Source organism: Eptesicus fuscus, chromosome 9 (genome assembly GCF_027574615.1).
Source record: "Eptesicus fuscus isolate TK198812 chromosome 9, DD_ASM_mEF_20220401, whole genome shotgun sequence".
NCBI classification, from domain to species: Eukaryota; Metazoa; Chordata; class Mammalia; order Chiroptera; family Vespertilionidae; genus Eptesicus; species Eptesicus fuscus.
In genome coordinates, this window is record NC_072481.1 from 26,746,417 (window position 1) to 26,857,665 (window position 111,249).

The window sequence follows — 111,249 nt, forward strand, 5'->3', positions numbered from 1 at the left end:
AAGCTTACTAAGCAATTTGCAGAACTCTGGAGATAATTAAAATACTTGTGGTTAGAAAATAAAGGAAAACAAGTTCTCAAAAGTTATGTTAGTTCAGCCCAGCTAGTGTGGCTCAGTGGTTGAGCATCGACCTATGAACCAGGAGATTACAGTTCAATTCCAGGTGAGGGCACATGCCTGGTTTGTGGGCTCGATCCCCAGTGTGGGTCTTGCAGGGGACAGCCGATTGATGATTCTCTCTCATGGTTGATGTTTCGATCTCTCTCTCCCTCTCCCATCCTCTCTGAAATCAATAAATATATTTACATATATTTTTTAAAGTTCTGTTAGTTTATGGAGTGATGGAAATAATTTGTTTCTTGACTGTAGTAGGCTATATGACTTTATACTTGTGATGGCCACATGAATGTACCTCAAGACTTTTAACTACAGGGAGCATAATAACCAAAGGCCCTAGCTGCTGGGCCTAGAAATCTATCACCACATTTGAACCAATGATATGTTTCAATGGACTATTCCCAGACAATGAATGGGCACAACAAGGATACTAAGGCAGGTGCATTGTGAAAGTTCCTAAGAAGATCAATGTTAGCTCAGACTCCCAAAGACCTTGCCTGCTGTTCTTTCCTTAGACATCCTAACATTCAAGGACACTCTCAACTTTTTTTCATTCTCTTTTTCATTTGGATCAGGCTTGCACTGTGATCACAGCCTTTCTTGGTTACCTCCTCATTTCTATTACAAGTGTTGCCCTAAAAAATATTTTTAAATTCCTTCTATGTTTGATTTTATATTGGCATCTGCTTTAAGGATAACCTGGACTAACACAATACATATGACAAAACTCAGAACTGTACATTCAAAAAGGGTGAATTTTACTGCATGTAAATTATACCTCAATAAACTTGGCTTACGAAAAGACCGTCCAACCTCAAAGGGAAGGCTGGAAGGGGAGGGGGGGAAGAGATCAACCAAAGGATTTGTATGCATGCACATGGGCATAACCCATGGACACAGACAATAGGAAGGTGAGGGCATGTGCTGGGAAGTGTGAATGGCTGGGGAGAGGTCAATGGGGGTAAAAGGAGACATGTAATACTTTGAACAATAAAGAATTTAAATTTTTTAAAAAATCAACCGTGGAATTTTAATCTTAATTTTCCCTCTTATATAAATAAAAAATGGCTTAGCCTATGTTTAAAAAATGAAATACCATTTTACACTTACCAGGTTATGTAAAATTGAAATGTTGGCAAAGATGTAGAATAAGGTAATTCTCATTCACTGCCGGAATGTAAATGGAAACAAAGAGTTTGGAAAAGGTATTTTTTAGTGAAATTGAAGATGCACATATAGTATGTTTCAGCAATTCTGCTGCTAGGTACATACTGTGAAGCAGAGGTTTTCAAAATGCTGGATGCAATCCAATAGTAGTGAATTTAATTTTAATGGTGAAAGAAGTATAATTTTCTGAAAGGTAAAATCATGACTCTCAAAGAAATATAAAATAAACACATGTCAAAACATTATTTATATTAATTAATGAGGGAGCCAGAAAATGTTATAGGTATGTTGTATAAATTTGCTAAGAATCAGGCATGTTGAAATGAATTTGCTGAGAGACAAATGTGGTTTAATATCCCACATAGGTCAATATAATTGTAGTGTTTGGGGATATCTCTTTGACAGAGTAGACAAGAATTACTTTAAATATCAATTTGCTTATAAAATAGTTTAATCAATAGAAAGTCAGAAGTCCTAAGCAGTGGTCGGCAAACTCACAAGCCACATGCGGCTCTTTGGCCCCTTGAGTGTGGCTCTTCCACAAAATACCACGGCCTGGGCGAGTCTATTTTGAAGAAGTGGCGTTAGAAGAAGTTTAAGTTTAAAAAATTTGGCTCTCAAAAGAAATTTCAATCGTTGTACTGTTGATATTTGGCTCTGTTGACTAATGAGTTTGCCGACCACTGTCCTAATGGATTCAAATCCTTCCAGCTTCTGCTGGACAATGCCTGGCCTTACAGTGAAAGGGCTAACCCTAACACCAACCCTAACCCTTACCCAGCATTCTCTTTCATTCATTTCCAAGTCTTTAACAATTTTTCCTGACACTGGGTCCCCTTTTAGCAATTTTCATAATGCAACCAAAAAGAAGAAATAAAAATTTAGTGTATTGCTGGTAGTAAGTATAAAGTCTTATGAATACAGTCAACAACATAGTTAATTACTATGTATGATGCCAGGTGGGTACTTGAAATACCACCCAGGGACCACTGTGTTTAAAGTACATGATTGTCTAACTACTATGCTGTACACCTGAAACTAATCTATATATATAATCTCTACATATATAATCTCTCTCTCTCTCTCTCTCTATATATATATATATATATATAAAATAGAGAAATATGCTAATTAACCAGGACTCCATAAGGGGTAGACCAGACATGAGGAGGTCGCGCCTGCGCAGCATTGCAGGCGGGGCAGCAGGGGCCTCGGAGTTCCTGCGCTGGGGAAGGTCCTGATCAGCAGCGCCCAGGCTGCTTCAAGGGCTGGAGAGAGAGGCAGGGCCTGACTGTCAGCGGCTGTGGCTGCGGCGCCTTGGGTTTTTGAATCACGCGCTGGGCTCCTAGTACAAAATAATACTGAATGTAAAATGTAATTGAAAAATAAAGTAAAATAAAAAACGTTTTGTGAAGGTTTTGTTTCAAGTATATTCACTTATATGCACACATATGAGGTATTATTTGGTTTGATGTACAGTGTTTTTGTTCACTGTGGGCCAGGGTCAAAAAGTTTGAAAGCCACTAAAGTGACATATGAGGTTCAACAGGGAAAATAACTGGATGTTTTGAGTTCTACCGTCCCTCACAGTTGACATCCATTCACATTGCCGGGATCAGTCCGGCCAACTCAGAAAATGATGTGAGTGAATGGTAAATAATAGAGAAGCTACAAATATCACATCATTTGTTGTGCACCTGAAAAGAGTGTGTTATATGTCCATTGTATTTCAATAAAAAATAAAGTTAAAAAATATTAGAAGCGACTTGCCGTACGTTCCTCTCTGTTTTTCCTTGGCACTGAGGTTCGCTGGCTGCCTCGGATGCCACAAGAATGGAGAGAGCGTCCGTGGAGTGCAAAAAGGACGAGCCGACCAGCCCCACAGGCAGGAATTCCCGCTTACAGCTGGAAGGTTCGCTGACGCGAGGAATCCGGCACCAGCTCTGAGCCGCAGCAGCGCGACGCCGGGAGGCATCGCTGCCCGCGAGCGTAGGAGCACTGCGCAGGCGCAGACCCGGTCGAGCCGAGCCTCCAGCCACCGCCGACCGCAGTGCCGAGTCACCTGCCCCTGCCCGCCTCGTCATCCGCGCCCGTTTCCCCGCCCCCTGCCCCGGCTGCGCGCGCAGCGCTGGAGCCGGCTCCGGCGGGAAGGGGAAGCGGCGGGTAAGAAAGGCTTAGCGTCCCGGTTGCTTCTATGACGGGGTTGGGACTTTCCTCTGGGGCTCTCTCCGGCTCTCGGGACCCCTGAGGAGGAGGAGGAGGAGAGAGGGAGCCCCTGAAATCGGCTTCCTCCTGCCGCTTAGGCGTGCCTCTGCTAGGCGAAGTGTTTTCTCCCTCACCGGAGCTTCTCCGGTCCGGTCCGCTCCCCGCCTCCACTGGGGAACCCGAAGGCCCAGGCCCCGGCCAGGCTGCCCTCCCCCCCTCCCTCCCCCCCCGACCGATCTAGGATGCCTTCCCCGCCATTTAGGTAGCGCCGGAATGTTTATCCGCCTGCAGTGACGCAGCAGCTCCAGGGTAACTCTCCAGGCAGCCCCCACATCGAGCACTGAGAGCCTCGTGGTTTTGTTTGTTTTGACACTCGCTTGTCCTGCGTTTCTTTCTGACACCTTTTACTGAAGCAGCTTTCGTGCGTGACTTCCGCTCGGCTGCTCTGGATGCTCGTCTCTTACATCCCTGTGCAATGTCCCGGCATTACGATCTTTCCCTGCGGAAATAAAGTCACACCCTGAGTTCCTTTTGGGATGAAATACACTCGTGGTAGTGGAATAGTATCAGCAGTTTCTAAAAGCGTGGTTAATAGATTAGGATATCTTCTGTCAGCTACCAGAGTGGATGGATATCCAGTGACCTCTTAGTAGCAGGAGGCAACATTTTAGCCCAGTGGCTGTGCTTGATGCCTTGAAAGGTACCTTGTATTTAAACCACCAGGGAAAATCTGCTGACAGGAAGAAATCTAAAACAGAATAAAGCTTGATAGCCAGGTCATGTTTAATAATATCTGCAGGTCAAATTTCTATGTAGAGACAAATACACTGTTTACTTTTATATGCCAGTTAAATATTGGCATTCTGTAGATACTGTTGTGAATAGCAGCCATCTAGCAACTTCTCAAATTTGTCAAGTTAATTTCTAGATAATTATGATAATCAGCTTAGTTATTTTTACTTTGATGAGTTTTAATGCTATAAACTTAACCACTTTTTTCTAACATCAGCCCACACCATTCCTGTCAGCCTAAATTACAAAACCCTAGCCATGTTAGATTTCCCCTGTGCTTCATCTCCTTATATTACATGGTTTCTTGATTAAAAAATAACTTGGATTTATATATCTTTGATTCTCATTGTTGAAGCTGAACCGGCTGTGTTTTAGGACTTTGCTACCTCTTAGCTTATCCCCCTGAAGGCTCAAATAACAGTTCTGAAACATGTTTACTCTCGATGAACCTACAAAAAGCTCAGATCCAAATTTCTGTGCTTGGATTTCTCTATAACCTGGCATGCGGGAAGAGCCCAGGATTTAGGTAAGAAGACCTGTATTCAAATACTGAAACAGTCATTACATTAACAGTGTTCTTAGGAAACTTTAAGCTTGTTTCCTTTAATGTCATTTTGAATAACAGTATCTTTTCCTTCCAGCCTCTTAATTATTGTGAGAATTATAGTTGACATAATGTGTTGAAAAGCTATCAGTGTTGTACAAAAACAACCTAAGCTATTGCTATTTCTCATTGTACTGACTCATTTTACCAACATTTGAAAACCTAATATATGTTAGATTCTTGTGCTATAGCTATGAAAGATAGTCCCTGCTTTTGAGCAGCTTCCTTTCAAGGAACTCTCAGAGAGAGAGAGAGAGAGAGAGAGAGAGAGAGAGAGAGAGAGAGAGGGAGAGAGAGAAGGGAGTAGGGTGATAGAATGTCTGACAAGGTAAGAGTGTGATATAGATTGTAAAATAGGTAAGCTTAGGGAGAGCACCAAACCCAGAGGAGAGAGGAACAGGGAAGAGTTCCTAAAGGACATTATGTTTGAACAGTCTTGAATTATAACAAAGATCCAGAAGGAAGAAGTGTGGAAGGGTACCATGAGAGTCACTTTTAAAGAACTGCAAATTGTTAGGTTTTGTTGGAGTATTAAGTTCAAAGAGGAGTACAGGAGACAGAGGTGAGATTTGAAGGACTTTTGTGTGCTAAGGGAAGTGTACAAATTGAAGGATTCTAAGCAAACAGTTACCCTGGCAGCCAGAACCAGCTGCCAGATTTTTGATAGTTCATTCTGACTACAATGTGTGCTTCCTTACTGCAGTGTACAAAAGCTTCTTTCTGCCTTTGTGCCTTTCCTTATTTTCTTTACTCCACCCAGAAGGGCTAATGCCCTCTCCTCCTACTTACTATCTTTCAATATCCAGTTCAGGTTCCATTTTTCCGTGTCCTCCCATTATTTTAGATCCTATTACTTATTCCTTTCTCTGAAACCCTAGGAATGGTACCACACAGTTTAGTCCTGATTGGTTTCATGTGTGTTTTATTATCTAAGTAGATTGTAAGTTCCTTGATGGGGAATGTTCCATATGTATATGAATAAAAGACATGTTAAACACAAAAATACGATGTTTGGTCTCTTTCTATTTTGTTTTTCAGGGTAGGACCAGATTATGGGCAGAAGTCCTTTAAATTAATTTAACATCATCATGGCTAATGAGGGCTGTCCCAAGGCTGGTGATAGTCTTTTTTCATCAGATAAACATGCCCAACTCATCTTGGCCCAGATCAATAAAATGAGGAACGGACAGCATTTCTGTGATGTGCAGCTACAAGTTGGGAAGGAAACTTTTAAAGTTCATCGGCTGGTTCTGGCTGCCAGTAGTCCTTACTTTGCAGCTTTGTTCACTGGAGGAATGAAAGAGTCCTCAAAAGATGTTGTTCAGATTCTAGGAATTGAAGCTGCAATATTTCGAATACTTCTAGATTTCATTTATACAGGTATGTTAAGTGAGCCTATAGTTTTAAGTGAAGAATGATGCAGTCACTCATGTACTGCTATGGAAATATAAATTGATATTACTTATATGGAAAGTAATTTCGCAATTTATTATTATGAGTCTTTGAAAGATTCCTATCTTTCAAAACCTTGTATTCTCTTTCTAGGAATACTAAGGAACTAATTAGGGATTCAGGCTAACATTTATGTACCAGGATATTTATAACATCCTATATAATAAAGAGGTAATATGCAAATGGTCGTTACACATCAAGACCAGCAGAGAGCTACAGGAGTGCGGGGCAGCGAGCTACCAGTGGCAGAGAGCTATAGGAGGGTGGAGAGCTACAGGAGTGCGGGGCAGCGAGCTACCAGTGGCAGAGAGCTATAGGAGGGTGGAGAGCTACAGGAGTGCGGGGCAGCGAGCTGAGAGCAGCTGAGAGCAGCTGAGAGCTACGAGTGGCAGTGGGCAGGGTGGCCAGCTGAAGCACGTGGCAACTCGCACACGTTTTCGTGCGCAGGGCTACTATTTATAATAGTTTAATTGCAATCTAATTCTCCCTCAGTAGGTTATATGGTTAAATAAATTATGGTACATATAGGTAATAGAATATTTTTTAGATCTTGCAAATGATTTAAATATATATTATCATGGAGGGATGTTTGCAGTATATTAAATGAAGATGATCTGTATGTAAATACCACTTCAATTTTGTTTTAAAAAATCACTTGTATTTGTGCACAGGAAAAAGACCACAATGTTGGTGTTTACCTCTAGATGATGGAATATGGAAGATTCTTATTTTTCCATTTTTTTCTGTTTTTCCTTCAAAATCTCATAATCAATTATTTTAATCAAAACTTTTACTTCTAAAATTTTTTGAAGAGTTTTAATGATATTAGAAAATCCACATAAAAACTATATATAAAGTTTTAATCTTATGTAACCAATATACATGGGAAAATTTTGAAAGAAATATAATAAAATGTTAATAGTGTATGTATATGGAAAATGTGTGATTTTCATATTCATTTTTATACTTTTCTACCTAACGTTTTTTCTGTAGTGAATACATATTACTCTTATAATCAGGAGAAAAAGTTTAAAACAATGACTGTTGTTTGGTCTGGTTTTGAGACTACGCCATGCTCTCCGTAAAGGAGATCATTATGTGGCCTGATAAAGTGTTGCTTATTTAATGCATAATATTTACAACTGGAAAATAACAAAAGGTGCTTTTTCTTTGTGTAGTTTCATTTTTTATTTTTTTTTTTGGAAAATTTCAGAAAATAACTTAATTGAAGAATTGTAAAAATGACTTTTTTTTTTTAATATATTTTATTGATTTTTTACAGAGAGGAAGGGAGAGGGATAGAGAGCTAGAAACATCGATGAGAGAGAATCATCGACCAGCTGCCTCCTGCACACCCCCTACCAGGGATGTGCCCGCAGCCAATGTACATGCCCTTGACCGGAATCGAACCTGGGACCTTTCAGTCCGCAGACCGACGCTCTATCCATTGAGCCAAACCGGTTTTGGCTAAAAATGACTTTTTTATCTACTGAAAATAATGCAGCTCTGCCTATTGGCTAATGTACAAATTAACATTGAGAGGTTCTTGATTTCTCTTTTGTAAATGACTTGTGTGAGTTGAAAACTGCTTCATAAATACCCCTGCTTCTCATACTTGCAAAATAGAAATGAACAGATTAATCCAATGGAATTAATTGAACTACATAAAAACAGAAGAAATGCCACAAACTGTCTACTCCGCCTCTGTTGTCTGATAGTAGCAAGAAGAGATACTTAGTGAAAGAGAATGTTCATGGCATCATTACCATATTGCTGGTGATTAGCACTTCCATCAAAGAAATAAGAAGTGGTAAAACCCAGACAAATAAAAGCTACTGAGCATATCTAGGGCAGTGGTCAGCAAACTAATTAGTCAACAGAGCCAAATATCAACAGTTCAACGATTGAAATTTCTTTTGAGAGCCAAATTTTTTAAACTTAAACTTCTTCTAACGCCACTTCTTCAAAATAGACTTGCCCAGGTCGTGGTATTTTGTGGAAGAACCACACTCAAGGGGCCAGAGAGCCGCATGTGGCACGCGAGCCACAGTTTGCCGACCACGGATCTAGGGGAAAATAACATTGTACAATGTTAACATTTTTTAAAAATATATTTCATTGATTTTTTTTTTACAGAGAGGAAGGGAGAGGGATAGAGAGAAACATCTATGAGAGAGAAACATCGATCAGCTGCCTCCTGCACACCCCCCAATGGGGATGTGCCTGCAACCAAGGTACATGCCCTTGACCGGGAATCGAACCTGGGACCCTTCAGTCTGCAGACTGACGCTCTATCCACTGAGCCAAACCGGTTAGGGCCAATGTTAACATTTAAGGCTAAAACTGGTGTAACAGTTAAGAATAATGTTTGTCTGCTAGTAAAAGATACAAAGTGGCTTAACCAGGTAGGAGTTTATTTATTTTTCCACAAAAATGAATCCATAGTAATTCAAAGACTGGTATAGTGGCTTCATGATGTCATTAGTGTCCCATTATTCATCCATCATTTTGCTCCACCATCTGTAGTTTGTAGCCTCTAATGTTGTCACTGAACTCCAGCCAGTGGAAGGAGGAAGAGGGAAAGGCAAAAGAGCCTGCCCCCTGAGTCTATCCTCTTTTTAAGCTTTTCTAGTAACCCTAACTAATAACTGCTGCTTATATCCTTTTGGCTAACCTCAGTCAAAAATTCATTTCTATCTGCCAAAGGAAGCTAAAAAATATAATTTTCAGCTGGGCACAATTGCTACCCATAGCAAAATCAAGGTTCTATTAGTAAAGATGAAAATAAATTTTGGGTATATATATTAGTCAGGGAACTTTGTAATCTGATACAGTTAGTTTAAAAAAAATGTTATTTGATTTTCATTGTAATGGCATTTCCTTTTTGTGGAATGTGGGGGCAGCAAAGCCTGTTATCCTGTTCATCTCTTCTTTGAGCTTATCTATACACTAGAGGCCCAGTGCACGGAATTCGTGCACTCGGGTGGGGGGTCCCTCAGCCTGGCCTGTGCCCTCTTGCAGTCCGGGAGCCCTCGAGGGATATCTGACTGATGGCTTAGGCCCGCTCACCCCGGGGAGTGGGCCTAAGCCAGCAGTCGGCCATCCTTAGCACTGTCGAGGAGGCAGGAGAGTCTACCACCACTGCACTCACCAACTCTGAGCCCTGCTTCTGGCTGAGCAGCGCTCTCTCTGTGGGAGCGCACTGACCACCAGGAGGCAGCTCCTGCATTGAGTTTCTGCCCCTGGTGGTCAGTGCGTGTCATAGCAACCAATCATTCTGCAGTTCGGTCAATTTGCATATTAGCCTTTTATTATATAGGATTCTTTATTAACTATTGACAATTCTGCTAAGTCTTAACAGATTTCTCACCTTAGATTTTTTTATGCACTTCACTTAGGATCAGATGATCTGGGTTTGTTATCTAGCTCTGCCACCAATAAGCTATGTGATATAAGGCATTTTATTTAACTTTATAGTCAAATATTCATTCTTTTTTATATTTATGAATACTTTTTGAGCTAGGCACTATGTATATGAAGTAAAGAAGACAGGAATGGATGGCCTCTACCTTCACAAAGTTTTCTATGTAATGCAGATTAGGTATTTACAAAATAGAAAGGAGCTTGTGGGAGCCTCATTTTTCTTATGGTAAAATGGGGATAGTAGCACTTTATAATTCTTGTGAAGGTTAAATAAGATAAAATTTAATAAATAAAAAATACTTTTTGTAATCTATAAAACCTTATTAACTTGGTGGGCATTCTTTTTGTTACTCTTAAGTAACTCTTGGCATAATCCAGTAGCAGTCATTCAGCCCCCTTATATCACAACCCATGATTTTCTCCAACTAAGTTTGTGGTGAGTTCTCATTTTATTCAAGTAAGTTTTATATCAGTTTTTCTCTGAAGCCACTACCATTTACTCTCATGGTGGATTCCATTTCTTATACTTTTGGAAAAAACCCTGTTTGCATTCAACAAGCCATATTCTGCCTCTCACCATAATATCTTTGGTCATTCATTCATTCATTCAAAACAAAATTTTTGAGCACTTAGAGTGGACTAGGCATTGGAAATACAGAAGGGGCAAGTCTTGACCCAACAAACTATAAATCTAATTGGGAAAACAAACTTTAAACAAATAGTTTAGAGGAGCGAATGGGGAGAAAAGGAGTAAAGGGAAAGTATAAAATTGAATGGAGAGTTTATCCTTCTTAGGAAGAGAATTACAGTGGTTTATTTTCCTTCTAAATACGATTGACTATTTGATGTCCTCTCAAAGACACTATGTAAATATATGAAAGTGAAGCCCTCTGAAAAAAGAGTGATACATGTATATATGTATTTACTTAAATGTTAACTATTAGTAACTTATCATATGTTATAGACTCTTCGTTATACCTAATATCAAATTAACATTTGTACATCATTTTATCATAATTGAAGATAGAGACCCTGTCTTGCCTTCCCCAGTGCCTAACTCCATGTTTATTAGATGCATATAGCTTTACGTTAAGAGCATGGGGTTTGGTGTCAATCCCTACCCTTAACTCACTTAACCATGTGATTTGAGGAGAAGTTACTTAAACTTTCACAAAAACAAAACAAAAACCCTACTGTATGGGGTTGCAGTCAGGGTTAAATGAATGTATAAAGCAATTAATGTTATGTCTAGTTCATTGTAAGTGTTCCATAAATGTTATGTATCTTTATCATTTAAGTTTTGTGCTCTTTCTATAAATCCTTTGTTGCCTTTTTACTTAGCTATTGGTGGAATCTAATATAATGCCTGTTTAATATAAGTCAAATGTTTGTTTTTATTTTACTGTACTGGTTATTTGTCTCCCTGTTTTCCTAGGCATAGTGGACATAGGTGTGAATAATGTCCAGGAGTTGCTTTTTGCAGCAGACATGCTACAGTTGACTGAAGTTGTTAATCTTTGCTGTGCATTTCTGAAAGGACAAATTGATCCACTGAACTGCATTGGGATCTTTCAGTTCTCTGAGCAAATTGCCTGCCATGATCTTTTGGAATTCACAGAAAACTATATTCATGTCCATTTCTTGGAGGTTCAGAGTGGGGAAGAGTTCCTGGCACTTACAAAAGATCAGTTGATCAAAATTTTGCGAAGTGAAGAGCTTAGCATTGAGGATGAATATCAGGTCTTCTTAGCTGCAATGCAGTGGATTCTCAAAGATCTGGGAAAAAGAAAAAAATACGTGGTGGAAGTGCTAGACCCAATTCGATTTCCTCTATTACCTCCTCAGAGGCTTTTAAAGTATATAGAAGGTAATTTTTTGTTGTATATCAGTCTCAACTACTTATCCAATGGCTATTTTGCTTTCTGAAATGTGATAGTGTTTTTATTTTTCAGTTCAATAGCAGACATTTATTGAATGATTACTGTATGCAAGATATAGATTTGTGTTTTTATGGGTAGACAGTTGTATTTCCATATTTCTACTTTTATTTTAATAAAATCCTATGTACCTTTCTTGAAATTAAATACTAATGGAGATTAGAGCTATAGATAAAATTACTGACTGAGCTAAAATACTGCTGTTTTTGGCAGTACTAATTATTTCAGTATTAGGTTTCCTCTTGTCACTTTTAAAAAGTCAGCTAAACCTAACATTTGAGGAAAATGCATATGCTAAAAACAAAACTAAAACAATAAATCCTGTAAGTCTTCTCATTATAAAATACATTTTATATTGATATATCATAGCTCCTAAGTGCCTTTGAATCATCTTTAGGTTCTAAACTTTGAAAATACTTTTCACCATAGTATAAAATAGTTTTTATCTTTATATTAGAACAATGATATTTAAATTTATTTTTTTTAACTACTTTAGACTTGATTTCAAGATTTGAAGGTTGTTGTTTTTTTTGTTTGTTTTTTTGTTAATCCTCACCCGAGGATATTTTTCCATTGATTTTTAGGGAGAGTGGAGGAGGGAGGGAAAGACAGACAGAAATATCAATGCGAGAGAAACGCATCGATTGGTTGCCTCCTCCTGCACGTGCCCAGACCAGGGCCAGAGAGGAACCTGCAATCAAGCTACGTGCTCTTGACCAGAATCGAACCCAGGACCCTTTGGTCCACAGACTGACACTCTCTCCACTGAGCCAAACTGGCAAGATTTGAAGTTTTTACTCTTGTCCTACACTGAATGAAACTTGAGGATGTGACTGAATTATAAATAATGTAAGAGCTAATTCTCTGGACATCTTTTCTATTTTAGTTTAACTACTTTGTTTCTCCCATCTAAAATTTGAGAGCTAGCTATTATGTTCTCACCACTTCTTTCTAGCTTGAAACATGAAAGAAGTGGAAGAATAGAGATTTGCTAAGGCTCTGGTCCTTCCTTAGGGACCTGGTTCTGAGCTCTCTTATGAGATCCTAATATTGATCTTGTGTCAGGACCTACTTAACCCAGCCAAGGATGTATCTCATATAGACTTTGGCTAGCAAGGTACTCTCTTAGATGGCAAACCCTGGCGATCCTCTCTACCTTTACTACTGGTCCTATAAGGGATTTTTCTTTTAGTGGTTTTGTCCTTTGACTTCTCAGCTTAGCTTCTTAACTACTCAACCTACCTCTCTCCAAATTATTAGTTATTAGTAAGAATTCTCAAGATTTTTTTAATAGACCTTCTTTCCTCAATATTGCATCTGAGATGTAGGGACAAGCCTAGGAGACAGTCCCTTGCTAGCATAAATGGGCCTTGGTGCAAATTTGAAAATAGTGCCCTTTTAGGGGGTCTTAGAACTTGCCAGGTGGGATACAGGTTGACTTGCATCCCCAATTCACCTCAGCTAAGTACCCTTGAGCAGGAAAAACCTACCCAATCATGCTCAAAGTCTCTAGGAAATGGATCTCATCCCAACAGCTCTTTTGTTTCTTGCTTTGACTATCATTTTATAAAGTTTATGACATAATTTTGTACCCTTTTGTTATTAGGTTGTATGTATTGAATTTTGGGCTACTTTTTTTTTCATTTTGTTAAATAATTGTGATTCAATTTCACCTTGCCATCTTTATTTAGAAATCCTCATACATGTATTTTAAAATTGTCTAGTATGAAGCATTATTAAAAATATTTTTTGCCCTGACCAGTTTGGCTCAGTGGATAGAGCATCAGCCTGCCAGCTGAAGGGTCCCAGGTTCGATTCCGGTCGAGGGCATGTACCTGGGTTGCAGGCACATCCCCAGTGTGGGGTGTGCAGGAGGCAGCTGATCGATGTTTCTCTCTCATCCATGTTTCTAGCTCTCTATCCCTCTCCTTTCCTCTCTGTAAAAAATCAATAAGATATATTAAAAAATATATTTTTTATTGATTTCAGAGAGGAAAGGAGAGGGAGAAAAAGATAGAAACATCGATGATGAGAGACAGTCAATGATTGGCTGCCTCCTGCACACCCCCTACTGAAGGGTGAGCCCACAACAACATGTGCCCTGACCAGGAATCCAACTGTGACCTCCTGGTTCATAAGTCGACGTATAACCATTGAGCAACACCAGTTGGGCTGAAGCATTTTTTAAATAAATATGTATTTATTGATTTTAGAAAGAGAGAGAGAGAGAAACATCAATTTGTGCGCTGGCCATTGTGGCTCAGTTGGTTGAGCATCATCCTGTGCACTAAAAGGTTGCCAGTTCAATTTCTGTTCAGGGCACATGTCCAGGTTGCAGGTTCGATACCCTTTAAGGATGTTTTTGGAAGGCAACCAACGAATGTTTCTCTCTCACATTGATGTTTCTCTCCCTCTCCCTTCCTCTCTCTCTAAAACAATCAACAAAAAACATAATAAAAAGAAAAAGAAACATTGATTTGTTGTTCTACTTATTTTTTTAAAATATATTTTATTGATTTTTTTACAGAGAGGAAGGGAGAGGGATAGAGTTAGAAACATCGATCAGCTGCCTCTTGCACACCCCCTACTGGGGATGTGCCTGCAAACCAAGGTACATGCCCTTGATCGGAATCGAACCTGGGACCCTTCAGTCCGCAGGCAGATGCTCTATCCACTGAGCCAAACCAGTCAGGGCTTGTTCTACTTATTTATGCAATCATTGGTTGATTCTTATATGTGCCCTGACCTGGGATAGAACCCACAACCTTAGCATATTGGGTAACACTCTAACCAACTGAGCTACCCGGTCAGGGCCATGAAGTATATTTTTTTTAAAAATCTTTGGCCCAGCCAGCGTGACTTTGGTTGAGTGTCAACCTATGAGATCACAGTTTGATTCACGATTACAGGCTTGATCCCCAGTGGGGGGCATGCAGGAGGCAGCCGATCAATGTTTCTCTCTCATCATTGATGTTTCTCTCTCTCCCTCAAACTTCCTCTTTAAAATCAATAAAAATATATTTAAAAAATATATTTAAGGAAAGTATATATTTTAGTAACAATGAGAAAAATAATATTTGGTATTATAGGAAATGGTGTGGTTAAATCACACCATTGTTTGATGATGAATTTTTATTTTTTTATTGTCAAATATTTTTATGTAAGCATATCTTTTCAATATTATTTAAAAGTTGATTAAACATTATCTTTTTAAACATTGCTTTAGGAGTATCTGATTTTAATCTTCGTGTTGCATTGCAAACACTTTTGAAAGAGTACTGTGAGGTGTGCAAATCTCCCAAAGAGAACAAGTTTTGTAGTTTTCTGCAGACATCTAAGGTTCGACCTCGGAAGAAAGCAAGAAAGTATCTGTATGCAGTAGGTGAGAACCTTTATTTATTTATTTTTTTTTTTTCTTTCTCTTTTTACATTGTATTTATTGGAGTGACATTGGTTAATAAAATTATATAGGTTTTAGATGTACAATTTTATAATAGACCATAGGTAATAGAGGTTATCTTTATTTTCAGGATCAAAATCTTTTAACATTTTATTGTTATACATGTCAGAATATTCAGGTGTGTCAAATAGACATTTAATTTTACATGCAGGCTACAGATTTATAAATTGTAGTTATATAATACAGTGAACACATCTAAAAATTAAATAGCTACTCATTTGACATCATTATTCTATGATCTGAATTTTTGGTTCTTAGATTACTCAATTGTCAATAACTGGCTACAGAAATATTACTTTAAAAGTTGAAAATTTGCTTTAGGAGTATCTGATTTTAATCTTCGTGTTGCATTGCAGGAAGGAAAATGAACCTCAAAAATATTAACTATTCATAGTGTCATAGATGGTCATTAGGGATGATAAGAACCAGCGGTCTCCAAAGTGTGCGTGTGCAGGATAATCCATAGGCATATCAGATGAACATATTAAAACCTCTCTTTATTTTTATTTTAAAAGCATTAAACCATATCAGTATTTGAGATATATATATATACATATACATATATGTATATACACACACACACATACTAGTATTGACAGATCACCTAGATTTATATGGATAATATAATTTATATATAAATGTTTTCTATATAATTTATATGTATGTAATTATATTATATTATATTTTTATATATGCTATAATGTATAAATATATAATTTTTAGTTCATACTAAACTTTTTTAATGAGATGTGCAGCCAAACGTGAATTTCAACTACCTATTTTTAAAAAAATATGTTTCTATTAATTTTTTTAGATAGAGGGGAAGGGAGAGGGAGAGAAAGCAATCTGCTGCCTCCTGTACACCCCCTAATAGAGTTTGAGCCCACAAGTACAGTGTGTGCCTTGACCAGGAATCGAATCAGCAACCTCTTGCTGCATGGGATGACACTCAACTGAGCCACACTAGCAGGGCTCAGTTCACAATTTTTAATTGAAAGAGACACTAATAGAGGTCATAATGAGACTTTTTTAAAAATATGTTTTTATTGATTTCTTTTCCTTTTTTTTTTTTTCCCCCAGAGCGAGAGAGAGAGAGAGAGGAAGGGTGAGGGGGCAGGGAGGAGAGGCAGAGAGAGAGAGAGAGAGAGAGAGAGGGAGAAGAGAGAGAGAGAGAGAGAGAGATAGAGAAACATCGATCCCCTGCCTCCTGCATGCACCCTGACCGGGGATGGAGCAAAACGTGGGCATGTGCCTTGACAGAATCAGACTATGACCTTTTGGTGCACAGAATGTAGCTCAACCAACTGAGCCCCACTGCCCAGGGCAGAAACTTTTTTTTTTTTTTAATATATTTTATTGATTTTTTACAGAGAGGAAGGGAGAGGGATAGAGAGCCAGAAACATCAATGAGAGAGAAACATCGATCAGCCGCCTCCTGCACACCCCGTACTGGGGATGTGCCCGCAACCAAGGTACATGCCCTTGACTGGAATCGAACCTGGGACCCTTCAGTCCGCAGGCTGACGCTCTATCCACTGAACCAAACCGGTTTCGGCCCAGGGCAGAAACTTTTTAACTAGACAGATAATCAGCTCCTAGATTATGTTTTTTTGCTTTTTGGGGTTTTGGGTTTTTTGTTGTTGTTGTTAATCCTCACCCAATGGGGATATTATTTCCCCATTGATTTATTTTTTAGAGACAGTGGAAGGGAGTCAGGGGGAGAGAGAGAGAGCATCAATGTGAGAGAGACACATGGATTTATTGCCTCCCACCCCACCCCCCCAACCGGGGCTGGAGATCAAACCTGCAACCTGGGTGTATGCCCTTGACCAGGAATGGAACCAGAGACCCTTTGGTCTGCATGCCAGCACTCTAACCACTGAGCACACTGGGAAGGGCTACATTTATGTTTTATCTAATATTCTATATAACTAGACCACATAGTACAACATTGTGGTTAATTCACTTTAAGCCATAATCTTTCAGGACTTGGCACATTTAAGAATAATATATGTATATATGGCAAGCCCTAAAGCATTTATTTCTTGCTATGAAATAGTTATACTAAATGTCTAGATGTAGAGGACTAGATTTTTCTCCTTATTACCATTTCCATATTTAGTGGTAAGGGATTTGCTGTGTTCCTCCTTTCCTTCCTTTGTTCAGGTGGATATACTCGGTTGCAGGGTGGTCGTTGGAGTGATAGCAGAGCCCTCAGCTGTGTAGAACGTTTTGACACCTTTAGCCAGTACTGGACCACTGTATCTTCACTTCATCAAGCTCGAAGTGGGCTGGGAGTAGCAGTTCTGGGAGGGATGGTCTATGCTATTGGAGGTAATGATGAGAATGTCTTATTTCCCTTATTAATCTCTAGATATAAGTTGGCTGAATTCTTACATGCTTTACATATATTGTGAGGCTATGGGGTATACATAGCTACATTGTGCTTAATAAATATTTATTGAATAAATGAGTGAAAGAAATTAAAAGAAAACATAAGATAATTGAATATTTCAGACCGGAGGGATACTATAATTTTTCATAAGGCAGAATACTTAAGTTTGGTGTTGTTTGGGTTTTTGTTGTTGTTGTTAAATATATTTGTATTGATTTCAGAGAGGAAGGAAGAGGGAGAGAGAGATAGAAACATCACTGAGGAGAGAGAATCATTGATTGGCTGCCTCCTGCACAACCCACACTTGGGATCAAGCCCACAACCCGGACATGTGCCTTGACCAGGAATCGAACCGTAACTTCCTGGTTCATAGTTCAACACTCAAACACTGAGCCACACTGGCCAAGCACTGTTGTGTGCTTTTTAATTGCTTTTTAAAATACATATTTTATTGATTTCACAGAGAGAGATAAAAACATCAATGATGAGCCTTAACCGGTTTGGCTCAGTGGATAGAGTGTTGGCCTGCAGACTAAAGGGTCCTGGGTTCAGTTTCGGTCATTGGCATATGCCCAGGTTGCGGGCTCAATCCCCAGTGTGGGGCATGCAAGAGGCAGCTGATCAATGATTTTTCTCTTATCATTGATGTTTCTATCTCTCTTTCTCCCTTCTTCTCTGAAATCAATAAAAAAAAATTTTTTTAAAGAAAAGTTGTTCATACAATGTGGCATCAAAATTTAGGTTGATATTTATCATTAAAAGTTTTTAAATTCTGAAAGCTGCATTACAAATCAATTTTAATTAACCAGGTTATCCAGTTAGTGGGACATATAAAAACCTGTAGTCAAGAAATATATCCAGCCAAAACCGGTTTGGCTCAGTGGATAGAGCGTCGGCCTGCAGACTGAAAGGTCCCAGGTTCGATTCCAGGCAAGGGCATGTACCTTGGTTGCAGGCACATCCCCAGTAGGGGATGTGCAGGAGGCAGCTGATCCATGTTTCTCTCTCATTGATGTTTCTAACTCTCTATCCCTCTCCCTTCCTCTCTAAAAAATCAATAAAAGATATATTAAAAAAAAAGAAATAAATCCAAACCTGTAGTCAAGAAATATATCCAAATGTCTAGTTGATTTGCCTGTCAGCATAACTATTATTGCTCGTCTCACATTCAGTTCTTATAAGTATATCTCTAGTGACACATGATCTCGCTCATCTAGGGGAAATGATGAACAACATAGACTGATGAACAAGAACAGAACCAGAAACAAGGAGGCATCGATCGGACTATCGGGCCTCAGAGGGTGGATAGGGGAGGGTGGGGGGAGCGGGGAGAGATCAACCAAAGGACTTGTGTGCATGCATACGAGCCTATCCAATGGCTAAGTTCAACAGGGGGTTGGGGCATCCGTGGGGAGGGGTGTGGGATGGGAATGGGGTGAATGAGGACAAATATGTGACACCTTAATCAATAAAGAAATTTAAAAAAAATGTCTAGTTGACTAGACATTTGGATATATTTCTTGATTGAAATCATTGTTTTCTGAAACTATTATTGTGAAATATATCCTCCAATCAACTGAACCACACTGAACAAGGCTCTAAATACTGTTTTAAAAAATTAAGATATTCACATACCATCAAATTCACCATTTAGAGTATATAGTTCAGTGGTTTTTAGTATATTCACAAAGTAGTGCTACCATCACCACTCATTCCAAAACATTCTCATCACTGCAAAAAGCCTCTCTTATCATTTAGGGAAATTTATTTTTTATTTTTATTTTTTATTTATTTATTTTTTAAATATATTTTATTGATTTTCTACAGAGAGGAAGGGAGAGGGACAGAGAGTCAGAAACATCGATGAGAGAGAAACATCAATCAGCCGCCTCCTGCACACCCCCCACCGGGGACGTGCCCGCAACCAAGGCACATGCCCCGACCAGAATCGAACCTGGAACCCCCCAGTCCGCAAGCTGATGCTCCATCCACTGAGCCAAACCAGTTCCGGCGGAAATTTATTTTTTATATTTTATTGATTTCAGAGAGGAAGGAGAGGGAGAGAGAAATAGAAACATCAATGATGAGAGAATCACTGATCTGATGCCTCCTGCACGCCCCCTACTGGGGATTGAGCCTGCAACCTGGGCATGTGCCCTTAACTGGAATCGAACCCGGGACTCCTCAGTCCGCAGGCCAATGCTCTATCCACTGAGCCAAATCGGGTGGGGCATTTAGGGAAATTTTTATATCAGTGTAGGGAACTGTTTACTGGCCATATTCCCAGACTCCAACCAAGGGTCTACCTTGCAAAGCAAGGCTTTCTAAAGATAGGCAGTCTCTGGCCTGCTATGTTAACTCTTCTGCACAGTAGGAGTTTTGTATACATTCAGGATTCTAGGCCCTTATATAGTTAAATGTGCTGCAAATATCTTTCCTACTCTGCTGCTTCACCTTTCACTTTTATGGTATCTTTTTTTATTTTTTAATCTTCTCCCAAAGGTATGTTTTCACAGACTTTAGAGGGGAAGGGAGAGAGAGAGAGAAACATCTATGTATGAGAGAAACATCAATTTACTGCCTCCCTTTATTGCCCCCACCGATCAAACCCACAACCTAGGTATGTGCTCTGACTAGAAATCGAACCAGATTTTTTCAAAAATTGGGATTATAGTATATCTATAAACCAGTTTGGGGATAATCATATATATATATATATATATATATATATATATATATATATATATACACACACACATATATATATATATTATATATATAATGTATATTATATATTATCCTATCTAATAAAAGGGTAATATGCAAATTGACCATCACTCCAACACACAAGATGGCCACCACAAGATGGCCATCAGGGGAGGGCAGTTGGGAGGGACCAGGCCTGCAAGGGAAGGCAGTTGTGGGCGATCAGGCCAGCAGGGAAGGGCAGTTAGGGGCAAACACGCTGGCAGGGGAGCAGTTAGGCATCAATCAGGCTGGCAAGGGAGTGGTTAGGGGGTGATCAGGCTGGCAGGCAGAAGCAGTTAGGGGCAATCAGGAAGGCAGGCAGGCGAGCAGTTGGGAGCCAGCAGTCCTGGATTGTGAGAGGGATGTCTGACTGCCCATTTAGGCCCAATCCTACTGAGATCAGGCCTAAACGGGCAGTCGGACATCCCTCGAGGGGTCCCAGATTGGAGAGGTGCAGGCTGGGCTGAGGGACACACACCCCCGTGCACAAATTTCGTGCACCGGGCCTCTAGTATATTATATATATATATTATATATATCATGTTATATATATATATATTTATATATATATATATATTTATTTTTTTTGTTAATCCTCACCTGAGGATATTTTTCCATTGGAAAAGAGAGGGAGAGACAGAGAGAGAGAAACATCGATGTGAGAGAGACACATCAATGGTTGCCTCCCACATAAGCCCTGTCTAGGGCCAGGGATCAAGCCTGCAACCTAGGTAGATGCCCTTGACCAGAATCAAACCCAGGACCCTCAGTCCATGGGCCAACACTCTATCCACTAAGCCAAACTGGCTAGGGTAATAATCATCTTTACATTGACTCCTCTAATTCATGAAGATGATACATCTCTTCATTTATTTAGATATCCCTTAATTAAAAATTTTATTTAAATAAAATTTGAGGTCTTATACAAACTTTGATTAGATTTACTCCTAGGTATAGTATATTTTTAAATTCTATTTTAAGTAATACATTTTTTTATGCTCATAGATGATTATATATATATATATAGATAGATAGATAGATAGGTAGATAGATACAGATACAAAGATAAAGATATGGACCTATAGATACATTATATGCTTACATTACATATGTATTACACTTAGGTGTTTGTGTGTGTGTGTGTGTGTGTGTGTATATATATATATATATATGATTGGTATCTTCTTTTATATTTTACTAGAGGCCCAGTGCACGAAATTCGTGCACGAAGGGGGGTTGTCCCTCAGCCCAGCCTGTACCCTCTCCAATATGGGACCCCTTGAGGGATGTCCGACTGCCCGTTTTGGCCCGATCCCAATCCAGGACTGCTGGCTTCCAACTGCTTGCCTGCCTGCCTTCCTGATTGCCCCTAACCGCTTCTGCCTGCCAGCCTGATTACCCCCTAAACCACTCTGCTGCCAGCGTGTTTGCCCCCAACTTCCCTCCTCTGCCGGCCTGGTCACCCCTAACTGCCCTCTCCTGCAGGGTTGATCACCTCCAACTGCCCTCCCTTGCAGGCTTGGTCCCTCTCAACTGCCCTCCCTTGCAGGCCAGGTGCCTCCCAACTGCCCTCTCCTGCTGGCCATCTTGTGTCCACATGGGGGCAGGATCTTTGACCACATGAGGGCAGCTATATTGTGTGTTGCGATGATGATCAATCTGCATATTACTTTTTTATTAGATAGGATAGAGGCCTGGTACAGGGGTGGGGGCCAGCTGGTTTGCCCTGAAGGGCGTCCCGGATCAGGTGGGGTTTCCCTTAGGGTGTGGGGCGGCCTGAGCGAGGGGCCTGTGGTAGTTTGCAGGCTGGCCACGCCTCCTAGCGACCCAAGCAGAGGCCCTGGTATCTGGAATTTATTTTCCTTCTACAATTGAAACTTTGTAGCCTGAAGCAGAGCCAAGCCTGGGGCTCCCTCCGAGGCCGGCCGGCAGCCATTTGTGTTGGGGTTATAATTGAAACTTTGTTGCCTTAAGCAGTTGGGCCCAGCCAGGGTGTGCGGAAAGCTTTGCTTCCCCTGTTGCCGGCGGCAACCCTGGCCTGCTCTCTCAAGCTCCATTCTGCCGCCATTTGTTTGAATTTGTTTACCTTCTATAATTGAAACTTTGTAGCTTGAGTGGAGGCTTAGGCCTGGCTAGGGCAGGCGGAAAGCTTGGCTTCCTCTGTTACCTAGGAAACTTTGCTCTCTGTGGCTGTAGCCATCTTGGTTTGGGTTAATTAGCATACTCGCTCTGATTGGATGGTGGGCGTGGCTTGTGGGTGTGTCGGAGGTATGGTCAATTTGCATATTTGTCTATTATTAGAGAAGATTTAATTGTATGTGTGATGTGGGACTTCTCGCCACAGCTTAAATCATAGTTAAACTGTAGTTTTGCCCATTTTCCAATAAATTCCATTAATTTCCACTTAATTTTTTTCATATTTTTAGACAAAGTGACTACAGGTATCAAATCCATATATACAACTCAGTGTTTTGAGGGTTTTTTTGAAGTTTATCTTTATTGTTGAAAATATTATAGATATCCCTCTTTTATCCCCATTGACCTCCACACCTGTCCCCACCTTCCCCCAGGCCTTCACCACACTATTTCTGTTTGTTGCTAGATAAGAATTACATTACTAGTAAAACTAAAATTTTACAATTGTCAAAATGCAAATTGTGTGGATTGTTTGGGTGCTAGAATTAGAAATAGATAATAGGAAAATTGTGCCATTACTACATTAAATGGACTTTACTAAATGATAGTGCTATGATTTCAAACTAACACTTGCTGGGCAAGTGAATTTTAATAAATAGTATAAAATCAAACATAATAGTTGAATTTCTGACAACATGAAATGCTTCTGAATATTGTATTCTAGACTATTAGCATTACTAAATCTCCTCATATGTGTCTCTTTTATTTAACTTAGGTGAAAAAGATTCAATGATTTTTGATTGTACTGAATGCTATGATCCAGTTACTAAACAGTGGACAACTGTAGCTTCAATGAATCACCCCCGCTGTGGCTTGGGAGTGTGTGTGTGTTATGGGGCTATCTATGCTTTGGGTAATTATGCTGTTCAATTTAAGGATCTCTAATGTTATTTAAATTCTTAGATTCTGATTACTTAGAAATTTTCCTTCCCTCCAATAAGAAACATTTTCCTTTCAGCTTTATAAATTATTCTTCTCAAAATACTATTAGTTGGGGGATATTGTCAAATGTGGAGTTCTTAGAAAGAGATGGAGATAAAATATAGATGAGATATCCAATGAAGTTCTTTAGCTGATAGTTAAACTGCATGATTAGTATAAGCTGTCTAAATATCCAGAAGTTGTTTCAAAAGATAGTTTTGCAAAATACCAAATTTCCTATGCAATATGTTAAAATTTTGGGTGTGTTTTTTTTTTTAAGTACATTTTTATTTATTTTTTAAAAATATTTTTATTGATTTCTGAGAGGAAGGAAGAGGGAGATAGAAATAGCAATGATGAGAATCATTGATTGGCTGCTTCCTGCATGCCCCACACGGGATCAAGCTCGCAATACAGGCATATACCCTGCCTAGAATTGAACCATGACCTAGTTCATAGGTTGGCGCTCAACCACTGAGCCATGCCAGCTAAGTTATATTTGTTGATTTTAGAGAGAGGAAGAGAGCTGGATAGAGAGATAGAAATAAGAGAGAAGCATCATCGATCTGCTGCCTCCTGCACACCCCCTACTGGGAATTGAGCCCACAATCTGCGCATGTGTCCTGACCTGGAATTGAACTGTGAACCAGGAGGCCTATGCTCAACCACTGAACCACACTGGGCAGACTGTTTTGTTTTATTTTAAATTCCTAGTTGAAAATAGGCAGAGAGTTAAAAGATCTGAGTTCTACTCACAGTCAAATTCTAACTTCTCTTGTGATCTTGGACAAATAACCCCTCTATTCCATGTGATAATCATCCATAATATAAAGTTGTCAGGTTAGATGTTTTCTAAGGTGTTTTGATAAATAAGATTCCTTTATCCCAGACATAACATTTTTCTGTTTGGTTGTAGGTGGATGGGTTGGAGCTGAGATAGGGAACACCATTGAACGATTTGATCCTGATGAAAATAAATGGGAAGTAGTTGGCAACATGGCTATGTCACGCTACTACTTTGGCTGTTGTGAAATGCAAGGTGATTAATTGCTTTATAAAATGTTTTTCCTGAAAATATTAATAATAATAATCTATAATAATAAAAGTGTAATGTGCAAATTGGCCCAACGACCGAACAGCAGGACAACCATCTGGACGACCACGCTTTGACACCCAGTGGCACCAGGCCAGCTAAGGTGGGTGCGATGTGATTGGTCGGGGGCCCGGCCATGGCCCCATGATTGCCCTGCAGAGGGAGACCCAGGCCAGCAGCCGGCAGAGCGATCAATCATTCGGGGGGCTCCACGATCGCCTCGAAGAGGGAGGCCCAGGTCAACAACCGGCAGGCTGCGGCGGGTGGGTGGGGCCTACTTCTTTGGGGTGATGATGGATCGTGGGGCTCCCAGATTGTGAGAGGGCACAGGCTGGGCTTAGGGGACCCCCCCAAGTGCACGAATTTCGTGCACTGAGCCTCTAGTCCTACCTAATAAAAGAATAATATGCAAATTGCCCCTAGCTCTGCTACACCCACAAGCCACGCCCACCAGCCAATCAGGAGCAAATATGCAAATAAACCCAACCAAGATGGCTACAGCCACAGAGAGCAGGAGGGAGGCTTGGGTTTCTCCGGTAACAAAGGAAGCCAAGCTTTCCACCTGCCGTTGCAGGCCTAAGCCTCCACTCAAGGCTACAAAGTTTCAATTATAGAAGGTAAACAAATCCAAACAGAAATGGCGGCAGCCACTGAGCTGGAAAGAGCAGGAGGCAAGGGTTGCCCCCGACAATGGAGGAAGCAAAGCTTCTGCAGCCCTAGCTGGCCTAGGCCTCCACTCTAGGCTACAAAGTTTCAATTATAGAAGATACACAAATCCCAAAAGAAATGGCTGCCGGCCATGGAGCGAGCAGGAGGCTTGGCTCCGCTCTAGGTTACAAAGTTTCAATTATAGAAGATACATAAATCCCAGAAACCAGGGCCTCTGCTTGGGTCGCCAGGGGGCGTGGCCAGCCAGCAAACCACCACAGGCGCTTCACCCAGGCCGCCCCACACCCCAAGGGAACCCCCACCCTGATCCGGGATACCCTTCAGGGCAAACCAGCTGGCCCCCACCCATGCACCAGGCCTCTATCCTATCTAATAAAAGAGTAATATGCAGATTGACCATCACTCCAACACATAAGATGGCTGCCCCCATGTGCACACAAGATAGCCGGCACAAGATGGCCAGCAGCGGAGGGCAGTTGGGAGGGACCAGGCCAGCAGAGGAGGGAAGTTGTGGGTGACTGGGCCTGCAGGGAAGGGCAGTTGGGTGGGACCCAGGCCTGCAGGGGAGAGCAGTTAGGGGGGGACCAGGCCTAAAGGGGAGGGCAGTTAGGGGTGACCAGGCCTAAAGAGGAGGGCAGTTAGGGGCAAACACGCTGGCAGGGGAGCAGTTAGGCATCAATCAGGCTGGCAGGGGAGTGGTTAGGGGGTGATCAGGCTGGCAGGCAGAAGCGGTTAGGGGCAATCAGGAAGGCAGGCAGGCGAGCAGTTGGGAGCCAGCAGTCCTGGATTGTGAGAGGGATGTCTGACTGCCCATTTAGGCCCGGTCCTACTGAGATCAGGCCTAAACGGGCAGTCAGACATCCCTCGAGGGGTCCCAGATTGGAGAGGGTACAGGCTGGCCCAAGGGACAACCCCCACCCCGTGCACAAATTTCGTGCACCGGGCCTCTAGTATATTTATAAAAACTGAGCCTGAGGCATTTATTTACACAAAAATATATTTGTCTATTAGTATTAAACGTTTAACACTAACAATATGGAAGTTCTGCTTTTAACCTCATATCTTTTTAACTTCTTATTTCTTTTTTTTTTTTTAATGTATTTTATTGATTTTTTACATAGAGAGCTAGAAACATCGATGAGAGAGAAACATCCATCAGCCACCTCCTGCACACCCCCTACTGGGGATGTGCCTGCAACCAAGGTACGTGCCCTTGACCGGAATCGAACCTGGGACCTTTCAGTCCGCAGGCCGACGCTCTGTCCACTGAGCCAAACCGGTTTCGGCTAACTTCTTATTTCTTTATTTCTGTATTATCAAATAATTTATTTTTGTCCAAAATAAACAAAGTTAGAATTTAAAATTACAGATAGGCAAAAACACCTGACTAGCAAAATAAGCATTTAAAATATCATTCTTGCCCTAGCCAGTTTTGCTCAGTGGATAGAGCATCAGCCTGTGGACTGAAGGGTCCCGGGTTCAATTCCAGTCAAGGGCACATGCCTAGGTTGTGGGCTCAGTCCCCGGGTAGAGGGCATGCAGGAGGCAGCTGATAAATGATTCTCTTTCATTATTGATGTTTCTCTCTCTCTCCCTCTCCCTTCCTCTCAAATCAATAAAAATATTTTTTTTAAATAAATAAATAAAAATAAAATGTCATTCTTGTCCTGGCTGGTTTGGCTCAATGATTAGAGTGTTGGCCTATGGACCGAAGGATCTCAGGTTCAATTCCTGTTTGTGTTATGGTTCTAGACCATTAGCATTACTAAATCTCAAGGGCACGTACTTTGGTTGCAGATTTCCCAGCCCCGATAGGGGTGCATACGGGAGGTATCCAATAATGTGTCTTTCTCACATCAGTTTCTCTCTTCCCTTCCACTCTCTAGAAATCAATGGAAAAAATATCCTCGGGTGAGGATTAAAAAATAAACAAACTAAATTAAATGTCATGTTTTATTGTTATTTTGTCTCCCATTCAGGCCTTAGCAAGTATTTCTAAGTACGGAGAGAATATAAAAAAACAATTTTCAAATTCTCTTATTATCGGCTTTTTCAGTGTTTTTTTTTTAGGGTACATTGTGATTCAGTCCACGTAGAATATAATGCTACAATAGATTTGAAAAATGTTGGAGAGGGTACAGGCTGGCCCGAGGGACAACCTCCACCCCGTGCACAAAATATTATAATGGTGTACGGACATTATTTTGTCTATTATACCCTGAGAGATAGTTAGTTCTGTCAAATAAAACCTGATTCTCCGTCCAGAGTTAGAGAGCAAATTTATATGTACCTGCAGAGTAGGAAGTAGTCTGCCCATTGTTATATGACAACTCAGCCTACTTTGTTCCCAGCTCAAGTTCTTCCTGCTTTGTGAACACTTTCTCAGATATCCACCAGCATTTAAATGTACAAATGACATGGTGCAAACTATATTATTTAATATTACAATGTTCTCTAGTTGTTTTATATTTATTATTTTTATCTTCCCATCTAGAAATGATAGAGTCAGAGAGGCATCTTGGAGATTATCTATTTCAACCCCTTCATTTATAAATGAGGAAGCTGAAGATTAGGAAGGTTGTGAGTTATCTTTTTTCATAGCTGGTTACTAGATAGCTGGAGCTAGAACCCAAGTTTATTAACATTTAGCTCACATTTCTTAAAATGCCATTAAAGTGAGGAGTTATAACCGATAGCTCCTCACTTTAGAATGTGGGAAACACACTGGGTACTCAGAAATAATTGTAAATTGACAGAACCATTAGTTTCAATCAAATTTAAATTTAAAAAGGAACTCTCTATGAATTATATTCTATTATACTCTCGTGATTGATCTGATATTTTAATCTAGCCATATAAATATTATAATTTAAATTCAACTATCTATTTTATGTCCATCTGAACAACAGGTAGGCTTTCACAGTTTAAGTGCATAATATATTTTTTAATATATTTTTATTGATTTCAGAGATGAAGAGAGAGAGAGCGAGAGAAACATCAATGATGAGAGAGAATCATTGATCAGCCTCCTGCACACCCCCTACTGGGGGATCCAGCTAGCAACCCAGGCATGTGCCCTGACTGGGAATCAAATCATGACCTCCTGGTCATAAAGTCAATGTTCAACCACTGAGCCACGCCTGCCAGGTTTAAATGCATAATATTTTTTAGGGGTAAAAAAAAGTCCCTTTCCCTTTCCTTTGTTACCTATACATGGTAGCATATGGAACTTGAGATCATCAATCAGACAATAAGATGGGAAATTCTTGTCTGACATTTATTTTCTTATAGCATCATTAGGTTCATTGAAAATTTAATTACACTGTAAATTCATACCCCTAACTCTGTAACATGCTTAAATGTGAGCTATAATAAACTAGACAGAGGTCAATTTTCTGTTAAAAAAATTGTTATAGTCCTATATTAAATATAACAAACTGAGATCACAATGTTTGCTAATTATTGTGTCCTATTTTCTATAGCATCTGAGTAAAAATATTCTATTTCCAGGTTTAATTTATGTAATTGGGGGCATCAGCACTGAAGGAATAGAACTTCGTTCTTTTGAAGTTTATGATCCACTTTCCAAGCGTTGGTCTCCACTTCCTCCAATGGCAACCAGGAGAGCATATCTTGGGGTGGCTGCACTCAATGACTGCATATATTCTATTGGAGGGTGGAATGAGACTCAAGATGCTCTTCATACTGTAGAAAAATATTCCTTTGAAGAGGTAGGTTGGATGATTTCAAATATTTAGTATCCTGTTGTTCTTTTAATGTCTTTAAGATCTGTAATACTCTAGCAGTTTGGCTCAGTGGATAGAGCGTCAGCCTGCAGACTGCAGGGCCCCAGGTTCAATTATGGTCAAGGGCACGTACCTCAGTTGCAGGCTCAATCCCTGGCCCTGGTTTGGGCTAGTGTGGGAGGCAACCAATCGATGTGTCTATCTCACATCAATGTTTCTCTCTCTCTGTCTTCTCTCCTCTCCCCCCCCCCCCTTCACCCTCTCTCTCAGAATCAGTGGAAAAATTTCCTCGGGTGTGGATTAACAACCAAAAAGATCTGTAGTGATGTACATTTTTGATGAGGATGATATTGATCATTGAGGTTTTCTTGTCTTTTCAAAAGTAACTTTTGGTGATTTTTTTTTTCTACTTATTGTCCACTTTCTATTTCATTTATTTCTGTTCCTATTTTTTCCTTCTATTTGTTTTGGGTTTAATTTGCTCTTCTTTTTCTAGAATCTTAAAGTGGAGGCTTATCTGATTGACTTTCAGACCTTTCTTTTCCTATAATGTAATAAACCTATAAAGCTATAAGTTGTCTTCAAGTACTTCTTTAACTACACCCCACACATTTTGATATGTTTTGTTTTAATTAGCATTTATCTCAAAATATCTTCTAATTTTCCTGGTAATTTCTTCTTTGACCAATGAGTTGTTAGAAATATGTTATTTAATTTCCTAATACTTGGGGATTTTCCAGATATCTTTGTGTAAGTGATTTCTAATTTAATTTCATTGTGATCAAAGCGCATACTTTGTGGTGGTAAATATTTCATGTGCACCTGAAAAGAAATTGTTTTCTGCTGTTGTTGAGTGTAGTGTTCTATAAATGTCAGTTAAGTCAACTTGATTAGTGTTGTTCAAGTATTTCCAACTTGTCTCATTGTTTTGTAAATTACTAAGAGAGAAGTGTTGAAATCTCCACCTATCATGGATTTGTCTATTTTTCCTTTACATTTCTAAATCTCTGTTATTAAGTCTACACACATTGAGATTATTATGTCTGCTTGATTAATTTATCCTTTCATAGTATGAAAGGTTTTTCTTTACCTCTGTAATAACCTTTGTTCTGAAGTCTACTCTGTCTGATATTAATGCAACCATTAATGAACCAAGTTGTGTTTTGATTAGTATTTGCATGGTATATCTTTTTTTCCCTTCTACTTTAAATCTATGTCTTCACAAATTGCATCTCTTGTAGAATAACATATAGTTGTGGTCTATGTTTTTTTTTATAGATAAAGACTTGAGAGTCATCTTTATTTATTTTTTTATAATAAATCTTTATTGTTCAGATTATTACAGGTGTTCCTCTTTCCCCCCCACCTGATTCCCCACCCCACCCCATGTCCTTACCCCCCACCTGATTCCCCACCCCACCCCATGTCCTTACCCCCCACCACTATCTTCATCCATAGGTATAAGATTTTTGTCCAATCTCTTCCTGCACCCCTCAGACTCCCTTCCCCCTGAGAATTGTCAGTCCACTCCCTTTCTATGTCCCTGATTCTATTATATTCACCAGTCCATTCTGTTCTTCAAATTTTTTTTTTTTAAAATTCACTTGATTTTTAGATTCACTTGTTAGTAGGTATGTATTTGATGTCTTTTTGTTGTTCATAATTTTTACCTTTACCTTTTTCTTCTTCTTCCTCTTCTTAAAGAATACCCTTCAGCATTTCATGTAATCCTGGTTTGGTGGTGATGAACTCCTTTAGCTTTTTCTTGTCTGTGAAGCTCTTTATCTGACCTTCAATTCTGAATGATAGCTTTGCTGGGTAGAGTAATCTTGGTTGTAGGTTCTTGCTGTTCATCACTTTGAATATTTCTTGCCACTCCCGTCTGGCCTGCATAGTTTCTGTTGAGAAATCAGCTGACAGTCGTATGGGTACTCCCTTGTAGGTAACTAACTGTTTTTCTCTTGCTGCTTGTAAGATTCTCTCTTTGTCTTTTGCCCTTGGCATTTTAATTATGCTGTGTCTTGGTGTGGTCCTCTTTGGATTCCTCTTGTTTGGGGTTCTGTGTGCTTCCTGAACTTGTAAGTCTATTTCTTTCACCAGGTAGGGAAAGTGTTCTGTCATTATTTCTTCCAATAGGCCTTCAATATCCTGCTCTCTCTCTTCTTCTGGCACCCCAAAAATCCGGATGTTGGTACGCTTAAAGCCGTCCCAGAGGCTCCTTACACTATCCTCATACTTTTGGATTCTTCTTTCTTTCTGCCTCTCTGGTTGGGTGTTTATTGCTTCCTCATATTCCAGATCTTTGGTTTGACTCTTGGGGTATGTTGATCTCCAGTTGAGTTTCTATATATTCTTTATTTCAGACAGTGTATGCTTAATTTCTGACTGGTCCTTTTCCATTTTTTTGGTATTCTCATTAAGGTCCTTGAAGGTCTCTTCAAGTTTCTCAGCGGTTTTTAGAAGATTCTTGAGTAACCTTATAAATGTGGTTCTGAACACTGTGTCGTCCAGTAGTTTACTTTCCTCCATCTCTCCCATTCGTGACATGCTTCGGTGTCTCCACATTTTGGCTGCCTCCCTGTGTTGACGGAGTAGCTTTGTGTGGTAGGTGACCTATAGGGGCCAGTAGCTCAGCTTCCCCAATCACCCTAGGTGGTTGCTCTTGGTACACCCCTTTGTGGGCTGAGTGCAAAGTCTTGGTGTAGTTAAGCCTTGATTGCTGTTGGTACACTGGGAGGAATTGACCTCCAGGCCAATTGGCTGTGAGGACCCGCTGTGTCTATAATGGAAGCACTGCTGCGCTGGAGACACGCTTATGGTACAGGCCTTGTTTCAGTGAGGCTTTGGTGCTCACTGAGTCCGCCTCTCGAATGTGTCACTTATGGATGTGAGGAGTTGAAATCTAGTGTCTCACACTGACCACTAGGTACACTGGCTTCTGGATCTCCAATGGGGTGCAGTTCAGCTACTGTCTGAGGCTACCCTGCAGGAGCTACAGGGAGAACCGAAGCCCTCTCCTCCCTGCTTGGAGCTTGGAGGCTTTGGAATTGTCTGCACCGGGTTGCAAGTTTGCTGGTTAAACTGCAATAGAGAAGGCCATTCTTATGCAAAAGCCGCTGCTTGGAGCTTGGGTGTGTTTGTAGATTGTGTGGGTCGGAGTCTCAGGGTGTCACTAGGCTAGGGCGTGGCAAACAGCAATGGCTGGCAGTGAGCCGATTCTGCCTCTCCAACTGCGTCCCTCGTCTTGCGCCTCAGCACAGCAAACAATTAGTCTTGCATGCAGCTCTGCAAGCAAGCCACCCTCACTTTCTGACCAGATGGCAGACAGTCCAGCTTCTCCCCAGAAACTGGATTTCAGAGAGATCGGGAGCTTGTCTCTTCAGATTGAAGAAAGCAGTGCCCGCTGCCAGCTGGGATCCGCCGCCAGCCGGATCGCGTGCCTCTGTTACCTCAGATTTTCAGCGCTTGTGCCCTGAATGCTCTTTTCTCTTTCCGTCTAGTTGTAGAACTTCCACTCAGCCAGCTTTCCCGTGGTTCTGGGTGATAGACGTTTTGTCTTTTAGTTGTAGTTTTGAAATTGTTGTGCACGGCAGCAGTTTAGATGTTTACCTACATCGCCATCTTGGATCTCCCTTGGTCTATGTTTTTTATGCAATTTGGCAATATTTGACTTTCAAATGGAGTAGAGTTTTTACTATTTATATGTAACACCACTACAGATATGGGTGGTTTTTAGACTTTTATTTTGTTGTTTTTTATTTGTATAATCCATTTCTTTATCCTTTCCCCCCCTTTTCTATCTTTATGTTGATTGTGTCGTTTATTTTGCAATTAACCATATCCCTTCATCTTTTTTTCTAAGAGCTTTAGGGCTTACATTATATATTATATAAATTTACATTATATACATGTATATGTTAATGTATCAAATTTAACTTCAAATAATATTATACTACTTTATTTTCAATGTAAGAAACATAAAAACATACTTTCATTCCCAACTCTAATCCTTTGTGCTATTTTATTTCTGTATTTATTGTTATAGTTATTTAATAAATTATATTTGAAATACATTTTAACGAGAAAGTCTTTGATAATTATGCATATGTTTACCATTTCTAGTTTTATTTATTCTTTTGTGCAGAGCTAAGTTTGTATCTCATGTCATTTTCTCTTAGCCTAAAGAACTTTTAAAAGTATTTCAGTGTTGCTCTGCTGGCAATTATTCTCTTAGCTTAGCTTAACTTCCATTTTCTGAAATTCCTTTTTTCCACCTTCACTTCTAAAGATATTTTGCTGAGTATAGAATTACAGGTTATTGAGTGTGTTTTTTTCCCCATTACCTTAAAGGTGTTTATCTTCTTGCTTTGTTTCTGATGGGAAATCAGTAGTTTTCCCTGTATGTAATGTGTCTCTTTTTCTTTGGCAGCTTTTAAGATTTTCTCTTTATCATGGGTTTCCAATAAGTTGATTATGTGTTTCTCATTGGAGTTTTGTGTTTAACCTGCTTGGAATTCACTGACATTCTTGAATCTTTGGGAATATAGCTTCCATCAATGTTGTCAGCCATATTTCTTCAAATATTTTCTTGCTCTCTTACTGGCATTCCAATAATAGGCATGTAAGATCACTTGATATTGTCCCACAGATCACTGAAGGTCTTAAATTTCCCCCCATCTTTTTTTCTCTTTGTTCTTCAGTTTGTTTTTATTTTCTAGCTTTATTGAGATATAACTGACATATAAAAGTTGCATATATTTAAGGTGTACAGTGTGACATTTTGATATACATCCTATATAATAATCCTATATAATAAAAGCATAATATGCTAAGTGTCTGACCAATCAGTCAACCACTTGACCAGTCGTATGATGCGCACTGACCACCAGGGGGTAGACGCTCTGACCCGTAAGTTATCTTGCTGCTGGGGTCCTGCCAACTGGGACTGGATGAAACAGCCCTGATCGCAGGCCAGGCTGAAGGAACTCACCCATGCACGAATTCATGCACTGAGCCTCTAGTTTACACTATAAAATGATTATCACAATCAGGCTAATTAATATATCTATCACCTCACATAGTACCCTGTTCCTTTTTTGAGTGTGGTGAGAGTACATAAGATCTGCTTTCTTAGCAAATTTCAAGTATAGAATATAGTACTATTAACTGTAGTCACCATGCTGAACATTATATCTCTAGAACTTATTCACCCTGCATAATTGAAACTTTGTTCTCTGTGCTTCAGTTTGGGTAGTTTCTATTGCTTTGTTTTTAAGTTCATTAAACTTCTGCATATCTAAACTTCTACTTTGTAGTGTCTAAGCCACTATAGGGAATTTTTCATTTCAGATACTGTATTTTTTAACTCTAAAAGGTCTATTTGTTTGTTTTGTTTTGTTTTCCACTTCTCCCATCACTATGTTTATGCTTTCCTTTAGAATCTTGGAAATATTTATATCTGGGGCTTTTAAATTTTATTTTTCAATTATAGTTGGCACAATATTACTTTCTGGTATGTACAACATAGTGATTAGCTATTTATATACCTTATGAAGTGATTACCACAATAAGTCTAGTACCCATTTGATACCATACATACATTTAGGTTCAAATCAGCAAACACACATTGACTTTATATAATGTGGTGCAGCTATACTGGATACTGGGATGTGAGGCTCATTAAGTCCCTGTCCTCAGGGATAAACCTGGCCTGGTAGTTCAGTTGGTTAGAATGTAGTCCTGATACACCAAGGTTGAGGGGTCAATCCCCTGTCAGGGCACATACAAGAATCAACCAATGAGTACATAAATAAGTAGAACAACAAATTGATATTTCCCCCTCTCCCTCTCTGCCTCCCTTCCTCTTTCTCTTTCAAATCAATCAATATATATATTTTTTAATTTCACTTACTAGCATTGAGGAATAATCATTGTTCACTTTTCATGATTTTATAAACTTTGTTCATCATTTACTTTATTTCCAGGATCCTTTTTACCTGGCTACTTGCTCATTTTTCTCTTGATTATTTCCCAGGACCTTTATTAACTTTTCTATTTTCTGGGTATAGAATTTTCTCGGAAGTAGGGATTTATAACTCATTTTGGCTATACAGCTTATTGAAATTTCTTCAGGGAATAACGTATATCAGGAGTTAGCAAACTTTTTGTTCAAGGGCCACAATCTCTTCTTTTGGCATTTTTATATTTATTTACTTATTTTATTTATTTATTTTTTAATCCTCACCTGAGGATATTTTTCCATTGATTTTTAGAGAGAGTGGAAGAGAGGGAAAGACAGAGAGAAATAACGATGTCAGAAAAACACATCGATTGGTTGCGTCCTGCACAAGCCCTGACCAGGCCAGAGAGGAACCTGTAACTGAGGTACATGCCCCCCCCCCTTTTTTTTTTTTTTTAATTGATTTTTTACAGAGAGGAAGGGAGAGGGGATAGAGAGTTAGAAACATCGATGAGAGAGAATCATCGATCAGCTGCCTCCTGCACACCCCACATTGGGGATGTGCCCGCAACCCAGGTACATGCCCTCGACCGGAATCGAACCTGGGACCCTTCAGCTGGCAGGCTGACGCTCTATCCACTGAGCCAAACCAGTCAGGGCTGAGGTACATGCCCTTGACCAGAATCGAACCTGGGACCCTTTGGTCTGCAGGCCGACACTGTATCCACTGAGCCAAACTGGGTAGGGGTATTTTTGTTTGTTTTTCATATGTTTGTATTGATTTTTAGATAGAGAGGAAGAAGGAGAAAGAGATAGAAACATCGATGAGAGAGACACATCGATTAGCTATCTCCTGCATGCCCCCTGTTGGAGATTGAGCCCACAACCTGGGCATGAGCCCTAACCTGGAATTGAACCTGGGACCTCTTGGTCCATGTGATGACGCTCAATCCACTGAGCCATACCAGCCTGGCTTATTTTTGTTTGTTTTTTTAATAACTTTTTAATGTGGAAAAAATTCTTAGTTTGTAGTCTTACACAAATAGGTTTCCAACCCCGATCTATACTACTTTTCTGAAGTATGTTTTGCAGTCACTAACTCCACTAGATGGTCCTTGCAAAAAGGATTTACATGGTCAAATAAATTTGGCAAGTGTTTTTTGCTATGTCACTTTCATGAAGAGTTATCGCGTGCGTGCGCACATTACCTACTTGTATTCCATAGAACTAGTTTTACAGAATGCCTGCCTATATAGAATCTCTAGATTGACTTTGTGATAATAATTTATAATTAACCACAGACTTTTCCATTATTTTCCTCTAAATTTACTACTTTGTCTACATCTACTTGAAAGTTTATTTTAAAATGTTCTATATACTGATGTGACTGGATTGTAAGTTTGAAATTTAAACATAAAAAGAACCATAGTATCTGATTTCTTTGCAGTTTTTTTCTATTATTATTTGATGACACTGCTAACTTATTTTTTTCTCTTAACTAGGAAAAGTGGGTTGAAGTTGCCTCAATGAAAGTGCCTAGAGCAGGCATGTGTGTTGTGGCAGTCAATGGGCTTCTGTATGTTTCTGGAGGTCGAACTTCCAGCCATGATTTCTTGGCACCAGGTACCTTGGACTCAGTTGAAGTTTATAACCCTCATTCAGATACATGGACTGAAATAGGTAATATGATCACCAGTCGTTGTGAAGGAGGTGTTGCTGTACTATGAACTATAAACTGTCAAGAGAGCACAAGAAACATTTTGAAAATATAGGTTCTGACTTTTTGCAAATCACACATGTATTTTGGTCATAGGACCCTTTGATTCTGTTAAATTTTCCATGTATTTGATAGATAAATAACTAAAGATTATTTTTCTAAGAATTTTAGTGAAAAGGATATGGAATATGTCCTAAATTAATAAAGAGCTCACAAAAATTTGCCACGCTTACTAATAGAAATGCTATTTATGCTCAAGAATTATTCAGTTAGGAGTAGAGTCCTATTTGTAAAAATTATTTACTAGAAACTTCTTGGCAAGTAGCCCCTTTAGCAGCTTCTCCAGTGTAATTCAAGCTGTAATATGACCCTGTGGGATATAAGAGTATCAGTGGAGCTCTCGCTGGTTTGGCTCAGTGGATAGAGCCTGCGAACTGAAGGGTCCGGGTTCGGTTCGGTCGGGGCACATGCCCGGTTTGCGGGCTTGATCCCCAGTGTGGGGCATGCAGGAGGCAGCCAATCGGTGATTCTCTCTCATCATTGATGTTTCTATTTCTCTCTCTCTCCTTCTCTCTGAAATCAATAAAGATATATTATTTAAAAAAAAGAGTATCAGTGGAACAGTTTCAAGGTGTCAAAAATTCATAATGCAATCCAGAGCACAATTTTTCTTTTTTTCTTTTATTTTTTAATCCTCGCCCGAGGATATTTTTCCATTGATTTTTAGGGACAGAGAGAGGGAAAGATGGAGAGAAATATCAACGTGAGAGATATCGATTAGTTGTCTTCTGCATGAGCCCTGACTGGGGCCCAGGCCAGGGAGGAGCTTGCAACCAAGGTAGATGCCCTTGACCAGAATCAAACTGCAGGACCCTTTGGTCCACAGGCCGATGCTCTATCCACTGAGCCAAACTGGCTAGGGCCAGAGCACAATTTTTCTTGGCCATATTTTAATTTACAGTGAATAGCCAATGAAACAACATCCTACTTTTACTTCATGCTAGGAGTTTCACTAGCCCCAAACTTTTTAAAAAATATATATTTGCATTGATTTCAGAGAGGGCAGGAGAGGGAGAAAGAGTTAGAAATATCAATGAGAGAGAATCACTGATTGCTTGCCTCCTGCATGCCCCACACTGGGGATCGAGCCCGGCAACTCAAGCATATGCCCTGAGCGGAAATCAAACTGTGACTTCCTGGTTCATAGGTCGACACTCAACCAGTGAGCCACACCTACCAGGGTTAGCCTCATACTTTTTCTTGGCAGAGATATATGGGAGGGACATATATAGCTACTGTTAAAACTATCTAGCTACTTATACAGAGAGATAAAAGCATAAAAAAAAAAAAAACTTTTGCTCACGTTTTTTGTCTTGATCCTGAGAATGCAAATAATTAAGAGGAGGTTCTTAGTGATAGTCCTTTATTGCAATAGGATGATGGAATGGGTGATAGACCCCAGTAGGTGGTATGCACCTACTAAATTTCTCCCCTATTTTCTAAATAGGCACCAAAAATATCTGTTTGGCTTTGGGAAGATGGAATTTTATTAGATCATCTAGCTTTGTAAAGCTTACTTGTACTTGGGAAAGCCTAATTATGAGTTTACTACAAAGCTACTGCCTCACTTGGAGAAGGTAGAATTTTAGATACCTGTGAAAATTCTTATAGACACTGACTCATAAGTATAAGATGAAAGGCTTCTAATCCGAAACTACTTCTCAAAACTTACTTTTCCCCTGAGAAGCATTTTAAAGAATTGTTCTCTGTCCAGTTCTGAGAGAAATATTTATGTACATGATCATCACTTTTATTTCTACTAGTCAGTTGGAGCCATTTATATGAAAGATCTTGCATACAATTAGGTTTTTACCTAGCTGATTCCAGGATTGATTAGTATATTCCCCCTTTTCTTTACTAGAGTCCTTCAGTATATTGTTATAAGTATCAACAGCTTATTTAGAATGAAAACTTTATGTAAGCATTAAAGACTCAGGTAGCATTAATATCCAAAATACACTGAGTGGCCAGATTATTATTTATTATGATCTCTGAACGTATAATAATCTGGCCACTCAGTGTGTGTGTGTGTGTGTGTGTGTGTGTGTGTGTGTGTAAGAGGCCAGGTGCATGAATTCGTGCATGGGTGGGGTCCAGCCAGCCTGGCCAGGAGGAGGGGATATGGGCAGTTGGCCGGCCTGCCTGCTGGTCGAACTCCTGGTCGAGGGGACAATTTGCATATTAGCCTTTTATTATATAGGATATACACTGAGTGGCCAGATTATTATGCATTCAGAGATCATAATAATCTGGCCACTCAGTGTATTTGGATTGGCCCACAAGAATACTTTTCTTCATAACGTAACCATATGCTTGTATTAAGGAAAGCTTATGGCCCTGGCTGGCATGACTCGGTTGGGCATCATCCCATGCACTAAAAGGTTGCCAGTTCGATTCCCAGTCAGGGCACATGCCCAGGATTTGGCTCAATCCCCAGTGGGGGTTGTGTAAGAGGCAGTTAATCAATGTTTCACTCTCATATTGATGTTTCTTTCTCTCTACTTTTCTCTCTCTTTAAAAGTCAATTTAAAAATCTTCCAAAAAAAGAAAGAAAAGCTCATATAGTGCAGACAGAAAGCTCTGAAAGTCTGAAAGGTCACAAATACCTAATTGGGATCTGTAAAATGTAAAGGAATGAAATGTCAAGTTAATTTTTAGATTAAGTTCATGTGCCTTTATTATTTCTAGTTACAGAGAATCTGCTTTCAAAAGAGATTTATAAAATACTCCTAATTTAATTTTCATTATTGCCTAGCAACCTAAAATGGCACTGTGAAAGGGGGGCATTCTGTACTACTGTGGCAGAAATGTAATGTCAAGACAATGTTTGGCCTTAATAGGTCCAGATGATCCCTGAAAAATAGGTAATTGTAAATATGCTTATTGTTTCCTAGGTAATGACAGATTGTTTTAAAATATATATATATACTAATAAAGTATTTTGATTTTTGCTCTTCCAAGGTTTTGCTTTTCCTTCTGAGAATGATCTTCTGAAGAGTATGAGTTTTCTTTTTTTTTAATATATTTTTTATTGACTTCAGAGAGGAAGGAAAAGGGAGATAGAAACATCAGAGAATCATTCATTGATCAGCTACCTCCTGCACACCCCCTACTGAGAATGGAGCCTGCAACCTGGGCATGTGCCCTTAGCCAGAATCGAACCCAGACCCTTCAGTCCGCAGGCCAATGTTCTATCCACTGAGCCAAACCGGATAGGGCAAGAGTATGAGTTTTCTTTCCTTTATTATCAGGCTATAGTAAACTGTTCTCTACCTTAATAAAGGATCATGTGGTGGTTTCAGCCACAGGCTTTAATTGGTATACTTCACAATGATCCAAACAAGTTCTAGCTCTGTGGTGTTATATTTGTGTGCTTAGTGCTGCTGTAACAAAGTACCAAATAAATTTTTAAAAATATGTTTTTATTGATTTTAGAGAGAGGAAGTGAGAGATAGAAACATGAATGAGAAAGATTGATAAGCTGCCTCCCACATGTCCCCTACTGGGGATCAAACCCACATCCTGGTCATGTGCCCTGATCAGAAATTGACCTGGTGACCTCTTGGTGCATGGGTTGATGCTCAACCATTGAGCCACACTAGCAAGGCACAGAAATTTAAACATAATTTATTGTCTTATAGTTTCAGAGACCGGAAGTCTGGACTCAAGGTGTTGGTAGAATTGGTTCCTTCTGAAGGCTTAGAGGGAGGGATCTATTCCAGGCTTCACTCCTAGACATACAGATAGCCATCTTCACATTCACATGGCATTCTCCCTGTATACATGTTGTCTCTAAATTTTCCCATCATAAGAATTCCAGTAATATTACATTATAGCCTACTCTTATGACCTCATTTTAATCGTTACTACCTCTGTAAAGACCCTACCTCCAAATATGGTCACATTTTTAAATACTGGGGATTAAGACTTCAACACACAATTCGATACATAACAGGTGTGTAAGAAAGTAAACACGCCGAAACCGGTTTGGCTCAGTGGATAGAGCGTCGGCCTGCAGACTGAAGGGTCCCAGGTTCGATTCCGGTCAAGGGCATGTACCTTGGTTGCGGGCACATCCCCAGTAGGGGTTGTGCAAGAAGCAGCTGATCGATGTTTCTCTATCATCGATGTTTCTAACTCTCTATCCCTCTCTCTTCCTCTCTGTGAAAAATCAATAAAATATATTAAAAAAAAAAAAGAAAGTAAACAGGCTACCAATCTAGACTCTTATCTCTTCACTAAAAGAACCACTAGCACGGAAATCATATGTATATAATTTACTTATGAAATTTGATATTTGAATACTTATACAAAGATAACATACCAGGTGAAATAATTCTTACATAAATTCCTTTTTTATGAGACTAAGAATCTCAAAAGACAAGGTTTTCAAATTATAATCCTAAGGTGATATTTTTGCTGTTTTGAAAAAGCTTTCTGGGAGTTAACATGTAACACTAGATAGCCCTATTCATTAGAATATCAAGATGTCTCCAGCTTGATTTTTCCTAATTTTATGTACTAACGGCTTTAACTTTTAAATAATTTTGACCTGCTGGTGTTCTATTTGATGGTAAGTTGCATCTATACTCTGCCAAATATCCTGATAAAAACTAGGAAAGTGTCCAGATTCTCTTTAAACATGACTTCCCCTTGTGACACTACTCCCAAATGACTTTAGAGCCACAGATCGTCTCAGCTCATATAACTAGGTTATACCAGGTAAAATGAGCTTGGGGATGCAATCCCCGGGGCAGCTGCAATGAAAACTCTACCCTGGAACGCTTATTATTTTCAGACATTCATGGACTGAAGTTTTCCTCTTGAAATGGGAGAGTATATGTTTTTCAATGATCATAGGCTCTAGCAAAAGGGATTTTTTTTCATCTTTTGCTTTTAATTTTACTTTTTTTTTTTTTTCAAAATAAAACTTTGAAATGAGTGGACCACTATATAATTCCTAAGACTGAATGAGAACTCTAACCTAATATAACATAAAAAGGACTTGTTAGGGATTTTCAAGCTGTTGATCATATCATTCCTATGAAATAGATTTTTTAGAAGTGAAAAAATATGACTAAATTACCATTAGTGGGAAACAAAGAGCTAAACAGTAGTAGAAAAAAAGGATATGTAAAACAACCTTACAAGGCTGTATAGCCAACGTGCTAACATCATCTACCGAGTATTTTTATATTTATTCTACTTGACCAGGTCTCTGTGGTCCTTTCTCTGGATAAATATCTTTAAGTAATAAAGTGATTACAAACGATAAAAAGGCCACAAAAGTGACTACTATCCTCAAGGCTTTGAACCATTTGGGATAATCTGGCAAAAGAAAAAGTTCATTATGTAATGCTATCCCCAAACCTATTATTACTGTGACTATAGCTTCACTGAGCCTTTCAGAAATAAGGAAGGCAAACCATGAAAACAGGACAGGAGCTGTACTACTAGCTAAATTGAGGTAGTCTGGTTTGGCTGGACTACCTTCTGGCAGAACAAAACCCCATCTGATCCCTCCCAAGAAAGATAGGAAACTGGCTCCATAAGCCATCTGAGTAAAAGCTAATACGGGGATGTAAGTCTTCATCATCACCATGATCAGTGGTGGAGCAAGGAAGGGGATTAGTCCCGCCAGAGAGATGTATAATGCTGGCTTTGGGCTGTCAGGCAGGTACGTGATAGTTTTTGGTGGCCTGGCTGGAAGCACTTCTTCCTTCTGCTTCTTCTTAAAGCTGCATGGGGAAGTATGATAGTATTGTGTTTTGCTCATACACACTGGAAATGATGAGAAAGGCCTAGGCCTTAGAAACAAAGGTGAAAAGTTCTGTTGGAGACATGCCTTGAGAGAAAGTGTTTCTATTCTCCTGCTGGCTCCTAGTCCAACTGTGAAAGAGTACTTCAGCATCTACATAGAGAAAATAAACCAGAAGACAAAAGCAGATTTTTAAAAATGTGTATCACCAAATGTCTTAGTTAATTCCAAACTAGAACAATATAAAAACAAACTGCTTTCTGTTAGCACATCGAACTTTACAGAAAGGTTGGACTATAGAGTGATGTTATTGCTGGCTAAGACTATTAACAGCTATACCAATACAAAAGAAACTACTGAATAGAAGCCAGTTATGTTTTGACTTAATACTAATCTTATCCCATGAGAAAATATCTCAAAGAAGAACAGGTAAAGACTGGATATTTAGTATTTGGCATTCTAAACTGCCTCTTGTACTTACAAATTGCAAAAGCAGTTGCACTAATCACTGAGGCAATACTATTTTATGTAGAGAAAAGCAGTGTACCTTCCAATATAGCTTTATGGACACTGCATACTTGTCATAGGTCCATGCCTTTCTACATGTCTCTGCCTAGCATTCTGGCTTACTAATTTTCTATTTGGGAACTGTTTTTACAAATTCAGCTTAAAACTTTCTCCAATTTGCCCTGGCTGGTTTGGCTTAGTGGACAGAGCCAAACTGACTGAAGGGTCCCAGGTTTGATTCTGGCCAAGGGCACATGCCTGGGTTGTGGGCTCGGTCCCCAGTGTGGGGCGTGCAGGAGGCAGCCAATCAATGATTCCCTCTCATCATTGATGTTTTTCTCTCTTCCACTCCCTTCCTCTCTGAAATCAATAAAAATATATTTAAAAAAAAAAAAACAACTTCCTCCAGTCCTTTAAGTAAGTACCCTATGTGTACTTCCATTTATAATTCTCACAGTGAATTAAAATTGTAAGTAGACTTGAGAACCAGGACCATATTTTTTTCTTTGCCTTAAAAAAAAATCCTTGTGCCTTTTGTGTTATGTGACCAAATAAACTTCTCTGCTGATTCTATACTTTAGTAAGCAGATTCCAGACTTCAACTAGTAAATAGATTACAAGTAATTCGAGAAGTGTTAGATGAAAGCAAAAATGAAAGTTATTTAAGAATCTTGGTGATTCATCAAAATGCTAGGAATGATTCCATCTTGGGACCTCTTTTTTCCTTTAGTCTAGAATGTTCTTCTCTGAGCTACCTGTATGGCCCATTCCCTAATTTCTGACCACCCCATTTATATAAAGTGCAATCGTAAGTCTATTTTTTATTTTTTTTTAGTCTTTATTAAGGTATTACATATGTGTCCTTATCCCCCCATTGCCCCCCTACCCCCCAGTTCATACCCTCACCCCCCCTAGTGTCTGTGTCCATTGGATATGCTTATATGCATGCATACAAGTCCTTTGGTTGATCTCCCCCCTTTCCCACACCCTCCCCTGCGTAAGTCTATTTTTGATAATCCGTATTCCCTTCTCCTGCTTTATAGTACTCCATAGCACTTACCACTTGATATATTAAATATTTTACTTATTTGTACTTTACAAACACAAACACACACACACACACACACACAAATATCAGGAAAGGATTTTTTTGTCTTCCTTTTCACTGCTATTGCCCAGCCAAACCATTCCTGGCAAGAAGTGCTCAAATATTTGCTAAATAAACCAACCTTTGAAGATGCTTGAGAAAACTTCTGGATGAAGTGAAGCATACTGGGACCTAATGAAGTCTTGCTCAGGAAGATGCCAGGCAGTTCTGATTAATGTATTTTTATAGCTAAGTGGACACGCTGAATCAGAAGCATGTTGCTGTGTACAAAATAAGATGTCAAAAAAACACAAATAGATGTCACTTAACTTTATTCATTTTATACATAATTTTCTTAAACTAACCTGAGAATTGCCTGGCTGGCATGGCTCAGTGGTTGAATATTGACCTATGAATCAGGAGGTCACAGTTCCATTCCTGATCGGGATACATGACCAGGTTGCAGGCTCAATTCCCAGTGTGGGGCATGCAGGAGGCAGCCAATTGATGAGTCTCACTGATGTTTCTCTCTCTCTCTTCATCTCTGAATTCAATAAAAAAATATATTTTAAAAAATAATAAAGTAACTTGAGAATTTCTTCTATATAACAGTTTCCTTTGAAAACTTTAACATTTTCAAAAAATCAGTAACATGTTAATAGATCCTTTCCTTCTCTGAAAATATTAATGCACAGAGATCTGGATTTTACAGATAACCATCATTTCCCAGCTGTGTGTCCTTAGATAAATTGCTTCCTTGAAGTGCCAATTTCTTATCTTTAAAACTGAATGTCATAGCATCTCTATTCTTCCCCCCCCCCCTTATTTATTTTGGGACTTAGGAGTTTATAGCTCAAAATAATGATAATAATACAATTCAGCTGTGAACCAGACACTGTATTTGATATACAAAAACTAATTAATTACAAAAACCTCATAACTTGGTGCTGAGAGACTGTTTGTAAGCTAGAGCACAAACTTCAGAGTTAATCAATCTAGATTGGAATCCTTGCCCCACCACTTACTAGCTGAGACTTCAGACAAGCATTTAATCTTGCTAAGATGCAATTCATTCACCTTTGAAGATAAGGATTATAATAACTACACAGGATCGCTGTAAAAATTAAATCATTTAATACATGTAAAGAGCTGAGAACTGTCCCCAACACAAAGCACTCAAAAAATATTTGCTGCCCTAGCCGGTTTGGCTCAGTGGCTAGAGCATCGGCCTGCAGACTGAAGGGTCCCGGGTTCCATTCTGGTCAAGGGCACATACCTAGGTTGCAGGCTCAGTCTGGTCCGGGTGCATGCTGGAGGCAACCAGCTGATGTGTCTCTTTCACTTCGATGTTTCCCTCTGTCTCTCCCCTTCCCTTCTACTCTCTCTAAAAATCAATGGGAAATTATCCATTGTGAGGATTAACAAAAAAATTTTTTTTTGCCCTAGCTGGTTTGGCTCAGTGGCTAGAGCATCAGCCTGCGGACTGAATGGTCCCAGGTTCCATTCTGATCAAGGGCACATGGTTGGGTTTCGGGCTCAATTCCCAGTAGGGGGCGTGCAGGAGGCAGCCCATCAATGATTCTCTCTCATCATTGATGTTTCTATCTCTCCCTCTCCCTTCCTCTCTAAAATCAATAAAAATACATTTTAAAAATAAAAATATATATTTTAAAAATTTTTAATTCTTATTTCCTCCTCATTCTTTTTTAATGCTTTTTTATTACTGATTTATTATTACTTACATAAGTAGCCAGTAAAGTGACTGAGAATATGAATCCATATGTCTTATGCGAGTCCCATTCTTCGTTCTTTTCCCCCCGTTTTTTTATTTTCTTGTGTGTGAGTGTGTGTCTCACTCTTAACCAGGAGAATGAGGAGTCTAAACGCCCCCCCCCCCCCAAAAAAAAATTCCCAAACCCACAGTTGCCTCTCCATTAACAATTTTAATGAACTAACTTCTTTTATTTGTGTGGGGTTTTTTAGTTACTGATTTTTAGAGAGAGAGGAAGGGAGAGAGACATTGATTTGTTGTTCCACTTAATTCATTCTTGGTTGATTCTTGTATGTGCCCTGACTTGGGATGGAACCCGCAACCTTGGCTATGGGAAAGACGCTCTAACAAAGGCAATGAACTAATTTCTTGATCACAAATCTGAGAATTCCTGTATACTGGTCAATGTCGTCATTCTATACATAGGAAGCAAGTAGTGAGTTAAGTTATCCTGGGCCTCTGAGTACATCTTAAAATGACACCCACCACATACACCTCGTAACTCCCAGACACACATTTATCTGCAGGGCCCACACAATCACTTTTATGCAAAATCACCTGCTTAAGGGCCTTCTGGACCACCCCACTTAAAATCCCAGCGCTCTCTCCACCTTTGGAACTCTCTATGCACTGTGATATGTGTGCTTTCCAACTCGTGAGTTAAAGCGAATAAATGATAGCCTAAAACCCGGGGACGGCCAATTTGTTAGGGAATTAAGAACAGACCCAAGGGTTAATCCGCTTCAATTCATGCGAAATTCTCAGTATCTCCACTGCTCCAAAAGAAAAAGTTGCAAACTGCAAGCCTCAGAGCCTACGTCTGAGAAAAGGGGATGGAGTCTGAACTCTCGGATCCTCGGTAAACTTGCCCCGACAATGCCCGTGACTCTGGTTTACTGCCAACCCCTATTGCCCGCTCCCCTTCCCCCCCTTTCCAACCTGCATTTCTGGCAGCAGCCCTACTACTCACTTGACAGTGTCGCGCGGAGAGATGGAAAGCTGAGCTGCAAGAACAGCCAAGTACTCCTGAAAAGGCACTTCCGGCAAGTGCGGTTAGATAGTCCTCCACTTCCTGTCAACTGAAAAAAATGAATCCGGGTGGGATCGTGAGCAGCGCTAAGTGGTTCCTACTTTGGGTTTTCCTTTCCGTCTTGGTCATTCTCTTTAGTGAAATCCGGCTTTTGAAGTCTGTAGGGTACCTGAAGGATCCTTGCCTCTCTATTCCAGGTTTCCTAGGCAGTTCGGAAGGTAAAGTGCAACAACTGAAACAATCTCAGAGTGATGGTGGAAGAAGGTAGGAAAGATTTGGAGTCTAGACTAAGTGTGAGTTGGCCAAATTGCTTGTTATCTCTGGAACTCTTTTAGTGTGCATAACAACAGGGTTTCTCAGATCTACGGGGCATATCTCACTACGATTTAGGGTCCTAATAAGCAAAAGTAAACATGGAACATAGTGTTAGTTGCCTATCCAATATCCATTTCTCTGTCTTCCATATTAACAGAATTCCAGTTTTGTATAAGGCACCAAGGTATGACGAAAAAAAAAAAAAACTTTTTACTTCAATTCTCTTTGCTAGGGCCTGGAAACTTCATTAAGAAATAAGGGGAGCCGGACTGGTGTGGCTCAAAGGTAGAACGTGGGACCATGAATCAGGTCACGGCTATGGGCTCAATCCCCTGTGGGGGGCGTGCAAGAGGCAGCTGATACATTTTTTTCTCTCATGGATGTTTCTCTCTATCCTTCTTCTCTCTAAAGTCAATAAAAATATTTTTTTAAAGAAAGGAAAGAAGGGGAGGACGGCGGAGGGGAGGGGAAAAGATTAACCAAAGAACATATATGCATAACCCATGAACATACAGTGTGAGGAAGGCCTAGGTGGGGCTGGGACTAGGTGTAGGGGACAGAAAGGGGAAATGGACATCTGTAATACTGTCAATAAATAATTTTTTAAGAGCACAGGGGAAGGATTTTCATGCTCATGAAAGGTGTGGTAAGAGCTTTGGGGGTGATTCAAAAAGATCATTCATCCTGTCACCCTTGGCTTTAATTTTTGTCGGTTATGTGACATTGGACGAGTTCGTTCCCTTCTCTGGGCCTCCATTTTACGATCCTTCAAAGAGGAACAGCACCAAGCAATTTGAGTGGTCTTCTTAAGACAAGTAAAAGGACAGCTCAAGAGGCCCACGCTAGCCAGTTTCTCCATCCCTCCGGATTCTGGGTAGCCCAGCTTCCTGGCTGCCGGTCGTCATGTGGTTTAGCTTCCAGTGCTGGATGGGCTCACGGCAAACTCTTCGAAATTGTAACCGCTTCTAGTCGCGACAGGCTTTCGCTTTTATTTCCTCCTTTGTGTGTCTTGGCAGCGCCGCCCCTTCCCGTCGCGCAATCCCCAGGAGACTTTAGTTGAGAGAACAGCTTCTCTGCTGGGCAGAGGCCAGACGTCCGCACGGTGCTCGTCAAGGGCGTGACGCCAGCCGTCAGGCGGAACTACCACTCCCGACGGGTAGCGCGTCGCGCGCCGGAGCGCCCGCCTCCGGAGCCCGGTCGTGTGGCCCGCTGGGGGCTGGAGTCTTAACGACACGCGCTCGTGAAGGAGCGGAAGGTGGGAAAGGGTCGGCAAACGCGTGCTCCTACGAAACCGGTTTGCTAGTACTTGTAGAGGTAATTTGGGGGTGGGGTGCGGGAGGGTCAGGAACGAAGGAGCAGGGAAAAGCGGGTACACATATACACCCCCCCACTCATTGACACGCGTCCAGGCCCTAGGGTTGTGCCGGGGAGGTGAAGGGAGCACAGAAGTCTGCGGGCCCCGCCTCTAACCGAGGCGGAGGGCGCTGGGGGTGGGGCAGGGCATAACCGCCGCTCACGTGCCCCGAACGATGCCGGCGTGGGGCGCCGGCGGGGTCACCCGAACAGGGCGCGTGCGCGTGCGTCCCAGTGGGCGTTGGGAGTGGGTGGGTGTGTGAGGCGGTGTTGAATGGGGGCGGGCTGGGCTGATCATCGCTCCTCCCCCTCCACCCGCCGTGCCCCTCCTGGGCAGTGTGGGCCGGGCAGCCATTTTGGGGAGAGCTTTGTTATGGTTGTGGGCTCTCCAGCTCTGCGGGATCAGGAAGCCGAGGACGCGTCCTCAGACACCGCGTCTGGTGCCTAGCTGCAGCCCGGCCGCTGCCCAGTGAGTAGGAGTTCCCGACAGCGGGGCCATGAGAGCTGTAGGTTTTCCCGGCGCGGGACTCCCCCCGGTGCCTGACCGGCCGTCTGTGGAAACAAGTTGGAGGAGGCTCTCACACAGGTGGTTGGGTGTAGGTGGGCCCCGGGGAAGGGGAGCGGAGCCCGCGGGTCGTGTGCTTGGCACCGGACACCCCCAACCCCCCCCGCCGCGCGTGGGCTTCGGGCGCGAGCGGCGCCGCGGCGCTGCCGGAGGGCTCCCACTTCAACTTGGTCTGCGGGTCGGAACGCTCACCTGCGGCTCTCTGGCTCCTCTCCAGGCGCTTTAGCCCGGCGGTGGAGGGACTCGGTTTACGGGTTTCTTTTTCTTCTTAGCTTAGCGCCAAAGGGCTTTTTTCCAATGAAGGAAAATAATGAGGAAATAACCGTGTTAGTCAAATGCGGTGTGTATGAGGGGGACAGACCTTTAACCCCCAACGTTCCGGTTCTCCTGGGTAGCGAGGTGTTTTCGTGGATTTAGCACCTACCATCTCGACCCTCGGAAAAAAGCTGGTAGATCTTGAAGTACGATGAGGGTGTTTTGTTTGTTTTGTTTCTGTTTTAAATCCACCCCTAACACACACACACACACCCCACACCCCACACCCCCGGTGAAATTCTAAAGAAACGCTGAATCTAAAATGGCTGTAGCTTGGGGAAGTGCCTTGAGCTTCGGCAACTTAAAATACGTTAAGTCGTCTTAAATTTTTTATTGTTTCTCCTACGGGGACAACTTAATCTTTTGATCTTTTGGTTTTCTTGTAATTGGTGTCTTATCTTGAAAAGGCCTTGGTAGGTGAGGCCAAAGAAGTTTGCTTACTCCAAAAGTTTACGTAAGAGTGGGTGCGGGGTTTGTTTGTTGTAATTGCTTATAGTTTTGAAATTGTTCTGTGGTGTTAATTTTATCATCCAACTTTGTGTTCTGAGGTTGGTTTGTCATATTTCTGGAAATAACTTGCTCTTTGATATTTATTGCTTAGGAAAAAACGGAGTTGATGGGTGGTTCGTGTTTTAGTTCAGTAACAAGTCACTTTCCTGTGTAAATCCCTTCCAGAAGTGAAGTGACGGGTATTCTTCAACACACTTAGATTTGTAATTTGGTGGACTGCTGGCTTTTTCTGAGGTCTTTTATGTGTAATACTGGAAAGGGAATCCGAGTGCTGTTGAGTTTGGGTCGTTTATTAGAGCGTTAAGACAAGTGAAAACAAACTTGAGCTGTGGAGCGTCTGATTATTGTGCCCTTTTAAACAAAAGCCTGTCTTTTTGTTTGCTTTTTTTTTTTTTTTTTTTTTACTATAAGTTCCAGAAGTATAACTGAAAACAAAAAGGCAGAGAATGTAAACCAGAAACAGTTAACTTAAGTGTTTGGGAAGGTGCTTGAGTTTCAAATTGTAATCTGTAAACTATAATAAAATGCTAATGTGAATGAGAACTTTGGAATTAATAGTTAAATAAACTGTCATTTTCCCCAAGAGAGTCAGTGTCAATTTACCTTCCTACATTCTTTCACTACAAACATTTATTTTTGTCAGTTTATTTTTTAGGATATTTTGTTGTTCTTATTTTGATGGTTTTACAAAAAAAAGAAAAACATTTAAAGTGCTTTGTAGAAATTACAAGTCAGTTTGGATTTTTTTTTTGTCATCGTTGCCTACTGGACCCATAAACTTAGATGCGACCTTATTGTAATTTTTTCAGGGTACTCAAATGGTTTGTATATATTGATATAAACATTCTTTCGATTGATTCTGGATAGTATGCTATCAGAGCTCTTGAAATTTGAGCGGGGGGGAAATGTTATGAAACCTTTTTTATTTTGAGTGATTTCAACTAGTTTTCTCTATCAGTGGCTGTTTAAAAGCTTGGCTAAGGAGGGGGCACATGCAACGATTTTAATAAATTTGGAATAGTAAGAGATCTGGGGCACATTTCTACTTACAAATTCATTTTCAAATGCTCAGTTAAAGATAAAATACAATTCTGAATCAGACTTCAGCAGACTGCATATGTTTTATTATTAAAGTGTATACACTTAATAACAGTGATAACTCTAATGTGCCAGGGACTGACTATTCCTTGAAGTGCTTTACATTTATTAATTTATTATTCCTATGAGGTAAATATTGTTTTACCCCTAATTTTTTAGTTGAGGAAAAAAAAGCCCAGACTCATCCAGCTAGTATTTAAACCTAAGCTATTGGAAAGATGAGAACACACAAAATTTTAAAGGATCAGTTGGAAAAGTAGTCCATAGAAAAGATAAATTTTGGTGTGTGTGTATATATGGTTTTTCAAATGGATGGTAAAAAATTCTACGTGGTGCATAGATAATACTGCCTCATAAATGACTGTTAATCAAATTCTGAATTTTATTTCCCACTGAAGTCTGCTCAAAACAGAACTGACTATAGTCAAACTTGAATAATAGTTCAATAAGCAGAGCTAAACTTTTTTTGTCCAAAAGTATATCTTAACTAAAGAGGTAAAATATTGCTATTGTTATGTAAATTGGATTTCTATAGGTGATTTCAAATAAACTAGGCCAGTGGTCGGTTTGCAGCTCTGTTGACTAATGAATTTGCCCACCATTGAATTAGGCAGATGTATTTAAAGGATTCTAATAGTTATTTTCCTTTACTAAAGCGAACAATCAGCCTTTAATTGATCTTTTGGGCAAATTATTTTTTATTTTATTTACTTTTTAATTTTTTTGTTGCTTTTTTTTTTCCCAGAGAGGAACGGGGGGGGGGGGGGAGAGAGAGAAAGAAACATCAATGATGAGAGAGAATCATTGACTGACTACCTCCTGCATGCCCTTCTCCCCCACTGGGGATGGAGCCCACAACCCTGGCATGTGCCCTTGACCGGAATCGAACCCGGGACCCTTCAGTCCGAAGACTGATGCTCTATGCACTGAGCCAAAATATCTAGGGCTCTTTTCTTTTCTTTTCTCTCTCTTTTTTTTTTTTTTTTTTTTGAGAGAGAGAAACATCCATTTGTTGTTTCACTTACTAGTAATTGTGCATTCATTGTTTGATGCTTGTATGTGCCCTGACTTGGGATCGAACCCACAACCTTGGTGTATCGGAATGATGCGCTAACCAGACAGGGCTATTTTTCATTTTTTAGACAGAACATGTCAATTATTCTCCTTTTTAAGAAATACAGAGGCACGTGACTTGAGGTGGTGAACACAGTGCAATATGCAGAGGATATATTATAGAATTGTACACCTTAAACCTATGTATTTAACAAATGTAATTCCAATAAATTAAAAAAAGAAGAACTGCAAGAGACTGAACTATGTATGGTGCCAGTATCAGCATGCTGGGTGCTAGGAATACCTAGATGACCTTAAAACATTTCCTGCCATCAAAGAACTTGGTGGTGTAACAAGTAAACACAAAAATATTCAAGGTTAACAACATAGCTGTCTTTCAAGTTGATTTTTTAACATACTAATTAAATTTACCTTTTCTTTTTTTAAATACATACTTTTTAATTTATTTCAGAGAGGAAGGGACAGGGAGAGAGATATAGAAACATCAATGATGAGAGAGAATCATTGATCGGCTGCCTCCTGCATGCACCCTGCTGGGGATCTAGCCCTGGGTATGTGCCCTTAACTGGAATGGAATCCAAGGACCCTTCAGTTCGCAGGCCATTGCTCTATCCACTGAGCCAAACCAGCTAGGGCTACCTTCCGTTTCTATGATAAAACTATTTTGCCTTATATTAACCAAACATCAGGCTAAGGAATCACCAGCATAAACAAAATTTTAGTATACTTTTCTGAGCAGTAGGTCTATTTATGTGGAATAAGTTTTCTTTGTTTTTTTTAAAAAAAAATCTAATTTAAGTTTGGCTATACTTTAAATTTAGATTGCAAACTCTTGTTTCTGCTGATTATAAGTTTAAATTTTATTATGTAAAATATTTCTTTTTGAGTTATTGCTATTCTTAAAGTTTATATTTATAGGTATCTTGTCAAGTTGGTTTGGGTACTCTTTAGCTAGTTAATTAAAAGGTAGAGCTATTCCAGTGTTTCTGCTATGTGTTTATGAATTATTAGCTCGACTTTTTAATTAGTCTTTGCAGGTATGATGGGAAGGGTAGTGAGAACCATTATTGTGGGTTTCATAAGCTAAAGCCTATAATATAGTCCAATATATAATCTCACTATTCCTTAACTATGTATGGTTAGTTAACCTTCTCTTCTACAAGTGAGTGTACAGAGATTCTGAGAAGTTAAGTAAATAGTTGATATAACATAAGGAGAGAGGGGGATTCAGGCAGTTTTATCTGATTCCGAAGAGCTGTTTCCACTACATCATGTAGATAGATAGTATGATACAGTAATTAAGGGTACCAACTTTATAGCCTGAGTTTGAATCTCAGCATTGTCATTTGATAGCTTTATGACTTTGGGAGAGTTTAGGTAAGGTTTCTGTGCCTGTTTCTTCCTCTGTTAAATGGGGAAAGTGGTACCTTCTCATAGGATTATTGGGGTTAACAAATAAAATATTTGTAGAGTTCTTAAAACAATGCCTGACAATAGCAAGCACTTCATAATTATTAAATCTAAATTGTCTGAAATTATCTTTAATGTACATACATTTACCAGTCGAGTGAAATCTGAACAGATCATTGCACAGGAGTTTTTTGCTTTGTTTTTCTTTCTTAGATTCAGTGTTTCTGTTGACTTTCCTAGTTTTGTTTGTTTGTTTTTTGTTTTTAAGCAGAACCCAGACCCCACATGCTGTAATTGACTGATTTTCTTTCAAGCCTCTTAATTTGTTTCTTCTCTCTCTTTTTCTTTGCACTTTGTTGAAGAAACCAGGTCATTTGTCCTGCAGAGTTTCCTATATTCTAGATTTTTCTGATTTCCTGTACGTTAGTAGTTAGATGTAGAAGCTTAGATTGAGTTTGAATTTTGGGGAAGGGGAGTCAGGAGGCTAACTTCATAAGTGATTCTGTGCTTTTTGGGGATTCCCTTCTGACCCCATTGAGTATTAACTTTTCAGGTAGTTTGTTTCCTGTCCTTTTTTTTCTTTCTAGTATATATTTATTGTATTATAAAAATTGAGCTAAGTATGCTGGGTTTGCAGTGGTTTTGTATTCTGGTTTTGGGTACTAGTGAATAGTTTTCTAAGCCTATTTGATCTGAAATTTTCTCTTCCCCCTATTGTTTTATTCTCACCATCTATTAAACATTTTATTCCTAACACTTATTGAATACACACTTTTGGCAGGTACTTCTCTTTTCTTTCCCCCAAGGGTAAACATCCTAGCAACTATTTTTAACACTACATATATTCACTCATTTAATCATCAACTTTCCAACAACCTCGAAATTATAAATAGGATTTGAAGCAAAAAGAAGTGAAGTAACTTGTTAGCCCAAAGTTGTACAGCTAGTAAATGACAGAGTCAGCTAGATCTAGAGTCTGCTCTTCTAACTTTAAAGTAATGTTTGGGTGGGAAGCAAAGTTTATTATTGAGAAGAGAATTTTAGAAATGCTTGAAGTAAAAATGTATGTCTTCTGATATAGTAGTCACTACTATTAAGTCTCAGTTATAAAAACTATAGTTTTTTTAATGTGACAAATAGACTATTTACTAACACACATAGGGAATTTGGAGCCTTTCGGGGCCAATGTAGGTACAGATATTTGAGAAAAGTTACTACTATTAAATAGCCTGTTTGTAGTGTAGTTGATAACTTTTGGGTCAAATGCTATTAAAACATTTTTGCTGGTTCTAAACCCTTAGTTTCGGATACTTGCATAAATCTAATCTCTAATCTACTTAGTTATCTAAATCTTCTAGCCAGAATTTAATGTTTCAGATTGCATTAGATAGTAAATGTACATATGTATCATATTAGTAGTATTCTTATTTGGAACTGTTGTGATTTCAGTGAATTCCATTTCTATTTGTGGGATAATAAGTGTTTAAGTATGGTTGCAGCAAGTATTTGTGACTGAAAGGCAAAATAGTGGAAAGGAGATTAAACACGTGAGAAAGTTTATAAATTTTAGGTTTTAAAATTTTTCTTTGTAAAATTACTTTCAGGAAATGTTTTTTGGAATATGAAGCAGAAGAAAATACATATTAAAGTTTATTACTAATGGGAAGACTGGAAGAATTCTTGTGCTGCACATTGTACTCATTGGGCTTTAAAGCGATCCTTTGTTGTTCCAATTAGCTGTTTATCATTTTAACCCCTTTCCAGTGTTGCCTTTTTGTGACTTTTAGGAAACTGGAAAGGCTGTGTGCCTATAACTTGTATGTATACACACATACACATATCTTATACATACACTTTCTGTCCTGGACCCCTGGCAGCTGTGCCACTCAAATACCCTTCTTGAGGACTTGCACCTGGATAGGTGCAAAGAAGCAAGGACAGTTTAGAATCCATTCCATTGGCTGATGGCAGTGGCAGTGCTAGTGGAGCAGTTTCCTGAGGCTCTTCCTGTGGTGTGACCTTGGTTGGTGGTCTTGACTAAGCTTTACTTGGTTTTTGCATGTTTGCCAAGTTAAGGAGGCTCTCATTCATTCTCTGAACTCCCTATATTTTCTGGCTTAATCTACCTCAATACGGTTGGTTTCTTTCAACCAAAGACTCTAATTTTTTAATTTCAATTTGCTCCTTCCAGAAGATTTGGTTTATTATTGCCTCTACATAGGGTCGTTTCCTAACAAAGTGAAAAACTTCCAATTCTTCTTTATTTTATTTTATTTTTATTTCAGAGGAAGGGGGAGAGAGAGAAAATGAAACATCAGTGATGAAAGAACCACCGATTGGCTGCCTCTTGCATGCACCCTACTGGGAATCGAGCCCGCAACCTGGGCATGTGCCCTTGACCGGAATTGAACCTGGGACCCTTCAGTCCACAGGCTGACGGCTCTATCCACTGACCCAAACTGGCTGTGGCATAAACTTTTTGAAAATATATTTTTTATTCATTTCAGAGAGGGAAGGAGAGAGAGACAGAGTCAGAGACAGAGAGAGACTCAATGATGAGAGAGAATCATTGATTGGCTACCTCCTGCACACCATCTACTGGGGATTGAGCCCACAGCCCAGACATGTGCTCTTGACCAGAATCAAACCTGGGACCCTTCAGTCCCCAGGCCGACTGTTCTATATCTACTCCTAATTCTTAAAAGCATTAGTTCTCAACCTTTAAAAATTTGTCTGGAGAAAGGCCTGGATATTTTGTCTTGTGTTGTGTTCATGTATGATTAAGATTGGTGGGTCATAGAGGTTTCACAGCTTCAACTTTATATTTGCCAAACTGTTTTCTAAAGTGGTTTACACTTCTGCCCACAATATATGAGAATTCCTTGTTGCTTTACATCTTTATCAATACTTGATGTTTTATTTTATTTTTATTTCAGAGGAAGGGAGAGAGAGATAGAATGAAACATCAGTGATGAAAGAACCACCGATTGGCTGCCTCCTGCATGCACCCTACTGGGAATCGAGCCAGGTTAATAGGTTTGAAATAGTCTCTCATGGTTTGACTGAGGTTTTAAAAGTAGAAATTTGTGAGTGATTCAAGATAATGTTTTCTGTAGTGCCTTATATTATTTCAGAGCACTTGTATATCACATGCATCTCTTGCAGACAGGGTAATATATAAAATTTCCAGTTATATTTTTTTGACAAATAGGTTTGTCGTCATCAAGTTTGTACTAGAAACAGATTTTGTTTGTTTATTGGACCCCAAATATATGACAATAGGTTTTACTTCTCAATAATAACTATGATATTAAGTATTTTCTTAATGGGAAAATGCTACAGTGAAAAAAATCTTCAAGGTGTCTTAGGTGTCCTTTGGGTTCATTCCTGCTCACATTTCATGTCCTTTATGAATTCTTAAATAAGGATTTTTCTCCTCTGAAGTTAAAATAAATACTAAAGTAGAAAACGACTTTCTGCTTTTTTGTGAAGTATCAAATATGAGGATTAAAAAAATTAAGTAACTTGCCCTGGCCAGCATTGTTCAGTGGTTAGAGTGTCAGCCTGCCCACTAGAGGGTTGCAGGTTCCATTTCCGCTCAAGAGCATGTACTTGGGTTGCAGGTCTGATCCACGCCCTCAGTCTGGGCGTGTGCAAGAGACATCCAATCAATGTGTCTCTCTCATATCACACTCTCTCCCCCATCACTTTTCCCCTCCTTGCTTGTCCGATGGGGATTTAAAAAAATTTTTTAATAAAAATTAAGCAACAGGCTTACCATTAACCCTGGTGTTTTCCTTATTGAGGACTTAGGAGAAGGGAAACTGATATACAGACAGTTAGGAAATGAGTATAAAGTTGTAGGGTTACTCAGTCTTTTAGAGGAAGTGAAAGTGTTAGACATTTAAACATAAGTAGTATTCTCAGTTCATGAGATTTGGAAAGGAAATACTAGGACCAGTGAATATCTGAAAATAGGCAGGAGTTACTGTTTTGGGCTCTGCAGTTGAAGGAATAGGAATGTTCAAAGAGTTCTTAACAGTAAGATAAAGGAGCTACTAATTGATGTAATTGTCATCAATTATTACTTCACAGTCATCCTGTGTATACTAAGATTGTCTCATTTGCTATTAACCCCTGCCAAGTGATTCCCATTGTAGGGGAGATATAATATGTAAACAAATAAAAGTAATGCATGATGGATGCTTGAGTATAGATATGTGCATGATATAATGCTTCATGAAGCAGGAATTTAAGTCACCCACCTAGAGGTGAGAACTGATGGCTTGAAAGTGAATGAGAGAGTGAAGAGATTCCAGAGAAACAAAAAATGCTGCATCAGAGCTTTTGAGTAGCTGTTAAATTTACAGAGCAAAAGAAGTAATCAGAGGGTAGGGAGAAGATCAGGATATCATAATGCAGTCCACTCACACTGCTCTCTGACAAAGACTTCCCCAGCCCTTCATGAATATTACCAACGTAAGGGTGACAGTTTTTCTTTTTCTAAAATATGAGGGGTTTTTTTTTTCTAACGTTCTACTTATCCAAATAAAATCGGCAACCTGTATCATTGAAACATTTTGAAATTTTATAGCTTTATGCAATCCAAATCTGAAAACTATAGACTTAATGATACAATGTCATAGAAACCAAGAGAAGGGATTTTAAGATGGGATTGGCCCAGATACATGTAAACAGTATAAGCCATTGACGGTGGTGAGTCACAAGTTTCTGACCTGTGAGAGTGTATTGGTCAGCGTGTTTTATTGTAGATAACAAATGTTTAAAAGCATGGCTTTGTGTTTTTCTTCAACCACTGTCAACTTTCATGGGTGATAGAACAGAGTAACCAAGATTTTGATTTTACTGGGATTGGAGTTTGGGAGTTGTATACAGGTTTCGAGAGAAGAGCCAGTACATTCAGGGAGTACATAATGATGGACTAGGTAATTTAAACTACAGAACTATGTTAACTGGTCTTACTTTAAATTCATGATAAATTAACTAACTAACTAATTCATGATAACTTACAAATGTGGGCCCTTACTGTGCTGGGAAACTAGTGTATTTAGTTCATTCACTCTCCAGTTCTCATTTCAGACCCTAACTCTTCTCAAACCTGCTCCCTCCCATTCTGAGGACTTTGTTTCTACTTCATTGAGAAGATAGTTGCAATCAGAATAGACAGTCTAAGACTCTAAGCTCTCCTTGTAGTAGTACTCAGGTATTCAGCCTTCCCTCTACTATTACTGTAAATAACAAAGCCATTGAAGGCCAATCTATGCTGGCATATCAGATCTCAGTATTCACCTACTCAAGAGCATTGTTTTCAAATACATCAGGTTTTTCTTCTTTACTAGGTCATTCCCATCAGTGTACAAAAAAACACACACTTCTTTGATCTCCTTCTAACTGCTACCCATTTCTTTGTTCTACAACACTCAAAGGAGTGTTGCAGTCTACAGTCCCTTAGAACCCACTCAAAACAGGCTTTCACCGTGGCCATATGCAACATAGTCACTGGTAACTTACATGCTGCTAATCCAGTGGTCAGTTCTCAGTCTTCCATCATTTATTAGCATTTCATATAGTTGATCATTCCTACTTTATTGAAATACATTTCTGCTGAACTTCTTTCTGGGTCCCCATACTCTTTTGGTTTTCTCGTCAATGGTCCCAAATTTTAAAGTTTTACTTTGTGGCTATTGTGACTAAAGCTGCTATGAACGTTCACTTTCAAGATTGATTAAAAATTAGACACTGCATATTTTTTTTATTTTCCCATAGGTTTTTTTGTACTCTATATTACAGCCAAAGCCCCAGTGGTGTTGTAGAGGTAACTTGAATTATTGTGTATATATGGGAGGGAAGTAATTTGGTATGGATTGAGGAATAAATAGGGGAGTGAGAAAATGAAAACACTAAGCGTCCTCTGTTCTCTATAGAAATTTTGTTAAGAAAGATTAAAGGGAAATGAGCATAAATACCTAAATGGAACACAGACTGGAGGAGAGATGGGTGTGGTTTTTGTTAGTTGAATAAAACCAGAATAGATAGAGGTTGTGGGTACCAGTAGTCTAGGTGGTGACACTACTGGACTGTGGAGAAAATGAGAGCGAGTGAAATAAAAATACACACAAGGTAGAGTGGTAAAGGGAACCTAAGGTAGAGGAGATTGAGATAAGGCCCTTGGCAGGGATATCCTGTACTAGCAGTATAAGTTTAATTATAAGGTGTCAAATTAGGACATGTTGTAAAGTACCTCATAGATTGCCGGGGTGTATATGAAATGCCCGGTAAGTCATAGATTTTGAAAAGGTTGATCATCAACCTGCCGGTGTGGCTCAGTGGTTGAGCGTTGACCAGGAAGTCATTGTTCAATTCCGTCAGGGCACATGCCCAGGTTTTGGGCTCAATCCCCAGTAGGGGGTGTGCAACAGGTGGCAGATCGATGATTCTCATTGATGTTTCTATCTCTCCCTCTCCCTCTCTCTGAAATAAAAAGAAAGTAAAAGGTTGATTATTAGTCAGATAGTTATGAATGGTTGGATCAAGTATTTAGATACACGTCATTCTGATATATTGCAGGGAGAAAGCAAAAGCACTTGGATAAAACCTGAAAAAGAATGAAGTAGATACAGCATTGCTTATATATAATACTGACTTTTTATTGACATCCATGAGGTTTATTATAATTATTTAATTGTGGAAGAATACACATAATATAAGATTTATCATCATAACCATTTAAAACTGTACCATTTGGTCACATTAAGTACATTGACAATGTTTTGCAATCACCGCCACTATCTAGTTCCAGAATTTTTCATTATCCCAGACATAAACCTCATATGCATTATGCATTCAGACTTCCTTTCCCCTAGTCCCTGGTAACTGCTAATCTGTGTTCTGTTGCTGTGGATTGGATATTTCATATAAATGGAGTCATATAGTAATATTTGTCATTTTTTTTGTATCTGGCTTCTTTCACTTAGCATAATGTTTTCCATGTGATAGTGTTGCAGAAGACCGGAAAAACACCAAGCAATGCTTAGAGAGATTGGAGTTCCACTTTATTATACACCGGTGGGCTCGGAGAAAAATGAATTTCAAATTCTGAACAGCGCAACACGCAGAAGTTTTCTTTTTATTAAAGAGCCAGCCCTATGTGTGCTTAGTGGTTATCTCACTGGAAGCTCGTGGCCTTGAAACAACACTGTTCTATTCAATTAAAAAATACGTCTGGCATGGCATGAGAGCATGGGAGTATCTAGTCTCTGGCCTACAAGGTCAGACAGCTAAGTTTATCTTCCTCATTATTCAAGCAGGCTAGAAAGCAAAGTTATTTTTTCAGAGTAAGGGGCTGTCTAAAAATTGCAGAGTTGACTTTACAGAATAAGGGACTATCTAAATAGAGAATTTCAAACAGTAGTTTTACAAAATAGGGGTTAGCCTTCTCAGTAGCATGTATCAGAACTTCATTCCTTTTTATAGCTGAATAATGCTCTATTGTATGGATTTATGACATTTCGTTTACTCATCTGTTGATGGATATATGAATGGGTTGTTTTACTTTGTGGCTATTGTCACTAAAACTGCTATGAACATTCACTTAAAAAGTTTTTGTGTGGACAGATGTTTTCATTTCTCTAGGATATATACTTAGGAGTGGAAATGTTAGGTCATATGGTAGCTCTTTGAGGAACCACAAAATGTTTTCCACAGCAGCTGCACTATTTTATATTTCTACCAATGATGTAGAGGGTTCCAATTTTTCTGCATCCTTGCTTTATTATAATTTATTAAACTTTCAAATCTTTTCTTCTTGGAAGGCATCATGCTAGATGTTGTGTGAGTTTCAAAGATGGACATTCTAGAAGCAACAATTTTTTGGCCTGCTGCTGGGAGTTAAGATCAGCATTTGTAATTCTTTCAGAAGGAGCAAGTGTTAAGTGCATTAGAAGGCACAATTAAAGTACTTTGAGGATTTCAGAAGGGGAGATTACTTGTGAGGAAAGACTTCTTAATTATCAGACCAAGGAATTTAAATCCTATTCTGTGGTTGGTAGAAAGCCAGAACATTTCTGAGCCAGGACAGTGATATAATTTGAGCCTGGATTTAGGAAGAGTGATCTGGCAGCCAAGAGTAGAGGCTGAGCCCTAGCCCGTTAGGCTCAGTGGATAGAGCATCAGCCCACATACTGAAGGGTCCTGGGTTTGATTCCAGTCAAGGGCATGTACCTCAGTTGCAGGCTTGATCTCCGGCCCTGGTCAGGTTGCGTACGGGAAGCAACCAATCCATGTGTCTCTCTCACATCAATATTTCTCTCTGTCTTTCCCTCTCTCTTCCACATTCTCTAAAAATAAATGAAAAAATATCCTTGGGTGAGGATTAAAAGAGTAGAGGGCGAAAGAGACTAGCAGTGATGGGCAACCTTTTGAGCTTGGTGTGTCAAAATTCGCCAAAAAACTGAGCATAACTCGGGTAGTGTGTCACTTTGAGGAAAAAACTAACTCCAAGACTCTAGTCGCAAATGTTTCATCCTCAGGAGCAGCAAATGTTTCATCCTCGGCATGCGGCCGCCTCTCATCAGAAATGGCTACGCGTGTCAGTGCTGACACGCGTGTCATAGGTTCGCCATCACTGGACTATAGTGTCCTATGAAACCAGATTTTTTATTGGAGAGTAATTGGAACTTGGAGTGACAAATAGAAATGGAAACTAAGGAAAAAAATATACAGGACTTGGAAAGTCTTATATCTTTGTTTAAAAGTTCTAAGAGAATTTTTAAGTGATGTGTTTTTCCTTCTCAAAATTTCTCAATGATTAAGCAAAAGCCACTTTATTTAGTCTGCCTTTAAAAATGGTTACAGCTCCAAAAGACATCACCAAGGACTTTATAAAATTTTATAAAAAGTGCCCTGACCAGTGTGGCTCAGTTGGTTGGAGCATCATCCTGTGCACCAGAAGGTCATGAATTCAATTCTTTCCATCATCTAGATTATTAGGTCAGTTTGTTTTTTAGTCTTTTTTTTTTTTTTAAACATCTATTTTTATTGATTTTAGAGAAGAAGGGAGAGGGAGAGAGGGATAGAAACATCAATGATGTGAGCGAATCATTGATTGGTTGCCTCCTGCATGCACCCCACTGGAGACGAGCCTGGAACCCTGACGAATGCCCTGACCAGGAGTCGGAACCGTGACCTTCTGGTTCATAAGTCAGTGCTCAACCACTGAGCCACGCTAACCAGGCTGTTTTTAGTCTTTTTTAAAAGTGTTTTTAAAACTTACTTTCCATTAAGTGCCACTCTAGCTGTAATATTGCAAATTTATTGTTTTTTTGTCGCTCTGTTTATTTTGAAATTTCCTTTACCTCCTTTCTCACGCAGTAAGCAATCTGACACCCATGCTTCCTAATATTTTACTTTTTTAAAATAAATCTTTATTGTTCAGATTATTACAGTTGTTCCTCTTTTTCCCCCCATAGCTCCCCTCCACCCTGTTCCCACCCTACACCCTACCCTTACCCCCCCAATTGAACTCGTCCATAGTGTACGATTTTTGTCCAGTCCCTTCCCACACCCCTGACACCCTCTTCCCCCCCCCAAGAATTGTCAGTCCACTCCCTTTCTATGCCCCTGATTCTATTATATTCACCAGTTTATTCTGTTCATCAGATTTTTTATTCACTTGATTTTTAGATTCACCTGTTGATAGATAGTATTTGTTGTTCATAATTTTTACCTTTACCTTTTTCTTCTTCTTCCTCTTCTTAAAGAATACCTTTCAGCATTTCATATAATACTGGTTTGGTGGTGATGAACTCCTTTAGCTTTTTCTTATCTGTGAAGCTCTTTATCTGACCTTCAATTCTGAATGTTAGCTTTGCTGGGTAGAGTAATCTTGTTAGGTTCTTGCTATTCAATAGTAATAGTAGGTTCTTGCTGTTCATCACTCTGAATATTTCTTGCCACTCCCGTCTGGCCTGCATAGTTTCTGTTGAGAAATCAGCTGACAGTCGTATGGGTACTCCCTTGTAGGTAACTGTTTTTCTCTTGCTGCTTTTAATATTCTCGCTCTTGGCATTTTAATTATGATGTGTCTTGGTGTGGTCCTCTTTGGATCCCTTTTGTTTGGGGTTCTGTGTGCCTCCTGGACTTGTAAGTCTATTTCTTTCACCAGGTGGGGGAAGTTTTTTGTCATTATTTCTTCAAATAGGTTTTCAATATCTTGCTCTCTCTCTTCTTCTGGCACCCCCATAATTCTGATGTTGGTACACTTGAAGTTGTCCTAGAGGCTCCTTGTACTATCTTCATATTTTTGGATTCTTTTTTCTTCCTACTTTTCCGGTTGGGTGTTTTTTGCTTCTTCGTATTTCAAATCTTTTACTGGATTCTTGGGATCCTCTACTCTGCTGTTGGCTCTCTGTATATTATTCTTTATTTCAGTCAGTGTATGCTTAATTTCTAATTGTCCCTTTTTCATATCCATAAGGGTCTCACTAAATTTCTCAGGTTTCTAGAAGATTCTTGAATAACCTTATAACTGTGGTTTTGAACTCTATATCCAGTAGTTTGCTTTCCTCCATTTCTTTCATTTGTGACATGTTTCTTTGTCTCCGCATTTTGGCTGCTTCCCTGAGTTGATAGAGTGGCTTTGTGTGCTAGGTGTCCTATAGGGCCCAGTGGCTCAGCCTCCCCAGTTACCTGAGGTGGACTCTATTGGTGCACCCCTTTGTGGGCTATGTGCACAGCCTTGTAGTTAAGCCTTGATTGCTGTTGGTATCACTGGGAGAAATTGACTCCAGGCCGACTGGCTGTGAGGATCAACTATGTCTATGATGGGAGAACTTCTGTGCTGGAGACTCCCTTATGAGGCAAGACTTGCTTCAGTGGGGCTTTGGTGCTCACTGAGTCTGCCCCCTGAGTGTGTCTCTTATGGATGTGAAGAGTTGTAATCTGGATGGTCTCACTCTGACCACTGGGTACACTGGCTCTTGGATCTCCAAGGAGGTGCAAAGTCAGCCACTGCCTGAGGCCACCCAGTAGGAGCTACAGAGAGATCTGTAGATTCCTCCTCTTTGTTTGGGGTTTGGAGGTGTCCAGATGAGGCCCAGCTGTGAAGCAATGCAAGCTGCTGTGGGGCCTTGGGCCTTCTTTTGGAAGCTCTGGGGCTCTCTGACTCAGCTGCAGTTTGTTAGGTGTTAGATTGTAAAAGGCCAGGCCATTCATATGCAAACGCCTCTGTACACAGCTTGGGTGGGGTTGTAAATTGAGTGGGGCGGGGTCTCAGGGAATCACCAGGGCGGAGCAAACAGCAATGGCTGCCCGTCAGCCCTGCCCAGAAGAGGTCCCCGGGTCTCAGTGTCCCACGGCACCGTGCAGGAACAATGATGGCTAAAAGCACCTCTGAGAGAAAGCCTCCTTCGTGTTCTGGCTCGATGCCAGACAGTCCAGTTTCTCCCTGTATGAGTCTGGGTCCCCAGAGTTTCGCCCGGAACTGGAGTTCAGAACAGTGGGGAGCTTGTATCTCCCTCCCGATTGAAAAAAACAGCAGCATACCCAGTTGCGAGCCCGTTTCCACACGTGCCTCCGCACTTCCGCACCTCCGCACCTCCTCCCAGTCTCAGTGCACTTTCTCTTTCCTTCTAGTTGTATAACTTCCACTCAGCCAGCCTTCCCCTGGTTCTGAATGATATCCATTTTGTCTTTTAGTTGTAGTTTTGATGTGGTTGTGCGAGGCAGCAAATTCAGGTGTTTACCTATGCTGCCATCTTTGTTCCTCCCCTGTCCTAATATTTTTACTTTTTGATTAATTCCCAAAATATGACCAACCTCTTGTTATCACATTCTCCCTTGAAAGTATTCCTTTCTCACCACACCCAGGTTGGAACACCTGTGAAGGCACCTTGCTGCGTGGAAGCCCTCAGCTAGCTTGTCCTTATCCCTGTGCCAGGATGCCCTTCTCATTCCACTCAGGCTCCCACTATGCATTGGGTTGCCCTCCTACTGGGACACTTGCTTGCGTTGCCTAATGGGTGCTGACATCCTGCACTGTGCCGCTGCTTTACACACACACATTTCTCTATTCTTCACCTCACATGGACACCCTTCACATCTGATTAGGCCCCAACACCCTGCTCTGGGTCTCTGTAGCACCTCCTCTGCCACCAACAGATCCTTAACTTGCTTGACCCCACCTAACGACTTTGGACAGGATTTCATCAGGAAGGAGAGGAGAGGGAACTGCAAGAGAAAGTCATTTTCTAATTTTTCAATGTGATTAGAGAACGTGAGTGTTTTATTCTTTGGAACTAATTGAAACATCTTATAACTAGTGTAAGGTCAGTTTTTATGACTATTCCATTTTTGCTGAAAGACTAGATATACTCTGGGTGATTGATATATGTGTATGTTTACATGTATATGTGTTTCACCTTATAAATTACGTTATATAAATCATTTACCCAACTTCATATATGCTTATTCTGTTACTACTATTTAAGTGTTACAAGTGTATAAAAAAGTGTAGAGAACAAGTGAATAGTCATATACACATCACTCAACTTAAGAAATAATGTATTATAGAAGCCCCCCCGTGATCTTTTTTATTTCTTTCCCTTTATTTCCCCATGGAGGTATTTACTGTCCTGAATAATTAGATACATGATGACTGTGGTAATAAATGAGCAAGTTCTATGGCTCTTTGACCACTTATAGCAAGCTGGTCTTTGTGATCAATCTAACAGACTCTTTAATTTGCATTTCTCTCTCTTTTTTTTTTTTTTTTAATTGACCTAAAGAGAGGAGTAGGGGGAGGTAGAGACAGACATGCAGGCGTCAATGAGAAAGAAACATTGATTGGTTGCCTCCCACATGCACCTCGACTAGAAATTGAACCTGCAGCCTGGGTATGTGCCCTGACTGGGAATTGAACTTGTCACCTGTTGGTGGCCAGGGCATAATTTGCATTTCTGAATTCCTTTGATAGCTAATTGGATTGGTGGTTATATAAAAAAGCAGGCTCTTGCCCTAGCTGGTTTGGCTCAGTGGATAAAAAAGCCCGCTCTTGCTTTCGACGGATGATTCGTTTGATTGGGGCAAGGTTGTGAATTTGATTCCTGGTTAGGGCACATACAGAAGACAACTGATCGATGTTTCTCTCTCACATCCATGTTTCTTTCTCTCCTTCCTCTCTCTCTAAAACCATTGAAAACATATCCTCAGGTGAAGATTTAAAAAAAAAAAAAAAAAGCAGGCTCTCTTCAGGTGGCTTTTCTAAAATTCTTAGAATTATAACCAGCTTATTATGTTGTATCTGTAAGTGGTGACACATTAATGTCTAAATTGGACTTAAGAGTTTTGACTCCTAAGGACCTTTATTTGATTGATCATTTGATTGTCTCATTTTAGCAATTAGCCATATATATAAAAAGTCAGGGGCCATCACAACTGAACAGGCTGCCTGGGGCGACCAGGCCGGCGGGGTGGGCAGTGAGGGGCAATCAGACAACCGAACAGCAGGCTGCATGGGGCGACCAGGCTGGCAGTGGGGGCAGTGAGGGGCGACCAGTCCAGCAGGGCGGGCATTGAGGGACGACCAAACGACTGAACAGTAGGCTGCATGGGGTGACCAGGCCAGCGGGGGGGGAGGGGGCAGTGAGGGGTGACCTGGCCAGTGGCAGGGGACAGTTAGGGACAACCAGGCTGGCAGGGGGGACAGTTAGGGGCGACCAGGCCGGCGGGAAGGTAGGCAATTGGGGGCAACCAGGCCGGAAGGGGGCGGCAGTAAGAGGAAACCAGGCCAGTAGGGGGGGGTCAGTTGGGGGCTATCAGACCGGCAGGGGCAACAGTGAGGGGCGATCAGGCCGGCAGGCAAAGGTGGTTAGTGATGATCAGGCTGGCAGGAGGGGGGCAGTTAGGGGCGACCAGGGCAGCGGGGGGAAGGGGCAGTTAGGGGCAATCAGGCAGGCAGGCAGGTGAGCAGTTGGGAGCCAGCAGTCCAGGATTGTGAGAGGTATGTCCGACTGCTGGTTTAGGTCCCAGGGGATCAGGCTTAAACCTGCAGTCGGACATCCCCCAAGGGTTCCAGATTGGAGAGGGTGCAGGCTGGGCTGAGGGGCCCTCCCCCTTCCCTCAAACCCCCCCCCCCTTGCACGAATTTCGTGCACCAGGCCTCTAGTATTAATAATGATTTCACCTTGTGATAATGTTATTTTGTTTTTGTTTGTTTTTTATAGTGTTAGATTCCTGTGGCCTTTTAAATGATTGATTAATGATGGATATGGATCCAAAATAATAAATGACTTCTCTACTGAAGCAATAGAAGATTCTTCACATCACCTTCTAGTAGCTCAATTTCAGTCTTCAGGAAAGGGCAAAACAAGTGAAATACAGAAAACTGAAGAGAAGAAAACCTCACTTTGGAACTCTTCTCCTTGACTACTCCTTAAACCCCATCTTTCTACTTGTTTTAATTTTGCTGTGAATTTATAAATAGTGAAGACCAAAGAAATAGAAGATACATTTGGGAGCTTTATTACCAAGAAATTTGCCTTGAAAGCTGCTATTTGGAGGGAAAAGTATATCAAGTTCCTGTCTGATTTTTTTTAACAAGATTTCTTATATCCTTAGATTTTGAAGAATAAAACAAATATAAATACATATCTGCATACTATTTTTAGCAGCTGTGTAAGAATAATGATATATGTAAATTAAGGGCTTTGTCATGTGGATGTTTTGCCACTGGAGTTGAATGCTCAGAAGATCTCATAGCTCTTTAGTATTATATTTTTGATCTGTCACTTAGATGACATTATTTGCCCTTGCAAGTCCACCTCTCTTTCTAGTTATGACTTTGTTATGAACAGTGTTTGTACTCACTGTGCAAATATCCATGTATTATCTATTTAAACAACATCATAGAGCCATCACTCAAGGAAGTTGAATGAGGTGAACATAGACATAGGTCTTTCCCCTTCCCCCCATTTTTAAATGTAACAAATACTTTTTTTATCTTCCCCTTCCCCTTCCCCCTCCCCCCTTTTCCCTTTTGGAAACTGTGTCAGGAACTAGGTAGTTTTAAGATGAGCAATTGAGGGGACTGAGAGAGTGATCCACACAGAGCCTGGCTTCTTTGTGCTTCATCATAAGGTGTGCTGCTGGTCAGCCTTATTAAGCACCCTTCTAACGAGAACGTCGTGGGAAATCCAGCTGGCAGACTCAAGGAGTTCCAGAAACAGGACCACAGAGGTTACACTCTGGGGTAAATATTCTCCTATGTCTAACTGGAAGAAGACTGTGTATGTATATGTATCATGGAAGATAATACTGCTTTCTGGTGTATTTGATTTTGGAAAACATCAGTGGGGTGATTTGGAGACAATAATGGATCTTTCAGGAAAAACTGATGATAGTTTGTGTTTGAGGAAATTAAAATGTGAACTAAATAAAACTTTTAAAAAGTATATATTGATTTTTTCGCCGAAACCGGTTTGGCTCAGTGGATAGAGCGTCGGCCTGCGGACTGGAAGGTCCCAGGTTCGATTCCAGTCAAGGGCATGTACCTTGGTTGCGGGCACATCCCCGGTAGGGGGTGTGCAGGAGGCGGCTGGTCGATGTTTCTCTCCCATCGATGTTTCTAGCTCTCTATCCCTCTCCCTTCCTCTCTGTAAAAAAATCAATAAATATATATATTTTTTTTTATTTAAATATTTATATATTGATTTTTTACAGAGAGGAAGGGAGAGGGATAGAGAGCTAGAAACGTCGATGAGAGAGAAACATCGACCAGCCGCCTCCTGCACACCCCCTACCGGGGATGTGCCCGCAACCAAGGTACATGCCCTTGACTGGAATTGAACCCGGGACCCTTCAGTCTGCAGGCCGACACTCTATCCACTGAGCCAAACCAGTTAGGGCTAAATAAAACTCTTGAAAGGTTGTATCTTCCTTCTCCAGGAAGATTTTTTTGTTTATTCTTTTTCTTAAAATATATTTTTATTGATTTCAGAGAAGGGAAAGGGAGAGATAGAAACATCAGTGATGAGAGAGAATCACTGATTCTTTTCCTCCTGCACACCCTCAATCTGGGCATGTGCCCCTGACCAGAATCGAACCCGGGACCCTTCAGTCCACAGGCCGGTGCTCTATGCTCTGAGCCAAACCAGCCAGGGCTAAATGTTTATTCTTAAGGTTCTTCTGCTATAACTCAAGAATTCATTAGCTTCTTCATATAACCTTCCAGGTCTAGGTCACTTTTTGTATGTGTGTGTTTTTTTATGGATATATATATTCAGAGACCATTTCTTTGTTTAAAACTTCTCTGAAGTATGGATCCGGATCAGTAATATAGACAGACCCAGAAGGCAGGTCTTTCTGTAAAGAGCAGGATCTTAAGTAGTCACAAACTCCTTTACACATTAGTATCAAGATCTTGCAAGCATAAATGATTAGAGTTCTCTCATTTTCAGATCCTGGCCATGAGGTTGGATGCCTCACCTTGCTGAAAAGAGACACTGGACCTAAATGGCGCAGCATGACTTTGTTCCTGCTTGGCTAAATTTTTCAACACCACAGGCAGTTAAGGTACTGGTCCGTTCCTATAGTAACTATCCAAATATTCATGCCCAACTCGTCTATGAAGTTTTGGGATTTATTCTTTCTGGCAAGATTGTTTTGTGTTTTGTTTTTAAATAGATCTTTATTAATTTCAGAGATGAAGGGGGAGAAAGAGAGAGAAAAACATCTGTGATGAGAGAGAATCATTGATCGGCTGCCTCCTGCATGCCCCACACTGGGAATCAAGCCTGAAACCTGGGCATGTGCCTTGACTGGAAATCAAACTGGGACCTTCTGGTTCATAGGTTGATAATCAACCATTAAGCTAGACTGGCTTTTTTTCGTGGCGCCGCGGAGGCTGTCGGCTGCTTCAGGATGAAGCTCAACATCTCTTTCCCAGCCACTGGCTGCCAGAAACTCATTGAAGTGGACGATGAACGCAAACTTCGTACCTTTTACGAGAAGCGTATGGCCACAGAAGTTGCTGCCGACGCTCTGGGTGAAGAATGGAAGGGTTATGTGGTTCGAATCAGTGGTGGGAACGACAAACAAGGTTTCCCCATGAAGCAGGGTGTCTTGACCCATGGTCGAGTCCGCCTGCTGCTGAGTAAGGGGCACTCCTGTTACAGACCGAGGAGGACTGGAGAGAGAAAACGCAAATCTGTTCGGGGTTGCATTGTGGATGCCAATCTCAGTGTTCTCAACTTGGTCATTGTAAAAAAAGGGGAGAAAGATATTCCTGGTCTCACTGATACCACGGTGCCTCGTCGCCTGGGGCCCAAAAGAGCCAGCAGAATCCGAAAACTTTTCAATCTCTCTAAAGAAGATGATGTCCGAAAATATGTTGTGAGAAAGCCTCTAAACAAAGAAGGTAAGAAACCTAGGACTAAAGCACCCAAGATTCAGCGTCTTGTTACTCCACGTGTCCTGCAACACAAACGCAGGCGTATTGCTCTGAAAAAACAACGTACTAAGAAGAACAAGGAAGAGGCCGCAGAATATGCTAAACTTTTGGCTAAGAGAATGAAGGAGGCCAAAGAAAAACGCCAGGAGCAGATTGCGAAGAGACGTAGACTGTCCTCTCTGAGAGCTTCTACCTCTAAGTCTGAGTCCAGTCAAAAATGAGATTTTGTAACTAACAAATAAAGGAGAGCAAATGTCAAAAAAAAAAAAAAAAAAAAAAAAAGCTAGACTGGCTGTGCCTGGCAGTGTTTTTTTGTGATTAATTTAAGTAGCTGCCTTTTCTTTCCTTCTGGGATAATGTAAATAAGTTAATGATTGAATATGTAACCTAGGCCTTCTCTTGACTCAGAGGCCTTGTGGTACCCTTATTATGGCATTTTTGTATATAAAAAGCTAATATGCTAAGTGTCCGACCGTGCGATGGGTCGCTATAATGTGCGTTGTCCACCAGGGGGCAGATGCTCAACGCAGGAGCTGCTGTGACACACAGAGAAACGGCACTGCGGACCTAGCGATCACAAAGCAACATTCAGCTTTCCCCAAGTGGGACACAGGCCCTGCCACCATCCTTGAGCAACAGCTCACCAAATTGCAGCCAACGTTGCCGAGACCACATGGCACAAAATGGGGCCCACAGCTCAGCCCAGAAATGGTGGCTATGGGTGCCGGGTAATGACGTCACATAGCAATGCCTGGCTTCCTTTCTCTAGCGATGACTAGCCTCCTTGCAGTTTCTTCACACCAGGAACACAACTTGTTTATAGCCAGCTGCAAACATTTTACACTTTAAACAAATGTCTGTGAAGCGTTTTCCCATGCAACACCTCATTTGATCCTCACAGAAGTCCTGGAGTAGATAGATAGGAGACTCTGTGGAATCCTTTTTTCTTTTCATTAGCTAGAAAACGGAGAATTAGAAAGTTTAGAAACTTGACCCCACTAAAAAGTAGTAAGAAATGGTGGACCTTGAAAATGACTTCAGGTTTTCTCACTGTGCAAAATATAGTCAAACACTGCTGCAGTAAAATATTTTACCCTTTGTTCTCCCTGCGTGATCTACAATAATAATCTGCTTTGTGTTGATATTTACTGGTGTGTTGCTGACAGTTACCTGAAAGAGAAGTTGGGGGGTGCTTCACTGGGCTGTAAAAAGTTTAGCTACATCAGAAAGCAGGTCTAATTAAGCAAGTTTATTCTATACCTATAAAAGGCTAAGTTGACTCACGTATGTGTGATACATATAAAGCTCTCGCTGGCGCCAATCGCACACAAGTGTTTTGATCTGTCATTGTTGATCGTAAATTTGGTTGACACTTCTATTATAGAGAAAAACAAATAGCGATATTAAAATATTTCTTATTAGAGAGCACCAAAGGACTTGTATGCATGCATATTAGCCTAACCAATGGACACAGACACTAGGGTGGTGGGGACTTGCCCGGGGTGGGAATGGCTGGGGCGGGGGAGGGGGGTCAATCGGGGGAAAAGGAGACATATGTAAAACTTTAGACAAAAATAAAATATATATATATTTCTTATAATTAATTTCCTTTCAGTGTGCACGAATCCGTGCACTGGTTCACTAGTATTCTCATAATGGCGGTTTCTGCCACAGTTATTTCTCATTTTCTAAAAGCCTGCTGCAAAACCTAAGAAAGACACATCTACTTACCTGTTTGTTTCCCTATTCTTTATCATCTTAGTCACCTACAACCACCTTTGAAAAACACGGAGAGCACCTACCCCGAGGAGATGGTAGATTTGGAGTAAGCCGTCGTCGACATAATTCCTCTGATGGCTTTTTTAACAATGGACCTCTACGAACTACAGGAGGTGAGCCATGCCCAACTTCCATGTTTATATTTAAGCTACTCATTTAGGGCAAGCCCAGCATGAGGGTGCATGTCCATAATCTTGAAATTATGATCTTTTGTAAGCATAGTTCTCAGATCCTCCAACTATGTTGGCTTTCTAACATTGTTATGTTCTCATGAGTCATTTATTCAGTGGAGGAACTCATTTAGAAATTACATTAAAAGAAAAAGATGTATTTTGTGATTTCTTTTCTGTAAACAATCTTTTATTTTATTTTTTTAAATATATATTTCATTGATTCTTTACAGAGAGGAAGGGAGAGGGATAGAAAGTTAGAAATATCAATGAGAAAGAAACATCGATCAGCTGCCTCCTGCACACCTCCCACTGTGAATGTGCCTGCCACCAAGGCACATGCTCCTGACTGGAATGGAATCTGGGACCCCTCAGTCCGCAGGCTGACACTCTATCCACTGAGCCAAACCGGTCAGGGCTTAATCTTTTATTTAAAAGGTCCCCCTGAAGGGCTTTTGGTGATACCGTAAACCAGATCAGGAAGCATCTGGCCAAATTTCTGAATTTCCAGGAAGCAAATAATCTAATGTGTTACTTTTCCTTACTGTTCTAGATTCCTGGCACCAGCCCTCCCTGTTTCGCCATGATTCTGTGGACTCGGGTGTCTCTAAGGGAGCATATGCTGGAATCACAGGAAACCTATCTGGTTGGCATGGCTCTTCCCGTGGTCATGATGGCATGAGCCAGCGTAGTGGGGGTGGCGCAGTAAACCATCGCCACTGGAATGGCAGCTTTCACTCCAGGAAAGGCTGTGCCTTTCAGGAAAAGCCACCTACAGAGATTAGGGAAGAAAAGAAAGAAGACAAGGTGGAAAAGTTGCAGTTTGAAGAGGAAGACTTCGTAAGTATTATGATGGTTTAGTTGTGCAGTTAAAACCTAACAAATAATGTCTTAATTACAAGACCCTATTAGTAATGAGAACGTTTCAGAAATTACTAAAAATGGACTCCCTAAGTTTAGATTTTTATTCTCTTTTTTTGTTTGTTTGTTTTTTATTATTAAGGTATTATATGTGTACATATCTTACCATTGTCCCCCCCACCCCCATACATGCCCTCACCCCCCAGAGTTTTGCGTCCATTGGTTATGCTTATATGCATGCATACAAGTCCTTCGGTTGATCTCTTATCTCCCCTAGATTTTTATTGTTTTCTGAGAAGAGTTGATTAGCATGAAGATAGTGTCAAAAATCTTGTGTAACTTTGAGAACATCTTTTGTTTTCATCTTTATGCCTTTGGAACTTTAAAAAAAATCCTTAATTTCCTTTAAGTTTTGTAAGGTTTAGTATTCAAATATATAATGTAAAAATGTAGTCCTACATGTTAAATTGTCTTTCTCCAATTATAATAAGAGGTTTTTTTTCTCCTAAATTTGCCCTTTTATATAAAATACTTATAAGTTATAAACATGCAATTAGTAGTACTCTAGCTATTGTCTATTTAGTGAAACTTGATGCTATTGTGTGTTGAATTACATGCCTTTGGGGCTCTAAATCAGAAGTACTCTTATAACCAAATGCATGAAAGACTAGTAGGAGTGATGAAGAAACAAAATCTCTGTTGTTCATCACATTTTGAAAACTTGGTGAAATCATCAAATCATCAATCCAGAAAAGTTTAATTGTATTCTTATTATAAATGAGTTTCTTTTTGTACTTTTATTCCTATAATTAAATGAACCCACTGTAATTATAATTCATATCTGACAGGGATATTTATCTAATATTTATCTATGACCACAACCAGCTGAGCATATAGAAAACAAGTGTATTTAGGTCTCTTCAATAGTTGGGTTTCTTACGTGCTTTGATAAAAAAAGAGATTGTAAAAAAACTGAAGTATGGGGTAGAGTGGAAGTTTAAACAACTGATTGGCATAGTTTAATAAGAAAGTCCTTTATCAGTTCTGTGGCATTCCAACTGGGAAATGAATTGATGACAGAAAGAAAAAGGTTAAGGTAGCATTATCTTCACCTGCTAAGTGATTTAAATGGAAGTTTGTTGCAAAACCTGAACAAGGTCAATAAGGGCAAATTTATTTTGCATTTATGTTTTTTATGCAATATTCTAAGTGTAAAGTATGAAGAAAATGGTCAAGTTAGCACGTCACCTAACTTTGTGAAATATTAACATTTACCAAATATGCTCTAGACTCTTATTTTACAAAAGAATTAATATATTACAACTTTTCCATCTGGCCGCAGTCTTCAGGAATCTTAAAAGGCTCAGTTAAATGATTCCCAGAAAACATAGAGCCGACTCATAAAACCTTTTAAGACCTAAATTCTTTTCCACTAAAAAAATCTTAAACCATCTATTTTTTGTGTAGAGGTTGTTCAACTAAAGGAGTAAATGTCCGTTAATTTTTTTAAAAAAATGGTAAAATATGACAGATATAGTTAAAGCTTCCTTAATCTGTTCTCCTCACTTTTCCCCTAGAGGTAATCACCATCTTTATTTTCAGTGTTTCATCATCCTCAGACATGTTTTTTATAGACTTTTACTATATGTATATATCCATAAATATTCTATAATATCATTTTTGCCTGATTTTGATTTTTATATGAACAGTATTATATTGTACTAGAGGACCAGTGCACGAATTCGTGCACCAGTGGGGTCCCCTCGGCCTGGCCTGCGGGATCGGGCCGAAACTGGCTCTCTGACATCCCCCAAGGGGTCCCAGATTGTGAGAGGGTGCAGGTCAAGTTGAGGGACCCCACCGGTGCATGATTGGAGCCGGGGAGGAACTACGAGAGGGCTCCAGGGTGTGTCTAGTCCTAATCTCTCCAGAACTAATCTCACTTAGTCCTGATCAACCAGACCCCAGCAGCAAGCTAACCTACTGGTCAGAGCATCTTCCCCCTGATGGTCAGTGCACATCATAGCAAGCGGTTGAGTGGCCTTAGCATATCATTAGCATATTATGTGTTGATTGGTTGAATAGACACCTGGACACTTAGCATATTAGGCTTTTATTATATAGGATTCTCTCTTACTTGCTTAAAATGGTTTTGAGATTTATCTGTATTAATACATATATCTCTGGTTCAGTAGTTTTCAATCAAATACAAGTCTCCCCTCACCCCTTTCTCCCCCTGGGACACATTTGTCAGTATCTAGAGAAATTTTGCATGTCACAACTGAGAATAGTATATAGAGATCAGAGATGTTTCCTAATATCTCACAATGCATAGGACAGCTCCATCAAAAGAATTAGCCATCCCAAAATGTTGGTAGTACCATGTTTGAGAAATCCTGCTCTATGTATTTTTTACTGCTATATAATAAATACTCTATTCTGTGAATATAATAGATTTATTTATCCATTTCTTGTTGACAGACTTGTAGGTTGTAAAAGATCTTATTTTATAGGATAAATCTAAAGAATTGGAACCTGAGGTATTGTAACTGGGGAAGGAAGAATAAAAAATAAGATTTCTTTCCAAAGTAAATTGAAGCATAATTAGTAATTAATTTGAATAGGAAAATGGGCACAGAATTGGAAGGAAAGGATAACAGATCCTTGGTACCAAAGGAGAGATCTAAAGACATGCACCTGGAATTAGAGACTAATAGTTGAAGTTTATAAATGGGTAAAATCACCCAAGGAGAATCTATATATATAAAAAGCCTGTGGTCATGGCGCCCTCATGCTATAACGACGGATCACCGGGAGGCTACATGCGTGGCAGGCATGCGCGGGTGGGCAGGGACTTGATGCTGCATCCCCACGGGCACCAGCGAGGGCTTGACTCTGCAGGCACCGCAGGTCTGGGTCTCGCGCGATTTCGAGATGCGCACTCGGGGATGGGGCTGCATGCGCAGCGAGGCACATGCGGATGGTCAGGAACTTGACTCTGGGTCTTGCGACACCAGTGGGACTTGATGCTGCGTCCCCGCATGTGCCAGCAGGGACTTGATACTGCGTCCCTGCGGGCGCCGGCCCAGACTCTTGACAGGAGGAAAGAGGGAGTCGGATACCCACAATATTAAAATATTTTCTCTAATTAATTCCCTTTTAATGTGCACGAATTTCGTGCACTGGGCCACTAGTAATATATAAAGAGAGAAAGCCTAGAGTAGAACCTGTGGAATGTACAGGATTACTGAGAAAGAAATGGTTGAAGAAGAGTTATATTAAGAAAAAGTAGTTGGTCAAAAATAACAAATTAAAGGTCTTTTGTAGAAAGTTATTTTGTTTTAAAACAGTATTAGTTTTTAGCCCTGGCCGGGTAATTCAGTTGGTTAGAGTGTCATCCTGATATGCCAAAGTTAGGATGAATGCATAAATAAGTGGAACAACAAATCTATCCATCTCTCCCTCTCTGAAATTAACAATTTTCTTTTTAATGGGCAAGATTTGAATGGCTATTCCCAACGGAAATTATACAAATGGCCAATAGGCACGTAGATAAAAACGATCCATGTTTTTGGTCGTAATTTGGAAATTCAAGTTAGTATCACCATGACATACTGCTAAACACAACATTTGGTGACATTTTAGAGCACCTGGAACTCTCTTACATTGTTAGTGGGATTGTGAAGCAGTACACCCATTTTGGGGAAAGGCAGTTTCTTATAAAATAAACATAAATTTACCTTGTGGCCCATTACTTCCACTTCTAGCTTTTTCCTTAAGAGAAATGAAAGTATATGTGTATTTATTATAATTTCATTCATAATAGCCCAAAATTAGAAATAATTTAAATGTCTGTCAACATAAAAATAGAGAAGTTGTGGTGTAATCATATAATGGATTATTTATTCAGTAGTAAAAAGGAATGACTGATGTAATAACATGATGAATATCAGTGAAGCCTTACAGTGAAGAGTACCTACTATATAATTACATTAATATGACATTCTACAGGCAAATAACCTATAGGGGGACAAAAATAGAAATCATTGCCTATGTGGAATGGAGATTGACTTGGGAAAAGCTTGGGCGAACTTGCTGATTGTAGGAAATAGTTGTCTTTATAGAGGTTGGCAAGGTGTAATCATTTTTCAAAACTCCAGGAATAGTAGTATACTTAGTATTGGTGCTTTTCATTGTATGTAAATTTTATTTTATTAAGAAGTAGATTAATGTCACCAGTCATGGGATGGGACAAGAGCAGATCATAAGCCTCCTGGTGTGATGCACTGAGGATGCAACATTACTTCTGAATTCCTTCCAAAAATGCATATCCTTGAATCTAACCATGAGGAAACATTGTACATACTCGCGATTTTGTGGCCCTCAATTAGGCAAAATTTTCTGTTTGTATGTCATGTGAAAATTAATACCCTGTCCATTTTAAAATGCTTTTAACCAAGTTTTGCTTATAATTAAATTAATATGTGGTTTTATTTATTTATAAGCATATTTTTCTTGATTTCAGAGAGGGAGAGAGAGCTAGAAACATCAATGATGAGAGAGAATCATTGAATTGGCTGCCTCTTACACACCCCACACTGGGGGTAGAGCCCACAACCCAGTCATATTCCCTGACTAGGAATTGAACCATGATCTCCTGGTTTATAGGACGATGCTCAACCACTGAGCCACACCAGTCGGGCAAGTCTACATATTTAAATCCAAGAGTCATTGGTCATAAACAATGTTCAGCAAATGATAAGCACATTATCGCATCGCATTGCACGTGGCAATTGGTTCTATTGTTGCGTGGGGTGACCTTCTGCTACAGTTTTAACTTGTGCTGGCCGATGTTGCCACGTGGGCTAAGCCACACCCCAGTTGAGTGCATTTGTTTACTCGAGGTGACGTGAATACATGCATTTACTAGACCTATTTAGTATAAATTTAAATTTGCTGTAATACATATAGAAAACTTTTCTGTGAAATTAAACTTTTAATTTCTACTTAATTTTACACAAATGTGTCTACATTAATAAACTCAGGTAAACTAATCTGTCAATTTTTTAGAATACACATTCAGAAAACCAACTTTCAGCTTTAACAGACACCCCCTTGCCTGAATTAGTCCGTTATATCAAGGCTTTATTGTACTCAAATTGAGGTTTCTACAAAAGAGTTAGAAAAGATTCCACACAAAAAACTAGACTATACTCAAAAAAATGTTATGGTTATGAATAAAAAGTTCCAGATGAAAGAAAACCAAAGAGAACAACTAAAGGCAACATGTGAACCTAGATTGGATTCTGGATGATGAGAAAAACAATGTTTTTAAAACTTTGTTTTGCTGTAAAAGACATCAGTGTTATGGCTTAAGTAAGGGATTGTAAATAGTATTTATTGTTAACTTCCTGGTTTTTACAATTATACTATGATTATGAGAGTGTTCTTTTAAGGAAATACATAATAAAGTTTTGAGGATGAGTAACATCAAGTCCATCAACCTGCAAATGCCGCAGAAAAAATATATCTACAGAGAACGAATGGTGGAGTAAATGTGGTAAAGTGTTGACATCATGGGTGAGAGCAAAGAAGAGATTATCAATTCTGCTTTTGTGGAGCAAGTGCAGAAGCTGAGCTTCAAGATAGTATATTAGATGGAGACTAATGATGAGTACTATGTGGCAGCTCAAGTAGTTTGATGAAAAAAACTTTGTCTCAATTACCAAGGGGGGCCTGGAGCTACCTGAGGATGAAGAGAAGAAGAAAATGGAAGAGAGCAAGGCCAAGTGTGAGAATCTGCAAACTCCTGAAAGAAATCTTGTATAAGAAGGTTGAGAAGGTGACAATCTCCAGTCAGTTTATGTCTTTACCCTGCTGCATGTGACTAGTACCTACAGCTGGACAGACAACATGGAGCAGCATATCATGAAAGCCTGGATACTTTGAGGTTACTGTACAATGGGCTACATGATGGCCAAAAAGGACCTTGTACTGCTGTTTGAAACTGCGCTGCTCTCTTCTGACATCTCGTGAGGATACCCAGACCCACTCCAACTGCATTACTGCATGATCAAGCTAGGCCTAGGCCAGTGATGGCGAACCTATGACACGCGTGTCAGCACTGACACGCGTAGCCATTTCTGATGAGAGGCGGCCGCATGCCGAGGATGAAACATTTGCTGCTCCTGAGGATGAAACATTTGCGAAATAATGTTTTTTCCTCAAAGTGACACACTACCTGAGTTATGCTCAGTTTTTTGGCGAAGTTGGACACACCAAGCTCAAAAGGTTGCCCATCACTGGCCTAGGCATTGATGAAATTGATGTGACAGCAGAAGAACCCAGTGCTGCTGTTCCTGATGAGATTATCTTCATCATCCCATTAAAGGTGATAAAGATGCCTCTTTCCTGAAAGAAGTCCATAAGGAGTTTCTACCTGCAGACCATATGCCCTCTGTATAGTGTCTCCATGGCTTGCTCTCCCAGCAGCCCTGAGTGGCCCCAGCCCACCTGGTTTCCTCTGCTGATGTCTAGTGATTTTTTTCTCTCCTGTCTTTCTGCCTAAGGCAGAATACAAGAGTCTCAAACCTTGCCTTCCCTTCCCACATTTGACATCAGGTTTGGATTTATTTATTTGGGGGGAGGGGAAGTTGTTTGTCTGATTTTGAAATTAAAGTACGCAAAAGAAAGAAGATGGCAGTTTTATACAAAAAATAATATGAATATTAGGATGGTGTAATGACTGATTGACTAATAAGAAGTAAGAGAATGCTAAAGAAGATTGAAATAGATAAAAGGAGCAGCCACTAACCCTAAGGCTAAGATGAGCACTTAAGGAAGAATTCCCCATTCCCCCATCACCACCCCAGGACTGAGATCCAGACCTTGTTGAAAAAGGCTTAGCTGTGGCTCACTGAATGAGCAATTGCTGAGGTGTTTCTCCAGGGAACATGCTGGAAAACTGACTTCTAGAGTACTTGATAATGCTGTTCATGGAAGATGCCTCCCTGCTACAAAATCACTCAAGTCAGAGCTCACTTGTACTTCAGAACCTGGCTTAGCAGAAACTGGGTGCTACAGGAGTCTGCTGAGTAAGCACACTGGAACAAGAAGCAAAAGTTTCTCCATTGTTCTCTACTGATAAAAATTAGCATGCCAGCTGACAAAGGAACATTTTTAAAGTGCACAGAAACATTTACACAGAGCAGACAGAATGGATGACTTTGGAATTAAGAAACAATAAATGGATAACTACCACAGAGTTCTATCATTGTTCATACTAACCAGCAATATTCCCTTTCAAAGCAAAATTTTTTTGGAATAGGACAAAACTTTTGGAAATAGAATCCAGATTGGGCTGCAGAGTCCGTCCGGTGTGGCTCAGTATTTGAGCATCCACCTATGAACTAGCACAGTGGTCGGCAAACTCGTTAGTCAACAGAGCGCAAATCGCGGCTCGCGAGCTGCATGTGGCTTGCAAGCCGCAGTTTGCCGACCACTGATCTAGCAGGTCACAGTTTGATTCCTGGTAAGGATACTTAACCCTGATGCAGGTTCGATCCCCAGTAGGGGACATGCAGAAGTCGGGATCGATGATTTCTCTCTCATCATTGATGTGTCTTTCCTTCTTCTCTGAAATCAATAAAAATATATCTTTTTTTAAAAAAAAAAAAAAAAGCAGAACAGATTGAGCTGCAGAGGCAGATAGAGAGGAAAGACAAGGTTCAGATAAAAGGGGGAAAGTGGGGCAGGGGGACAGCCAGGACATCAAACAACTGAACCATCCTTTTTTTTTCCCCTCTATGAAAACAACAAGAGAGCTCTAAAGCATGATGTTTTTTAAAAAAGCTATCTTGCCCTAACCGGTTTGGTCCGTGGATAGAGCATCGGCCTGTGGACTGAAAGGTCCCAGGTTCGATTCCGGTCAAGGGCATGTACCTTGGTTGCAGGTACATCCCCAGTAGGAGATGTGCAGAAGGCAGCTGATCGATGTTTCTCTCTCATCGATGTTTCTAACTCTCTATCCCTCTCCCTTCCTCTCTGTAAAAAATCAATAAAATACGTTTAAAAAACAAAAAAAAAAGCTATCTTGATCCACATTCCCAAAAATAATCACATACAAATGAACAAATTAAGGAGAAACAAATAGATTAAAATTTAGAATTGAGAAAAAATGATACAGAAGTTTTGGCAGGAAAAGTTCCAATCCTATATTATAAAAGGCTAATATGCAAATCGACTGAATGGCAAATCGACCGAACAGCAGAATGGCATAATATGCTATGATGTGCACTGACCACCAGGGGGCAGACACTCAGGACTGCCCCTAGTGGTCAGTGTACTCCCACAGGGAGCACTGCTCAGCCAGAAGCCCTGAGCTGGGCTCATGGCTGGCGAGCGCAACGGTGGTGGTGGGAGCCTCTCCTGCCTCCACGGCAGCTCTAAAGATATCCCACTGACGGCTTAGGCCTGCTCCTGTAGGCCGTGAGTCAGACATGCCCCAAGGGCTCCCAGACTACAAGAGGGCACAGGCCAGGCTAATGGACCCCCCTGAGTGCATGAATTTCGTGCACCAGCCCTCTAGTATATGTATAATAGGATCCCTACCTGCCACTCCACAAAAAAGAACCCAAACAAAAGAATGGTCTAAATCAGGGGTCCTCAAACTTTTTAAACAGGGGGCCAGTTTACTGTCCCTCAGACCGTTGGAGGGCCGGACTATAGTTTAAAAAAAACTATGAACAAATTCCTATGCACACTGCACATATCTTATTTTGAAGTAAAAAAAAAAAATGGCTAAAACCACCCGCATGTGGCCCACGGGCCGTAGTTTGAGGACGCCTGGTTTAAATGATAAAAAGTATAATTCAGGAATAATTTATATTACAATAAGATTTGTAGCTAAAAATTGAAAGGATAGTCAGAACAGCCAACATCTTGATAGTGATAAAATACTAGACTCAAACAGTAAAAAAAAAAAATGTCCTTTGGGCATCTAGGCATAAAGACCAAGTGACTCATAAAAGAAAGAAAATCAGAGACACTTTGACAACAAACCTTTATAACAAATCAGTGTATTAACAGTTGCAGTATTCAATAAAAGAAAATGTGAGCCAAAGGTTTTAAGCTATGTCCAACTTCCCTTCCGTTATAAAGGTTAAGTATCAATGTATAGAAATTCAGAATACTGATCCTAAGGCTTTTCCTGAGGAAAGTACTAGACAACAAGCTTCAGACAACCAAACTGACCAGAAAGACAGCAAGCAGCAAAAGGAATGGTGGTAAATGTTAAGTATATGCTTAATTGTAGAACTAAGACTAAATGAGGGTTAAAAGAAAGTGTTAGCATGTAATAACTATGGCTCTGTCAGTCTATGTACAGCATAACTTTTAATGGGAGAATGGGGAGAACATGTACAAAAAATTAACATTTTAATCATACTGGTGGTATAATATTGATACTGTTTTTCTGAGACTATTGTAATATGGAATAAAGCTATTGAATATTATATTCTATTTCTTGTATCCTTGAAAGTCAGGATTCCTGGTGTAGAAGGAAGGAAATACAGATATAAGAAATGTTCAATAAAACCCCAAGGTACTCAATTTGAATTAGAAATATCAATAAGAAGTATTTTATCTTTGAAAATGTGTCGTATACAAACACACCTGTCCCGCTCTGTCCACTGAAAAGATCTAAAAACAATGATCAATCCCATACTAGCAATGAGCATTCCTAGTGCCCAGATTGTGGTCTTGAAATACCATTACTGGAAAGAACATTTATTGTAAGATAAGCTTGGGTTATTTTGTCATACTGAGTAGCAAAGAAGTAAAGACTTCTAGGGTTGTATCAAAAGGATTCAGAAGCCAAATTAGAGGTTCCCACTGGCCAAACATAGGATAGTTCATGTATCAGTTAAGGTTAATAACTGCAAGGGTTTTAGTCACAACTATAATTAAATCTGTGAGTTCACAGTAATACCTCATCTTAGAAACTAGCATGCATTTTATCTTTTCCATATGAATCATACCACTGAGTCACCAAATAGAGGAAGTTCCTTTTAATGGAAGTATAATAGCTAATGAAGGAGTGATAAAATTAGAAGGCCATTGTTTTGCAGCTTGTAGTGAGTTAATAGTTTTATTTAGGCTGTAGGCATCAATGTGTGCCACCATCACACAAAAAAGCACAACCAGATGTATGTGTCTCCTAAAAGAAAACATCAGTAAGAAGTTGCCTTGCCAAAATAAAGAGGTAGAGAGGAGATTCTGTAACCTCTAGAACCAACTACCAATTTATAGAAAATACAGAGGTATAAGATTTTTTAAAGTAATCTGTAGATTAATAAGAGAGTTTGATTTTTTTTGTAGACAAAACTATAGTTTTGAGGGATACACAAAAGCAAAGAAGTGATCACTATAAATCAGGAGAGAAGGATTTTCTTTTTGTTTTTGAATGAGGCTTATAAAATATTTACAAGAATTTTGCCTGTTTGTTTTATGCAGTTATTTTAAATTTTTAAAAATCAGTGGAAAGAGAGCAAAGGTATCACATAAATAGGATCAGTATTTCTGAAAACCCTAGATAGAATGTGACTAAGAATGCAGGTATCTACCCTAGCTGGTTTGGCTCAGTGAATAGAGTGTCAGTCTGCGGACTGAAGAGTCCCAGGTTCGATTCCGGCCAAGGGCACATGCCTGGGTTGTGAGCTCGATCCCCATTTTGGAGCATGCAGAAGGCAGCCGATCGAAGATTCTCTCTCATCATTGATGCTTCTATCTCTCTATCCTTCTCTCTTCCTCTCTGAAATCAATAAAAATATATAGCCGAAACAGGTTTGGCCCAGTGGATAGAGCGTCGGCATGCAGACTGAAGGGTCCCAGGTTTGATTCCGGTCAAGGGCATGCACCTTGGTTGCGGGCACATCCCCAGTGGCGGGTGTGCAAGAGGCAGCTGATCGATGTTTCTAACTTTCTATCCCTCTCCCTTCCTCTCTATAAAAAATCAATAAAATATATTTTTTAAGAAATAAAATAAAAATATATATATATTTTAAATGCAGGTATCTGATTGGGCAAAGGTATAATGGCCACCTTAATGAGAAACGTGTCTTAAGACTTACAGACAAATCAGGCAACTCCATAGAATTTATTACAGGGTAACTTACTTAATGGAAGATTGGGTTGAAGACTTAGGAATTCCGCAGATTATTCTCCTCTATGGTATACTTTATATATATATATTTTTTTTATTTATATTTTTTTTACAGAGAGGAAGGGAGAGGAATAGAGAGTTAAAAACATCGATGAGAGAGAAACATTGATCAGCTGCCTCCTGCACACCCCCTATTGGAGATGTGCCCGCAACCAAGGTACATGCCCTTGACCAGAATCGAACCTAGGATCCTTCAGTCTGCAGGCTGAAGCTCTATTCACTGAGCCAAACCCGTTAGGGCCAGTATACTTTTTTGATAGTGTAACTTGGGTACTAATAATTGATAAAACAAAGGGACAAAAATGCAGTAGCTCCTGGGGCTGTACCTCCTGGTGGTCTTGAGATAGAGTATTGTTTATCATTGCTACTATCAGTAGTTTGATATTTATCTCAGTTGTCAAGCCATTTTGGCTATTAACTAACAAAAATATTTATGGCTTCATTTTAAGGAACACAGATAACCAGTTGGAAGGCTTTGATATGCTTGCTAAGAACAGAGGTTAAATATCACATGTTCTCACTCATTTGTGGAATATAAAGAACATCATAAACTGATGAACAAAAATAGATACAGAGACAAAGAAGCATCGAACATACTGTCAAACTTCAGCGGGAAGGCAGGGGAGGGTTGGGGGAGTAAGAGATCAATCGAAGGGCTTGTATGCATACATACAAAGATAACCAATGGCCCTGACCGGTCTGGCTCAGTGGATAGAGCGTCGGCCTGTGGACTGAAGGGTTCCAGGTTCAATTCCGGTCAAGGGCATGTACCTTGGTTGCGGGCACATCCCCAATAGGGGGTGTGCGGGAGGCAGCTGATGGATGTTTCTCTCTCATCGATGTTTCTAACTCTCTACCCCTCTCCCTTCCTCTGTAAAAAATCAATAAAATTATTTAAAAAAAAAAAAAAAAGATAACCAATGACACAGACACTAGAGGGGTGAGGGCATGTGCCAGGGAGTGGGGGAAGTCAATGGGGGGAAAAGGAGACATATGTGCTACTATTTGTAATGCTTTAAACAATGAAAAAAAAGATTAAAAAACAAACTGAGGTTGGTCAAAGGTCACAGCATGAAACTTAAAAAATCAAATGAAATTGAGACACAGAAATGGAGTTGGTGTTTTTCACACATCTATAAACTAGGCCTATTAAGACCTCATATTCTAAAAAAAAACAGAACACATCATATTCTGTCACTGATTTGTCCACTTATATAGTGAATTGGTATTTGTATCTGTGCTTATTCTAAAGTAATGATTCTCACCTTGACAGGTAGAAATTACATACCTGCTGGGGCCCTACCCCTAGAGATTTTTATTCAGAAGCTCTGTAGTGGAGTCTGGGCATCTTTCCATTTGTTTAATATTCCATGGTCAATTGTGCCAAAAAGACATTTCTTAATCTATTACCAGATTTTAAAGTTTAGGCTTGGACACCAGTGCCATTCTCAAGAACTATTGCTCTTTAACACTTCTCCATCCTTTTCCTCATCTTCCTTTACTCCTATTGCCTTCATTACTCTCCTGGACTATGAAATCAGTCTCCTAATGGTCTCCTAATTGATGTTTAAACCCCTCAAATATATCTTTCAAGCTGCTACCAAACCATGTAAACTAATGATTGGATCATGGTTAACTCCGTTTATGAAAGATGGATCATTACCTATAGAAGTAAAAGTCAGTCTCCCAGAAATACTCCACAATCCAGCTCTTGCCTACTTTGCCAGACATCTCTTTCCTCACAAAAGGATCCCCTCTTTCCCTAGTACTAATCATATTGAACTATTTGCAGGTTGCTGAATATTTTATTCTTTTTCATGCTTTCCTGTCTTAGTGTTCACTGAGCATTCTGTTCTTTAGACTCGCCCATATTCCAGCTTTGGAAATCGTCTTTAAGGACTCTTAGTCATCTCCCAATGAAAACTTTTCTAAGAGCACTTCTCTTTCACATGAAATTGACTATTCTTAGTACTCCTTCTTTAATATGGATATTTTCATAGCCCCTGTATCCTTTCATTGGACTTATTTGTCTTCAAGTTTATCTTTATAGTGAAACTAACGCTTGTGGGGACAAGGACTCTTTTTAATTGGCTTAATTACCTTTGTATTACTAGTGCAGTCCTTGGCACATGATTTGCTTCTGTCCTAAAGCAACCTTAGAAATGCAATATACATTTCACTGACAGGTTGTCCTTAATTCTAAGAAAAGTGATTCACATTCTTATTCATTCAGCTTTCTGTGCCTCCTTATTTGGCATACATGTCTATAGAAAGATAAAACCTTGCACATTTAGTCTGTGTTTTGTTTTGTTTTTTTCTCCTCTTTTTAAAGGAAATGAAACCCAAAAGAGCCTAAATTAATATAAGACCTATCTATTTTGTATTTCAACATCATTTATCTGTTAGTTATTTCTGAATACAGCATTAAGTAAATGCTGCTGATATTATTTTATAGGTTCCATGGTGCTACTACTTTGTAAAAGGTGCCAAAATGATTAGCTTTCTATTATCAACCATTAATATCCCTTTTTTCCTAGCCTTCTTTGAATCCAGAAGCTGGCAAACAGAATCAGCCATGCAGACCTATTGGGACCCCTTCTGGAGTGTGGGGTAGGTAGATTGTGCCATTTTAAAGGCACAACTTTAAATGTTTCATATCAGGGAGAGGAGCAAAAATTCTTTATCTCTCTTGTTTTGTTTCTTTATCTTGTTTCTCATCTCATCTGTTTGCACAGAGTAACTAACACCTATTAACTCCTACTCTGCCCCCCCAAAATACCATTGAAATGTAATAGTAGTGGAGTTAGAATACAGATTATTGAGAGCTTATAGAGCCCTGAACTTAAAGCAGATTTTTTTTCTATTTTTGAAAACAGATTTTAAGCAAAGGGAGAATTATATATAAAGCTTATAAGAAGTAATTTTTAATTAACATTGCTAATTTATTAAAATTAAATTGAATTATAGGTGTTATCAATGTCTTCTAAATATTTGGTAGGCATATATAACAATGTATTCTAAGCATTCTTTCACATTACTAAATAGTCTTCTAAAGTGTTATTGGAAAGGCTATATAAAACCACATCCTATAGACCACTTTATTCAACCAAGTTCCAGTTGCTGAGTGTTTTTGGGGTTTTTGTTTTGTCTTGGCAATTACAAAGGATGCTTATTATATAGGGAAAGGAGAAAATATATAAATACATACATATAAATGGGAATAACTAGCCTTATAAAAAATTAATAGACAAATCAGTCTATTTCAAACCAAACATGATGTGGCATTTTAGGATATTTGGCATTTACAAACTGGACTCTCCTAGTTCCTACATTAGACATGTTCAGTAACCAGGCATCATATTGGGAAGGCTTTATCTAAATACTGGGTTTGGATCTTGAGTTTTGGGATTAAGGATGGTTGCTGTACCATTTCCCCTTAGTTGATGGAATATGGCAGCTTCTCCAGTTTCTTGATCTCCATTCCCATGCTGACAGGAGCTGCCACCCTTGGATATATTCTTGTTTGCTCTGTGCCTGAATGATACACCATACACCAGAAATGTTATGCACCTGAAAGACTACTAACATCTTTGGGCTTTCTGGTTGATTTATGACTTTAGAATCAGGTGCTTAATATACTGTCTTTTTTTCTACAATTCCCAAGTAGTATCGCTTTTGAGAGTATCTGTTAAGTACGTACCAGGAATGTTTGTCCTTCAGTCTCAATTGTCAATTCTTTGTTGAATGCGAGGCCTTCATATAAACTGTGCTTCCTGTTAACTAATATTTTTACATTCTTTTGTTTCTCCACTATTGTATTTCACAGAAAATCCACCTGGTGCCAAACAAACCTCCAAAATGCTAGTTATCAAAAAAGTTTCCAAAGAAGATCCTGCTGCTGCCTTCTCTGCTGCATTCACCTCACCAGGATCTCACTATGCAAATGGGAACAAATCGTCCAACATGGTTCCAAGCGTCTATAAGAACCTGGTTCCTAAGCCTGCACCACCTCCTTCCAAGGTATGATTTGGAATCCATGTAAGAACTTTACAGAGCAGAAGTTTGGGGATAAATCGGGGAGAGAATAGTAAATTTATATTTTTCTGTTGAATCGTTCACCAAATATTCAGAACTTGTTATATATATATTTTTTTGTATTCTGTCTCCAAACTCTACTGCTGCCTACTGGATTTTTAGTAGGCCTCTCATTCATTAGCTTCATCTCATAAACCTGCCCTTTTTTTTTTTTTTTTAAGTCAGTGATTTTTTTTTAATAGATCTTTATTAATTGCAGAGAGGCAGGGAGAGGGAGAAAGAGATAGAAATATCAATGATGAGAGAGAATCATTGATCGGCTGCCTCCTGAATGCCCCACACTGGGGTTCAAGCCCACTACCTGGGCATGTACCCTGACCGGGAATTGAACTGTGACCTTCTGGTTCGTAGGTCAACACTCAACCACTGAGCCACACCGGCCAGGCAAACCTGCTTCTTCTGATTTGCTGTTTCCATTAATAGCACTAACATCCATCTGATCATTTAGCTGAGTATCTCAACTGCTTCTTTCCTCTTCCTCCTGATTCATTCCCCTATGCCAAAAAATTATAAAGTCCCTATCAGTTACTACTTTTCTAATGTCCTATGCCCTTGTCATCTCATCTTAACTATTATATATACTTCTCTGTCCTCATTTTTCTATTCATCTTTCACAGAACTGCCAGAATGATCATCCTTGAATATGTCATGTCCTTTTCCTATATCCCTTCAGTGGTCCCAAACCATCTATATAGTAGGGGCTGGTAAACATTTCTGTAAAGGATCATATAATAAATAGTTTAGGCTTTGCTGGTCACATACGATATATGGTCTTTGTTTAGCCCATGGGTCGTAGCTTGCCAACCCTATCAAAGATATCTGGGTAGGTGAATTTAAGATAGCAACCAGGGTTGTCAGCACTTGTCAATTGTTGATGAGACATTGAGGAAAATAACTGAAAAAATATTTTTACCCTTAGCAGTTTGAAAGTTTTTGGTAATCTTTGACTTGAGGTTTTAGGAAAGTAGTGTAGGTCTGAAAGAACAACTCAGGAGATTCCGGAATTATGTGGGTTGAAGTGGAGATAGTGGTACGTTTGAGACTTGACAATAAAAAGAAATAGAATATAGGTGTAGGTGAGATAAAGTGAAAGGATGAAGAAAATCTTTAGGAAGAAGCCTGTGAAGACACCTGGAAATGTACTAGAAAGGGGTCATAAAAGGGTTATGATCCAGCAAGAAATAACAGGAATAAAACTTACAAGTGGAATTATTTTTTAAAAGGGTTTAGGATACTTGTTCCTCTGATGTAGAATGAAAAGAATGTGAATATCTATAAAGTGGAGGTAATGATACCAATCCTTTATGGGTTTTTCAAGGAATAATGAGAAAATTTTGTGAAGTACTTAAAATTAGCATATAGTAAGTACTAATAAATGGTAGCTATTACTGTCAACATGGCAGCACCTATGTTCCATTCCTTAAGAGTTTATGAAGAGTTTTCATAAGTGTTACTTTATTTTAAACTAGAGGCCCGGTTCACGAATTTTGTGCACCAGTGGGGTCCCTTGGCCTGGCCTGCAGGATTGGGCTGAAACCAGCTCTCCAACATCCCCCGAGGGGTCCCAGATTGCAAGAGGGCACAGGCCAGATCGAGGGACCCCACCAGTGCACCATCAGGGCCAGGGAGGCATGTAGGAGGTTGGCCAGCCTGGGAGGGACTATGGGAAGGCTCCAGGGCGTGTCTGGCCCATCTCGTTCAGTCCTGATCTCAGTCCTGATCTTTCAGTCCTGATCTTTCAGTCCTGATCCGCCAGACCCCAGCAACAAGCTAACCTACTGGTTGGCGCGTCTGCCCCTGGTGGTCAGTGCATGTCATAGTGAGCCGTCCAGCGGCCTTAGCATATCATTAGCATATTATGCTTTGATTGGTTAAGATCTTAAAAATCTTTAGAGGTTGGTGCTTGCTTCAACAGCACATACACCAAAATTGGAATAATACAGAGAAGATTAGCATAGCCTCATCTCAAGGATGATACACAAATTCGTGAAGCAGTCCATATTTTTGTGTTTAAAACGGTAAAAAAAAAAAAAAATAGGGGATCAAGAAGTGGCAAGGATAAAAATCATAACATGGAGCTTAGGATCAGTTTAGCCCTGTTGTGTAGGACTAAATTGAAGATAGATTGAAAGTAGGAAAACTGATGTAAAGGCTGCTGCTGTTGTCCTTGCAAAAGGCAATGAAGCTTCAACAAAGGAGGTGGTGATGCCACATAATGGGAAGCAGATTAGACAGGAAGAAAACAGAAAACACTTAAGTATTCTTCCCTGGGAAACTGGAATAACTATGGAACCATTTCACTGGAGTTAGATAAGTGAGAAAGATCAGTTTCAGGAAAAGTTGGAAAGAGTGGTTCTTGGTACCTTGAATATAAGATGTTAGAGGAAGGAAGAGGTGAAATGACTAGTAGGCAGATGGAGATTTATCTATTCGTTTTTCTCTAGATGTTCCAACAAATGATTACAGAGAAGGAGATTGAAGATACAAGGGAGAAATAATTGAGAAATTCTCAAAGGAAAAAGAACAAACAGATACAGAATGGTAGAAAGGATGAAGCTATCAAAGGAACTTGAGGTGCAAAGGAAGTAATTAGGGAAAGTTTGGATTCAGTGATTTCTATTTTTCAGTCCAATAGAAGGCACAGAATCATTTGAGGTGGAGAATTGGGCTTGGTTTGTACTTTGGAGGAAAAGACAGCACATTTTTTAAAAAGAAAACAGTGGTCGGTATGTGGTTCACTTTAGAGTATTTCCATATATAATTCCTCTAATATAAAGGTGTGGGTCATAATTGTTTTCTCCGATGAGGAGCACAGTGTTTGAGTAATGGAAAATGAAGATGAAGTTGGGCAGAGGTGTAGGTATCCTTTTGCATATAACACTGCCTGTTAAACCTTCTGTACTACTATGACAGAAACCTTCCGGGTTTCTATGTCCTGTGTATACTTAGCCTGACATAAGCAGCCATCTTTGCAAGAAAAAACAATCTTTTATCTGTCTCTTAACTGCTTGCATGTTCTTTTGGAGTCATTGTGAAAAAAGTTACCACATACTAGCTGAGTAACCTTGAACAAATTGTATAACTTTCTTTTCTTTTTTTAAATATATTTTATTGATTTTTTACAGAGAGGAAGAGAGAGGGATAGAGAGTTAGAAACATCGATGAGAGAGAAACATCGATCAGCTGCCTCTTGCACACCCTCCTACTGGGGATGTGCCCGCAACCAAGGTACATGCCCTTGACCGGAATCGAACCTGGGACCCTTCAGTCCACAGGCCGACGCTCTATCCACTGAGCCAAACCGGTTTCGGCAAATTGTATAACTTTCTTAACCTCAGTCATTCTCTGTAAAAAGTGAATATCATAATTATGCCTGATTGAATTAAGAATTAAAACAGTATGATGAGCATCTGATATATGGTAGATAATCAGTTAATTCCCTTCCTAAAGCCTATAGTATCCTCTTTAATACCAAGAAAGAATTCTTTTCACTCAGACCCTTTCTTTGTTGTGAATGTCTCTCGGTTTTCATTGTTTCATTCTGGAAAAAGAGGTTGTTTTCACTTGTTTCAGTCTCACTCCATCAATATGCTTTGTCTTCCCTATTCTCTTCAGACAGTGTGATTGCCTCTGTATTCCAGCTATGCTGTCATCATAGTTGGGGCCAGGGCCAGAGTGACAGAATATGCCCAGGCCCCACTAGGCTGGGCAAAAGAAGGGCCTCTGGACTAGGCAGGAATGTCTAGCCATTGAAGTTTCTGGAAAACAGCATTTTTCTGGAGTGCTTTTTTTTTTTTTTAGGTTATCAGGATTACATTGAGGTTAACAACACACCATAAAAGAAAACATTTTGGTGTCACATAATTTTGGAAAATGCTGTATATTATATCTGCTTCTCAAATGCACGTGTACAGTTAGATGTTTTGAGAAATAGCACAGTAAAGAAACCTGTTGAACTTTATTCACTCCAGCATGTGCCAGGATTGTTGAACTAGAGATTTTGTTGTTGTTGTTGGTTTTTTGAAAAATACCTATTAATATCTGTGAATTTTTTGGTTCCCATTTGCCTTTTCATTTCAAGTGCGTAAGAGGTTGCATTCCTCCAAACATGATGAAACGGGTTTGCTCTGGAAAATAATGTTCCCATGTAACATTTTACTCTTTGCCTTATGATCTTACAGGCTGAACTTCTTTATGTCTGCATGCTTGTTCTGATTTGTTCTTTCTTCCCATGTAGCCCAGTGCATGGAAAGCTAACAGAATGGAACACAAATCAGGATCCCTTTCCTCCAGCCGGGAGTCTGCTTTTACCAGTCCAATCTCTGTTACCAAACCAGTAGTACTGGCTGGTGGTGCAGTTTTAAGCTCTCCCAAAGAGGTGAGTGAAGATAAAACAGAGGCCTTTGCTAAAGTTACCATTTCCCATTTACTTTACTGATGTACAGCTCTAACTCGATTTCCTTTGTATCTCTGCTTAGCTCAAAGTCATTTGTTTACTGGTGATTTCCTGTTAGCATGCAAAAATGGGCAGTAGCTGAGTGGGGTAGTTGCTTTATGGTAGACCAGGGTCAGCCTGTTTTAAAACTGACATTATGCACATGGTGTCTGTAGAAAAATCAAAGAGGTACTATGTAAGCTATCTAGTCTATTTAAAATTTTTTTATTGATTTTTAGAGGAAGGGAGAGAGAGAGAAACATCAATGATGAGAATTAGTGATGGGCTGCCTCCTGCACGCCCCCTGCTAGAGATCGAGCCAGCAACCTGGGCATGTGCCCTGACCAGGAATTGAACCATGATCTCTTGGTTCATAGGTCCACACTCAACCACTGAGCCACACCGGCTGGGCAAGCCATCCAGTCTTAACTGTAAAAAACCAGCAAAGCTAAAGTATGTTTAAATGAAAAGGATATTTAGTTTGTTAGTTAGCTTGTCTGTTTGTTTTGGGGTGTAAAAGACAGAATGATAGGTTACCAGATTCTGGAAATCAATCCATGTACAAGTGACCTGGAGAATCCCAGTAGTTGCTGTTTGCAATCTGTCTGTGGTATTTGTGCAGAGTCCCTCCAGCACCACTCCTCCCATTGAGATCAGCTCCTCTCGTCTGACTAAGTTGACCCGGCGAACCACCGACAGGAAAAGCGAGTTTCTGAAGACTCTGAAGGATGACCGGAATGGAGACTTCTCAGAGAACAGAGACTGTGACAAGCTGGAGGATGTAAGAGCATAAGATTTTTTTCTGGACAGCATAGGTGTTTTCTTATTTATATGTGTGCTTTTTTTCTTCTTAGGAGAAAGATGTAGCAAGTTTTTAAATGTATAGAAAAGTGTCTGTAGGAGTAACAGCCTATGGTAAAATGATTTTAATTCTTTGTTCAACAGATTTCAAATTAGGGCTAATTTTATTATTTTTAAAATATATTTTATTGATTTTTTACAGAGAGGAAGAGAGAGGGATAGAGAGTTAGAAACATCGATGAGAGAGAAACATGGATCAGCTGCCTCTTGCACACCCCCTACTGGGGATGTGCCCGCAACCAAGGTACATGCCCTTGACCGGAATCGAACCTGGGACCCTGGAGTCCGCAGGCCGACGCTCTATCCATTGAGCCAAACCGGTTTCGGCTCTTTTTATTTAAAAAAAATTTTTTTTTATTTTTTATATATATATATATATATATATAGAGGAAGGGAGAGGGAAAGAGAAACATCAATGATGAGAGAAAATCATTGATCAGCTGCCTCCTGCACGTCCCCCAATGGGCATCAAGCCCTCAACCCAGGCATGTTCCCTTGACCGGAATCAAACCTGGGACCCTACAGTCTGCAGGCCGATGCTCTATCCACTGAACCAAACCAGCTAGGGCTAATTAGGGATTATTTTAATAATAGTTGCCTTGGGACTCAGTATTCTTCAACTGAGCAGCACTGCTGTAGTCTTGAACTGGTCAGTTCTGTAAGAAGTTGGTAAATTATAGAAGCTTTTGTCAGTTAGGGCTATGTTGTATTGCAAAATAAGAACAATAGTATCTAGTACCTTCTTCATACTTGACATAACCTGTAGATGGTGGCCAGTTGGTATCCTTTGGAAATCTTAGCAAGTCCTCATTTTTTTTTTTAATATATTTTTATTGATTTCAGAGAGGAAGGGAGAGGGAGAGAGAGAGATAGAAACATCAATGATGAGAGAGAATCATTGATCAGCTGCCTCCTGCACACCCCCTGCTGGGGATCGAGCCCACAGCCCAGGCATGTGCCCTTGACTGGAATCGAACCCAGGACCTTTCAGTCCGCAGGCCGACTGCTCTATCCACTGACCCAAACCAAGTAGGGCAAGTCCTTATTTTTAAAAATATATATTTTATTGATTTCAGAGAGGAAGGGAGAGGGAGAAATAGAAATATCTATGATGAGAGAGAATCATCGATCATCTGCCTCCTGCATGCTCCTGAGACTGCAACCCAGGCATGTGCCTGACCAGGAATCGAACAGTGACCTCCTGGTTCATAGGTCAGTGCTCAACCACTGAGCCACACTAGTCCGGTGCAAGTCCTCATTTTTATTTCTTTTTAAAGATCTTTAAGTTAATTTTAAAGAGGGAGGGAAGGAGAGAGGAAGAGAGAAAGAGAAAGAGGTGACAGTTGACAGCGAAACATCGATCAGCTGTCTCCTGCATGTTCCCCACAACCCAGGCATGTGCCCTGACCTGGAATTGAACTGGTAACCCTTTGGTGCATGGGACAGCTCCCAACCAACTGAGCCACATTGGCCAGGGCTATTCCTCATTTTTAAATGGGGAAAACCTATGGGTTGAAGTTGTCTTCTGTCACGTACTTCCCTGGTTCTGACTCCTTCTTCTTGTAGATCACTTTTCTTGCCTGAAAGGATTGTTTCACGAAGTGTGTTCTTCTTTTCCTTATTGCAGTTGGAGGACAACAGCACACCTGAACCAAAGGAAAATGGAGAGGAAGGCTGTCATCAGAATGGTCTCCCTCTCCCTGTAGAGGAGGAAAGGGAGGTCCTCTCACACTCACTGGAAGCAGAGCACAGGTAAGTGAGGATCAGATCACAGAGAATGCGGTGTGTGGCCTGCAAGGAGCTGGACCATACTTAAGACTCGCAGGTTGAGTCCAGCATACAAATGGAAGTCCCATGAGCACCCTAACTTGTTCTCTGTATGCCCCAGATTGCCCTGTTTCTCAATGGGTGTACCTTTACAGACTCAACGAGCTTTTTCAAACTCCTAAGGCTTTTTTTTTTTTTTTTTTTTTTTTTTTAATATATTTTATTGCTTTTTCACAGAGAGGAAGGAAGAGGGATAGAGAGTTAGAAACATCGATGAGAGAGAATCATCGACCAGCTGCCTCCTGCACACCCCCTACCAGGGATGTGCCCGCAGCCAATGTACATGCCCTTGACCGGAATCGAACCCAGGACCTTTCAGTCCGCAGACCGACGCTCTATCCATTGAGCCAAACCGGTTTCGGCCTCCTAAGGCTTTTGTGTAGTTTAGTTTCAGACTCAGTTTATGGCTCCAGTTGAAAAGAGGAGAGGGGAACCTGTTTCCTGGGACTGTTGTGCTCTCTCCTTGGACCCTCCTAGCCCACTAAGCAGTTGCTATAAGACTCTTAAGGGGCCTTGGGAGGCATGAGGCCCCAGTGTCTGGAACTTGTTCTTTAAACGAGAGCCTTAAACACAGAGCAGCCAACTGGGCAGCTGAATGGCACATGGGGCCTACCAAGTATTATAGTACCTTCCTGAAACCAGGCTCCTGTGCAGAGGAACTTTTGGGGTCATAATGTTAAGAAGGAGATCATTAATGTCATGAAATTGAACAAGAACTTTATTACAAACAAAAGCACTTCATTACATGTGGAAATGTGCTGATTTGCTCACGAGACAAAAGTGAGATTTATTCCTCTGTTTTTTCTATGGCACAGTGAGGGCCCTTGCAATTTGGCTCTTTTCATTATGCTGTCTTATTTTCTGCTTTTAATATCTCTTCTCTGTAGCTCTTATGATTTGGAAAGAGCAACTGTGGAGATCCCCCATTTAATTACAAGCACCTAACTGACAACAAAGCTTATTTCACTGGGGATAAAAGAACCTTAAGTTTCTTCTCTAACATCAAAGTGGGTACCATTGCCCTGGGCAGGAAAGTTTTCTGTGGAAAGTTGTGGGCTTCCCACTTAGGCTTAAAGGCATGTTTTCTTTGCCTGACCTCCTTCCTCCAGGTTATTGAAAGCAATGGGATGGCAGGAGTATCCTGAAAATGATGAAAATTTCCTTCCCCTCACAGAGGATGAGCTTAAAGAGTTCCATATGAAGACAGAGCAGGTATGTCATTAACCATTCCTGGAGACCAATTAACGAGTAGGAAAATTGAGGTGTCAGGACAGTCGTTGCCCTTAAGGAACCCAGCTTAGTGTGAGAGAAGGACCTTGAAAAAGAAAATATAAGTTGCCATTTTATATATATATATAAATCTGTAAATAATGTTATCAAAATAATATACACACACACCCCTAAGCGACCATTTGACCATCCAACCTGTAGCTATGATGCGTAATTATGACCAGGGGCCAGATGCTCAACACAAGAGCTGCCAAGCTGCAGTGACTTGGTAGCTGCAGTTCTTAGGTGACACACCCGGAACCAGAGAGGAGGGAGCCCAATTCCGGGGTGCATCACCCAAGAACCGCCCTCTCACAAATCCAGGACCCCTCGGGATGTCGGAGAGCTGGTTTTGGCCCAATCCCCACAGGCCAGGCCAAGGGACCCCACCAGTGCACAAATCTGTGCACCGGGCCTCTAGTTAAAATATAAAAGGACATCTAAATCTGCCTAGGCAATAGCTATCTGCAGTGTTGCATACAAAAACCAGGTTAGTGGTTAGCAGGTTCCAAGAGGTAGTATGTTCTTTCATCCTGGAAGCTTTCGCCCCTTATCAGAACCACAAGATTGTATTCCAAAGGGAAGCAGGCTCACCCTCTTTTGCTGTTAGTCCTGTGGGTTTCCTCTGGTACTCTAGCCAGAGCCAAGAAGCCAAATTTGAATTTATTCAGTAAATGCTTGAATTCTTGCTCTGAGTAAAATACTGCCAGACCTTAGAATTTACAGTGATGGACAAGATCAATGGAATCTCTACAGACCTCTTGGAGCTCCTATCCTGGTGGTATATATATAAATCATAAGTACCAATTATGTCCTATAAAGTAAAAATACAGGCTAAAAGACTTTGCTACTCAGAACTCTGTTTCCCTATTATTGTCATCACCTGGGAACTTGTAGAAATACAGAAGCTCAAACCCTGCCCCAGTCATTCTGGATCTGCATTTTAAACAGATCCTTAGATTATTCATTTGTGCATTGAAGTGTGATAAGCACTCCAACAAGAAATCTTGCATCTCTTAGAAGGCTCCCTCTAAATTCTGCCTAGAATTGAATTTCGGCTTGGCCTTTCCCAGGTCCCAAGAGCTCTGTGTCAATATTAATGTTTTGTTTTGTTTTTCTTTGTTTCCCATGCTTACACAGCTGAGAAGAAATGGCTTTGGGAAGAATGGCTTCTTGCAAAGCCGCACTTCTAGCCTGTTCTCCCCTTGGAGAAGCACGTGCAAAGCAGAGTTTGAGGATTCAGACACAGAAACCAGTAGCAGTGAAACATCAGATGATGATGCCTGGAAGTAGGCACATAAATGTTCACCGTTAAATCTGACCCATAAACTCAGCTTGTGTGCTAACGGAGAATACAAAAAAATCTTTTCCTTTTCTTACGTTGTTGTTGAATATTTCATGCACAAGGGAAATAATCATATCCCAAAGAGAGAGCGATTGACTTGTTTAGCTTTTGTTGTTTTTCTTTCCTGTTATTTGCTTTGTAGAGAAAATTTGTGTGGTGAGAAATATTTTTAAAATACACACACAGTATATATGGGGCGATGCACAAGTGGGAGCTGACAGTGCAGAGAGGAGGAGACACTGGTCTGCAGCAATAGCTTCCACCAGCCCTTGGGGCACTCACCCCTGTGCTCAAGCAATCATTGTCAATGACAAAGTGACTATTGAAGTTATAATTGTATTAAATTAATGCTAATAATTTGGATATTTTATTTTATTTTTGGCTGCTCGGGTAACGTTAGCCCTTAACCAAGAATATGGGGGGGGGGGGGTTTGTTTGTTTGTTTCTTTTTTTTCCTTTTTGGGTACAGCTGTAAAATATTTGGATATAGGAAATGTGTTATTCTTGCGGCCTTGATATTCAGGGTGGATTGTAAAATATAAATTTTTGTGAGATTTCAAAGATTAAGATTATTTTGATAACATTATTTACAGATTTAAAAGATGTGGTTATCACAGGTCTTGAGGGGGAAACTACTGCATAAAATAACTAACTTGGAATAAATATTTTGCATCAGTTTGGATTGTCTTGTGTAAGAAGTATATTTTCTTTAAAATTAGGTTGAGTGGTTTCTTTTTTAGGGAACTGCTTCTGGCAGTCTGAGGAACATCTGAATTCACACACACCTGTTTCTCCTTTTAGCAGCTACTTTTTTGAAAAACCTGTGCAATAAAATTACCAGTAATAAAATCAGAAACCCAAGTTTATTTCCAGAAACTGTTAATCACTGCCCATGTACTTACCAATGTATGGATATTAAGGAAGGTCTGTGCCTCATTTTTCCTGCAAAATAAGAACATGTGGCTGGGTGACAGTGGAGGAGACAGATTTTTTCACTCAACAAATATTCCCCAGGTTCTTGAGTGTCCCAGGTATTGTGCAAGGCTCTGGGTGATACAAGGAGAGCCCGGACCAGTAGGGAAGAGAAGACAGTTACGTTAAAAATGAAAATTTAACCCTGGCCAGGTAGCTCAGTTCCTTAGAGCATCATCTCCATATGCCAAGGTTACAGATTTTATTCCCAGTCAGGACACATAAAAGAATCAACCAGTGAGCCTGATCAGTTGTGGCTCAGTTTGTTGGGCATCATTCTGTGCACTGCAAGGTTTCTGGTTAGATTCCCTATCAGGGCACATGCCCAGTTTGCAGGCTTGATTCCCCAGTAGGGGTGTGCAGGAGGCCGTCAGTTAATGTTTCGCGTGCTCTAAAAATCAATACAAGTATTTTTTTAATCAACCAATGAATGCAGAAATTAGTAGAACAACAAATCAATGTTTCTCTCTACCTCCCTTCTCTTTCTAAAATCAGTCAATAGAAAGAATATCCTTGGCTGGTGGTGTCAGTGGTTAGTGTCAGCCCACTCACTCAATCCTGGTCAAGGGCACACATTTGGGTTACAGATTCAATCCCTGCCCTGGTTGGGGCCCATGTGGGAGGCAACAAATCAATGTGTCTCTCACATTGGGGTGTGTGTGTGTGTGTCGCTCCAATGCCCGCCCTCCCTTCCACTCTAAAAAACAATGGGAAAAAATATCCTCAGATGAGGATTAACAAAAATAAATCTATCTTCTTTTTAATGTATATTTTTATTGCCCCAGCTGATTTGGCTAAGTGGATAGAGCATCAGCCTGTGGACCAAAGGGTCACAGGTTCACTTCTGATCTAGGGCACGTACCTTGGTTGCAGGCTCCTCCCCTGCCCAGGGCTCCTGCAGGAGACAACCAATCAATGTATTTCTCTCACATAGATGTTTCTCTGTCTTTCCCACTCTCCCTAAAAGTCAATGGAAAAATATCCTCGGTTGAGGATTAACAAAAAATGTATATTTATTTTATTATAGAGGAAAGAAGAGTGAGAGAGGGATAGAAACATAAATGATGAGAGTGAATCATTGATCTGCTGCCTCCTGCACGCTCCACACTGGGGATCAAGCCTGCAATCCAGGCACGGGAATCAAACCATGAACTCCTGGTTCATAGGTCAATGCTCAACCACTGAGCCATGCTGGCTGGGCTAAATAAAAATAAAAAATTTAATGAAAGTTTAAGCCAAGATCTGATGGACAAGCAGAAGTTAAACAGATAATTACTGCCACTCTTTGGCAGTCCCCACAGTACATGGTCCCTAGTGGATATAGAGGTCCAAGATGATACTCTAATGGGCGACAGCAGAAGAGTAACAGGCCTGCCCTAACCGGTTTGGCTCAGTGGAAGAGCGTCGGCCTGCGGACTGAAAGGTCCCAGGTTCGATTCCGGTCAAGGGCATGTACCTTGGTTGCGGGCACATCCCTAGTAGGAGGTGTGCAGGAGGCAGCTGATTGATGTTTCTCTCTCATCGGTGTTTCTAACTCTCTATCCCTCTCCCTTCCTCTCTGTAAAAAAAAATGAATAAAATCTATTTTTTTTATTTAATAAATCTTTATTGTTCAGATTACAATTGTTTCTCCTCCCCCCCCATATCTCCCCACCACCCAGTTCTGACCCCCCCTCTTTCCTTACCTCTCCCCCGCTGTCCTCATCCATAGGTGTATGATTTTTGTCCAATCTCTTCCCGTACCCCCCACACAGACACCCCTTTCCCCCTGAGAATTATCAATCCACTCCCATTCTATGCCTCTGATTCTATTATGTTCACCAGTTTATTCTGTTCCTCAGATTTTTTTTTTTAATTTCTTTATTGATTAAGGTGTCACATATTTGTCCTCATCCCCCCATTCCCATCCCACCCCTCTCCCCACGCATGCCCCAATCCCCTGTTGAACTTAACCGTTGGATAGGCTTATATGCATGCATACAGGTCCTTTGGTTGAACTCTCCCCCTCCCCCTACCCTCCCCTATCCTCCCTCTGAGGCCCGATAGTCCGATCGATGCCTCCTTGCTTCTGGTTCTGTTCTTGTTCCTCAGTCTATGTTGTTCATCATTTCCCCTAGATGAGCGAGATCATATGTCACTAGATATATACTAATAAGAACTGAATGTGAGACGAGCAATAATAGTTATGCTGACAGGCAAATGAATCAATCTGTAGCGAGCTTCCCCCTGGACCAACAGTTCTTTTGAGACCCAATTTCAATGTCCAGTAGTTCCTTATGTGTACATGTCAGCACTGACCCCTCAGCTCTGGATGGTGGACAAATGGTGGTAATGCAGGTCCGACTCCCTCTGGTTTGGTCTCGGCCGAACCCAGGGGCACGGCGTCACCCGGACTAAGGGGCACGTGGCCTCACCCATACCCAAGGGGCGCGTGGTCTCACCCGGGCCTGGGACCCAGCCTCACCCGGATGGATCCAGGGGCGCACGGCCTCACCCGGACCCAGGATCTGGCTTCACCCGTACCCAGGGACGCTTGGCCTCTCCCAGACCCAGGGGCACGTGGCCTCACCCGGGCTTAGTTGCACAAGGCCTCACCTGGTTCCAGGGACACATGGTCTCTCCCGGACCCAGGGACGCTTGGCCTCTCCCAGACCCAGGGCCACTAGGGCTCACCCGGGCCTAGGTGCACGAGGCCTCATCCGGATCCAGGGACGCATGGTCTCACCCGGACCCAGGGACGCTTAGCCTCTCCCAGACCCAGGGGCACGTGGCCTCACCCGGGCCTAGGTGCACGAGGCCTCATCCGGATCCAGGGACACATGGTCGCACCCGGACCCAGGGACGCTTGGCCTCTCCCAGACCCAGGGCCACTTGGGCTCACCCGGGCCTAGGTGCACGAGGCCTCATCCGGATCCAGGGACGCATGGTCTCACCCGGACCCAGGGACGCTTGGCCTCTCCCAGACCCAGGGGCACGTGGCCTCACCCGGGCCTAGGTGCACGAGGCCTCACCCGGATCCAGGGACACATGGTCTCACCCGGACCCAGGGATGCTTGGCCTCTCCCAGACCCAGGGCCACTTGGGCTCACCCGGGCCTAGGTGCACGAGGCCTCACCCGGATCCAGGGACACATGGTCTCACCCGGACCCAGGGACGCTTGGCCTCTCCCCGACCCAGGGCCACTTGGGCTCACCCGGGCCTAGGTGCACGAGGCCTCACTCGGATCCTGGGACACATGGTCTCACCCGGACCCAGGGACGCTTGGCCTCTCCCAGACCCAGGGCCACTTGGGCTCACCCGGGCCTAGGTGCACGAGGCCTCACCCGGATCCAGGGACACATGGTCTCACCCGGACCCAGGGACGCTTGGCCTCTCCCAGACCCAGGGCCACTTGGGCTCACCCGAGCCTAGGTGCACGAGGCCTCATCCGGATCCAGGGACGCATGGTCTCACCCGGACCCAGGGACGCTTGGCCTCTCCCAGACCCAGGGGCACGTGGCCTCACCTGGGCCTAGGTGCACGAGGCCTCAACCGGATCCAGGGACACATGGTCTCACCCGGACCCAGGGACGCTTGGCCTCTACCAGACCCAGGGCCACTTGGGCTCACCCGGGCCTAGGTGCACGAGGCCTCACCCGGATCCGGGGACACATGGTCTCACCCGGACCCAGGGATGCTTGGCCTCTCCCAGACCCAGGGGCACGTGGCCTCACCCGGGCCTAGGTGCACGAGGCCTCATCCGGCTCCAGGGACACATGGTCTCACCCGGATCCAGGGATGCTTGGCCTCTCAGACCCCAAGGCACGTGACCTCACCCATGCCTAGGTGCACGAGGTCTCACCCGGATCCAGGGACACACGGTCTCACCCGGACCCAGGGGCGCCTGGCCTCCCCCAGACCCAGGGGCACGTGGCCTCACCCGGGCCTAGGCGCACGAGGCCTCACCCGGATCCAGGGACACATGGTCTCACCCGGACCCAGTGACGCCTGGCCTCCCCCAGACCCAGGGGCACGTGGCCTCACCCGGGCCTAGGCGCACGAGGCCTCACCCGGATCCAGGGACACACGGTCTCACCCTGACCCAGGGACGCCTGGCCTCCCCCAGACCCAGGGGCACGCGGCCCCACCCGGGCCTAGGTGCACGAGGCCCCACCCGGATCCAGGGACACATGGTCTCGCCCGGACCTAGGGGTGCGTGGCCTCTCTCAGACCCAGGGGCACGTGGCCTCACCTGGACCTAGTTGCACGAGCCACCCGGACCCAGGGGCGCGTTACCTCTCTCAGACCCCTGGTCGCGTGGTCTCACCCGGATCCAGGGGCTCACGGCCTCACCCGTTCTCGGGACCCAGCCTTACCCGGATCCAGGGGCCCACGGCCTCACCCGGACCCAGGGTTCAGATTCGCCCGGACCCAGGGGCACATGGCCTCACCCGAACCCGGAATCCAGCTTCACCTGGACCCAGGGGCGCGTGGCCTCACCCAAACCCAGGGGCGTGAGGCCTCACCTAGACCCAGAGGCGTGTGACCACATCTGAGCCCAGAGGCTCGCAGGCTCGCCTGGACTCGGGTCTCAGCGGGGTTTCGTCTTCTTGATCCCAATTCCTGTTGGTCAATTCCCTCTCAGCAATTCCTTCGGTCATTTTCTCAGAGCTCCAGGGCGGCTGCCGCAGAACTCGTTGGGCGGCGGGCTCGGCAAGGCTCTGGTGTGCCCGGTGCCCGGCGGTGGGCTGGTCCGGTGTCGCTGCGTCGGCCCTTGGGTCTGCAACGGTGGCCAGTCGCTGAGCGTGCGCACCTGGCCACTTCGGGGCATTGAGATTCTTGAAGGACTCGGAGGTCAGCAAGCACGGAGTCTCCCTCCCCATGTCTCCCAGGGGCTCGTCTGTCCGTGCTTGGCAGCGAGTGGAGCCGTCCCCTCAGCCGGAGACCGCCGGGGGAACTGCGCCGAGCACTTTCCAGGCCACCATTGTGTCGCCTGAGCCATAGTTCTTAAAGTGTGGACTTTGGGTCACCGGCATCAGCATCATCCTGCGTACCCCTCTCTTTTATTCTAGTTGTAGAGCATCTGCTCAGCCAGCCCCCCGGTCTTTCTGGCTGGTGTCTGCTCTGCTCTCCCGTCGTAGTCTCAATATTGTTGTGGTAGGCATCGATCAGGCTGCCGCCCTATGTCTCCATCTTGGTCCTCCTTTGTACAGTTAAGTCTTGATTGTTGTTGGTGTCACTGGGAGGGATTGTCCTCCAGGCCAATTGGCTGTGAGGACCCTCTTTGTCTATATAGGAAGAGTTGCTGTGCAGGAGACATGTTTGTGGGACGGGTCTTGATGCAGCAATGCCTTGGCGCTCACTGAGTCTGCCTCTAGAATGCCTCCCTTATGCAAGTGATTGAAATCTGGTGTCATCTCCCACCAACCACTAGATGCCCTCGTTTCTGGGTCTCCAATGTAGTGTGGGTCAGCCACTACCTGAGGCACTCAGCAGGAAAAAGCTTCTGCTCAGCTTGGCTGGGGCGGAGCTACAGGGTGGAGCCTACAACCTTGGCTTCCTGTCAGCCCCGCCCTATGAGGCTCCTGTGTCTGTGTCCCTCTGTATTCCTTGCAAACACCTCTGAGAGAAACGCGCCCTGGAGTTTCGCCCACTGCCAAACAGTCCAGTCCCTCCCCTAATGAATCTGGACTCCCAGATTCTCGCCTGGAACTGGGTTTCAGTGTAGTTGGAACTGGGTCTCAGCGCAGTCTGGCGTCCCTGTCTCCTTCCCAGCAGGGCCACCCAGTGGCGCAGGCAAAAGTCCGTCCTCTGCGCACCTTCCAGTGCGCGCGTCTGGAGCCGCCGCTTCTCTGTGCCTCCGCCACCACAGCCCAAATTCATTCCCCCAGCGTGCGCCTGGCTTCCCAGGGTTTCGCCCGGAACTGGGGTTCAGTGCAGTCGGAACTGGGGTTCAGCACGGTCCTGAGCTTATGTCTCCTTCCCGCTAGGGCAGTTCAGTGGCGCAGGCAACAGTCCGTCCTTTGCGCCCCTTCCCGTGCGCGCCTCTGGAGCTCTGCCTTCCCCCGCTCCTCTGTGCCTGCGCCCCACAGCCCAGATTCATTCCCCCAGCCTGCGCCTGGCTTCCCAGGGTTTCGCCCGGAACTGGCGCTCAGTGCAGTCGGAGCCGGCGCTTAGCACACTCCGGAGCCTTTATCTCCTTCCTGCCAGTGAACGCCGGCCAGGCCGTCAGCCGCCCCTTCCTCTCCGGCTCCATCCTCCCCGCAGGCGCGCGTGCTCGTGTCTCCGCCAGTTTCTCCATACCTCAGGCTTTTACGGCTCCCCCGATTGTCCCCGTGGCCTTCTCCTTCCCCCCAGCTGTGGGCATTTCAGTCCGCCAGCTCTCCTGTGGTTCTGGACGATGTCCGTTCTGACTCTGTTGTGCCTTTGAAATTGTTGTGCCCGGCTGCAGGTTAGGTGTTTCACCTATGCCGCCATCTTGGTTTCCTGTTCCTCAGATTTTTAATTCACTTGTTGATAGATACGTATTTGTTGTTCACAATTTTTATCTTTCTTCTTTTTCTTCCTCTTAAAGAATACCTTTCAGCATTTCATATAATTATGGTTTGGTGGTGATGAACTTCTTTAGCTTTTTCTTATCTGTGAAGCTCTTTATCTGCCCTTCAATTCTGAATGATAACTTTGCTGGGTAGAGTAGTCTTGGTTGTAGGTTCTTGCTATTCATCACTTTGAATATTTCTTGCCACTCACGTCTGGCCTGCATAGTTTCTGTTGAGAAATTAGCTGATAATCGTATGGGTGCTCCCTTGTAGGTAACTAACTGTTTTTCTCTTGCTGCTTGTAAAATTCTCTCTTTGTCTTTTGCCCTTGGCATTTTAATTATGATGTGTCTTGGTGTGGTCCTCTTTGGATTCTTTTTGTTTGGGGTTCTGTGTGCTTCCTGGACTTGTAAGTCTATTTCTTTCATCAGGTGGGGGAAGTTTTCTGTCATTATTTCTTCAAATAGGTTTTCAGTGTCTTGCTTTCTCTCTTCTTCTGGCACCCCCATAATTCTGATGTTGGTACACTTGAAGTTGTCCCAGAGGCTTCTTACACTATCTTCAACTTTCTGGATTCTCTTCTCTTCCTGCTTCTCTGGAGGAGTGTCCTTTGCCTCTTTGTATTCCAAATCTTTGAGTTGATTCTTGCGATCCTCTAGTCTGTTGTTGGGTCTCTGTATAATATTTTTTATTTCAGTCAGTGTATGTTTAATTTCTAGTTGGTCCTTTTTCATATCCTCGAGGGTCTCATTAAATTTATCGGCCTTTTCCATGAAATTCTTGAAAAACCTTATAACTGTGGTTTTGAACTCTATGTCCATTTGTTTGTTCTCCTCCATTTCTTTCGTTTGGGATCTGTTTCCTTGCCTCCTCATTTTCATGCTTCCCTGAGTTGGTAGGGTAGCTTTGTGTACTAGGTGTCCTATTGGTTCAACGGGTCAGCCTCCCAGTTACCTGAGGTGGACACTCTTTGTGTAACCTTGTGTACTGTGTGTCCCCCAGCAGGAGCTACAGCAAGAACTAGTTTTTTTCTCCTTTGCTTGGGCGGTTTTGGAGCAGTCTGACTGGAGCTGCAGTTAATTTGGTTAAGCTGCCACAGAACAGGCCATTTATATGCAAAAGCCACTGTGTGGAGCCTGGGCGGGTTTGTAGAATGTGCGGGGCGGGGTCTCAGGGCGTCAGTAGGCTAGGGCGTGGCAAACGGCAATGGCTGCCGTGAGCCCTCTCTGCCTTTCTGCGTTTCCAAGTCCCTGCGTCCCGCGCTCCAGCACAGTAAACAATGATTGCTGGGTGCACCTCTGCAAAAAAGTAACTCTCACTTTCCGACCCGATGGCCGAGAGTCCAGCTTCTCCCCGTAGGCGTCTGGGTCCCCCGCGTGTCCCCAAAAACTGGAGTTCAGAGTGATTGGGAGTTTGTCTCCCTGCGGGTTGAAGAAAAGCCGCACGCCCAGTCGCCCCGCCAACAACTCGCTTCGCGCGCCTCTGTACCTCAGCTTTTCAGCGTTTGTTCTCCTTTCTCTCCTTAGTTGTAAATCTGCCACTCAGCCAGCTTTCCCCTGGTTCTGGGTGGTAGACGTTTTGTCTTTTAGTTGTATTTTTGAAATTGTTGTGCGAGGCAGCAGTTCAGTTGTTTCACTTTGCCGCCATCTTGGTTCCTCCCCAAAATCTATTCTTAAAAAAAAAAAAAGAGTAACAGGCTTGATTTCATGTTAGAAGGATGACTAACGAAGTGTGGGCTCCAGGTGGGGTTTAAGTTAGAGACAGATCAGAATGACATTTGCTAGATTCTAAGGTTGGGAAGGCAGAGACCCTATCTGCCTTTCTGTACTAGTCTTTTCTGCTGGTGTAAACAGTCCATGTGCAAGCTCTGGAAATAATGTCTGAGATAGAGCAGTAAGAATTATATTGTATTTCATGGAATCTATATTCTTTTAAGACATTTTTTATGCACTAAGAGAAAGATTGCCAAATTGTGACACTCCCGTTAGTCGTGAATCTGATCCCAGTATTTAAAAATGTGCATCTTAGAATCAATGAAATTCATTCATGCACCACATAATGATGTTGCAGTTAACAGACCAAATATACAACAGTGGTCCCATCTATATATATAAAAGGCTAAGTGTCCATCTGACCGGTAGCTATGATGTACAGTGACCACCAGGGGCAGACGCTCAACGCAGGAGCTGCCATGATGCACCCTGGCCATTGAAAAATAAATGACACCACGGACCTGGTGCCGAATAACCAACACTCAGCTTCCCCCAAGTGGGATACAGGTCCCACTACCCCGGAGCGACACCCCGCCAAATCACAGCCAACGCTGCCAAGACCCCATGTCACAAAATGTAGTCCACAGCCCAGCCCAGAAACGGTCACTGTGGGCACCGGGTAATGATGTTATGTAACAACACCCAGCTTCCTCTCCCTAGCAACTAGCCTCCTTGGAGTTTCTTCAGCCCAAGAACCCAACTTGCTTTATAGCCAGGTGCAAACATTATACAGTTTAACCAAATGTTTGTGAAGCATTTTCCTGTGCCTCATCTCATTTGATCCTCACAGAAGTCCTGGAGTAGGTAGATGGGAGACTTTCTTTCATTAATAGGAAAACAGAGATTTAGAAACTTGACCCAACTGGAAAGAAGTAAAAACTGGTGGAACTTGAAAATGACTTCACGTTTCTCACTGCACAGAATATAATCAAACACTGCTGCAGTTAAATATTTTACCCTTTGTTCTCCCTGTGTGATCTACAGTAATAATCTGCTTTGTGTTGATATTTAATGCTGTGTTGCTGACAATTACCTGAAAGAGAAGTTGGGATGCTTCACTGGGCTGGAAAAAGTTTAGCTACATCAGAAAGCAGGTCTAATTAAGCAAGTTTGTCTATATAAAAGGCTAAGTTGACTCTCACATTTGAGATACACACCAAGCTCTTGCTGGCACCAGTCACACATGTTTTGATCTGTCATTGTCAATCGTGAATTTGGTTGACACTTCTATTATAAAGGGCGATAGCAATATTAAAATATTTCTTATAATTAGTTTCCTTTCAGTGTGCACAAATCTGTGCACCAGGCCACTAGTAAAATTATAATAGAGCTAAAAAAAAAATCCTATACCCTAATGACATAGCCACCATAAGCACAATGCATTACTTACAAGTTTGTGGTGATGCTGGTGTAAACAAACCTGCCCTGCCATTTGTATAAAAGTATAGTACATACCATTATACCCTATATAATGCTTGATAATAAAGACTTACTGGTTTATGTATTTACTATACTTTTTATTATTTTAGAGTGTGCTCTTTCTACTTACAAGTTTGCTGTGAAGCACTATGCTGTGTTATGCAGGCAGCAGCCTCATATGTCTCATGCTTACTACATCTCTTGAATATTCTCTTGGCTTGATTTAATCTCATGTTTTGGACATACTGTGCAGTAGGGGTGGGGAACCTTTTTTCTGCCAAGGGCCATTTGGATATTTATAACATCATTCACTTAATATAAATTTATGTTGCTATGAAAAAAGCTAGATCTTTTAATTATCTCGATATATATCTCTCTCAAATTGATGTTTCTCTTTCTGTCTCTCCTCCCTTCCACTCTAAAAAAATCAGCAGAGCCCAGCCAGCGTGGCTCAGTGATTGAATGTAGACCTATGAACCAGGAGATCACGGTTCAATTCCCTGTTAGGGCACATGCCCGGTGTGGGGCGTGCAGGAGGCAGCCGATCAATGATTCTCTCTCCCTTCCTCTCTGAAATTAATTTAAAATTCTTTTTCAATCAATAGAAAAATATCCTTAGGTGAGGATTAACAAAAAAGAACATATGAGGCAGCTGTACCCTCTTCAGGACATACAAAAGTCTATCCAAGATGAGTAGGGTAAAACTCAGGATGCCATAAATGCTACCATGGTCATGAAGAACCTGAACCTGGCTCTTTTGCATCTACATACCCTAGGTTCAGCCAGCAAAGACTCTCTATCTTTCTTTTTTTAATATGTCTTTATTGGTTTTTTTTTGAGAGGGAGAGGAAGAGAAGATAGAAACATTGATGATAGAGAAACATTGATCAGCTGCATCCTGCACACCCCCAACGTGATTAATCCTGAAACCCAGGCATGTGCCCTGACCGGGAATCGAACCAGCGACCTCTTGATGCATTGGAAGACATTCAATTCATTGAGCCATGCTGGCTTGGCAAGACTATTTCTTAACTTCCTGGAGAACCACTTCCTAGATGAGGTGAAATTCATCAAGGAGATGGTTGACCACCTGACTAGCACAGGCCAACTGGGCTGGGCAATATCAGTTTAAAGGTTTCACCCTCAAACATAACTAAAAGCCTTTGGAGACCAGAGACCTCTGAGGGGCCCCTCTGTGGCCCCTGGTGTCAGGCTTCTCTGCCTGAGCCTCTCCCTGCGGCCACCCGGCAGCCTTCTAACCACCATAGTGCCCTCTCCAATGCCCTGGACCAAATGGAAACAAAGCTTTTGGCAGAAGAAAAAAAGACATGGTTTCCTGGCAGAATGCTCATAAAGGCAGACTGCCTACTCTCCAGTGTTTCAAGAATGGAGAATGACACTAACTTGGGTTACATCCAGTTAGGCAAACAAAAATGAGTAAGATAACACTTCCCTGCCAGAGGCCATTAGATCACCAATGATGGAATGTGTTACAAGGGCTCAGCGAGCCCTAACCTCTTTGGCTCAGAGGATAGAGTGCTCCTGCAGACTAAAGGGTCCCGGGTTCGATTCCAGTCAAGGGCACATGCCATGGTTGTGGGCGTGATCTCTGGTGGGGGGATGGGCAGGAGGCAGCCAATCAATGATTCTCATCATTGATGTTTTTATCTCTCTCTCTCTCTCTCTCTCTGAAATCAATAATATATATATATATATATATATATATATATATATATATATATATATATGGCCCTAATTGGTTTGGCTCAGTGGATAGAGTGTTGGCC

General features: G+C 41.2%; 4 protein-coding genes and 1 non-coding gene across 15 annotated transcripts; 4 read left to right on the top strand and 1 right to left on the bottom strand.

Moving 5' to 3' along the window:
* The first annotated feature begins 3,412 nt into the window (after positions 1-3,412).
* IPP (intracisternal A particle-promoted polypeptide) lies at positions 3,413-36,822 on the top strand. Of its 6 annotated transcripts, XM_054720548.1 has the most exons (10): positions 3,415-3,447; positions 4,637-4,807; positions 5,924-6,265; positions 11,196-11,627; positions 14,924-15,079; positions 17,324-17,491; positions 23,212-23,349; positions 24,334-24,456; positions 28,690-28,910; positions 36,387-36,822. In XM_054720548.1, the coding sequence occupies exons 3-10, from the start codon at positions 5,974-5,976 to the stop codon at positions 36,609-36,611; spliced, it is 1,755 nt and encodes a 584-aa protein (XP_054576523.1). In that variant the 5' UTR covers positions 3,415-3,447; positions 4,637-4,807; positions 5,924-5,973; the 3' UTR covers positions 36,612-36,822. The 6 variants fall into 6 exon arrangements, with proteins under 6 accessions (XP_054576525.1, XP_054576523.1, XP_054576527.1 ...); XM_054720550.1 differs by lacking the exon at positions 4,637-4,807 and having other exon boundaries at positions 3,413-3,447; XM_054720552.1 differs by lacking the exons at positions 3,415-3,447; positions 36,387-36,822 and adding an exon at positions 29,196-29,288 and having other exon boundaries at positions 3,755-4,807.
* A 2,886-nt stretch (positions 36,823-39,708) lies between these two features.
* TMEM69 (transmembrane protein 69) lies at positions 39,709-46,845 on the bottom strand. Of its 2 annotated transcripts, XM_054720555.1 has the most exons (4): positions 46,755-46,845; positions 44,379-44,557; positions 44,156-44,294; positions 39,709-42,572 (listed from the first exon to the last, which is right to left on the bottom strand). In XM_054720555.1, the coding sequence occupies exons 3-4, from the start codon at positions 44,195-44,197 to the stop codon at positions 41,859-41,861; spliced, it is 756 nt and encodes a 251-aa protein (XP_054576530.1). In that variant the 5' UTR covers positions 44,198-44,294; positions 44,379-44,557; positions 46,755-46,845; the 3' UTR covers positions 39,709-41,858. The 2 variants fall into 2 exon arrangements, with proteins under 2 accessions (XP_054576530.1, XP_008149544.1); XM_008151322.3 differs by lacking the exon at positions 44,379-44,557.
* A 168-nt stretch (positions 46,846-47,013) lies between these two features.
* On the top strand, positions 47,014-99,463 carry GPBP1L1 (GC-rich promoter binding protein 1 like 1). Of its 5 annotated transcripts, XM_054720399.1 has the most exons (13): positions 48,835-48,951; positions 67,695-68,036; positions 68,608-68,719; positions 69,927-70,041; positions 72,681-72,810; positions 73,421-73,707; positions 87,487-87,559; positions 88,776-88,969; positions 93,282-93,422; positions 94,102-94,260; positions 95,968-96,092; positions 97,277-97,379; positions 98,577-99,463. In XM_054720399.1, exons 4-13 carry the CDS (start codon positions 69,982-69,984, stop codon positions 98,727-98,729), a joined length of 1,425 nt encoding a protein of 474 aa, XP_054576374.1. In that variant the 5' UTR covers positions 48,835-48,951; positions 67,695-68,036; positions 68,608-68,719; positions 69,927-69,981; the 3' UTR covers positions 98,730-99,463. The 5 variants fall into 5 exon arrangements, with proteins under 5 accessions (XP_054576372.1, XP_028015908.1, XP_054576374.1 ...); XM_054720397.1 differs by lacking the exon at positions 48,835-48,951 and adding an exon at positions 47,014-47,032 and having other exon boundaries at positions 67,695-68,719; XM_028160107.2 differs by lacking the exon at positions 48,835-48,951 and adding an exon at positions 48,387-48,443 and having other exon boundaries at positions 67,695-68,719.
* Positions 70,353-71,185, top strand: LOC129150159 (40S ribosomal protein S6). Its single transcript, XM_054720400.1, has one exon. The coding sequence runs from the start codon at positions 70,390-70,392 to the stop codon at positions 71,137-71,139; it is 750 nt and encodes a 249-aa protein (XP_054576375.1). The 5' UTR covers positions 70,353-70,389; the 3' UTR covers positions 71,140-71,185.
* Positions 90,944-91,050, top strand: LOC114235065 (U6 spliceosomal RNA). The gene has a single exon (XR_003621247.1). It is a non-coding gene; the product is annotated as a U6 spliceosomal RNA (small nuclear RNA).
* Positions 99,464-111,249: the final 11,786 nt, after the last annotated feature.

What these genes read in the sequence shown, in the direction of transcription:
- IPP (XM_054720550.1), top strand. Translation starts at nt 5,974, where the DNA reads ATGGCTAATGAGGGCTGTCCCAAGGCTGGTGATAGTCTTTTTTCATCA. An exon ending in TCTAGATTTCATTTATACAG is followed by an intron (nt 6,266 to 11,195) that starts GTATGTTAAGTG and finishes CTGTTTTCCTAG; the next exon opens with GCATAGTGGACATAGGTGTG. An exon ending in GATGGTCTATGCTATTGGAG is followed by an intron (nt 17,492 to 23,211) that starts GTAATGATGAGA and finishes TATTTAACTTAG; the next exon opens with GTGAAAAAGATTCAATGATT.
- TMEM69 (XM_008151322.3), bottom strand. Translation starts at nt 44,197, where the DNA reads ATGCTTCACTTCATCCAGAAGTTTTCTCAAGCATCTTCAAAG. An exon ending in TTTCTCAAGCATCTTCAAAG is followed by an intron (nt 42,573 to 44,155) that starts GTTGGTTTATTT and finishes TTCTCTATGTAG; the next exon opens with ATGCTGAAGTACTCTTTCAC.
- GPBP1L1 (XM_054720397.1), top strand. Translation starts at nt 69,982, where the DNA reads ATGGCGCAGCATGACTTTGTTCCTGCTTGGCTAAATTTTTCAACACCA. An exon ending in GACCCCTTCTGGAGTGTGGG is followed by an intron (nt 87,560 to 88,775) that starts GTAGGTAGATTG and finishes TGTATTTCACAG; the next exon opens with AAAATCCACCTGGTGCCAAA. An exon ending in ACTGTGACAAGCTGGAGGAT is followed by an intron (nt 94,261 to 95,967) that starts GTAAGAGCATAA and finishes TCCTTATTGCAG; the next exon opens with TTGGAGGACAACAGCACACC.
- LOC129150159 (XM_054720400.1), top strand. Translation starts at nt 70,390, where the DNA reads ATGAAGCTCAACATCTCTTTCCCAGCCACTGGCTGCCAGAAACTCATT.